Raw genomic sequence first — 124,039 nt, 5'->3', positions numbered from 1 at the left:
CCTGATATCCTCAATTTCTAGAAGGCCAGAACCCCAAAACAATTAATATCTATTTTGGTTAAACTGCTGCTAGCAACCTAGTTTTAAAATGCAGCCATATCGCGGCCAAAGTTTTTTTGAGAATTTTACATTTTTAGCAAATTAGCCAGAAGTACAGTATGTTTCCATCGGATCTACCTGTGACCTAGGGTGACCACATGTCCCGCAATGGGACTTTAAGTCCCGGGTCCGGGCATCCTCAATCAATTGTCCCGGAATGAGAAGTCTGAGTGAAGGAGGTCTCACCCAACCAGGAGAGACTTCTCAACTTTCCTAATTGCCTGGGAGTTAAGAAGCCTCTCCTGATTGGCTGAGTCGCTCCTTCACACCAAGCTCAGTGTAAGTTGCAGCCAGTACCAGGTGTGGGTGTGTTTGACTCTGTGTATGTGATTGTGTTTGTCTGTTCATCAGAGTGTTTGTTTGTGTGACTGTTTTTGTCTGTTTGTGTTACTGTGTTTGTCACTGTGTAATGTCTGGTAAAAGAGGAGTTAATTCTCTGCATCTGCTCCTGCCTGGTATTAGAGGGGTTAACACTCTAAATCTACTCATGTCTGTAATGATTGTATGTATATTATTAAATTTGAAATCAACATGTTTCCAAGGCTTCCTAATTAATTAATATATAATAGTATATGTGAATCAGTGTGATATAAATATATATATATATATATATACATAATATAAAATGTATTTTGTGTGTATGTGATGGTATGTATATGTGAATCTTTATATCTTTTATATATATATATGCCTGAGTGTGTAATCTCGTCCTCTTCATAGTGTGTCCCTGAATGGCAGAAATAAAATGTGGCCACCCTAGACCTGACCCAAGGTAGCACCCCGACCATTACATTACATTTAGTTTATTAATACAGCGCCATGAGATTCCATAGCACACCTGGGACTCGCCTTCACAATTGCAGAGTGCTGGGAGAGGACGTCCACCCAGCAGAGTACAGCATGCTATGGAGGCTACGCTGGCGTGGCTTATTAAGCACTACAGCACTGGCCAGCCTGATGACCAAATAGTGCAATTTGGCTTTAGTTTTGTGGCATAAGTGTAGGTCAGAAAACGCTGCTGATTACAGTGTCAGTAGCTTGAGCATTATTTTGACATGAGCTAGTATGGCTGGAAGTGTTTAACAACAATCTAAAACTGTCAATATGAGTAGTATCATTGCTGTATCAATAGCCATTTCTTCCACCGATCCTGGCAGTGTTACTTGGTAACAAGTTGCTGTATGTGAAGAATTAATTTGAAGTTTTGTATTCATTGTGATCAATGAAATTAGGAATACCTTGGAAATTATGATATTTATGGAATGTCTTTCTACTACAAGTAACTGTATCTACTGTTTATAAAAATATCGATCTCAGGAGAGGGATGGGAATAATTACACAAATGCTGTTTCTAATTGGAATGTGCTTAACTTCTTTATTTTCTAATTAAACAAATGACCAGGACATCGACAATCCCTTTAGTAAGAATTGGCTGTTCATAATATGATTCTACGGGGTCATTGCTAGGTTAATTGTTAAGAATAATAAACTTAGGTGACAACATTTTATCTATATTATATACATTGTGTGTTTGAGTTCATTCAGGTTTAGCTATATTGCTTTGGCAAGAATATTAATTACGACCATCCCTTGTAATAGCTGTTCACTCTCTAGGGCGGAGTACGCAGAAATATATATAAAATCTATATAAATACATATATATGCATTAATAGATTTGGCTCTGGGGCTTAAGTGGAAAGTAAGCACTCATTTATGGGTGTAATAAATATAATGTGCCAAAAGCTTACTCTCTTTGTTCCGGCATTCTACATCCTATTTTGATTACTGAGGTATAATTCGCAACACAAATGCTCCTTAAACATGGTTTTACAAGCCAATCATAGGCTACAGAACTCTATAATAGCACTCCTGCTTATATAATACATACACTGTGTGCACAATTATTAGGCAAGTGAGTATTTTGACCATATCATCATTTTTGATGCATATTTTCCAACTCCAAGCTGTATAACATTCAATGCTTATTGGATTGAAGGATATCAGGTGATGTATATTTGTGTAATGAGGGATGATGTGGCCTAAGGAGATTAACACCCTATGTCCATACCTGGGAACGCTCAAGTTTGCCTGGAGATTGCCGGGTGAACCTTCCGGGGCACGCCCCACTCCTCGCTCATTTTCCCTTTAAATGGGGGTGTCCCCCCCCAGGCAGGAACGCCCGTGACGTCGTCGGTAGGTACGCCCGCGACGTCGTCGGCAGGTACGCCCGCAACGTCAGTGGGAACGCCCCAGACATCATCAGGAATGCCCCCGGCATCAGCGAGACCTCCTACTGACGTCAGGGGGACCTCCCACCGACGTCACGGGACCGCTCGCTGACATCAGTGGGCAGTCCTGGCCGTGTCCCGCAAGGGAAGGCTCCGGGTAGCCGGAGCCCAGAAGTTCCTAGGTATGCCTATGTCAAAGTGTGCAGAAAAAGGAGATTTAGCTGACTCTGAAAGGTCAAAATTGTAAAAAAGACACAAATTAACTGCCAGAGATTTGAGAAGAATCAAAAATGAAGCTACCAGGAACCAATTAGTTGCATAATAATTCTGCACACTGATAGTTGACAAATAATTGTGCACACATAAATATTCTCCTAAGAAAGCCAAAGCCTCACTTTTATTTTCTTAAACAGGTTTAAGGTTTCTTAACACTTTGGATGGACGGAGAGCACTATAGTTGTTCGATAATAAAATTAATCCTCAAAAATACAACTTGCCTAATAATTGTGTACACAGTGCATGTATATATATATATATCTCATACAGGAAAAACATAAATGTTATGGGCAAACTGTTTCCCATAATCTGAAACAACACTGCTGATTATGTTTTAACGCAGAGGGCCATATACAATTCAAAAGAAGAGTACTGCATGGCCAGATGCCATTATACCAATCATATAACACACAGCACATATAGCAGGACAACAATGTTTGAGGGCTACAGGTGGTCCCATTTATTTTTATTGCCACATGTTGTTTTGGACGCTGTACATTTGGAGAGTTGTTTTAATGCTGATGAAAAAGAGCCTGGACTGATCATTGGGCAGACTAGGCAAATATCCCAATGCCTGATGGTGCCTTGCACGTACCTTTATTGTCGCTCATGTGGTTGATCAAACTCTTGTGTGCAGCCATCTGCTAGATACATGCAGACACACGGCACATTCAGTCCCATAACTGAGACTTCTGTCCAGGTTTGCATTTGTTAGATTACGCTGCAGAGTGAAAATAAGCACAGAAGGAGATTAGGACAATGCTCTTGTGAGTTTACAATCTGTTATGGGGTTGTAGGCAGAAGGTAAGGGACTGCTCGGGTAAGGATGCTTTGATTGTAGCAAGGGTAATGTGGAGAAATCAGCAGTATGGAGATTTAGAAGGTGGGAGGAACAGATGGTATCGTTTCAGAATGATGGTTGGTATTGGGAGGATAGGATATGCATCTCTGAATAGGTAGATTTTTATTGAGCATTTAAGATAAGAATAAGTGGAGGAGAGTCTGACAGAATGATGTACGGAATTCAAAAAAAAGGGTGGATCTTGTTTGTCAACTCTAAATGTTAACTATATTTCAAACCTGGTAGTTTGTTTTCAGATTATAACTTAGTTTTCCAAAATACTGTTAGTTTGTTTCTTAAAATAGTCCTAGATTTTGCAAAATATAAAGTTTTCAGGCAGCTGCATATATATATATAGATCTATATACAGATCTATATATATAGATATATATATATATATTACTCAGCATTAGTAAAATATTAGTAACTTGAGTGGTTTAGTTAGGTAATGTCAGTAAAGCATGACATAAAACTACTGCATCCATAAATCCACAAAATAGTTGTTTTAATACCAAATCAAATACACTATTTGACCAAAAGTATGTGGTCACCTAGCCATCACAACTATATAAGCTTGTTGGGCATCTCATTCCAAACTCATGGGCATTATTATGGAGTTGGCCCCCCTTTTGTGGCTATAACAGCCAGGGCCGGCCCGACAATGGAGCCGAGTGGGGCAACCGCTCCAGGCGGCACTTTTGAGGGGGCGGCACTTTGCCGCCCAAGCCCTTTTTTTTTTTTTTTAAGCGAAAGAGAGAGAAAGGGGCGCCGAGTGGTTTTCGCTTACCAAGCTGTCAGTACCCACTCGGCGCCCCTCTCTCCTCTGCGGCGAGTCTCCCTGTTCGGTCTCGGTGCCGGTTTGTAATGCTGAGTGCCGGAAGATTTCCGGCGCTCAGCATTACAAGCCGGCACCGAGACCGAACAGGGAGACTCGCCGCAGGACTGCTGAAAAGTAAGTACAAGGGGCGGGGGTTAAGGGTAGATAATGGGGGGGGGCGGCAGGGATGGGGACAGGGAGAGGAAGGGTAGATAGGGGGGGGGCGGCATTTTAAAATTCGCCCCAGGCAGTATTTTGCCTCGGGCCGGCCCTGATAACAGCCTCCACTTTTCTTGGAAGGCTTTCCACAAGATTGTGATGCGTGTCTGTGGGAATTTGTGCCTATTCAGCCAAATATTGTTTGTGAGCTTAAGCTCTGGTGTTGGACAAGAATGCCTGGCTCACAGTCAGCTTTCCAATCCATACCAAAGGTGTTCTGTGGAGTTATTGTCAGGGCTCTGTGTAGCCACACAAGATCCTCCACTTAACAGCAAACCATGTATTTATAGATCTTGCTTTGTGTACTGGGGCACAGTCATGCTGACCTGCACCAAATAGAAAATATCCTTTTCCAAACTGTTCCCACAAAGTTGAAAGCATACAATTGTTTAAATTGAGGCTCACACCCTAACAAACAGCCCCAGACCATTATCCTGCCTCAACCAAATTCTATAGTGAGAACTTTCTGGTAGGTAGCATTCTCCTGGAACTGCCAAAACCAGATTCATCCATCTGACTTCCAGATAATACAGCTTCACTGTAGAGAACACATTTACACTGCTCCAGAGTCCAATGGCATTGTGGATTGTGATCTTAGACTTGTGTGGAGCTGCTCAGCCAAGGAAACCCATTTTGTGAAGCTCCTGACATACAGTGCTGGTGCTGGTGTTGCTTCCAGAGGTTATAGTAATGCTATAGAGGACAGACATTTTTTATCTTCTACGCACTTCAGCGTCCCAGCTCTAAGAGTGTGAGTGGTCTACTGCTTTGTGACTGAGCTGCTGTTACTCGAAGGTACTTCCACTTCACAATTGAAGCACTTACAGCGTACCAGGGCAGAAATTTCATGAACTTACTTGTGGCAAAGGTGTCATTCTATGAGAATTAAAGTCACTGATCTCTTTGGTACCACCCATTCTACTGCTAATGCGATATGTTCTTGATTTTACAGATCTGTTTACAACAGGTGTGACTGAAACGCCTAAACTTGTTAATTACGAGGAGTATCCACATACTTTTGGTCATAAAGTGCACCCCATAGGTAGCTTCAATAAATGGGTTTAAACAGCCTATTTCAGACTAGGACACCTTTATCAACACAGCACAGATGAGCACACACACATATATGGGAAGGAGTAGTGTGCTAGATGCTGGTTTGAGGGGCGTCCCAGAGCAAGCGAGGAGAGGTATCTTGCTTTGTGTGTCTGGAATGTTGAGAGGTATATAAGAAGTTTAAAACAGGGTATGCACATGGAAAAGGTGGTCATGAACACAGGCTGTCCGCGAGCCTCTGCATTCTGTGTTATGCCTACTCGTACAATATAAAATAATACACGATGGAAATCTAAGTACATACAAGCCATATCACGCAACAACACGCCTGCAGGAATCCAAGGCAGGATGTGGAATGACAGCATGGTTTGAGGTGTCATTCCTCTGACCTACACCTACTGGCACAGAAAAGGTTGTGGGGCTGCCACCTTCACTGGCAAGATCTAGAACTGCATGTATAAAAATGAGGGCCTAAAGCTAGCTCATTTTCTTAAAATCAGGCCGATCCCAGTAGGCAAATGCCTCCCAGCACCCTATAATAGACCATGAGTCTTCCTCTGGGGCAGATAGGGCTATTTTGACCTTGTATTAAGTTACCAAACTACTCAATCAGAACATTGAGGGTTTCTAAGAAGTCTCCTCCAGATGGAGGCTGAACCCATGACCTTTATTCATAAAAATCATCTATGATACCAATTATACCATCTGGTGGTCATAAAATTTCTTACACTATCTATCCTTGGCTCTTGTGCTCTGATACGCAGGGCTGTTTTGCTTTATACATACTCTTTAATGCAAAACATAGCTCCAAAAGAAAAGAACAAAGGACAATAGCATTAAAGTTCAATTTACATTCTTAGTCTGCACAAAATATATTGAAAATAAAAAACAGTTGTCAGGGAAAAAAAAGAACAAAAAAAACCAAAACAAAACAAGAAAACCAAACAATGCCTTGAAAAGGGAGTTTTTCCACAAAGATTGAAAAAGGAAATTTATAAATAGCAATTAATTGACAACCATAAAACCTCTAAAAGGGTGTTTCTTTGTAACGTACAAAAGCATCTAATACTCTGGTGAGGACTGTAAGTATAAATGGATTAAAAGCCGCACTAAAAGCTGCACATGTTTGAGGGAGGATGAACAACATATGTTTGAATTATGCCAAACTCCCAGTAAAGTCTTGAGGCATTTATACACTAAGTGGGCCCAAACTATTATTAGTTATGTATTATTTATATATTTATTATTATTGTCCTTATATATTTTATTAAACACCAGCCATCACGTACACTTTAATGAACGTGATAGCTGTATGGTATCATTAAATTTTTGTAGTGTTACTTTTCCAAATACATGGGGAATTCCATAGAATCCTCCATATGCATTTGCCCAAAGCTAGTTGCAGTGTAGGGGGTTCAGTGTTTTGGGACCTGCTTGACCTGAAGCAACCAGGTATGCATTTAATTCACACTCACTATATTTATAAAAGCCTCATGTCCCATGTTGCAGTTAAGGTGACCGCATCGGCCATGTTTTCAAGATACGTATGCTTTTTCATGTTGATGACCAACACAGGTAAAGTGCTGCCCTGCAGTTTGTGGGATGTATAGACTCATGGAAGGGAACCAATAAGTCAGCTATACATCCCCCCCATACAGCATTAGAGCATTTTATCTAGGCTGATCAGCAATTTGTAAAAATTATATGTGTCCTGGAAAACATGGCTGATGTGGTCACCCTAGTAGCAGTTGTGATGGCAGCAGTCACCTCATTTGTCAGTGCTCAAATAACTAAACAATCTATAGGTAGCCTCAGCACAATTGCAAGCAAAATCATAAATCAAGAGAGGGGATAGTTACCAGACCTCCACTGTAGGCACATAAATAGGGCCGTGACTGTATATTTTATTTTTTTCACTGTTTTTCAACCTCCCATGGCTCCTGATACACAGCTTCTCCCACAAATGAAGGTTTAAGATAGTTAATGAAGACACATGAGATAGGGAGCTGAGCTTTGCAGCAAATGGTGGACAAAGTAGCATATCGGTTTCCCGTCACAAACCTGACAAAGGATACTTTCCTCCACATTACCAAATAAGCATCAATTTGAAGTATTATGTCAACTGATATATACACTACCTACCTATTAACCAACTGAAAATATATATATATATGTGTGTTAATGTATTAACTAAAATGCCAGACAGGTTTTACACTATTTTGATGAAAGAACAATAGATGTGCTTCACCATAACCCCACTACTCTAAAACAAGCATTTCTCTGTATGTCTTCTAATGGATGGATGGGTTAGGTTACTGTGCAGATGGCACATTGAGGCATATGGTGATAAAAGGCAATGGGTATTAGGCCTGCAGGAGCTCTATTTCATGATGAAAGAAGACATACCACATTATGGCATCTTTTAAAAGGTGCTATTCCACTTTTCACTGTTAATTCACTTTGCCGAAATATTTTAAAAATATATAAAATAAAGGAAAAATATGGCTTTTCTTTTTACACATAAAGGTAATTGTGTTAATTATTATTATTTATTATTTATTGTTTTATATAGCGCCATCAAATTCCGTAGCGCTGTACAATGAGTAGACAAGACATAACAAGTAGTATGTAACAGCAGGGCCCTGCTCAAATTAGACATTTGTTGAGAAACAGAGGGTTTAGCAATAGATTTTACAGCTTTTGAACCAAATAAACTTAGCTTGGCATAGCAGCACGTGAAATGTTATTGAAGCTAGCAGGATTACAACATTATTTCCCAGGATGCCTTGCGCAAACAGCTAAACTATAAGAACTAATTTAATATTTCATTCTTGATTTAAATGCATCCCTAATTGCCAACTTAAAACAATTACAGGATTTCTCTGCTAATAAAAACAGATTATTCAGGAAACAACCAAATTACTTTGCCTTCCCTCTGTTGCGCAGGGTTAAGTTTTCTTGCGCCTTATAGATTACATGCAAGTCTTGTAATAGTACGATTATATGAATTTGATGTTAACCAGAACATTTTTGGTCGTTTTCACAAGAATGTGGAGACCATTTATGTTCCAGAAATAAATATTTAAAACATTAACATTCCATGCCCACAATGCTGAAAGAAAGATACTAGTCTACTATGATCCAGAGGAAGCAGAAGAGATCTGAACGCTGCAGTCCTAACTTTCATTATTATTTTCTATTCCTAATAACTGAATGTCTCTTCTTATGAACAAAGTTTCAACATCTCAGATAAAGCATGGTTCATCCGTCAGCTGTAAAAATAAAGTATATGCCAAGAACCAGCATAGCTTTTTAGCACTAAGTCCAATGTTCCATATTAGGTTGTCAACATACAGATGGTGACTAGAGCCATTTAATGAAAAGGATTCATTTGTAATAAAAAAATCTACTCTCATTTTACTTGGCAATGGAATAAATATATTAGGAAGGGATATCCCGGTCCCATAGTGCTTATAATCTAAATAAAAGGTCTATGAAAATGACTCCATCTACCAAAGGTTTTTTATAATTTTACAATTTAATTAGGTTAGGTGGTTAGGGTCTTCAAGTATTTTACCTGACCCTTGGCGATGTAATGCATGAAATCATCATATTCGGGAGGGATGGTTTTAAGTTAGTATGTGCTGCTCCAGCAAAAATGAATCTGTGTGAAATAACATGCCGTTTGACGGATCCAAATTAAGTTTACATTCCTTCATCAGAGATTGGATCGCAGCCCAGCCCTTTATTATAAAATTAGAAAACATGTGACATCATTAAAGGGATGGTGGAATGGGCTAAGATCCAAACATAGTACAGTAATACTCTATATTATGAGTCAGTGACACAGATTACATTATCCAAGATGCTGGGAGAACAGAATTCACAATTTGCTGCTGATAAATCCTACAGGCACGGTGTCGATTTATTACAGCCAGAGAATAAACTCCTCTAAACTACTTAACCGAAAAATATTTGTTCAACATTTGAAAAAGTAACAGTTTAACCTGAAATAATAATAATGTCCTTATTGATCTGGGGGATCAGTGTAGTTCTGGCTAACTCTTGTGTAGTGAAATAGCGAAGTTTGATTATAATAAACATAGAGGAGATCAGGAGATAGCATTGTAAGGATCAGTGGCCTGACAACATTAAGCTCAGGAGCAAGTCCAGTTAGGTAGCCCCAACACATATGGCAGACAACATGCAATGACTACCATCAAGAATGGATCCAGTCATCGTTTAATAGCTGCCTCCAAAGTATCTGTTACTCTAGACACCTTGGTGGTTATCAGTTGAATTACAAGCAAGCTAGTAGCAGTGGCCCCAAAATTTAAGATCAGAGCAGCCCCAAGGGCCAATTGCCTCCCAATTCCAATTTTTTAAATGAAGCACACTTTATAAAACAGATGCAATGAACGTGAGGATTAGAATGGCAGTTTATTTAACTCTGTCAGCCAATGAATGGAAACCAGTTCCATTAGGGTGACTGATTATTTGCTAACATATTGAAAGCGTGCCGGGTTTAAACAAACATGACTAATTGTCTATGAATCACTTCTGCTTTTCTTAATAAATGGGTGATCACTTGCAACAAATTTAACTATTCCCAGGTCATTTCTCAACTTGGGTTTATTTACAGTACATAATGTATAGTAGACTGTTGCTACAAGAAAAAACAAATGTGCTGGGAGATTTTTGGAACTTTGGCTTAGTGGGTATATTTTTTTTTTTATAACACCCCTAAAGGAACTAACGGGGGCATTTAGAAGAGATGGATGTATTTATTCTGCCATAAAGCTATTTGGCCAGAAGTCAGCCTTAGTTATTTATTTTTTATTTGCTGAGTAGTTCAAAGTTCTGCAGAATTCCCACTGATTTTATTGAAAAGCCAGGATATAGGAAAAATACATCTAAAATCTTTCAAAAGACAACAAAAAAAGGGTTTGTGGCTGGGGTATAGATGGATCTGGCGGAGCATATTTGGAATTGACAGGGAATGTTTAGGAGGAGCTGTGGCTGCCTTAATCCCCTTTCTCTTCCTCTGGCACCTCATTAGAAATGGTGTTATTTGGAAATGTTTCAATGGGGATTATGGCCCCCACATATTGCAGAGTTTTATCCTTTTACTAGCGGCACGCACTTTCTGTATCTTGAAGAATTTTGTAGCTCTTCATAGACTTTCTATGGTAAATGCCAGTGTTCAAGTTGTTACGATGGGTTATGGCTAAGCTCACAATTCTTGTTAACATAATGGTTGGATTTAAAAAAAAATGTGGGCAATTCAGTGAATAGAAATTGTTAATTTTTATGCATGTGTGCCAGTCAGTGATAAAGTGTGATTTAAAATCATTGCACATAGTACGCCATGTAAGTAAGCCTGTAATTACATGTATTTCAGTAACTAGAAATAGTTGCAGGACTACGTGCAACTAGTGAGATTTTCAATTATGTAGTCTACCCCCCAGACAAGAGGGTTACTCAGAAACTTCTTATCGTTTACAAAGGTCCAGGGAGTTAAATAGGGTTTAACAAGAAATGTGATGCCTTGAGAAAAGTTAAAGAAAATAATCACTTTTTGGAGCAGAGTAGGTTACAAGTTGCTGTTTTTTTTAAGAAAAAAAAAAAGAAACTAATCAGAAACAGAGGGTCTCCTTTTTAAATCTGCATGGATCGTTAATTTAGAAATGTAAATATTATCAGCAAAAGGCTATTGGTCATAACTCATCCAACTGCCTCCATTGGAAGTATGTTTCTGATCTCAGTTATTGCTGAAAAGAGGGAGCATGCAGGCTGGTGAACAATCAAGAGGTGACAAATGACCCAAACAAATAACATGTGTCAACTGACTTTTACCATGCGTGTTACATGAATAAACATGGAAAATATGTGTTATTCAATATTTTTCTGAAACAATATCCCAAATATGTCCATAAATACACATATATACAAATCCCACCATATTTTCCATATTTACATATGTTTCATATATTTTTTTCTGCCTCTCTATGACTTCTTACTGATCACATGCTATCAAGCTTCCATTACATAAAATAATAATATATTTGCATGAAGTTTTAGAAGCGGTACAGATGACACAGTGGCAGAAAATATATTTCTTGGCCAACATTTAAAACTTTTGATTCCTACAGTAAGATGAGTTCTTTTACAGAAAGGTCAATGATGTTTTTTGAAATGTTGAAAGTGGTGGACTTTTATTTTTCTTTCAACTTCCACAAATATGCAAATGGAAGATTCAGGCATTATGAGTCACAATGCAGAATATCAAGAAATTGGTTCCAGACTACATAACCTAATCTACCTCATCCAGATGGCTCATATTGGGGTTTCCACACATCCATCAAGCATATGTACCATACACATCGGGCAATAGTCCTTCTAAAAATCTTTAGTACTAGCTGAATTGTAGCACTATTTCTACTTCTACACCAATGGGAAAAGGAAAAATGCATAATTAACGTGAGCCACAGCAGAAGCTCATTGTATAAAAAAGGGATGGAATCAGTACTATAAGTATATTTGCTGATGCTTGATTTGATGTTTCTATTAAATTAATATATTTGTGGTGTTTTTTCCACCTAATAATATGTATTAACTGACATAACAATCTAAAAAACAACATTATTACAATTATGTATCAAAAATTGGAATAACAGTAAAACAAAATCAGAGTCATATTGTTTATATTTAAGTGTGTCTTGTGGATGTTTTTAGGGTTTTTAATGTACATGTAAAATGTATTCATTCAAGTTATTCTAATACTCTGCTCGCCCAGTTGAATCAATTAACGGATATTTCCTATTGATCACAAGGGATATTTTTTAGTGTTTGAAGTCTAGAATATGTGGCCTCAGTTACATTTGAGTTTAAACAGGCAAATCAATTGTAAATAGTGCATATTCCTCTACCTCTACCAGCCGTTAAAATATAGAGGGAGTCATTGAATTCAGCCCATTATTTACAAAAATTAAAAGTATGCTCAAACTGAACTTAGTCGCAGCCCATTTGTCCAGAAAACTTCCAGCAGTAGGCCATTTTAGTCTTTCAGTCCAAGTATTTCACATGCCTTATTTCATTCCTTTACGTGATAACTCATAAAACACTATAGTCACTTCCCCTTCAAAACACAAGTCCACAATCAAAATGCAAAAATCACACAGTAACCAGAGTTATGTGTCTTTTTCGCAAGCAGGATTATCCGCACATATATTTTCTTCTTTAAAACTGTTGAGGTCTGGTCCAGATTAAGGACCCATTCAGCTGTGGGCATGTACAAAAGAAAATTGATTGGACTCCTCCGATTTCGCCCTGTACAGAAAATATTACCTGCAGAGCAGGCCTGGCTCTGACTGAGAGTTGTCTGCTTTGGCTTCTCTCCAACAAGCTAATGAAATCCTTCTGCACCAGCCCAGGACTGAAGGTGCAGAGCTGAAGTGTTTGCCAAAACATAGCCTGGTCCTTGCATATATCATTCAAGTAGAACACTGCTCTTTATCTATAAGATATTTCACACAGATTATGTCACTTTTGCAGTAGTATATCTTTTACCTACACGTGTAGTGTAGCTTCTGATTTACCAAGCTGTAGATCATGTTTATGGTCTCTCATGGTCCACACGCATCTTCAGTCAAGTGATCCGAATGAACCTTTGCTATGCACATGTTCCTACTGTTTCTACTGTTTCACTGTTCCTAGACTTACTCTGGCCTGGATAAAAACCTTCACACGGCATGAACGTGCCAGCAACGTATTACCGTACTTTAAGATGGAAAAATATGCTGACATTTTGTTCAGAGAGCTTTTCAGGCATGTTGCACATTTTCCACGAAGTTTCTAAGTAAAAAATGTCCATATAGCTATATCAAACAGTATATTACTGTACGTTTTTAACAATCTTACTGATGACTATTTTCAGCCTCCGCTTGGAAACGACTGGCCACCTTGACTACGCCACTGGCCACCTCGACTACGCACCATCAAAATGTCACTGTGATCCATGTCACCTCTAAGATGACTGAGCAGGTTGCAGGAAGGATCCATGAGGGTTATTTGTTGAACTGATTGCAATCTGAACACAGTTTATGTCCCCTCCCTTGACTTTTTCATGTTAGAATGTGCTTCCATGATAGAGTCTATCATGTAAGAGTCAGCTGAATTACTCCTATGAGGCTTATAATATTTGTCCAAAGAACTGCCTGGTTGATTGCTGTGTTGAAACAGATGCTTGTATAAGTAAAAGTACAGTATTTGTCCATTGGAGGAAAATTCCCTGTTAATTACTGTCTCAATAAACATATTTTATTGCACGCCATGAAAAAAACATGTCTCATAGGCGCATTTGGATGTTGGCACAGTGCATTCAGAATGCTGACACTGTCCACTGCAAACCATCTTTCTACCATGTGCGTTAAACTTCATCGATGATTCATGCAGTGAAGGTTTCAGGTCATTTAGTTTTAAATACTGTTCAAATTACTTCCAGAAAATATTTTGCTGTATCCTATAAACATGATGACACAATTAGTTCTTGTTATTTGCTTCTTGGTATTTTACAATAGCCCCAGACATTTCTAATCCTTCTTTGTTGGATTTGTTATGTAATTCAATATGCCACCTCCAGCATATTCTATATCCTTCCTGCCACATGGACCCAAAAACAGACAGCGACCTACTTTAAATCTTTGTGATGTTAATTCATAGATTTTGATTTAAATGTTTTGCTGTTTTCTTCTCTTTGTTGTGCACACACCTCAAAAACCATTTAAGGGTTTATGATAATCATTTACAAGGAAGAATAACCACGTGGTTGAATTTGCAATCTAATTTGTTTTTTTCTTGAAAGAATATTTACTAAACGGTGAACCTATAATAGAAAAAATAGTTAAATAATTTTCTACTTGTTTCCTGTTTTGATGGTCAATTCTCCATCTACCTCATTCCCCAAAGGGGCGGGTATTCACCTACTTACGCGCATCTTACACTTAGTTGATCCTTGGCGAGCAGCTCATCCAACAACTCATGATTACACTCATGTATCTAGCGCACATCACACGGTTAGATTTCTTTCTGGTCTCCCCCACTCTTGTTTCTCATATCTCACATAGTTCTATTGGTGATATCCTTATCTCCGGTCATGCACCCGTTATACTTCACCTGGATCTTCAGGCCACGACATCTTACACTAGACATTGGTGACTCCCCCAATATCTAATGAGTCAACGTGGGGGAATTGTGTTGATGACAACATAGAGCATGTGGAGAACCCTGTGCTTTTTTGGGAAACAGCCAAGGCAGTGATTAGGGGCCATATCATTTCATACTCCGCGCAAAGGTCTAAACAGTGGACTGCTAAATAAAATCGCCTTACGGGGGATGCTCCTGCAGCGCTTTTACGCACAAGACCCAACAGAGGAAACCAAACGCCTCTACACATACACGTCCATGCTCACACATTCACATCTATGCTTACATGCACACTTACATAACTGTGCTCACACACTTACATATCTGTGCTCACACATACATGGTCACACACACATACACGCACATACACATACATGATCACACACAAACACAGATACATACATACATGCATGCATATACACTTTTCCTCCTTCCCACTACCCATCTCCTTCGCAGATTTTCTTGGCTGCTTGCCCACTGTCATATGATCCCATGACTGGACATGAGGCTGCACACACAGCGTACAAGCAACCAAGAAAGTCTATGCCTGCCTCCCCAACCAGGCCATAGCCCGAATAGGATATTTTAGCCCCAGAGCCTCCATTCAGAGCTATGAACTTGACATTGTGTTCTTCAGCCCCAGTAGCCCCCCACTAACAATGCCCCTGCCTGCATTAGTGAAAGCTGATTTGATTGGGGCCTCGGAACTATGTTGATTGCTATGGTGTACTGTGGCTACATTGGAACAGCTCTGATCATTGTTGTTTTTCGATACTGGAAGGCTGCCTGACACTGGGGCTTACCACTTATAAAAAAATGGAGGAGGTTGGTGCTTGTGATTTGGATTTACTCTACCGGCGTGGAGCACTGAAGGTGGATGTCCCATGGTTGAGATATGTGTGTTCCTTATCTCGAGGGATTGAAGTATGATGTGTTTCCCTCATTAAAAAGGGTTCTGTGAATAAGTCACTTAATAAAATAACATAATATGTAAATTAAAACACACTAGAATACTGGGGCTTACGTTATCAATTTTGGGAGACCCCAACACTTAATCCCCTGGCCTGCTGAAAGCTTTCTTTTAATTGTTTTACCCACCTTTACCAATATTTTGTCAATGAGGTGCCATTACTTAAATTGCAACACCTTAATAAAGTATTATCTATTCAGCTTATTTTATTCAAATTGTTATTATTTCTCCTTCTAGAACTCTCAAAAACCATTAATTCAGGCATGCATTCTGGCCTAATGTAATGGTTGCAGGATGTGGCCTAAAGGAACATGAATATTATTCTGCACATTTGATCTTGCGTGACAGGGATATTCACTCAATTAGGACTCTGACTAGATGAGAAAATCAGGCTATATTTCCCTTCTAAAAAGTATTTTATATATGCAATACCAATGTGAAACATATGTTCATTTTTTCACTCTCTCAAGTTTATTGAATAACGCTCTTAACCCTTTGATAGACAATACTAAGTTGTAATACACAATAAAGAAGCTTTCTTCCAGGAGATACCATCAATATGCACTATGTAATTTTATGCTTAATTTAAAATTGTCAGTTGTCATAATTGTCAAATTTTGTGTAACATTATTGCATAACATTTGTTAAAACTGTATCACATTCTATATGTAGGCGTGTGAAACCCAACATGTTTACAATCCTTATTTGCACATAAGTATATAGTGTCTACTAAACTTAGCAATAGCATTGGGCTTTAATATATGTTTATTAAATAGCTATCATTGCCTTACTGATGTCTGAGATAACCTATACAAGTACAAGAGCAGCGGTATCCCCTGAATGAGGGTATATACAACAGTGTCATAATAAATTGGACTAAGCGGTGGTCCAGGCTAAACTGTGGTTTACACCCGTATGGTCAAACCCATCGAGACCAAATCAATGGATTTTAATCTGGAACGGCTGTATATTCTGGGTGTTGTTAAATAAAAAGTTGCATTTGCAAAATCCCACTAGTTTAATGCAAGGTCAACCTGGTCTTCTTTGCAGAAGAAACTTAGAAACACAGAATAGGACAGCAGATAGGAACCATCCAGTCCAAATACTGGACAATCTGGACAAATTGAATACGTCATTCAAATATTCACAGTATGGATTGGAAAAAATATGTGAAGACCTACACTAATCGCTTCAACAAAAGCTAATTAGAGTCAGGAATTTGCAAACCCAGAATCCAAACTATGAAACGGGATTGGATGTGTGTTTTAGTGCTACTTTGACATATAAAAACCTCTCAAACATGTTTGCATAACTCTTCAGAAATGTTGAGCTAGCTATTTACAAGAAGCATCTGCTGATATGAACTATGTCTCACCAAAAAGATATCTCAGAAGATCTGTCAAAAGTTGTTTATTTTCATAAAGCTGGAAAGGGCTACAAAGTAACCACAAAGAGTTTACATATTCATCAGTCCACAGTTTATTAATGAAGATGACTTAGTATTGAGGCTACTCTTCCTCGAAGGGGGCACCCAGCCAAGATGACTGCAAGGGCACAATACAAAATGCTCAATGAGGTAAAAACAACCCTATAGCGACAGCTAAAAGCTTGAAGGCATCAGTGGAACTGGTTGACATCTCTGTTCACGAGTCTACCATTAGTAAAACATTGAACAGGCATGGAGTCCATGGCAGCACATCATGGAGGAAGCCACTGCTCTCCAATTTAACATTGCTGTTCACCTAAAGTTTCCCAAAGACTCTGCACAACACTACTGGGAAAATGATTTGTGGAATGATGAAACTAAGGTTCAAATATTCACAAACACGCAGTACTACATATGGTGAAAAAGGGGCACCACATACTCACATGAAAGCATCATTCCAATGGTGAAGTATGATGGAGGGAGCATCATGATTTTGGGCTGCTTTGCGGCCTCTGGGCCTAGACAGCTTGCCATCACGACGGGAAAATGCATTCCCAAGTCTATCAAGGTATCATGCAGGATAATTTCAGGATGGCTGCCCACCAGCTAATGCTGGTAAAGTAAATGTACTACAGAGTGGCTTATAAAAAGGAGTGGCCCAGATGCTGTAGAATGACCACCAGATATCCTAGGAATATGGCTGAGCTTAAGCAGTTCTGTAAGAAAGAATGGCCTAAAATTCCTCCTGAAAGTTGTGCTGGCAGCTACCAGAAGCGCTAGTTTGAGGTTATTGCTGTCAAAGGAGGTTCAGCCAATGTGTAATTAGTTCAATAACTGTGTCAATTATCGTTCAATAAAGACATGAACATTTATCATAGTTTGTGTGTTATTAGTGTAAGCCCATTGTGTTTGTCTGACTTAGAAGTAGCTCGGATAACATTTTAAGTACAATTCATGCAGAAATACATATAATGCTGGTGTTCATTTACTTGCCACTGTATATATTAGGGCAATACATTAATCATTCTGTTTGTTATACATGTGTACAGAGCTGTTATTTTTAAAACAAAAATCAATGGGTTCCACAGTTTTAGGCTGCCATTCAGAAATTCATAGACTTGGGTTTTTCCACTTGTCCAATGATGCCCAGGGTGGGCTGTATTTCTTGTGCTATATGCAGGGCACCATTCTTATTTAAAAAATGGTGCTAAATTGCTTTACCAGCACCGTTGCTGTTTGTACTCATGGGGATCATGAACCCAGGCATGTCATTAAACAATAAAGAGTTATTTATACAAAGAATGTGTCTACTTAATCCCCCCATAAGTCAAACTGTAATTAATGTGTATAGAACATGTGCCTCCTTCCAACCACTTTTGCACTGCTAATAGACCAATCTCGTATATAGCTATAGATATAGACCAAAATATACAATGTTGGTAAAAATAGTGGCATGAAATAAAAAGGTCTGTTTTACATCTTTTAAACTTTAGTATAGCTGACTTCCCTTTAAAAGTAGTGGTACTCATTTGGTGTGATATCAGGTAAAACAACCTGGATTAGTCAAGCATTTGTACAGAATTCTTTGAACTGTATGTTAGATGGATTCAATCATTGTTTCCCTTATAAAATGGGAAGTGGAGAGACCAGTTCCCTCCCTTCTCAGTGGAATGCGACTTCTTCAACTGGACAGCCAGAAAACTTCCTTATATCCTCCATATGCAGAAAAAAAACCATATACAGTCATCCCCGTATGGAGGCAATTGATCTTTTACTGCATGGTAGAAATGTGAGACATATGTACAAATCCAAAGTCATGTTGTTTCTCTATTAGCTGCATATTTCCCAAAGTCGTAGACTTCATCGCATCTGTATAGTCTGCTCATATATCATAATATATACAGTTACAACAATTTGTATAAAGCTATGGTTTAAATAACATGTCAGCAAAAGAAGTAAATGGTTGACACAGTCCTAATTTCATAGTAATGGACCACAATTGTCATAGGATGCATATACTAGCAGAATAAAACAGAAAAGCATTTAAATGTAGCCAAACTTGCATTACAATATCTCCAATATGGTGACAGCTCCAACCTTAATTGGATTGGATTGGCGAAGGGACTGCCAAAGTAAAACTTCAACCTCTAGAAGCTTCCACCAGTGGCATACTGCTGGACCTGATCTGCCCCTGGAACAGCAGTGTGACAGAAGGTTTGTGGCCTTACCGGCCACTGACCTACTAGGAACTTGCATGGTGTGCCAGATGGCAGGTGTGAGCCTGGTTAGTTGCCATCATTGAGCCACTATATAATCCAATATAGCCCAAGAGGATGCATTATAGTCAATCCCTGCCAAAAAAGGGCAGTTGAAGTTTAAAATAATGAATACATTTGAGAGCCTACTAAGCAAAATGTAGGTTGCTAGGTTTCATTAGAAGATACGCGCTTTACATAGGTATCCAAAAAAAACAATAATTCTATGATATAAAAGTGATTTATTGATCCCAGGGTACACATCTAAATCCATTTGTTATAGTGTTGCTATTGATACATTAGGAAAACAAAAAAGGGAACTATTATGTACTGTACTAAAAAAAAAGATTCTCAACTAGAAACAAGATTAAAGAAAGGAATTTGAGTTGCAGATGCAAGCTATTTGACATAGTGTACTTCCACAGTGTTTAAAATCAAAATAATTATTTCAGTCTACTTAAAACCAGCAGTCTGGTAATCCCTTGGACTTGTCCATGCAGTGCCCTCTGCCAGGACCACAATGTCATTCACACTTACAGTGGATTTATTACAATAACAGTGTGAATACTCACACACTTAAAATGCTAAAAAGCCAAATCTATACAGGGATAAAAGCAATTCCTTAAGAAAAAAGCAATACTTCATAAAAAAGGTGAGAATGATGATTCCGGCTATGCTGAGGGTAAGAAATGAGCTCTGAGCATCTGTAGAACACCCATGAAAGTTGGCAAGCTGCGGCCCTCTTGCTATTTCAGAAGTTCAAATCTCTTCATATAGCAAAGTTATAGGTCAGCAAATTGCACTAACTTCATATCCTCAGAAGGATTGTAAGAGGAAAAATACCCCCCCCACACAAGCATAGCCAAGCAGTTACATACTGTATCTTTTATATATATATACATTTATAGTGCTGTGCAAACATTTCAGACACTTGTGAAAAAAATGCTGTAAAGTAAGAGTGCTTTCAAAAATAGATGTCAGAGGTTTCGTTTTATCATTTAACAAAATGCAAAGGAACAACCTACCTGCCGAGTTCCTGTGTGTAAGTGCACCTAGAAGAACTGATCCTGTTTGGTGGTCCAACCAAATATTGATTGGTTTAGGTTATTCTTGTTCACTCATTTTGCATTTTGTTAAATGATAAAAATAAACTATTAACATTTTTACTTTACAGAATTTTTTCACACCTGCCTAAAACGTTTGCACAGTACTATATATATATATATATATATATATATATACCGTATATATATATATACTGTGTATTTATATATATATATGTATATATATATATATATATATATATATACACACACATATAAATGTTATGGAGATTGCAGCTATTTGCAGTTTCAGATGATGTTTGGATTGTGTTTCCTATAAATTTCTTTTGCGTTTGCAGGAGAGTTGTGCTTTCCACTAAACCTAGTCTCACCCCTGCAGTTTTACAAACACCATACACTGACACCCATGCACACACACATGCTAACACCATAACCTAAAATATACATACTCTAACATAATATTCTCTCAAACACACTGGCACCATACATTTGCAACCACTCTAAAACTTACACATGCATATAAACACATTCATGTGGAGGGCTAACCTAAGTGAGCTTCTTCTGTAGGTAGAGCTTGTCTGATCTTCTATAATGTATAATTAAGTGAGAGAGACTTCCTTAAAGTGTTATCATCCATTAAATCAAGCACAATGCATGGCACCCTTGTGCTGGTGAAACTTGCCAGCATTTGCCCTTTATAATGAATAGTAGAGTGAGAGAGCTGAAACCACAATTCTCCTGCAAAATCCCCCTTTAGTAAATAGACTTCTTTATGAACATAAATAATAAATATGTTAGCTCTGCCAATGCTTCACCTCATCGTGCTAATGCCTAACCAATGCATATTCTGCTCCCCACCCCTTAGGTAATGCACATATTGTGACACCCGACTCCAAGGGAGGGCTGGCAGGTGTGCCCTGTATTGGTCTAATTTAAAGATTTTGGACCATTACCTGAAACCTTTTCTGAGTGTTCCATAGAAGCTCTAGAATAGCGATCAGAATATCTAAATTAGGATGGGCTTAAGGTGGTCATTGATGACTGCATCCTTTCATGGGGTGTCTATACATTATCTTTCTGCAAATGTGGTTTGGAGGATGTTCTGTGACAGATATTTTGGGCAACTTTATTACAGGGTGACTTAGTTTGATTTGTTCCCCAGTCTGAATGTTACTAGCCCACCCATTCCCCCTACTCTCATAAAAAGGAATCCGTGGATACCTATACCTAACATGCCACAGTGTTTATAGGACCTGATAGTCCTACTCAAGACCATAAAGAATATAAACATACTTTGATGTTTTAAGTTGGTGCCCTTATAATGGTGATAAATGTATATATTAATAGTGGACACAGATAATGTGAGATATTTTGGTTGATGGTTTTTAAAGGATTCCATCCATGATTTTGATGAAGCCTGTAACAAGTGCTGGAGATGGACATTTAACCTCCTTCAAGCCAGAGAATAAGGTAGGCTGTTGGTGAGAAGAAGCTCCCATGTGCTCCCAGAGCTATGAGAAGCCCTGAAAGATCCCAAGTGAGGCATTATTTGCTTGAACCTGTGTGTGCCGCATGGGAGGTTTTCCAGAGCCTGGCTTTGCTGGGTAAGGCAGGGAAGAAGTAAACTTAGAGGATGTATGGGCTGTTCAGTCGAAGCCAAAGTGTAGACCAGATATTACTCCAATGGGAGCTATATTTTTATTTTATTGTATTTTATTTTGTTTCTCTGTAAATAAAATTTCAATTTGACAGAAATATGCTTTTCTTGTGTCTTATTGCTCTATAGAGCACCGTACTTTTAAGACTCAAGAAGTGACTTTATAGGACTCAAATATCAAATAACAATACATATAAATTTCTAATTAAATATTGGCTACATTCATTCTTTTCTATTCTGATGGAGATGTTCCAGTGGGGAGCTAAATAACTTAGTTGTATTCCAAACAAACTCCTGAACTTACCATTCTTCTCTGGGATAAACGTTACTCAGACTAATTAATACCATAGTAGTTTGGATTTATTAAAACGTAAAACTAATTTGAAGCAGTTAGAAAAGCAGTTTTGAGAACAATCTAAAAGGAAGTTTATTTTGGATCTTGTTTGACTACACGCAAAAGAAACAAGCCCCAAGGACAGCTATGTATTTTTTTAAGGCTCTTCATTAATAAATCATATATTTATTCATGTCCCTCAGCTACTTGCCAAAAAATAAATATATGGTCTTGAAATCTTTTGTTGTTTTAGTTTGAGTGATTTCTTTTTATGTGTATTCTTTGACTTGATTTTCTAAGCACTAACTGGAAGTGCAGTGGAGCCTGGTCCATAAAGACTTGGGGGGAGAGGTGGCCTGTTTTTTTGGCACACAACATTTCCTTGAAGACTTCAGTGGGCCACATCTTTGGGTGGGCAGCGAGCTGATTCTTTATGTCAACGCAAATGAAGCCTGTTTCTCCATAGACTTTCATTAGCTAGATTGTCTTCATGAGTGACTGACAGTATGATAAGGAGTCAGTATGGTTAGTAAATCGGGCTAGGATAACACAGCTAGAACACATACAAATGGCTAATATGCAGAGACATATTCTGGGACGGCAGGTCTGGGGGGGGGTTTCTCCTGGTACAAAAGGGGGAGGCAAATCCCCCTCTTGGATGATCAAGCCCCCCCATGTCCCACTACCAAATGTGCTGGTTAGATGGGAGATCTTTGCTCTCCGCAACCCACCTATTTACAGCCCCCATAGACTTCATTAACCCCTTAAGGACAATGGGCGGTCCCTAAACCCATTGAAAACAATGCATTTTGAGCCCGTACATGTACGGGCTTTGTCATTAAGGGGTTAAAAAGCTCTGTGTGCCTTTAAGACCCGGCATCATATCCTGGCGCCATTTTTCTTAAAAACATGCAGGCCCTTTTATTGTGATTGGGATGCTGACCATGGAGGGTGGCGGCTGAGGGTGCTGGCCTAGGTCAGACCTTAGGGCAGCCCCCAAGGTAAATATATCGCTGCTAATATGAAGCTACTAAAAAAAGTTGTATTACGCAAAGAGCAAATTCTTTTAAAGAAAGAAAACGGCACAATATTTTTTATGTGATAAAAAACAAACTTGGTGGGAATCCCCCTTTAAAAAAAGTCAGTCATCGATTTACCCGGTGACGGGGTGGCCAGCAGGTGGCGCACGCGCAGAACGCGTCTCCGGTGCCTGACAGAGGTTCCCTAGTGACGTCGGGATGCTGCTGGCAGGGGGCGCAGGAGGGGAGAGCCTGCCCATTTCTTCCTCCTCTCACACTGTATGGGACATTAGAGGGGGCAGGTCTGCCAGTCCAAGGAAAGATCTGCTCGAAACTTTCTGCTGCTAAAGCCATTCTTTTTGTGCATCACTCTCTTGGAGCTCCCAATCGATAATGGTTATGCTGACCACCTCACTGCTGGAGGCACGCAGAGAAATCACCGCCTGATCGCAGCAGCTCTGCTCCCGGTGTGGAAGTGGCATTCATTGCCCTGGAAAGGTAGAGGAGCCACAAGTAGGTGGAAGGATCAGAGAGCAGCAGCAGCAGGCTGACAAAGAGCTCTTTGTACAGGAGGTGGAGGAGAAGTAGCAGCAGACGGCTCGGGGGGCTGCCAAGCAGCCCCTTTTTACTTGGGATACTCTTGCTCCTCATCTCACCTAACTTTTCCCTGCGCTTGGATGCGTTGAAGGACCTTCGGGATCGTATCAGAATCCAGTGCCGGGACCGATCTTTAAGGGATGTCCAGGATCAGGAGACAGGGTTGGGGGTTTGGAGCTGTCCTCCTGGGGCTGGTGGCAGCTTCTACTCTGCTGAGTCTCCAGGTTTCAGGTAGGTGCTCTCGTTCTGTTCTATGGCTCTGCGATCGAACTCCACTCTCTGCTAAGTTTTGCGGTTTGCGATGTATAAAACAAGGGGATGAATGGCAGAGATGTAACAAAGTTGATTTTATATACCTGGCTCACATAGCCAAGACTTTGCGCGGTGGGGTTACGCGTATTCACGAATTTTGACGCGCGGTGGCTTGCATTTCTGTGGGGTGGCTCCAATGTGTCTGCTCTGTGTTCTCTGTGCATTTTTTATTACAGAACAAACTCATATATCCACGATCAGTTACTAAGAGCCCACTTTTCACAGACCACCGCTTTACCTATTCAACCACAACCATAGAGATCAGGTCTGGTTGGGCGCTGGTCTTCCATTTCTTGTTGTTTAAGATCCTCCTACCCCCAGAGGCAAAGTAAACATCTGGATTGCAAGGAGACCCCCTAGCCCACCTTGTGAGTTAAACTATTTTTGTGATGGTGGGGTGATTTTCAAAAGGCATTTTAATGAACCTTTTGTTTTAATCCCATATTATAAACTACAGGTATATAATATGGGGGTGCCCCACTCACCCATTCATATTTACATTTTTGTAACAATGTTACAATCTCACAATCGGTGAATATTAACACATCATAGTGTTTTCTTATTTCAGTCCCCCCCCCCAGGGTTTATTTGCCACAAGCATGCTTCACTGAACTATCGAGGAGTATAACCAAGTTACTTGCTGGCTTTTATATGTAAATTATATGTGTGTATGAATATGAAATAATTCCACAGCAAAAATTAGGCAAGATGACGTACTTATGGTATTTTTTATAACCGCTTGACTCTTACTGACTGTACCATATAATAAACTAATTAAAAAATGAATGTGATTAATGTAGGATTATCTGCAGAGCAAATTTAATTGTAGCGAGATGTAATGTGTCTTGGTACCTCTAGGTGGCGCTGGAATGACTGATAGAAATACAAAAATATTTATATATATATATATATGTGTGTGTGTGTGTGTGTGTAATTCAAGATTTATGGTCTATTGCATTCTTAGTTAATTTCTCTTGTTACTATACGGTTTTATGGGTGTGTTGTACCCAAGTCACTCAAGACAAAAGTCAACTGGTGCATTTAATTCAGACAGTCACATGCGGTAATCTCAAAGGGGTCACTGATTACAGAAAGGTCATCTGAATATTGTTGCAGATAAGGCTATAGATTACCCTGTAATATACTGCTGGGAATTATGTAGAACAATAAGGGTGCTGATAAGCTTATCACCAAGAGCCTTATATCTAACCCTCAATTGTTTGATTGCATTTCTAGGCCACTGTGAACCAATGCTGAGTAAAGCATATTAGCTCCCCTGGCTCATTCATATCTCCACTATGAATAGAATTCCATAGTAGATATCAGGAACAATTTTGGGGTACAGAGCTACCTCTGGAAAAACAACAATAGAAACAATCGGAATAGGGTTTCTAGACAAAGAGTAATTGTGGAGCAAAGTGGAAAGTTGTCAATTGCTTCTCATTACTTATTATTGCACCAGAAGTCCTCTTGACACACAATACTCCCCAATGAATTTGTTGATTGCTCCAAATGTAGCACTTTTTTCCCCCCAGATGTACTCCAGATTTTTCCAGTTTGCCACATTTCAGCTTGTTGTGGTGTGTTAACTATTTGTTGTTGGTTCCGTCAACAAAAGAGTTCATTCAAACCACAGCATTTCTGTAATCACGTTTGCCTGTTTTTTTTTCAATTTCCTCCCCTGAGCTGATCATTTATTCAATTCAGATTACATAGGGGTTCGTGACCATCGTTTAAAGAGGTGAAGAAGTGACATTGCATACTGGAGTGGACATGTTAATGAAAAGCATCTTTTGAAAGGAGTTTTTCTCCTGGCGGGGCTCCAATTCATTTTGCTCCCTCCTGGAGGTGACAGATGCTTAGACTGTGTACTTCCTGTTGTTGAGCTCCAGGGTACTGCTGCTTTCAGGCAGCTACTGGGCCATTTGTTGGTTACCTGTTGGTGGGGGAGGGGAGAGGGCCTGGTTGTTCTTTTTTTGTGTCTGATGTGGGACATTTGGTCTGGGGTTTGTTGACAGGTTTACATTATTCTCTGTTGATTTATGATGACCCCTTTTGAAAGTGCACAGAGGGGCTATCTTTTTACTTTTATTGAAAAGAGTAAAACCTTGAAGTGGCTCTTTGTAGGTTGTGAGGTTTCCATTCCATCATTGACATCAGCTTCGGTGTAGTTACAACTAATTTATAGAGTACATATTCATAGATGACCGTGACGATGTATACTGAAAGACAGAAGAGTTTTACTTCTGTCTAGTGTGTATATATATATATATATATATATATATATATATATTTATATATATATATATATATATATATATATATATATATATATATATATATATATGTTTTAGACTTGAGAAAGGGAGAAGAGCTTCGGAAAGCTTGTCATTCCAAAATTCTGTTAGTCCAATAAAAAAGGTATTATCACAAGATACTTATTCCATCTGTTATTTGATATTGACACCACTGGACTAATACGGCTACAACCTCTACTCTACTATATATATATATATATATATATATATATATATATATATATATATATATAAATTTGCTATATGGTTTATATACACAATAGTTGAGAATATTGAGAATTGAGAATACAGGTTTAGACAGACCAAAATGAACAGGGTGTGTTGGGAACATATCTAATACCCATACCTCCCAATTTCTACCCCCGGGGCAGAGCTTGGGAGGTAGAGTGTCACTCAAACTAGTAGCGCTACTGTGCATGTGCACTATTCTGTCCAATGTGCACAATTCTGTGCATGCACAGTATGTTAAGCAAGACAGTTGGGGTGTATGAATACCCCCAAACTGTTGTATCAGGTTTAATTGAAATAGGCAATAGAGATATCAGGTAAACAGTTTGACGAAAGGGTTAAAAGTTGAGGGCTTCCATCAAGATGGGATTAAAACTATTTATCATGCTGTTTTATTGTGGTGCAATGTTGCAAGCATAGTTGTTCTGTTCTTCTAGCTACAGGGAATAATAGAGTTGTTTTAGTTAACAATCTAGATTAGTAAAACACACAAAAACTTGGCAGAAGCGAGTTTTTGACAAGTTGCTCTAAATCCTTGCTTACTTTTGCTGGATTGAAGCCTTACTTACATAAAGTAGGACTCTGTAGGACCAAAGCAATACATCTTGATAAATCCATCCAAGGTAATTTCAAACTACCAACCTTCATAGACATAGCCATGAGATTGACAGAGAGTGGTCTTCTGGTGGTTCCAGATGAAGTGGTGTTCATTTAGAATAATTTTGGTCCCTCAAAAGCAGGGGTAAGCAATGTAAGGCTCTTCTATTGGCTACGTCAAAAACACAAACTTTTAATATATTCACTAATCTATCAATCATCTACAGAAGTCTAATAATTTCATTAGAGCTGAAACAACGAATCGATAAAATCGATAATAATCGATAACGGAAATCATCGATAACGATTTCCGTTATCGATTAATCGAGTGATCAATTCGTTGTTGGAGCACTCGGCTCCTTTTACTTACCTCCGCGAGCGTTCCCCGCTTCTGCTACACGCTCTGCAGTCTCCGCCTTCCTTTAGCTACGTGACGGATGTGACGCGTTCCGGAGGTAAGTATTCTTCATGTCTATGTGCACGGATCGCACAGAGCGAATCGCTCTGTGCGAGTGGCTCCACTCGCACAGAGCGGTTCGCTCTGTGCGAGTGGCTCCACTCGCACAGAGCGGTTCGCTCTGTGCGAGTGGCTCCATTCGCACAGAGCGGTTCGTGAGTGTGGGTGCAGGGCAGAGTGGGGGTGGGGGTGCAGGGCAGAGTGGGGGTGGGGGTGCAGGGCAGAGTGGGGGTGGGGGGTGCAGGGCAGGAGACTGGGTGCAGGGCAGAGTGGGGGTGGGGATGCAGGGTGTGAGTGTGGGTGCAGAGCAGAGTGGGAGACTGGGTGCAGGGCAGAGTGGGGGTGGGGATGCAGGGCAGGGTGTGAGTGTGGGTGCAGGGCAGAGTGGGTGCAGGGCAGAGTGTGAGTGTGGGGGCAGGGCAGAATGTGGGGGCAGGGCTGGGTGCAGGGCAGAGTTAGAGACTGGGTGCAGGGGCACAGTGCAAAGTGCTGGGTGCAAAGTGCCAGTGCTGGGTGCAAAGTGCCAGGGCTGGGTGCAAAGTGCTGGGTGCAAAGTGCTGGGTGCAAAGTGCAAAGTGCTGGGGCAAAGTTTCTTGAACAGTAATAGTCCACCTCTTTTCAGAATGTTTGGGGTTATTTTGTTTCATAAATATTGTGTTTGGGTTCTTGTACTTTGAAAATATTGTTTTTTATTACATCATAACAAAATAAGAATGTTAATGTAAATTTTAAGTTGTTTTTTAACATCCAGTTCATTAAATTCTTTTAAATAAACGAAAAATTTGCATATTGTTTTTTTTTATCCGATTAATCGATTAATCGAAAAAATAATCGGCCGATTAATCGATTATTAAAATAATCGTTAGTTGCAGCCCTAAATTTCATACAATAATAGTGCAAATGAGTAAATCAGCTGTGACAGCTCTTTATTTCTTTTCCCAGATGACTAGCATTTCCTCAACACAACAGTGATTTCTTTAATTGTGTTTCTGAGAAAGTTACCAGCCTTTTGGCTTTAGGTAATTAACTACTGGGGATTTATTATGGGTTCTGTCATTTTAGTTCTTAAGGAGTATAATCTTCTTTTGTCAGTCCTCATGATTCCAAGTCACTAGCTCACAGCCTTCCATCCCAGCCTAGAGACACACTCTATCCCCAGCATTTGGTATACTCATATTTAAAGAGTCTGTTGTAGTGGACTTTCCACTGATATTTCCTGCCAAGTCCCGCTGAAGTTTCAGTTTTGATTAAAGCTATATTTATTACATTCTTCTTTGGCCTTTGGTTTTATATGTGGTAATTAACACCTATAGAAGGGATAATATGAAACTAAACTAAAGGAGTTGCTTTATTGGGGACATCTGAGTGGTACCTTTTACAGATCTAAAATTGGTTTCTCTGCTCATTGATTTGTTTAAAAGCCCTGTGCTTTGGTTTGCTTGAATTGAAGTATCTCATTTCCTATATAAGTAATCTCTTCTAAAGAGCTAAAGAAATATCCCCCAAGCAACGTACACGTGAAATAAAAACAATAAATTCACCTCTAGCAGCAAACAAGTTATTAGTAGTCATCATGATAAAATATTTTATCTTCTCCAGCAATCCTGCTATTTCAGCATGAGAGCTTTTAAATCTTATAAATACCATAATAAATTACTGTATTGTAGGAACACCTAAAGGGGCAATAAAACAGATTAATATACATGGTAAGACGTGTGAAGTAAGATTGCTAGGATTATATTGCCTTTATAAAATGTCTGTCTTCAGCTTGACTTTACACTCTGGAAGTGCAAGGTTATGCGGTAGCTGGAGCTGAGTAGTAAAAGCAGATGGCTGAATTATTATCTGAGATATATCGGTTACTAGTCCTGTCTTTACCCGAAAGTTGATAACTTTTGGGCCATCATAATTCAGCCATTTTTAATCCCTTTATGCTCCATGACCCTCACAGCATTTCAAAGGAACTGAGACCATAAACATATAGTCTTGCCCATTTTTCCTAATGTAAAGACTTAGACCTAAATCAGTACCGTACTTGGTCTTAGATTCAGGCCAGAGACTTGGTCATTATGGAAGAGACCAGATACTGGGGATAATGAGAGTTACTATCTATCAACAGCTCTGTAAAATGAAGTAGCCAACCTACAACTTGGGATAATCTTGCTGAAACTTCCAGAGCGCGAAAGCAGGAGAGGCTGAGACAAGCTTCCTTTTTAGATGTTGGATCCAATGTCACATTTAGATACAATGAATGTATTCACAAGTTAAGTATGTTCAGCTAGCCATGCACAGTCTCTCTGTGTACTGTTCTACGCAGCTTAGACCCATAGAACAACCTGAATTGACTAGCCGGGCAGAGTATGCTTGCTTGTTTTATTAAATGTCAAACTGCTGGATCTGGTGAATATTATGCGGCCTACTGTATGTGAAAAATGGGAATGGGGCAACCAGGCTTCAGTGAGGCTCTAGTAAAACATATTTGTAGAGAACAACTGGAGAAATTGTCTGGTTCTTACTGTTATCCACTAAGAAAAGTACAAGTAAATTGTGGCCCCTTCAATGCTTAAATAAATTGCAATAAGATTTGCAATGAATATTCTGTATGTGTGTATATATATATATATATTATAATTATATGGTCTTGATGCTGGGCCCAGTGCTTTTGGCGTTGTGGTGGACTCCAGCCCCATCACTGCTAGCTGCTCTCTGTGAGAAACAGGATTTGTAATTCCAACAATAGCTTCTATGTTATGGCTTTGGATGATTGTTAGTCTTTATGATATTTCATCTATTTGTCTGTGTTTTTACGTATGATTTGATGTTTAAAATATTGATATCGGTAATTAGGTCAATAAGGCCAGCAGTGAACAGGGCGAATAGGTCCCTATAGCTGTTGGCTGATGAGGCGGCCCACGATGAGCGTGCTGGTAACATAATGTAATCTTCCATAAGCTTGCGTTAAATTCACACAAAAAATCTCACTGATACTGATACTGAACTGGTTACCTCTTGACCTTTTTCTGACAGATGGACCATCCAAAGCAATGCCCTGTTTAGTACCCATGCAATGTTGATACTATACAGTAAAGCTATTTGATTGCCACAATGTATTATCTTTTTATAATTACAAAAGGGGTGAAAAGGGGGAAAACAACAATAGCCCTTGTTAGAATGACATTTCATCTCCAGGCCCTCACAGAGTTAATCCAGACCATGAATGGATGGCCTTTAAATAAACCCATTTCCATTAGGTATTGAAATTCCTGGATACATGTGACTGAGTGTTTAATCTCCGCATGTGACTTGCAAACAAAAAGAAGGTACACCTTTGGACAGCCCTCGTGTCCCCTGCTGGTATTTGTGAAACCTGAAGACAAGCGTAACCCTCCGAGTGAATCGGTTATTTTATACATTGCTTTTTACATTCACTGAAGGAAACTTTTATATAGCTTTGTTTTTCTAATTTCTTTACTCCAGTTTAAGTGTCATATGGATGTTAGATTGCGGTGATTAAATAAGAAAAGGGCAGGGTAACAGCAGGGGACATTTAATCACGTTAAGCTAGTGTTTAGCTGTCTGCAGGAAATCTGCCTTTCTTTTACACTCGCTGCCCCTTTGGTGGACATGTTAATCAGCATTTGCAATTTACATGGAAATGGATTTCATTACTAATTACAGAACTAGCGGCCCTTTCAAAGGCACAAGTTGGAATTTAGCAGATCAGACACAGTAGGCTTTCAGGAGGATACATATCCTATTGTGCAGTGATGCAGAATGTTAATTGTTTGATAGCATGTTAATTAGAGACATCCTAAAACTCGGCCAAAATTGTGGCCCCTTAAGGACTGGTTTGGACACCCCTGGGTTAGCGTGACCATCTGCCTTGTTTTTCATCAGTGCATATCTTTTTTTCATGGGGTGCAATACATAACCAGTAAATTAATCTAAACCAGTGCCCTGTGGAATTGGGGCGTTATGTCAGAGGCGGTTTTAGTGCAAAGTGGTAAAATTGGTGCAATTAAGAGGGTCGTTCCATTGGTTACTATGGCAACCGTGCAATTTGACTGTGCAGTATATAACCACAAACCATCCAATTTGACTGTAACTACAGAATAATAGGGACGCTATCTTGTCCATCTAATCTCTGTATTGGGGACAGTGTAGTTTTTTTCAGAGAATTCCTTAACATGGGGGGTTGTTACAGGAAAGGGAGTTTTGTTTTCCTTGTAGGGGGGGGGTTTACAAGCTGAGACCTACGGTTACAACAGTATGTCCCCCTAGACAAGTCAACAGCCAAACATTTCCAGCAGTTTAATTCCCTTCAGAGCTGTTACTCAATAAAGGAAGTTGTCATTAGGTTAAGTACGTCTGAGGGTTATGCGGAGCTCAGGGCTTTTAGTCTAGCAGTTAAATTGTAAAGGAATTCAGGCATTATCACGCTGAAAGAAGATGCATTGTTTGCCAATCCCAGGCCTTTCTCTAATTAAATGCGTTTGTTGGCTATTGCAATGTAACTGGAAGAAATACAAATTAACATATACAAAATAAGACAGTCTTTCACTCCTGTTGACCTGATTTTTTAACACCTTTTGTCAAATATTATCCCTCTAAATAATCTTTACCTGGCGAGGGGTGATGGGATTTGTTGGGAGCAGTCAGACGTTGCATGTACTTGTAGTCACTGAATTCTTTTGATTCTTGGGAATGCGACTAGAATCATATTCTCCTTCCACATGTAGGATGTGGCAGGGAGGCTTCATCTGAATCCTATGGATTCATAAATGTTAACATTTTGCAGCCATCTACGTAGCTCTATATAAATCGACTAGATTGTAAGCTCGCAAGATCAGGGCCCTCTTCTTCTTATGTACACTGATCGAAACAGCGCTTTGGAATTTGCTAGCGCTATATGAATAAATGTAATGTAAATGCTATGCTATAAAATAATAGTTCATTAAAGAAACACAATTATATTCCAGTATGGTGTCAAAACGCTACGTAAAACCTGTAGCACGTTTGTGGGAAAGTCTGCCTTTCCAATAAGCAATACAGCTCTGTTTCCATTTATCCTAACATTTCAATTGGGATTTTAACCGCAAAAAATGTTATTGGGGCTTCATAAAAATCAGCACTGCTTTAATAAAGAATCAGAAGTTACTTTAAGTTTAGTAAGTCTAGTAGCTCTTTAAATGTGTGGTTTTATTTATGCTGATATTCTGGCAAATATAACTTCTATTTTGTTAAATATAAGCTAATAAAAATAATAAATATTTTCCCTTTCCTTCCTTCCATTATTTCGTCTGAATTTCACACTTTTTATTTTCCTCTTGAATATATATATATATATATATATATATATATATATATATATATATATATATATATATATCAGCCTGCAAAACAACTTCCAGTGACAACTTACATTTTTGTCACTATATAAATGATAATAATAATAATAATAAATAAACATTCTATAATCATATCTTAACATGTAGGGTTGCCAGATTAGCCATAGATACTTTTAGGTTGTGGACTAAGAATTATCACAAAGGCAGGGGCAGCCGATAGTAAATCTAGAGATAAACTATATATTCTATGAAAACTAGCATTTTACAAGCCAAGTGCTGCGGTAGGATAATATAAGGTGTAATACTACGGCTAGCACATGCTCCAAGAGGATCATAGATAAAGCATCATTTTACAGATTAATTTACAGAGAAGGGAACAATGAGATAGGTGGGTGTACTAATTGTTAGAAATCTGGGATGGTTGGCAGGTATGCAAATACACTATAGTGTTTGATGTTGACACCCTCCCTTTGCTTGGTTTAGGGGAGTTTTTAACACTCATGGATAAATAACAGACTTACACCACACAGTATCAGTTGATTGTCAGATTCGCCCATTATTTTTGATAAGGCTTTTGTTTGCCAATTTGCATTGAATTGAAATGTATTGACTATTGTTTCTTCCCTGGTTGCCTGCGCTTAGATTTCATTCACACAACTTAGAATACCTGTTCTGATCTGACTACATTGCCATAGACAGGGGAAAGTCCGCGTCAAATAAGCAATATATCTCTTTAAATCAACATTGTTTATACAGACAGCCTTCATACACATAATAGTTTTTAAGTGGATCGGTCACTTTTCCCACATCCTACATTTCACAGTTCTATATGTGAAAAGAAGATCCATCTTAAATCTGTTTAAATAGGGAATATATATATATATATGTATTAAAATATAATATTTTGTGTATAACATAGAAAAAAGATATAATAGACAGTATTCCAGTAACAGGCTGGACAACATTTTTTGTGATGCTGTTCTGTTCTTATTAACCTCTGCCAGAATTACCTAAATGTTCAGAGCTGTGGACAGTTTGTAAAATTGCCTTCCTTTTCCTAAGCAACTGCTTTGGAATATCCGTAAAAGAAACACACAACGCTCCTAGCTCGTTCATATGGTAAATGCTTGGATATGGGTTTTTCCATGGCTCGAGGAGGTGCTAACCTCCCAGATCATCCCCTGTGAAATACAAGAAACCTGACAAACATCAATTTAGAGCAGCTCATTCCATTGATCTGTCGCTCCATTCCCATTGTGTGGATGGAAGGGGGAAGCAGTGGTTATCCAAGCAGTTTATGTGAGGTCAGTCACTGGTTAAAAAGAGGAAACAAAGAGCATGTCTAACGTTACAGAGAAAAGGTTTAGAAGCGATCAGCTATCTTGTAAAATGGAGTCTGGTTTTAAACTGAGCAATAAACTTTGAAACGTGTGCTGCAAACTGATACCGCTTCTTTTTGCAATCACCCACATAGCTTGAAGTCTGCCGAAACCTCTTTGCTGAAATTGCATGGGGGAAGCAGGCAGGAACACTTCCACTGCCCATGCTTACAGGTTGGCTTAACAACATGTTGAGGTTTATTCACTAAAGCGAAAGATGGCAGGAGAGGTGTGGTTTGATAATCTGACTGTACATAATGAAGGTCCGACACCAGCGAGCTTCTGCTGTAGGAAGAGCTTGGCTGGTTCTGTGTAATGTAAAGTTAAATCAAGCGAGACATCTTCAAAGTTCCCTCGTTAGATTATACGTTATACAGGGCCAACACAGCCACTGATAATAAATAGCGAAGTGCAGGAGGTTAGAACAACAACGCTCCCTTTATTGAATTTAAGCAACTAAGCAATTTTTGGGGCCAATTTTACTCTTAGAGTGAATTACAGTCATTACGTTGATGTATTAATTTGTGGGGGCTTATCCCTTACAGTGTAGTTGTTTTTTTTTTTTAATGATTTAAAAAAATATTTTATTTTTGGAGTAGTGGAACCTGCACACAGGGGAACACTTGGATTTACCCAAAGAATCTTTTTAAAGTGGGCACAGAATGGGATATTGATGTGGCTTTTGCTTGAGGTGGGCCAGCTGGCCACAAACATTATGTGGTCAGTGAGGCTAAGACTGAGAGGTGAGAAGGTCCACACAAGCTATTCACTGTAATGATCATATTTTTACCTTGATTATTTATTTTTGTGCGGGACATTTGCAATGTTATGTTTATCTTCCAACCTTTTGAGCAACAGTATACAACTTGAAAACCAAGCAGACACATCTAAGTATGAGTTTGTTATCTATAAAACAATTAAAAGTCAAAATGCCTGACATTATTGTTAACCTTATATCCTGATAACAATATAGCCTCTGGATGGGTGATCATATAGTGCTTGATACCTAGATGAACGTATACAGAAGGTTTGTACCTAACTTAATATTTTTGAAAAGCTACATTAGCTGTGGTAAAGGTCCAGCCAGCGGGATACAGTACACTTTGCTCTCCTTTGGCTTTTTGACACGATCTAGCCGGGGAGATATGTTTCATCTCATTACAACATCACTTGAAATCCTATCCTCATGGTTGGAAGAAAAAAAATAAAACATGACTCCAGAGATATAATGTTTTTGGAAGAACTATTGCCTTAGTCTACTAGGAAAATGGACTTTAGCCCAAGATAAGATGAAGTCTTCTCATACCTTTTACTGAGCCATCTTCAGATGGAAACATCTATTTTGACTCAATAAAAAGTAGCACCTTCAAGTACTCTTGCTATTCCATTTAAAAAAAAAAAGCCAAATCAATCTGAAGGGCAGACAGACACATACAGCATGTTTAATCTACACTTCTGTTTTCATGGAAAATAATTCTTGCCGAGTGTTGGCAAATGGCATTTATTTCTGAGCAGTAGATGATGACATGATGTTGATATATGAACCAGCATTATTTTTACATTTACTTGAATCATTTTGGCTACACGATCAGCTCATATAGAAATCTAAATAAGGATGTTAACGGAGAGTTGGACAAATGATGCCATATAAGGCAAGGACTCGCATATGGCTCCAGAACTTCTAAATACTTCAATAAAGTAGATTATATAACATTGGTGTGGGACAAAAACCGTTTGAACAGTGGAAGGGTGAGATGCGATATTTAATTTACCCATAGCTTGCTGGAGTGCTGCAATATACTGCTTATCTCCCATACCTTAACATCCATTTCTATTTTGCACTGATTCTGGTTTGTTTTGGCCTTTATGCCATTTAGCCACACAAGTTTTTGCTATTCCAAAATAGCCATTCGAATAATGGGTAGATGCTCTGAGCAGATATGTCGTAGGTATTAGCATATCACCATGATAGTTTGAACATATGGCATTGCGCATGATAGAGGTTAAGAGCGTGTATGTGGGAGGCCAAAGACAGAAAGAGAGAGACATGTTTCCCCTTTACATTAGGATATTAAACAGGCCTATCCAATTGGTATCCTGCTGGCGGTTTTTATCACTACATGTGTAGTGAATCCACACACAGCTTGTTCAGATAAGTTAGGGGCCTTCATTATTCACTCACTGAAGTGTCGTGTCATTACATCTGGCTTTTAAACAGTGACTACAGGGACCATTACTCTGCGTACTTCGCTACGTTAAATAGTATGTGTTGCATACCAGAGTCTAATGATGGGTTCTGTGTGCAGAGTGAGCATATGATAGCAAACTGTGAGTATCTCTGGTATGTGAAATGCTGTGAAGCTTAACATTGTAAATCACCATTAGATCTAATAACTAACTAGTTTCTTTTATGATAGCAAGGTCTCGAATTTCAGACTTCAAGAGCCACAGATTACTCAGATTCATACTGGAATATGTGTAATTTTACATCATTTCAAACAATCCCCACAGTCTTGCGCAATTCCCAACCGTTAGCCGCACCGTGTTTGCTCATGCATATCCTAAGAAGGAAAGATAAGCCACATATGTGGGTTTTAAGAGCCCTGGAACCAGTGGCAGTTCCAGGGGAGCGTTAGCCTCTCTGCCTCATGTCCAACGGCAGATCACCCTTTTGGGCAGTTGGCATCCCTGACTCCATGCTCGTTTGGGGAAATCTGACCTCCCTTGTAACTGTCCCATATACACTATAGGCGCTGTTCCTAGCCAGCACAGCCTCCATAGTGAACGCTCAGAATAGAGGATAGAGGTAAATGGCGCAGGGGTTTGCTTGGACGCTGAAAGAAAGATTTTGTAATATATGTTAACGTATTGGCTATTTTCTGTCCTCTATAGGTTTTTTTCACCGTTCTAGGTGACAGAATCCTTTTGTAATACAGCCTGGCTTAAGTTGCCACTGTAACATTCTAGGACTTGGGCCAAGTTTAAAATTGATACATTTCATATATTGTTGATGTTACTTTATTCTACGACTAGTGTAAAGAAACAAAAAGTATATATATAGATAGAGAGTAATGTGTTTCCAAGTTAAATATTGATACAATTTGTATCATATTTTCTGGGCTTAGCGCCAGGACAAATATCCTTACATAGTTATATAGGCCTCCAGCTTTAAAAATATATGTCATACTCCAAAGTAGAGCTGTCTCAACCTTGCTCAAGCACAACAAGTCCCCCCAAAGAACCCAGCTATGCATTAATCAAGAGAGCGTACAGTTTGTATATAAACTATGTTAACATTTTAACACGGTTCAGTAGTTTCTAAGATATTTTTAATAATACATTTCAGCATAGGTACTATAGAAATCATTACGCTTAGGGATAATATGATACGCAATAAATCCCCGTCTCTATGCTGAGTTCTCTGGCAGCTGTAACACCCACCAAAAAGGAGTACAAACACTGCTTGGTTCTCCCCAATTCCGGTGTCTCACCCTTCTTTAAGTCAAATCCTTTCTACCAATCAACAGCTGGTAGGGATGATGAGAGTTGTTGTCGACATCCATTTAAATGCCAGAGCTTGTGTACCCCTGTCTCTGATACAATATGATTAATTTATATTATTAATATTATTAATCATTTGCAACCGGAGATTGGAATCTACCCACCAGACTGTCCGACATTATCCCTAAATGACATTTAGACCATATGGCAACAAGTCAAGAAACTCTGGTCAATCACATGTCAAAATGGTGTTTTCTTATATTTCCCTAAAACGTAAGTTTGCAGTGCTTTTGGGAAATAAACGCCTGCTTGCCAAGCCCAGCTTAATACATAGATATAATCGCTGCATTTTTAAAGTGTTGACACCCTTTCCTGGGTTCAAAAACATATTAAGGAATCATGCATTTTCTCAATGACTGTATTCATACTTAGGGAGGATTTTCTGCAGTCTTTGAGATTTAGCTCTCAGTTGTGCAGTAGTTATAGTTTATCGGACGCCGGATAAAAACAGGCTTTTATTAATCAAATGTACAGCATGTTTATATTACAGTTTCAGCCAAAATGTCAAGATAGGATGGCTTTAAATAAGCCAGACTCAATAAATTATACTCATGACAGCAAATCTGTTCTGTATGATTCATTATTAAATATTATCATGTTCAAATATTGACTTAGGCGATTCACATTTTCGTAACACGTAAGTACTGTCTTGCCAAGTAGTAATTATGGAAACGTCTGGCATTACATAGTGGTTTAAAATATTTGTTCAAATTTGCATTATAAAACAGGGGCAATTGGGAACACACGTGAAACACCTGTCTGTACCACTGCAGCAAAGCTCAGTATTATTATTGTTTATTGTTTTATATGGCACCATCATATTCCGTAGCACTGTACAATGGGTAAAGAGAACATGCCAAGTAGTATATAACATATTGATTAGACAACAGGCGAGGAGTGCCCTGCTCAGAGGAGCTTCTTATCATTTATAATGCATAATCATTTTTACCCTGTATAATATAGTATAATCATCCTTCTGAGTATAACACAGCCAATTTATATGCATCATTGTAAGTTAGCCATAGTACATAATGAGAATGTATTCCAGAAACTGGAAGAGAAGAATCCCTTTGGAATTTTGCATCAGATTCATCATACCGATGCTTGGACTTGTTCCGTCTTCCGAGGGTATCTGGCCGGCTGCTGAGAGATAAGATCTGAAACTGTGTTTTGTATATTTTTTTGACACAAAAGGGAGTTATTAAAGATTATATCTTTGAAAAAATAAATGACTTTATGTAGTATATATAGTGTGCCAGTACTTTGTTACCTTGCCTGATCTGGTGCTCGTCAGCGGGGCTAGCAGTGAGAGAATGCAGATATATGAAGTTCACATCTGTTTGGCAGGCTTCTAGGGCTTTAAGATTTTTGGTTTTTCATAAGCAAGCAATCAGTTTTACAGAATTGTAGCTATAGCAAGGTAAGCTTTAAATAGATCAAATTGTTAGACAATTTTAGCGCTGTAAAGGGTTTTTTTTGTCTTGTAATCTCCCCTAAAGAGTATGCATTGCCAGCGCGGGGAACCAGAAATATTCACTTTCCAAAGAAGCTCTTCGAACAATTTGAAATTGTTTTTAGAAACTGTCTACTTTTTCTTCGGCGGCATAACAATATTTCTCAGGCGTATGCATTACCATTTGTCTTGGTTTCACACCTTACATGATATTTGGTAGCAAGCCCTGATGTCAGCGGGTACCAGATAGGTCATCAATATATCTTCCCCTCTGGCACTGAAGTTGTTATGGAGGTGGCCATAAAACTAGCACACGTGCATAAGCAGATGCTGGCAAGGTCCTTTATCCAGAACTCTCCTGCATACCCCTAATGGAGCTGCTAATATGGTTCTCGTATAGCCATTTTTTTTCATATTATTCCAGTTTTACGCTTGAAATATATACGTTTAGGGATATATTCTGTCATATAGCAAGTGTGCACTAATGTTTGCCAGTGGAGGAGAACAATAAATGTGCTGTGCAACTAAGGAGAGATTGTGGAGAAAAATGTAGAGGCTTGAAGGACCTAACTAGGCTCAGTGTCACCTCTTCTCTCACATGCAGCACCAGATCTGTTACCAGCTGGGCATCTCATATCACCTTGTCATCTACCGCATTTCTTCCTTTCCGCTATGGCCTCTGTGGCCTATTCCATTGCGGCCTCGTTTTTCACACTGTACCCTGCAATAGCTTGGTCAGTGACTTTTTTGGAACCTTTATTATGTGTTATTTCCTCCCTCCATTCCTTTGGCCTGCGATTGCTACAAATACTGTAATATGTTTATGCTATTTTAGCTGGCTTTGTCTTCTCAATTCTTGTGAACATTCTTAGATGGATAAACCATCTGAAAATTAGAAGCATGTGTTTACTTACGCAAGAAAAAGAAAATTATGGAGTGCCATTGTCAAAAATGATAGTTAGAGTATGAAAAGTAATACGAAAATCAGTAATCACTATAGAGAGTGTCTTTTGCCTACACACACAACCAAACCGAACACGAGGATAATGCACATAACCCTTCTAAATCAACTTTTTTTACATTTCATGTTGCTTGGGCCCAGTGAATAAGTGGCCTTTGTTTTTTTACCCTTCACATTTATAGAGTGCCATTCCCATCTAGAGAGCACAACCCCCATACATGATTTTATTTCTTCCATCGAACTTGTTTCTTTCCCAAGGATTTATACCTCATCTTGTGGGAGGTCGGTTCACTCAATTGTCCAGTTTCTAAAAAGTATTTTTAGTATGTAGCCAACTATACTGAATACCCTTAATGTATATAACCTTTACTTTTCTTGCATCCCACAATGTTTCCAGTGCCCCTTTTTCTGTTCATTCCCCAATCTTGCTGAAGCGTGCACACCGATGGCTGATAATGATACGTCTATTACTGACCTTTGCCAGGTAAAGTGGTGACAAGTATTGTCTTTTACACTGCTGAGTAAGCTCTAATGTCCCACAAGTGTGATAAGTATGTTTATTTAGAAGGGAGGCCTTACCTTTTGCAAATAATAAAATATATTTGTCAACCTGCCCCCTTCAGTAGCTCATCTGCTCTTCAATAAAAACATTGCTTAAAATGTTCATTATACTGTATGCTGGCCTACAGCAACACAAAATACTAATAATTACTACACTGTAAGCTTTTATACTTACAGTTTACAGGGACTTGTTGTTTTTAGTTTTGTATCGGTGCTTCAGAATGTGCTCTATAAATAAAATGTAATACAATGTAATTCCCTTTAGGTAAAATGACTTGGTTATGAACCTATAATCTGGGATATTTGACCGCTGGTACGTTTTCGTTTAATTAATTTAATGATATTTAGGACTTTAACGATGTAGGCTGAAGACTGAGATTACAATAACCATTATTTGCCTTGGGCCTAAAAATCAACCACAAACAAATCAGATTTCTTTGTATCGAAATTTACAAATTTGGGGATTTGCATAAAATATATATTATTTATTTAATATATATATATTAAATTACCTTTTAATATATTTGCCCTTCCACTTTTAGAAATGTGGTAAGGGGTGACATCTTGCTGATGTAGTTGTCTATTTGTGACAATAATTAGTGTTTTAGAACGATGAATCTAAGTAGCACCAGTGACACATCAGATGTTTGGAACGGAGGTTGGTGGGACCGTACTGGTCTATCTATTACGAAACAGTTCCATACATATCTGATTTTAAGATATGTTTATTCCCAGCAGAGAAGAGCATCTGGAGGTTGGGATCTAATTTCAAACCTTGTATACATTAGGAAATGAATGCTAGTTCTTTGAGTACATGACCGCTAACTCAACTCTGCTGCTTGAGGAATCAGACCGTGTTTCTTTTAATAAGTATGATCTATTCGAATGTATCCATCAAAAAGCAGAAGGTGCTTATTTAGTAAAATAAACGACTGTGGTTCCGTTTAAGAACATATAATACATTTATCTATAATACAATTGTTTACGTTAATGCCTGTAAATATGACTTTAGTTCCATTTTTATATATATTTATTGAAAGTGAGTAAAACTGCTAAAGGCACATGCTACCTGGGGACAGAAAGGGTTCTCATGGAGACCCTGCTGTGCTTATCCCTTTGATGTTGGAGGAGCAGCAGAGTAATGGACAATGGATCTCATTAAGCTCCATCGCTGTAGCATATAGTGTTGCTTTCCCCAGAGTTTAACACATGAATAGATGTGGTGCAGAGGTTACCGAGGATCATTTGAAGATATTTAGCCTAAGAAGTGCTGATACTTAGATCTTAGATTGTAAGCTTCTTTGCACAGGGCCTTCCTCTCCTGTTTTGAGTTTATTCACTAAAGAAAGAGTTGGCAGGAGAAATGAGTATTGCATTATGAAGAGCAAATGTATAGTTAAATCTACAAGTTTTCTTCAGTCCCATTGCACATTGAAATATCCATTATGCAGGGCCAGCTCAGCATTTTACACTGGAGAAATTTGCCAGTGTTGGCCCTTGATAGTGAATAATTGAATAACCTCTCCTGACAACTCTCCCTTTAGTTAATAAACTGCTTTGTTCCAAATTGTTAAGTGATGGGCTACATGTTATGTCCTGTTTACCCATTGTACAGAGCTCTGGAATATGGTGGCTCTATATAAGTTGATAAATAATAATTAAAAATTGCACACATTAGTACTGAAACAGTACAAAAGAACATCGGAACAATAAACCTGTGTGGAAACCTGTGTAATCCCAACAAATTTATATATAATTTATGAGTATATGGGTTTCCTTTACTGTTTATCCCTACTAACTTACTTTTGCTTATTTTGATGAAACATCAGAATATGAACGTAGTGGCAAACTGTAATGGAACATCAGTCCTCTCTCTGGTCAACTCTCGTTAACCCTGCTGACCAACTCTCACTCCACCAAACTAGAAACAGCCATGTAGCAAGAGGCGAGTTTACGAAATGAGGTATGTTACCCAGAGGAACAGAGAGGTTATGGAAAGACATAATGTGTAATAGAGCACAACTGTGATTTCTGGGACCTAGCCAACTAGAAAGTGGATGCTTGTCAAGACTGATTAAAGAATCCTTACACAGTAAGAAAGCAGCACTTAATTCTGGTGGTAAAATGATTAGGAAGTAATAAGCGACAAAGCATGTTTTAACAGAAATTTAACACAGAGACTTCTCTTTACCGTTCAACGGTGTTAAACTATCTTAGACAAACAATTATTTAAATGAGTTAAAAATGCTACAGTTGTAAGTGTAGAAGAGGTGAAGCCAACAGGTATAAAGAGAAAGTCTTTAAATGTATATATATATATTAAGCAACAGAGTAGAGATGGACATTTTGCCCCAGTTCTGTGTGAACTACAATGCCCAATCTGTAGTACCTTCAAAACTGGCTACCATGTTGAGTTACCATGTTGTCTGCCCAGAGGATATCAGATTGTTATCGCTCTACTGCTATAAATAAAATGCTATGGTTTGGGCTTTGGAAGAAATGACACTTGTCTAGCTTTCTGAATATTTTTATTGACTTTTGGAATGCTGAGGAGGTAGACTCAAATGATAAAGTTCACATGGAAACAGGTCAGAGGTGATGTCAAAGAGTGTTGTTCTTAGGGCTCTGCTGCTGCATATTTAACATTCTACAGGGGCTTTACTCCTACTGTGCATCGTCACAATGCCAAGGAGCTAGAGGGGCTGTTGGCATAAGTTTTATTGCATACCTAGTGCAATTTAGCTTTGACAGCTAACTGCTTTTTTATACAAAAGCGGAGTGGTTCCTTTTTAACGGCACGCAATATTAAAGTATTTTCTAGTTCTCGCACAACCTCTGTATAATATCTGTTATCATAATTCCGAGTGATGTGTACTGTCGTCACAATGCAACCAAATTGAACACAAGCTATATGCTCCGTGTTCTCTTGTCAACGCCTGTGACATATGAGGAATCTAGAATATTCCATCGTGGACTTCACACTTCGTTATGGGCAGTGGGAGGTACAAGCTGGAACATAGGGGATAGGACGTGTTCATGGGTAGTGCTGACAATGTGATAAGCTTATAGACCACTACAGACTTATAAAGACAACACAAAACAGAATTGTTTGTGACATATTTGTGCTTCTATAAAAACAGATTTTCTGTTTAAAGGGACAATTTCATTTTTTTGTTTGTGCAAGGAGATCTTTTTTCCTTGTTCACATTAAAATCCGTCCTTCTTGCGGGATAACCATGGGACATTTGTGTGTGAAATGTTGGGAGAAATAGAATAGTTTAGGGGTAACACCTGAAGAATGTACGTCCCTAAAGTTATCCAATAATAGACTCCGGCTATCTGTTGATTAGATAAATAATTCCATTTTGTGCCATTTTCAGTGACTTTTTTTAGTAGGGTAAAAGAGGTCTAGAGCTTTACCTGTACACTGTGTAAATAAGTAAACATTCTTGAGTTGGACCTTTACTTGACAACGGTGTAAGAACTAATTGATAACCTGGACCTTTTGAGTTATACTGCAGTTACTTTAATGGTTATGTTGCTGTAAGAGAGAAATTGATAGATGAAAGGAGTGTATTTTCCACGTTAGTTCATAAAGTAATGCAGCACTGGACAGAACACTGCTGCCAATTACCAGCTTACTTTGCTGAATTGCTCAGTAAGTCACTCGTTTTGGTAAATAATAAGTACACAGCACATGGCAGAAATCATCAATCCTGTCAAGAAAGATAATATGTGAGACAGATTGTGGTAAAACCCACAGATTCTACAAAGGAACAGATTACAACAGTTGTAATAACAGGGCACAATGTCTACAGTAATCGGTACCCTCTTTCTACACCTAGATATCAAGTTCTAAACATTGTGACAACCCAACCCAGCTTGTATATCAACATTATATATATATATATATATATATATATATATATATATATATAGTATAGAAATATAATATACTTGTGTATTCTTGCTCAGTGGCTGGTTTAGAGAACATTTACATGGCTCCTGAATTTAATATTTATTTGATTTATTATTTTTCAATAACAAGCAATGTAAGTTGAAATAGGTTAGGCCCGTAACCATTTATTGATGGGTTTGAACGGCTGATATCCCACTTACCCCTCAAGATCTAGTTTCATAAGCTCTATGTGCCACCTACTATAACTTTCAGCACTTCTTAGACTATAGGACATACGAGCCAGGATGCGATTTGTGTCTGGGTGAGGAACTAGGCCTGCGGATCCTAGGTTAAACAGATCTGTTTTGGCAACAGAGAGGCTCTAGTAGCTAGAAACTGCGTAGTGGGGAATGAACAACCCACCCACCATCGCCATTAGACCAAACACGGCCTTAGGATGTCCTTGGTGAGCAAATGCGCCACCAGTAATAGACAGAGAGAGAGATGCAACCACGTTTCTTGTCAACACATGTCTTTTCTGTACAAAGTGTCAGTTATTTATAAACTGTAGAACACATCTGGGCAGCTGTTTCAAGGCAGACAACTGTCCTTAAATATTCATTTTGAAAAAGAGATTTACTCCATTATGGATATGTTTAAATTTTACTGCAGGCAATTACACTTCAAAGGAGTAACTTGTCTTTTTCATTAGTAAGAACTCTCAACGTGCTCTTTGGGATCTGTGTAAAAGTAAATCCTGCGTTCAGGGAGATGGGGTGGGAAAACTGGAGGTGGCTTAGTCTACAAAGTCAATAAGCCCTGTCATTTTCATCCCTAATGAACTGGAATTGTAAATGTGCCGTGATAATTACCGTAGCTTTGCTAAAAAACATGGCTGTGGTAACTCTTTAATATGTGTCCTGGCTTATAAATGACGACAGTAATAACAAGGATAATGACTCCCTGTAATACTATATTCCCTTTTCATCCATTATATCACAAGTGCAGCATCCACAATGCCACTCGATCTGTGCTGTATCAGGCTTCAGAACGATTACCACTCCCAGCGTAAGTGCAATTCTCTGGAGTTGGCCGAACAAAAGTGGTGAATGACTAGCCCAGCGCCAGTTAGTTTTATTTTCATAGTCGACAGCTATTTTTTTTCCTAGCCTCTAAACAACTGCACTCTCTAAAATAAGACAGCAGCCTCAAGCCAGATAATGAAGTTGTTCTTGTGGATGCTTGTCTCCCGAGAGTGGAAGTTGTACAAAGATTAATGTACATCTTGTGACAATATACAACTCGACCATTGTCTTGGACAGAATCCAGCTGGCCTTAAGTGTCTTTTTACTAAGTCAGTCCAAGTTCCCGAGGAAGAATGCACTACAATAGAGTACGTTATCCAAAATCCTCCAATTCAATGTACAACTGTTGACATAGTAACTTAGGCCTTAATGCACTATAGAGTTTGCACCAGTCCAGAGGCTCATGTCACTTCGCCCGTATGGCAGCATTTAGAGACGTAGCGCTTGACATCACGTAAGAATTATCTAGCCCATCTAGTCTGCCCTTATATCTGTACGTAGTAAGTGCCTTAAAAAAGTGCCCTTAAAATAAATGTGAAGTACGATAATGTTTTTTTTGTGTGAAAATAATTAGAAAATCTCATTGATGATATCATCTTACAAACCAGTACGAGTAGGCAATATGACGAAGGGAAGCAAGGTTTGTTTGTGCATGTAGCTGGTGTTTGATTTCTATTATACTCTTTCCACGTTTGTCTTTTAAATACTTGCAGGAGCCCTCCAAGTCAGTCTGTGTTTGTTTAAATGCAGACTCTTCATGCTAGTACCCATTTATGAGCTTTGTAATGTGTTTCGGTGCATCATTCAATCACAAGCTTCACCGAGGAGAAACAAGCACATGGTTCTTATTGGCTTAATAGGTCACTCTGGCATCCTGGAAAAATACAATTTGTAAGAGATATTTTGCTTAAGATTTTAAGGCAAGCTGTTACTATATTCTGTATAGCATATATGAACAATCTGTTTATGCCTCGGGCTGTTAATTAGCCTTCACATAGATTGAACCCATACAAAATGTACCATGCCACGTAGCCTTGGCTATGTTATTGCCAAACTATAGCAATATGTTTACATCAGGGGGGCTGGGTATGTAGCATAACTAGAGTAATCATTATTTCTAACGTGTGAGGGTCTCAGTGGGTTAAAAGGCAATGCAGCTTCATGGTAAGCAATAGAGCCATGTTAGGATTGGGCGGGATTTGCCAAAATTGGGGTACTCTGACGTAGTGGCGGGCTTACCAATATATGGCCGTATACTGTGATGGAACCCCCAATATTTATGCTTCACTTAAGAGCTTTAAAATAGTATTTGCTGCGTGTGCGCAGATGTCTTGCAATGCTGTATGTACATATTGGTCACTTCAGCCTGAAATCTGAATTTACGTGTTTTAAAGGGGTGCTTCCCTTTGTATCTAAGAATTAGTTCCCTCCCTTCTCCTCCACCACCTTGACAGTGGGATCCAAAGCACTTAAGCTGAGCTGTAACTAAAGCGGAATAACAACTTAACTGGGAGGAGTAATTATTCAATATTAAATACAGTAAGTTACAATACCCACTCCTATCATATACACATAAAGTGGGTTTCCTAATACTGATACCATTACATAGGTTTATTTAGCGTACTGAACTGTCACATTTCAGAGTTTGTTGTCGGCATGCTTAGATCATGCTAAGCATTGCATTACATAAAAAAAGTATATTCCTAAAATAAATATGTCGGTACTTCCTGCGTATGCTCCATGCATGTGTTCCCAGGAAACCGCTTGTAACTCCTTTGTGCATTCCATGCGAAGTCTGAGCCCCCCAGGCAAATATTGTTATGAATTCTCCCCCATATTTTACAATAACACGCTAGTTAAAATCTACTTTAAAGAAGCCTTTGTGGAATGTGGATTGCCATTTTACTTCTACATCTGCAAGACAAAATTACAATTAGTTTCTACAGATTGATTAGGAATGTAGTAACGAATATGACATATGTGTTGTTGTAGCAGCAAACCTTAATTATGTAGTTAGACTAGAAGTATAGCTATTATATGAACAAGTCTAACCTGAAATCATTATTTCTATGGAATAATAATTAGAAAAAATACAGTTCTGAATAGTAAGGGGATCTCGTCATAAAAAAGGGGAGTATAATTGACTCTATAATTTACTCTTATTTACTGAACCGTGAGGTTTTTCTCAGTGATTTACTGTGAAATAAAAACTCTCATTACTGTTTAAACTATTTATTATTAAGAGTCAGCTGCCTTGATTCCTGGAGAATCATGCCTTTCATAATATAAAATAATGTGCTAAAATCCAATGTATATCACTCTGTAGACAAAAGTTAAATTTTGTTGCAGAACTTAATCTGTTATAATATATCTCATTGCTTCTCTCCAACACGAGACTCTCCAACTTTTAAAGGCCACGGTGTCCAGGCATGCGTTGTTCTGCATCGCCCTGCTGACCTCTCTGGCATTCAATGGGTTAAATTGTAGTGCTTTTTTTTTTTCTTTTTTAAAAAGCCAACTAATTATCGTTTGTGCTAATGAAGCACACCAACAAGAAAGCTATTCCACTCTGGCTGTAATTGTGGAGATTAGCAGGCAGGAAATGTCTTATGATTTGCATAAACCAAAAGACAAGAGGGTTGTCTTTATCTCCCCCCGAATGCTCCGTTTAGGATTGGATTTAATAATGCTTCAGGCCTCAAACCTCTCCAGCTGCTGTTAAGCTGCCGGGAAACGCCTTCGCCTTTTTGTCTCTTTTTTTCCTCTCTCTGGCATAAATCTTCTCTTTAATTTTAAAGTTTTCACTGTTCACTTATGCGCCCCATGTCCTTTCAAGCTGACCACATGAAGAATAACACCGGAACATGGATTAAATATACTGGCCTCCTCAGTTAAATACTCTCAAACCCTGCGCAGCTAGGGGTAACAAATTAAAACAAGGTTTGCACCGACACGATTTCTGTGAATAAAAAAAGACTTTTGTATTTTTTATGTGAAAATGTGACTATTTTAAATGTTCAGATTTTTTTTCCTAACCATTGTTAGACTGCATAACTGCATGCCACATAGTTTTTATTACAAGGAATCTAGGACTTTTCAGTGGCCCGTTGACACTAAATCTGAAACACCTATCAGGCAGGTAGTATGGATACAAGTCACATAACCGAATCAGTTTACTCAGTTATACATCCTACATATTGCAGGGCAGCACTTTACATGCGCTGGTCAACAACAGTATGTTCCCCAAGTGGGGTGTGTTGCTATCTTTGTGAATAGTTGCAGCGATGACCTGGAGGAAGCTGAAGGAAAGGGAGAAGTCTCTTTGAGACATATCACACAACTGTAGGCTGGTGTGTATGATATACTTAAGACATGTCTTGACACCTTGTTGTCCAGATGTCCTCTACTGCATAAATAGCATCTGTCAGCAGATGTGGCTTTATTATGATGGAGGAATACATAAATAGTTGCATGTCCTGAGTGTCCCTTCGACCGCACAGATGCACACAGCCCACTGCATTAACTTGTCGGGACGCATCTTGGACATGGGGTGTGCCTCCCGTGCAGAGATGCATTAAGCTTGTAATTGTCATGTTTCATTTTTTTTTAAAGAAATAGAGATACAATTGAGGGACTAAACTCAGTGATTCAGCCTGTTTCGGTTAAGAAATATCTCCTGACATATGTGGGAGTCGTATGACGTATAGTACGGAATATATTTTCACATAATCATTGTGAAATTGTTCTGTCTCGTTACTTTTCTCAACAGTGTGGTACAGATTGTGGGTTTTTGTGGTTGTATCCATCCAATTCATGTATGTGCAATGAAAAAGTAAGATGATATATTATTCAGGAGAACATGCATCATCCCTTAATAGCTATTATATGAACAAGTCTAACATGAAATCATTATTCCTATGGAATAATAATTGGAAAAATACAGTTCTGAATAGTAAGGGGATCTCACCATAAAAAAGGAGAGCGTAATTGAACATTAATATGATACACCCCATAATGTTACTTTAAGAAGCAGGATACCAGGGCCTGTGTGATCCTATAAAATAATCTCAGGTCAATTCAAAGTTTAAACATGGTGAATTACCATAAATCAGCATAGAAAACACTTCTACTAGCAGGGGTAGACGACAACATTACTCATGGTGGAGTCAGGTGGATGTTTACTGGGGTCTGTGGTGGACAATTTAATGATGTTCTATGGACCTTCATAACCCAAGCCACAGACATTTTGCCTATCCCTATCTACTAATTTACTTCAGCAGGAATGTCAATCTTAGTATACTAAATATGCTGTTAAGAAGCACCATTAATCACCATTTTAATGTGGGTCTTCAAACTTAGGCTTTAATGAACACCTCCCAGTCCATAACGAGGTTCAGGCCATATCATATGTTTTTTTTTTTTCTTTTCTAATAAATCATTAAAAATCCTGCTGTTTCTGACGACTGTACAAACTGATGTGTAAAAGCAAGGATAAAAGAGGCACCGGGATTATGAAGCCAGGGAAGTAAAACCATTATTGTCAGTCTCTAGTCAAATACTTGAGGCTAAATGTGACATTCCACTTCAGTCAAAATATACAAACGATGGAGTAAAACTATTAAAAAGGTTTATAGTATTATGTTGTCAGGGTGATTTCAAAAATATTTGAAGTATTGGAAATGCTTTGATTACACAGTTGAGTGTTATGATGTCGCATACCTCGTCTCGGATCCATAATATAAAGGCTGAGAGTTTGTCATTGTCACACAGTGACAGTGGTAGGGATGGAGTGCGGGAGAGATGAGGATGTACCAAAATCTAGCAGCAGTGTCGTCACACCGATGACCTGCATGGAAGTAAAACTCATGTAATAATTGTAGGTAAAGCACAGGGAGTGGGATTCTGTGGCCCCTAGAGAAGACACATGAGCTACCGAGAATTCTGCTGTGAATTACGGATCCCCCTAGGCAAATCTGGGGGTCCGAACTAAGGCATGACTGTTTTTGTATATTGTGCTGTATGTACGTGGGTAATTAGTTTTGGAAGTTGAGACATGCAGATATCATGATATTTTACAGATTTTGAAGGCTGAAATGTGACTCTGACGTATTTTAACCAGGTGTCCATAATGTTAACCAAACACTGGGTCTAACTCTGAACATCAATGTAGCCAGAGGCCAGGCTGCACACTTTAATGTGCTCCAGATTGATGGCATGTATTGCATTTACTTCCATTTTGAAATCTCTGGTGAAGTATTTATTTGTAACGAGCAAACATACACGGCAGACTGCAGTATGATATGCTTGTGCTACAATTTAAGTAACAGAAATGGTTGAGCTCATAAAAACCGAAATAAAAATCCCCTCTGGCTTCCTTGGTTCAAAGGCAAAAGCTTGAATCCTGTGTTTTTATATCTTTATTTGTATATCCTGGGAAGTTAATTGCCTGGAATAGAACATACAAGTCGTTATCAGGAGCCTTTAACATGGTTTGAGTCTATGTGGCAGTCCAGCTGCGTAGCGGTACGACTCCCATAATGGTCAGCCACCCATTCGTAGTCAATTACAGCTAGAAGTGACCAAGATCAGCGGTACGGTATCTGAAGCTGTTAAGGGCTGATTGGGGAAAAAGGAAATAAAAACGAGAAAAAGTTATATTCCTTCTTGAGGGTTTTCATTGATCCATAGCATTTCATTTCTCAGCAATTAAACTCGTACGAAACAATCGTTGAACTTTATGCACCATTATTCAGTGTAGAGGAAGCAGGTTATGGGTATAATGTTTGTGGGCTTTGAGAACCCACTTAAACCACTGAAGCCAAATAAAAAATACTGGCAGTGGTAAATAAATACTGCCCTCGCAAGAGCTGCATTTACCCCAAATGCACAAAGAAAATGCGGTCACCCAGTGCGGCCAAACAGTTTTGTTCTTCATCTACGTAAGATTTCGATGGCATCTGGAGCGGGGAAAGCATATTTTTAAATAGCTCTGGCAGCTGGCTTAGTTGGAGTCAGGTTATAATTCCGTCTGAACAATATCTCAGGTTTCCCTTATTTTGTTAAAATTGTATTTCAAATCTAATCAACATTCCTGATGTCTTAAGCTCGCCACCATGTAGAAAGAAGGAATTGTAATGATGTTTAGTTAATACTATTTGGAAAAAGATTCCCAGCCATCCAGAAGAATACATAAACGGCTATTACATTTCTGATGTGTGTTTGTAAAACCTGTAATTTATATCATATATAGACAGATGTAATGCTCACTTGCCGGCCAGTGGTTAGGCTTCATGTTTCACAGTGTGTAGGATTTACTCTAGCTGACAAAGTTTTTGATACCTGTAACCGCAGACACAATGGTATTCAGCGGAACAAAATCTCTGCTGTTAATATATATATATATATATATATACACACATATATATATTGTCTGCTCATGCAAACGTTTTTTGATGGTGATGTCACAGTGCTGTTGAATACAATCACTTTATAGAAAATGAATCATCTGTAAAAGTTACAATGCAGAAAGAAATCCAGAATGCTAATCTATAGGATCGTTTCTTTGATGAGAATGAACAAGAAGAACTGAAATGTTGAAGAGAATTGCTTGTCTGCTTGCCATATCTAACAGATTACAGCTTCAAATACACTTTTATCATGAGACATTTGTTGTTGATAACTTGGACTGTAGAAAGAGCAGGCTGTCGGGCTGCTAGCGTTCTGATACCCCGCATTCCATCCAGCTGGCAGTGCGGCTCTTCTCTGGGCCCTGGAGGCGGTGAACTGCGCAGTAACCCTTCTCAATATTTACTTAAAGGAGACAATCTCCTTGGTATTAGTACTTTGGAGTGGTTTGTTGCGTATTTGAAACTAATTTTTCAGGTTACAGCAGGTAGTTAAAGGCCAATATATTCAGCTTTTGTATGTATCTGGGCAGCACAGTGCTCATATAGTAGCCTTCTCCCCTATTTTATTATCATGTGTAGCAATATTGAGAGTATCATGGAATCTCTGCAATTGAAAGGCTTACGTCCCACATGCTCTTCCTCTCATATACTTAAGGTGAGAATTAAGGGATCAGAAAAAAGAATTTGTTAATCTTATTACTTTTTTTCCTCAAAGAATCCCAAATGGCAGATTTTAGTGGCATGCATCAATTACAGCAAGAAGATAATCATCTGTATGGTTGGGTTCCAGTAGCCAACATCCCCTTTACTCTCTAGTGCCTCAATGTTGGATCTACATTGCCTAACTGTGGAATAACCACCGCTGACCTACACTGGAAGAGATAATTACATGAGAAGAGGGTAAACATGTTGCACGGTGGATTTGCTTGGGTTGCACCGCCTTCACTATTATGTGTATTCAGGATATCCACCTGCTGCATAATATATGGGACAGTGGCCTTTCCAATGCATTATTTCTTACACTATTTTGTATTTCTCAAAACTTTTCCTGCTCAGGGAGACGTAAGCTGAATGCACACAATGTTACAATATAATGAGTTATCCTGAAAGCAGTTCCTCCATCTTTAACTGACATATTTATGTCCATGCTGTACGCTTAACTCGTAGCAGTGCTATAAAACATAAGCTTCATTTCATTTAACTGCATAAACAGTAACTCTGGAGTAGAAGTTGAACAATCCCTGGGTTCACTCAATTCTTGCCATGGTGACTGCAGTCTGTGCCGCTTTGCATTAGATTGCTCATTATACAGAACCTCCAGTGTGTCTTTTTTCCAGAATGCATGTTGTATTATTTTTTAAAAACTTTTTTATTTTTAAATAAGTTAATGTATGGGATCCATGCACTTCGACTGAACCTACAGCATTACAGTGGCTGGATATTCCCCGGATGTATAATAAGACTTAACGGAGAGATTTAAATCATGAGTTGAAGCAACGTTTCTTAGTAATATGAACCAGCAGATTGTACTTCCTAGTGCTGATAAGAGAAACAAAATAGCGCATTCATAACTACCGGCAGATGTTGTATCGAAAAGAACATCGAAGATTACCTTCCTGTCTATATGTGGTGATTGCGTAAAAAAATTGTCAAATTATGACCTTTGAGGAAAAGTCATTGACTGTTGTTTAAGACATATCCTAAAACCTGGCATATTTGGGCTTGCCATTTCATGCCCCAATTCAAAAGGTGAATTGAATTGGGCAGCTAATAGCCCATCTATTTTACACAGCAATTTATTTGGCTTTGTTGACATGAAAACAACGGTCCTTTACAGCTATGTAAAAATGGCGTAAATCTCTAGAGCACTAAATTTAAAGAATTTTTGGTAGGACATTTTAATATGTTTGCTTCCAATTTTTGAAACACTGGTCTCAGTCTGCATGATCTCATAGGCACTTACAATCTACATTCACGTCTAACGTCAGGGTCACAGAGGCCTTCAAGAGATGTTAGGAAACCAGTTCTATAGAATGTGCAAGCAACAATACAAAGGAGGCAACTTGTTTGCATGATGCATGGGTTCCTTGCATGGAAGGAATCACATTCAGTACAAAGTTTTACTTAAACTTATATTATATTAAAACCAAGGGATATAACTTGGTCACAAAAAATTCACACCAAAAAACAGGGACAAGACCAGCTCTACCACAAAGGCAGCTGCTTAGGGTCACCAACAAAAGGTTATCTCACATGTTAGCAAGCATGTACTTGCAGAAGTGGGCGCTAGAGACATTGTTCCCCCAGGGCACTAGAAACCCATGAGCTGATTCTACAGATGGGAAGATGGTGAATCCCAGCGCTGCACAGATAACAAGCATGGGGAACAAAATCCGAAAATAGTTATTTTTCATTATATGTTAATGGAATTGATATTTTTTATAATACACTCCATTATATATTTCTAACCATTCTAGAAAAAGGATTGCTACAATCTGAATCACCATTTAAGTGGAATACAAAGCTTTCACCATTCTTTCTAGTTTAAGCAGTTGATTCTATTATCTTTGATAAATCAAACAATATTTGTTTAAACGGCTTTGTGTACCTTCTCAGCCAAGAAACATATCCGCTCCACTGCGAAGGAAGTGGGATCTGTCTTACTAAAAACACAGCTTTCCAAAAAATGTACTTTTAGTCAGTACTCGTTTGGCTCAGGATTAATATTTATTGGTTGTTTTGGTAACATGTTTGTAATTAGCTAGATTTGGACAGGGTGTATCATCTCTGTGCTGCTGATCCTATGGCTATAAATTACAAGCAGATGTATGAAATGAAGCTAACCATTGCAGAACCTCCTCGGGTTGGCTGTGTGGCAGTGTCAGATTTTGCTTTCCACAGTCTAATGAAATGTTGGCCTGCCTACCTATGGCAAGTTCGTTTTCCATTGTGTCTTCTGCCAGTTATTATTCTGAAAGTTAAAAATCATATCATACGAAATAAATGAATGTTTAATGTCTGCGTATTAAAAATGAGGGACCAGGGAGTTTGTGAATGGTCCCTAGTATGCTTTGGCACCATGGTGGACCCAACTCTTCATATAGATCTGAACTGTATCTTTATTTCTACTTTTTATGTATTCACTTGTGCCAAAAATACATGGCTAATGCTAGTAGGATTTATTTGGCGTGCCTTTTAGATGGTGTTAACATAAAACATTATGTAAATCAAGCTTTGCTGGCCTAAGGGGTCCCTTACAGGTAGCTTGGAAGACCCAAAACCATTTATGATCATAAATAGTGAGTTTGTTAGTGTGTGTAGTGTACAGCTGTGTTAAAGATGGCGCCCTGATACATCTTTACGCTTAGGACCCTTAAATGCTATAATCACCCCTGTCCATATACTGTTCGCCTTAGAGGGAATACTATGTGAGCTAACATGCCTTTCTGTTTTAGGGTATATTGGCGGTGTGCACCACTATGTATTTGTAGCATTGTTGTTTCTCATTATAAGACACATGTCCCTAGTTAATTCCATCCTACTGCAGACTATAGCAGTGTGCGACAAGAGGGCTTTTGGCACATGCGCATTATATCGTTGTAGTAAAATTGCTCTATGAAGCTAAGCAGACGCCCACTGAAAAAGAAAAGCGCTGCGCTTTATGCCAAAGAATTGTCATCTGTATTGGCAAAAAAATTGTAACTCAAAGATGTATGTTTGCTAATATTTAAAATGCCATTATTTAAAACATAAATGTGTAAACCTAATGCCAGATAATTATTCCTAGTTGGTGTTTATTTTGCTGCTGTTTGATTTGAATTAAGTAATTAATTGGGTAATTTAAGACCCTGCATGCTATAATACACATTTAAATGTGACAACAAGCACATATGGAATAAGTTTTAAGTTTGAACAGTTTAACGAGATATTTTTTTTTTCTATGAATGTTCTTAAAATAACCATATTTATAATATAAAAAAGATTCCGAGACCAGGAGTTGACAATGCCGCTGTCCAGAAGAGCTTACAGTCCAAGTATTTAGATTCTTATACTCAGCCCTCTACAGTAAGCATGTCTTCGCGTCACGGCCTTTGTTCCCTGTGTCCTGTAAACATTTGGGTGAGATTGGTTAAGGATTCAGAGCCATGTGGAAGCATTTTCCTGGAACAGCCGCAGTGCTTTCACACTCCATTTTCCCATGAGGTGACACCCGGTGCTTTGTATGGTATCAATTTACTTTGATAGATGTTTACATTCTGCATTTTATTGCTTACACTTGAGTTTCAGTTTAGTTAATTGTACGTTCATTTGTTTGATATTTTATTTGAAACACAGATTCACACGGACAAAAACTTGATCATTTTTGTTCGTCAGTATAAACAGTATTACACAGAAATGTAAATCGATAGGTATCATCTTGGGGCTGCCAATGCTAAATGCCATATGTCATGGAACCAGGGCTGCAGAGGACTTTTAACCCCAAATAACTCCTACCAGAGCGCTCTTTTGCACAAATATACCACTGGTGGGGGGGGCTCAGACGTGGGGTGATTGAGAGAGGGAGCACCTTGGGATCACCCCGAAAAAAAAAATTTGTGTTACATGTGCATTGATGTGCTTGGTGGCCTGATTGTGGTGCCGGGCTGTCTGGGTGGGGTATTGTTTGTGGTGATGGGATTATCTCCTAATCTGATAGAGTTTGGATATAAGGCTGTGTGTTTCACACTAAAGTGTTCTTTGGTTTTCACCTTAAGATGAGTTCTGTCTGATGCTTGGGGTGGGCTGCTACAATCACTTACTGTCCTTGTCAGGACAGTACATGCGCTGCATCCGCTGTACAGCTTTAAGCCGGTTGAGCGTCATTGGCTTTGGTAGCCTTCTGTTTGTTCCCATGATGCTTAATGGCAATATCCTATGAATTTGCCATTCTGATTAAATACTTGTGTTGCTTCCACCTTTTCATAATAGGCAGGGGGGTAGACACATGGAAGGAATGAAGATCAAACTTTCTAAGGATAATATTACTCACATGCTATGGTTGTCTTGATTAAGAGGTCTGTTTTTATCTGGATATATTCGGAAACATGGGGTGGTCAGTGGTGGTTTCTTTGTGGTGAGAAGCTTAAGTCGTGCATGCTCTACATCTTCAGTGTGGCCTGGCAGTTCAGACACAAAGTAGCAGAAATAGTACAGAGTTTCAGCTTTGAGGTCACACATGGTCGGCTTCCAGAATGCCAGATTCTGAGGGTCTTGCCGTCAATTTACTCTCACAGTGTCTGGAACTGGGAAACACTCTCCATTCATGCTATTGCGCAGCAAGTGACTTGCATGAATCTAATAACTGATGTATAAAGAATGTAAACACAGCAAGAATGTTTTTGACTGACTTGAATTAATATTAATAACTTTATGGAGTGCCTTAGGTTACATTTATAAGTAACAGTTTTTACCCTGTTAATATAGGCACATACGTGACCAGTACGCACAACATACTAAGCCCAAAGAGACTGCTGGCAATGAGGCATGTGGGTCTCTGTCTGAAGCCTTTTCACGGGTTAATTGTAATTCTACAAATAGCCACCAGGATGTCTAGACTAAAGCCAGTATTTACCCCCGTTGGATCCCTCTTGTTCTCCTTGTATGTAGTTTTGATGAATGTGTGTAGGGCAGGCCTGAACACAATTGGGTGCCAAATGTTTGTAACACTATATTGCTATATATCTCCCTGAGGCTGAACGATACCAGCCCTTTCCTGGAAAATGGAAGTTGTTGTCAAACAGCAGATGCCACGTTCCAACCCATGGAATACATGCTGCTTAAATATTAGAGATTTCAAATTTTTCTGCAACTTTTCGCTCATTGCTCTGGCAGCACGTAGGTTAAAATAAATCGATAATAAGATCTGTGAAAATGCAAATCTAACTTCGTCCGGACCTTGGGGTTTAGTGCGCTCTGGAGTGATAAAGTAACATTTCCTCTAATATATATCCAGTCTTGGCTCCCGTAGCAAGAGGACCTGGAATCGTCTTGTCAGTACTGCACTTGTGGTTCCTGTACTCAACCATTGGCGCCAGGACTGAATCCAGACAATTTTTATTTTAAAAGTACACCAGATTTTGTTACTTTATTAGAGATGCATGTGCCATTTTTCCAAATAGAGCTTATTAAAGGATTTAACGTGTACTTTTGGATATGGCAGAAAGGATGCCATCATCTTATACGTTTTGTATGTGTTTTTATTTATATATGATGGCAAACTTTACTTTATAAAAAGTACATTTTATTCCTGATTTGGATCTCACCTACCTAATAATATAAAATAGCAGTAAATGATCTAGGGGCATGCCTGCAGTTTTTGGAATAGCACCTTTGAAAAAAGAGAAGCCTGTAGTTTAATATTGTGCCCCCCCCCTAAAGAATTAGTTATTTTGCCTCCATAACAAGTTGCTAATGTTATCTGCCTTTAAATGTCATCTGATGATATTGTTGGCTCAGTTGAGATGTAAAGTTCATTCTTAGCAGCTGAAATGGTCCGGCTGTTAGAATACTCAGTCTGTGGATACTTATCTGCAGAAAGCATACACTACCCATCAGAAGAAGCCGTATTGTCGCATCGGCAGATTTTAGCCTAATTTGTCATTATGAAAGGAATTCTGCTGAAGAATCCCACCTACTCCACTATGGCTTTAGGAATGTGAAATTCCAATTATTACAGGCTTTGGGTTTATAAACTCGTTACTGCGGCACATAGATGGAAATACTCCGCTCTGTGCAATACCATTCAATTCACTGATTCACCTTTTGAATGACGCTCAACATCTGGTTTTGCAGCAGATCTGGACGTGGAGAAAACGAGACACCTCTTCATGTAGCTTCTATAAATCTTCCTCGTAGACCGGCTTTCAGTAGCTGATCTCACTTTTCCATAGGAGAGATCAGATCTTGTGTGATGGATCTGTGTGGGCTGCGTCTACACCTCATACCTCTTGTCATCGTCACTCCAGTGAAAAACTAATATGAAGCTCTGAGGTTTGAAGAAATGCATGTGGAATATCTTAAGATGAAATATTGTTTAAATAATATTCATTTTGTTGAAATCATTGTTAACACCCAATAAAATAGCATTTTCATTTCATATATATTTGTTGTCTCATTAACATCATGCTAGGAATACCAAAGTAAGTTGAGAAACCCATCACTAGGGTGTAGGGGTCCCGTAAAAAAATCGGCCAGCGGTTTTCTGTTTTTTTGAGAATTTTCTAACATTGGGAAAATAAATAATACATTTTAAAAAAGGTAATCATTTTATCAAAGAAGCAGATTTGATTCTTACGGGTTGTTCAGCAACAACTAAAAACAATATACCGTATTTGCTCGATTATAAGACGACCCTGATTATAAGACGACCCCCCAAAATCTGATTATTAACTTAGGAAAAAAAGAAAAAGCCTGAATATAAGACGACCCCAAAGGAAAAAAGTTTTACCAGTAAATGTTAATTCATGTAAACTATTTTTTTTAATAAAAGCTATGATTGAGAAAAATTTTTTTTTTGTTTTTATTTCTTGTATTTTCCAACCTGTCCCCCAGTTACGCACATCTGCCCCCAGGCTTGCCACTCCAATATGGCACTGTGGCCCATGATATGCCTTTTAACCCTCTATATGCCACTGTGCCCCATGGTATGCCTTTTGACCCCCTATGTGCCACTCTGCCTCCAGAAATGCCTTATACCCCTATATCCCATTCTGGCATTTAGGGGGTTAAAATGCATATTATGGGGCAGAGTGGCATATAGGGAGGTATAAGGCATTTCAGGAGGCAGAGTGCTCTATTAAATGCCCCCTTAACGCCACTCCAGAAATGCCCTATGCCCCCATTTAACACACACACACACACACACCCTATACCCCCATTTAACACACACACACACAAACACACACACTCTCTCTCCCCCCCTCTCTCACCCCCCTTCCCCCTCTCTCACCCCTCTCAGCCCTCTCTTACCGGTGCTTCCAGCCGGGGCAGCGGGTTGACGTCGCCTTCCGCTGCAGCCGGAAGGAGGTGGAGTTGGCAGCGGGGGTTTGTATGTGTCCGTCGCGAATACTTTCCCCGGCTGCGGGGAGCTCTGATCTCTGACAGTCGGGGAAGGTCTACGCGACGGACGCAGACAACCCCCGCTGCTAGACACACCTCCTTCCGGCTGCAGCGGACGTTGTCTACGCGGATCGCGTAGACGTCAACCCGCTGCCCCGGCAACACAGCAGGAAGCACCGGTAAGTGTGTGTATGATGGGGGGGGGACAGGAGGATCCAGGTCCCCTGCAGCGGTGTGGGGGATCTGGATCTTAGTCTCCTAATCAGACCTCTATTTGAGGTCTGATTAGAAGACGACCCCGATTAGAAGACGAGGGTTATTTTTCAGAGCATTTGCTCTGAAAAAAAACCTCGTCTTATAATCGAGCAAATACGGTAATTTTAATTAGAACGGCAGGTAAACTTATTCTAGAATTAAGTAAACTTTCTATTTTCAACGATTTTGGTTTTATTTAGTGAGGTCCCATGACAGGAACTAGGCCTAATGTGTGACATGTAAACACCCCATATGAAAACTTCAGCTTTGATACCTGTTGTGAAGCGTCAGAGTAAAATAATATATAACATCAATGAATTAATTTATTAATTATTTTTAATAAATCTGGTACATTTAGGGACATCTGTGCATTTCTTCTAATTGTTGGTAATCCGGACAGGTAATAAGTATCAAGTGAAAAAAAAAATATAATGAAGCACATGGTCCATTTTATCCTATAAACATGTGACTTGCATTGTGTATAAATACCCCAGAGACATGCATTCATTTCCACGAGTCAGCAAACTATTCCTTGATTTTCTTTTTGTTTGCAATTTCTCAACCTAAATAATAATAATGGAGTCACAGACAGACGCCGAAATCTCACGTTTGCTATACACCCACGGCAAGACGGTGCATGCCGCTCACAGAGCAGATCCGCCGGGGTTATAGTGACAGAAATAAACAGAGCGTCTCTCATCAGATAGGCAGAGCTGATGAAAGGCAGGAGACCAGATATTAAACAAAACGTGATGTATGAATTACAGGTGCCTCCTGCCCTAAGCACCAAGACAGAAAGGGGTTTTTCTTATCAAGATCCTCGGATTTGGAAAGTGTCAGTGTGTCTTTTGAATGAGCCAGTTGTTAGCGTAATGATGGCTTTATACCGGGGATTCACACGCACTGCTCCATTAGCTGAGCAAATGCAGAGTCTATGATCCGGCGTACAGATATCATATAAAATATAGATCTCAGTAATTTGTAGTCCATGGGTGGCATGCCACCCTTAGTTTATCACATTCCACCATTGTTTCTTTTTGCTTTTGCCTTCACCTTTAAGGTAGTTGTGATTTTAATAATAAATAATATTTTTCATAATAGGTTGTGTGTTATTAATGTGATTAAAAGCTCAATGGAAAGAATAACATGAAGGTTTATTTGCTTAACCTAATAGAGGGTATACGGTAATTCTTGGCATGTTCTGAGCATGTACCAGTGCAGAATCTCCTACCACCCTATAAAATCCAATATATTGTAAAAAAAATAATTTTGGTTTGTTTGTACAGCACATACCTTTAGTTCATTATTTTACTTCTAGGGCTTCTAAAAGGAAATGCTAGTAAATACAAAGGCTGTTGTATCACTGGTGTGGAGTGGAAATTATAGTTTAAAATGTTAAGCCTCTTTTCTATAGCTATTAAGCCAGCTGAGGTGGCCAATTCCGATACTTTAGTGGCAGTTAAATTGGGACTTTGTGCAGTGTTCTTGCTCCGTCGATAACTAATTCAGTTACCTATTTTTATGACTTTCCATGTAGTAGTAAAGTAAAGTACTCCATCAAAATCTTGGAAGATCGACCCAGTTGGGTACCTATCAGATTATTATTCATGGAGAATTACTTTTATTGTTGTTAACATCATGCTTTTTGAGAGTGTGGGTCCCACATTAGGCAGCAAAAATGAATATTGTAGTAGCCTTTTTGTAAACATGCCGATTCAGTGTCTCCAAACACATTGAAGGCAGATGTGGGTGTTCCTTTAACGTTTCCATCCTCTCCCTGGTATCTGCTGTTTGTCATCGGCTCCTATTGACTGTTGTTCACTGCCCATGGAACTGCCTCCTTACCATGCTGAAAGTTTAGCTCCTAAAATAGAAAGCAGCTGAGGCCTAGATTCCTACTTTTCCATTAACTTCATGGATGATATATAGGAGCCTACTGTTTAGCCACTGTGCTATTAACCATAAGAAAATTGGTTCTCCGTTTGGCACTGAAGAATGCTGTCTGGGAGCCGGAGCTCCGCAGACGCAGTCTCCCCCCCTGCCCCTGCCAGAGTGGCCCACGGACAAAACTAATTGCATACACATGGGAGTATTTATACAGATTGGGATGGGCTATTGCAGTGACTGATCCAATGTTCTGAAACAATGTATACACACACCAAAGGGATCCTGTGTCCTGTTTCTTGTAACAGAACCAGGGTTTCATCTGCTGCTGACACTTCGCAGCTGCTTTGGGTGGTTCATATCATTGACGGCATGGAGTGCCCCCAAAATGTTTAGACAGGAGGCTCTGTGTTCTATGTATGGGGTTAAAAAAAATGGTGTCTGTTTATTGTTAGGGGATGAAGGCCGACAAAGAACTGTTTATCCTTTTTTTTGTGATCTGCACAAATTATACAGAGAGGTACAATAATTACACTTTATCATTTTGAGTGACCTCGCTCTAATCGCATGGACTGTGTACACACTGCTTTGTAATCTGGTCGCTTATCTCAAGTAATATCAGTCAACGCTACAGGAAGATACACTGTCTTACCGTTTCTTCTGTGATGTTACAAATCAGATTGTGGGCTAAGTATCTGATTGACCAATTCACCCCCCTCTTGTAAATAGAGACTTTCAATGCTGTTGGGTGTGTGTGTTAATATTATAATTAAATATTTCTTTATTGTTAGTATAGTCTCTATAAAGTAGGCTTAAAATAAAACTTTGACTTTGCTTGACTTGCTTCTAGGGCTTGAATGTTGCCGAATCACCTATACATTTATAGGGAGGGAGGTATGTAGAATAAATGCCCCTGCACATAGGCATTAGCGACCTTTTAATAGTTTGTTTCCTTTGAATCAGCATTGAATATTGTTAGCATACAGGCATAAAATCAAGTTTTTCGGTGTGTGAACTTTCCTCATATTTTCAGTAATGCACAGATCTGTCATCAATATTTAATTTTCCGTTTTGTGTAAGTACAAAGAGATCATCTTATCCTTAAAATACTGACAGTAAATAAACCTTAACTCCCCAAGGTCTCCTTAATAGGTTCTCAACTTGGATTACATAAAAAAAAAAGAGGTAGTTACCAAAGCACAGCAAAGAATGTCAAAGAATTAGACGGTTTGTGTTACTGATCTATAGGTGTCGGGCTTAAGTGAACAAGAGATATTATCTAACATTTAATGGTATGGTTATTCTCGCAAGCGGAGATGAGAGTATCTAAACATGAAAGTATAGCTGCATTGTATTATTAGAATAATATTCATTCATATCATCTTTTAGTTTGATGAACTGGTGTTGCACTATGAAGTCACTAAGAAAAAATGTAGGAGTGCTTGTGGGCTACATGTTACATGGCAGATGCCTTTGAGATGTCTCAATATGGCCTCAAAGGCATTTTTGAATGAGATGCATTTTAAGAATAGTCATACTTTAAAAAGGTACAGAGACTGGTCTCAGATTTGTGTTATTTGAATCAAATGCACAACCTGGTTTAAACTTTTTAAATAATTATTTGAGTTATTGGGTCCGCTGGCAGATAACCTGAAGGGATGCAGCACAAGTTAGATGACATCTCTTTGATGCTTTGTGAACTAAATGATCATGAAAAAGATGACCTTTTGTAACGTTAAGATCATTTGCTGTACATGCTGTATGTTGGACACAAGATGGCCGACCACTAGAGTCGCTCGTACAGACATTTAACTCCTAATGGTGGAACTTGGCCTGGGGAGACCTTCGTATGAGAAACCACATGTTCTGTAAAGGTCATTATGTGAAAAAAGATAATTTTGTATATAATATCCCTTTCATTATTGAAAACAAAGGTGGTGGGCAGTATTTGGAGTTTCCATGGTTAATAAAAACAAATGTGGGTTAGGAGAATTCAGACAGAACAGGTTAATTTCACTGACATATTGGACTAGTGTCAGACATTAAGCACTCCTGGGTAAATTAGAATCCTTAACGCTGCCATGAGTTAAACTGATTTGGTTTGGCTGCGAGTACAAAAACAAACACACATTAAGAAAGAAAAGAAAGAGAGATGATAGAGCGATCTCAAATTTGGCTCAGCCAAAAAGGAAATGCTTAATAAATTGCATAGGATTACAGAGTTCAGTTTATGACCCCCAAATAATAATTTACCATTATCTGGCACAGCTGCAAAGAAATGTGAGAATGTAGACTTTTTAATTATCTCTTAAACATTTTCTTGACTAAAAAAACCCAAGAAATTGTATATTTCATCTTTCCATTTCTGATTTCAAGGTATATTATATCATATGTATTGAGCATGCAGTAATGTTTGTGCTCGTTTAAAGCCAGTACTGAATGATAATTGATTCATCTTGTCTGAATTAAAATATATATGTATTTATGACGTGCATAGATCAAGTTTTACTATTCTCATTAATAATGACAGACCCCAAATCTGTGTGAATGCATCCTAGTGTTTCAGAAATGTCCTGTTTGGGAAATTACCCTTAAAATATATCCATCTTTCCAAGGCCTCACATTGGATGATTGGAGCCTTTTAGAAATTTTAGAGAGCTGTTGTCTCTTTAAAACTGAAAATATTCCCTTGAGCATAAAATAATGGTAGCATTGACACAAAAAACTGGTTTTATCTCATTGTTCCAATAAACCTCCCTCATCTGCAGATCTGGAGGCTGACATTTTTGTTAGTCATGTGACATTTTGGGTGACTTTTCCCTCCGAAACACCAAATTGAGCTAATTACTTATGTCAATGCAAATAAAGTCCATTCCTCCTTAGATTTCATTGGTCCTGGTGGGTGATTAAAACTGAGTAACTCTATTGTTTACTTCAAGGCAGTATGAAAAGGAATAGAATGGTAATCCTTGTAAAAACTAGAACTGTTTAAGAAAATGAACCCAGCATTATATCTTGTATATCTTGGAGGTCTTAAAAAAAGGCTATACATAAAACTTAGGAGATAAAAATCCCTGGAGCCGCTGTGGGTACACGTTTAAACACAGGTAACGTCTGAAATTCTCATTTGCTATGATGTAAAAATCCTGCAGATACCAAGCCAGGCAAATCTCTCAGAATAAGTGAGTTTTGTGTTATCTGCCCACATTTCCAAACTCTCCAGTCTTGATGTGTTTGTCTTTGCGTGACTCTAAGCTGTTCTGTAGTGATAGAATGAAAAGATTCTATTCTTTTTTAAGCCAAAAAAAAACATTTGATAAATATACATGATATGCAAGCAGGGTGAACTTTATGTATATGTCTTTGAGATTAATTGTTCAGTGAGATCTGTGATGAATTTAGATAAGAATGATAGACATGGCATGACTCTACACGAATACTCTTAAGTCATGGAACTATTTTCGGCCGGGTTGTAAAATAATGACATATAGATTTAGTAAATGTTAGATATATTTGACAAGTACGTTGCTTATGTGTCGGTCCGTGAGAGAGTCAGTCCTGTAGGTTGGTATTGATATGGATATTCTAGAAGATATCTAGAAGGGCCCTTTAACTGTAAACATTTGCTGAGAGGGTTGTGGTTTGAAGTGCCTCAGTTCACTCTATGTTATAAAGGCTTGGAAAATGTCTCTTTTAGAATTGCTGAGCTGGCCCTGCATAATGAATAGTTAAATCAGTGAGGTCACTTTGAAGAAATCTTGAGTTAAAATATGATTTTTTTCGGGCCACCCAAACTACTCTTGGAGCAGAAGCTCACTGGAGTTGGCCTCTCATAATGTAAAGTCAGTGTGGGGAAACTACAACTCCCCTGCAAGCATTTAGTGAATAAACCCCTTTTATTTTAGGGAAAATGAAGTGTAGTCATATGGGTAACCGACAATACCTAGCATTTTGTAAATTGACTGTTATGGCACAGCCAATAATGTGGTGTGGGCACTGAAACGCCTGTGGTTTTGCACTGCCATGAAAAGGTTAATGTGTTATGTTTGGCCACGCACTTTACCCATTATTTCGTTCTGTAACCGGAGAAGAAGTCTGCGCAGCTGTTCTGTTTTCACATTTTTTTCTCCCCTAAATTTTTGTTATTCTTTGATTTTATTTATTAGTCCCTAATCCCATGAGTTAAAACACCTCTAGTTTTATTTTCCAGATTATATTGTTTTATTTCTTTTATATATATATGTTTTGTCCAGCCACACACAACATTCCCCCCGACTGCAGATTTATGGGAAACACATATTGTCACCTTTATTTAAATACCCAGTTTCAAATATTTAATGTATATATTATATATATATATTAAAAGTATAATAGCACTCCGATGGATCCACAGCACTGATGATGGTATTATAATTAATAATAATACTGATTTTGACTAAGCTCCTGTGCTTTATGGGCAGACCGTTGATCTCCAGTTGGGGCTTGGCATTTAGCGCTGGCAACTTCTTGCCCAGTGCCGCACACTTCATTCTTCTCTGTCTCCTTTCAAATGTAGAGGTAGCTTATTGGATCACACCAAGGATACGTATTTTACAGAAAACCAGCATTCATAGATTGAATTTTAAAAATTGGTATGTTTGAGCATGTACAGTATATATATAAATATATATATATACCGGCATATTCTGTATACATGAATACTGCATTTAATGAAAGTCCACCTTACTTAATAATTAAACTTCATTACATCTAAAGCAGCAGTTTTATTGCTTAGGAGGTAGAGGTAGGCGAGTTGGTCAAGGCTACCACTAGGACCCACTGCTCGCACGGCCTTACTGTGACTTATACATTTACAAAGTTATTATAACTTTTCCTATCATTCCTTATATGTAAACAATCTCATTAAAATGTTCAAAAAATACACTATTTAATCCAATCTATTATTGTCTTAGATGATTGTCCCTCAGTTGCAAAATTGCATTAACATTGTAAAGCCGGGATGAGATTAAGAGAGATAACTAAACCTGGAATATAAAATAAAGTCTACTCTGTTACCAAGAATATAAATAATTTTCAACAAGTAAAAGTCCTCAAGAGCTGAAAGTTTTGGTAAGGCAAAAAATGACAACAGCTATAATTTGTAGGTTCTCTTAGAATGAATTATGTGAGCCATTAAGTACAGAAAGACCACCATTATATTTTGTTCTATTGCCAAGGTAACATATGATTGTCACGTTTCATTTACAGTCTTCAAGTAGAACACCTACTTTTTGGTTAAAAATAAAATGAGTTGTGTAGATGTCTAGAGGTTCAGATTTCTTTTTAAATAACTTAAGGATACTTTGGCATTGAAATAGTTTTAATTTCAAACAAATAACCAGAAATTGAAAATGTGTTTTATTATTGTTCGTGTAAACCTCTAAATAGCTTTATGGTATATGCTCAGTCTCTGTAATGAGCTGCCACTGTACCTAAGACACTTCTCATGGTAGGCTTCCCTGAGTTTCTTTATGAAAGGGCAGGGGGTTGGAGGAAGAGTAGACATGGCTAAACACAAAGAAGAAACTCATCCGGTGACCTGAAGAACCAGGGCTTCGCCTGGAGACTCTGGGTCAAACCTGGAGATTTTCCCAAGTATGACTACCACTCCACCGAGCAACCAGGTGGTGAAGTTTGGAAATAATGCAAAATGTATTCTGAAAAATCCCTCTATGTATTAGGATGGAAAAAAAGTAATTACAGTCATAAGAATATGAGGGTTGGAGCGTACCTTTACATTTCATTGACTGAGCCTTTTTGCATGAGGTGTGCAGTTCGTGGAAATCATATTGTAAATCCACTGGCTGGTGGAAAGTTTCTCTTTGTCTTCGTTAAGCTTAACATTAAATAATAATTATGTCTTGGAAATTGCTATGGCTTGGCTGCCTCAGTCACCACCAACAATAAATCTCAGTTCCTGTTGTTTCCAGCATGGTGTAACTTAATTGAAATAGTCCATGGCTGTGACATAAATGAACGCCTTTAGTGCATTTTAAGTGGGCACCCGGCTAATGCGTTCTACTGAAATGATTTGTTTTCGATCACATTATTAATTTGGAACAAACTTGGAATAGGTTGAGTAATTCATACCTTCTAAGCACTTTTATTTATGAGGTGGCTGGCTTCTCTGCAAGCACTATATGTAAAAGAGTTTTAGCACGCCTAGAAGTCTTAAGTAGACATACTTTAAATATACTTTTTTTTATTAACATCAGAAACAGATGTTCGGTACACAACAGTCTTTTTTACATACGGTGATGTTGTAAGTGCGAGCTGTGACAAACGTCTTAATTTTCAAAGGCAGGCTTTGCTGCTCAGGTATGGTTTCATAGTTTCTGCTTTATTACATACACCATATTTTGATTATTCACACAAAGGTATCCGTTTAATTGATAAATAACCATTCTGCTGTCTTCTGCCTTAATTTACCAAGGACTCACAGAATGTGGCGTTAATGGTTATTAACCAAAACAAATATCGTTATATTTTCACTATGTCAGTAAATGTTACTTTTCTTACAACTGGAAGCGTTAGGAAAAAGCACAAGGAACAGGGCTCACTTTATCTTCCCAGCCAGTAGGAAACCACCCACCAACTGCGCACCACAACCGCATCTGAGAACACTGGCAGAAAAACGGGCATTGTTTCTTATAAATGCTGTTTTATATGGGGAAAGCAACATTTTCTTGAAATATTGAAACCCATTTACTTAAAGGGTACTGTCATCATTACAACTTTTAGCATACCTAGATTTTTTTTTAAAGCTACCTATGGCCTGTGCTTTTTGTTTGTCAATCAGTGTAATTGTTTTATAGATATTTAATTTAAAAAGTAAGGTAAGGTCAGTGGCAGAATCAGTATTGTCAAATCAATATCCTGTACTGCAGTTATCTTCCTTCTGCCTCTAACTTTACAAAGTCTGTCTGAACCAAACAGCCAGCAACACACACACACACACACACACACATATATATATATATATAATGGTATAGTGCCATCAAATTGTGCTGTACACTGGGCAGGCAGGGCAGTAGTTACAAAAACAACAGTTTATGTGGACAGTGTTCACACAGCAGTAAAGTGAAGAGGAAACATAATTGGCAGGAATAAACATGTAGGAGTGGGCAGAAATAATCATGCAGATCCTGGGAAATTACTAATTAGAAATACACAAGGCTACCTTTCAGCAGGACCAGGCTAAATTGTAACCCTGCTCATTGTAAGTAGAAACTAGCCAAAGATGCAGTTGAAGGACATGATCCCAGCTAGAGATTTTAAAGACAGATGATCTTGCTCTGGAAAGGCATGAGCAGAGCCAGACCCCTGGCCTGGATCCTTGAGCATACACAAACCATGCTTTGACTTGTTCACCGAACACCAGAGGGATCCAGGTACCAAAGGGGAGGAGATATTTCTTCTATCTTCAAAGCTTGACTTTGGTTTGCACTCCTCTTAGGACAAGCTAGGCACTGGGCTTTAGCATACGGTTCCACGTGTTTTACTCAACATGCTATAGATCTATGTAATGCAGAATACTCCTTGAAATATATAAAATTCATTGGAAAGAGGAATGTCTAAACAGCGATCCGAATTTTTTCAATTAATATATTGTACACTTTACATATATACGTGGCCACCAATGACACCACTCAACAGGGGTCGATAGCTCCGGCTGTACTCATTGCCTTGGTTATTTATCTCTCTTTCTCTCTCTCTCTATATATATATTCATTTTGGGAGTGATTAAGTGTTGGCTCAGGGTTTTTTTTTCTCATTGGCATTCATACAAAGCATTTTGATACATTTCCAGTCGACAGTAATAAGTGGCTGTTCTTTTGTTAAAGACAAGGATGGCGCTTGCTTAAACATGCCCTTTTGTTTGAAGTGAAGTGTTACATTACAGATGATCTAATAACTCTAAATGACAGTTAAGAAATCAAAATACACTCCAAAGCAATATCTTTCTGTAATTTTCTTTTCGCTGTAAGTTTATCTTTGTAAAGTCACTTTAACAATGCTTTACACCTTTTTAGGGGCAAAGTGTATACAGTGCTGGGAAAAAGGGTTTGCCTCTTCTGTATTTTTTTATATTTTTGCTTATTTGTCACATTTAAATATTTCAGACCATCAAATTAATTTTAATGTAAGACAAAGGATATTAGTAAGGAAAAATGCAACTTTTAAATGATCATTTTATTTATTGAAGGTAAAGAGTTAATTAAAACCTATATCATCCATGTGAAAAAGTGATTGCATTTTTTGTTGGGGGTCATCAAGGTGTTTTTTGGCAAATGTGAGACAAGCGTTTGGTCAGAAGTGGTTATTAACTCTCCCATAGATGCCATGTTTGCAGTTCTCTCTCTTTTTATAGTGGAAACGTGAATACTGACCTTAACTGATACCAATAGGGCCTCCATCTCTTTACATATTAGTCTGGGCTCCATTGTGACCTGCTGGATGAGTCGATGTGCTCTTGGAGGAAATTTGGTAGGCAGCCCAGTCCTGGGAATGTTCACCGCCGTTCCAAGTTTTCTCCATTTGTAGATAATGGCTCTAACTGTGGTCCACTGGCGTTCCAGAGCCTTAGAAATGGGTTTGTAACCCTTTCCAGACCGATAGGTGTTTCTTCACTTTCCAAGACAGGTTCTATTTAATTGATGTTTAGATTCAACATGGCTGGCAGTAATCATGCCTAGGCGTGTCTTGTGTTGAACCCAATTGTCTATTAAATTTGGTTAACTGGTTGATCTGACTGGGTAATTAGTTTTTCACAGGAAGCGTTGGATAGTTTATTCTTCTGTATATGAAATCATCATTTAAAAACTGTATTTTCTGTTTACTTGGGTTATCTTTATCTAATATTAAGATTTATTTGATGATCTGGAACAACAGTGTGACAAGTACGCAAAGATCAGTAAGGGGCAAATAGTTTTTCACAGCGCTGTATGACTAGCAGATGTTGTACGTTACTGATATTTGCAATAAATGATGCGTGCTTATGTTCTTTACTCTGCTGCAAACAGGTTATATCTCCCAGCATTCAATGTACTGCTACCTTCTCAATTAATGGCTAAAATAAAGCTTTGTAACACATCTTATAACTGATGCAGAGAATAACATTTTGCCGAATGCCCACTTTGACTAAATCTGTAAGTGATTTTTACATTTACACTATTAATTGTGAATTTTATCTGGCCTTTATTTATTAAGTGTTGTTCAATGGCATAGTTTTAAATGAGGGGCAACTACTACTACTATCTGGCCTTTAATTAATGAGGGGCAACTACTACACATTTTCCACCAGAACTGCTTATTATAAAGATGTCCCGTTGGGTTTAAAAAGCTGTAGCTTCTTTTCAATGTAGCTGTTAGTATTCAATACTGCTTTAAAAGTGTATTGTCATAAAAACTGTACCACTTTTTGAACATTCCCTGCCTAAGCCTCTGGCATATGTAAATGTCAAGAATTATTTACCTTTACTTTTATGGCACACTAGTGCCTCTCTTTGTAATTGGATTAATGCAACTCGTTTTAAAATCAAGTTCGCTAAAGGGAATCTATCATTAAACATGTCATAACTCTTGGTTTCTATCCAATTCCAGTTTTCTAGAATATTAATATAGCTATAGTGTAGCTCTTCCTGTATTTACTGCTGTTCTTCAGTTTTTTATATGTGTATTCTGGACATCATACCCCTTGAAGTGCTATGAAGTTTCCATCTCCAAATCAATGAATGACTACACTAAGACAGAACAGTTAGTAACTCAGGAAGCTTGCCATGACCAACAAATGTGGGAATGCACTGCCAGCCTGTACAGCCAAAGTAGTTTGAGCCTTCACTGTTTAGTCTGCTTAATGATAAGACAAATCTTTACAGTATGTATATATATATATATATATATATATATATATATATATATTAGTCCTGATGCTATTCCTGCCACTATCACTAGCCAGTGGATGTGACTGAACTAGAGTTGTTGCAAGCTTAACTTGAATGAAACTAAATCATTTCAGACAGCATCAGCAATAAATCATAAGCACCTCTAGACAGGGACCCTAGATTTTTCCTTGTACAGGGATGAGAAGTGAAGCTGAAAGTTGGTGTGTGCACGTTGGGGTGGTGAGTACATCATGAGCAAGTTTGAAGCGGATACCTTTTATTGGGCCGACGCAGAAAAAGGTCTCTTCTTCAGATTCCATGCATGAGTAAGTTGCAGCGTTGCTTGGGTTACAGTGTGTTCCTGTTTACTTGGCAGTCAATCGGTTTGCCATATGAGCCATATGAGCCACGTGGATTCATGTAAGCCTGTACACCTGCACAGGAGCACTCACGCGGAGTCCCTTTTAGCCAAAGTGAAATCAGACACATGAGGAAGTGCCTTTTGTATAAACTCTGGCAAGTCCCAACTAATAATTATCCATGGCAGCTGCTTTCTTGGTGAAGATCTACTCTATTCATTATACAAAGATGTTCCACTAGTGATAGAAAAACCATAAACATTACCTAACATGGCATCTCTATATTTCATGATATTATCTGTACTGTTGGTTGAGTTCCCTAGCTCGGTCAGTGTGTAGTAGATCTTTTCTGGCTCCATACCCCTGCCGTTATTGCCACAGTGTACAATAAAGTACCTGATCAACACTGAACTTGATCTGGAAAGATGTATTTTGCTGAACTTCTGTTCCGCTGGGGTGATAGGGCTGATAGGTCGGGCATTTGTATGTTCACACACTGCACTGTGGCTAGTGTCACACACCATGTACTACAGGCTTCTGTTTCTATAGACTTGGAAACCAGGTATGTAAAGAAGCAATACCTTCACAGGAGGTTACTTTAACACAAAACAAAGTACGGTATATTAATAGATATTATATAAAATAGATGGAGTTTGATACTCTGCAATACACACCAGTGTTGAGTTTAATAATAGTTGCACATTTTTCCTAAATATACAGCAAATAATGAAACACTCCCCCAAGAAAAATGTTATGTAGGCATCAGTACATTTTTTAAAATTTAGGTATTTTGTATAGTAGGTTACATTAAATGTTCTCCCAGCATAAGGGTCATACGTTTGACACAACATTACAACAGATCTAATGTATACATAAATGCTTCAAACTACAACAGTAGTGTGATAGAGAGTCAGGATATATGCAGCTCCCTAAAAATATATTATGAAAAAACAAAAACTTTAAACAAATGCACAGTTTTCAAAAACCCATTTTTAATCTGATATTAGTAATACAAAAATGCAGGAGGTCCCCTATAATTAAATTGCTGTAAATTTCCATGCATAACATCTAAGGTAAACCACATGAGTTATACGTCATTTAGCTGGATGAGTTATTATTCATGTTAGTATGCCTGCTCGAAAGACATATAATCTACAATACTGATTTAATTATCTGATTCAGCTTCATTGACCATTCACCAAATAGCTGTTGTGGACAAACTCATACAGTCAATTGCCATGTATACTGAAGGTAAGGGGTGTGGAATGGGGGATGTCAGGGAGGGTGGTCCCAAATTTCAGTGAAAGAACGTTATTCATGCTAAGTAGCCAGAGTCTCTCACAGCCGCAGTAATCAGCTTGGCAGCCGAGTCAAAGTGTATAGTGGGCTTATTGTCTGAGGAGCACCAAAGGTTGGAGTTTCTTAGAAGGTCAACAAAGTTAATTTTTATGAACAAAATATTAGAAGGAACTGAAATAAAGAGCGTGTTCTTAGTAGGATTTAACATCTGTCCCGATTTTGGGGTTCAAAAATATGTTATTAACAGCTTGGCTATAATTGGATCTAATTATTATGTGTATGAAACTTAATTGTTGATTGCACTAAGTTATTAGTATAAAAAGTATCCTGTCATTTCAGCCATGTGTACAAAAGGTTTCTTTCCAAAGTATGTAAACAAACTTACTGACAGACAACCGATTAAGTACCTGGGATGCTTTCTACTTTTTAAATACAAATGCCTTATATTAATTCCCCTGGCCCGAACGCTAGTCTTACTACTGGGAATACTGGGAATACTGTTCATACCAGTGACTTATCTCACAGCTTCAAAGACCTACACCATGAACTACTCCAAAGCCCCTCTTGAAACCATTGAAGACCCACCTTAATATCCTTGGGAATTATTATTATTATTCAATAGCCCTGCCCTCAACACCCACTAAAACAAAAGCGGCCTTTTGAAATGGTGGGGGGTCCACAACTGTCTATGTAGATATCAAAAGCCTAACATTTGATTCTCCGATTGAGAAGTAATTTCTCCTGTAGGCTAGGCAAGTGTTTTTTATTATTATTCACATCTTTTGATGCACACATTTCAATGCCTATTTTGTGTTTGGTGGGTGTGGAAGTCTCAGTACTTATGCAAGGTTCTTATTACATGGGTTTGGCAAGAACCTACTCCCGGGAGAGAAAGAAGGGGCTAATTAAAACACTAACTTCATAAACATTCAAAAGCTGCTGGATTGCAAGGATCAGGTGCTGTGAATAGAATAGGGATTTATTTCATTTCTCTGAATGCCATCCAAAAAATGTTTAATTAAATTCACAGATGCAATTAGCACAGTTTGTCTTTTGTGAAAACATCTTGTTAGCAGTGCCGATATTAGGCAGCTGCATACATCACATTTGAAGCGAGCCGAAAGAAACAACATGACCTCTGTTCAAGTGGTTATGTGAAGTAAAGATTTATACCAAGGGGTTTTTAGTGTTGTTCAGAGAGCTAAAGGGTCAACCAGATAAAGATAAAATGACACAGGCTTAAAAGCTACTTGGGCAGTCGATTTGTCTTTGAAGTAGAAAGAACAGATAAGGTTTCTAAGTGTCTTCACAGATAGTGGAATACATTGTTTGGTACTGAATTCTATTCAAAATCAAAATTACAAACTCGCTTGTCCAACTTTGTTTATCAACCATTCAATAAATTGAACCTAAAAAAAATATCACGTCACTAACAAAAAATGTTCAGTGAAAAGGGGAGGTTTGAGCATGCCTTCAAATTAAGCTACATTGACGAAACTCAATAAAATCATATACACATTACATTGTTTTAGTTTAAAGACAAAACTCTTACTTAACTATATAATTCAACTTATAAACCATGGATCGCAAATCTCTTGCATACTTTCACAACTCCTTCATGTGCAACATGCCTGGAGAGGAGAGAACTGAAGATTTTACATAGAGATCTATTCTCTAAACTGAGTCATTACATGAGAGTTGAACGTTTCATCTGACCTACGTCACTATGCTTCTTGAAGGCCAGCCCCAGTGAGCTCGGCTGTATGTTCAGTCAATATACAGTATGGAACCCATTGAGGCTGGCTAGATTGTGATATCTGTTTTCCCCTCCCATGTGTCCACAATGATTAGCGGTCATCAGTATAATCCTACAGAATGCGTGTGGCCAGAATCCTTCTTTGGATGAGACGATATATATTATGTCTCATTTCTAAAGCTTGCTCCAGTTTGCCAACAATCTTCTAGATTTGAGATTTGTAATGATTAAACCATTCAAAATGATTTAATAAGGCCTGCCTGGCATGCATCAATTGTTTTCTAAGTTCTAAGCAGTGCATTTGTCTTGAGAACCTACTCATGGGTACATGTAATATATTTTAAACCACCACTTACAAGTATTTGCTTCAGTGCACAATGTGCCCATTGTCGTTGAGCTCAACTAACTCATTTTTTCCTGAGTGCTATGCCATTACATTGTGAAAATAAACATTTTGTAGCTTGCCAAAGAAAGCAATCATAAAATTGATTACAAATGTTTTTATGTAACAGTAGATGCCTTTGGCCTGGCCAAAGGCAAAGCCCCAAGACCAACTCTTCCCCACCAATAAGGGAATTAATAGATGCACGAAATGAAATTAGAATGTGAATGGGAGCATGTACGCCATGCAGGGTGGATTTTAACGAGGCTGAGCTAGGAATTCCCAGCTTGATAATGTGTAGCAGCAGAATAATGCTCAATACTCCTCAGCGTGAAATCTGCATTTGTTCAGATGCCTGTGTACTCTTTTCCATGCAAGGATATTAACACAACTTTAGCGCAGTACTGTACTTACAGTTGGCACTGAAAGGTCTAAGTACATTTATTGCAACACGTTAAAAGTAAAAACAGATAGAGAAATGACAAGTTCATACAGTGTGAAATATGGTAGCTAGCTTAGTAGGGTACATTCATTGATGGTTATGTGACTTGAATGTTCTTCTGCCCTCATCTAATAAGTGTGAGAGCAGATAGTGATGAGGGTTATTACCCAAGGCTTGACCAGGGACAGTACTCCACAGACTTACTTTACCAAGGAGGATCCTCTTCCTCGTGCTGCAAATCCTTATTTTTGATAGCACAGCACAAGGAAGAATGGAGGCATGCGCTTGCACTGGCATAGAAGACCACGTAAAGGCTGAGAAACCCAGACTATTTCCCAGGTGGGATAGCTGGTCAACCGTTTCAAATTCCAAAATGCTGAGCGAGCTCTATGGAGATTTTTCTACCTCTGCATTTAGCTCTACCTGTTCTTTGTAGGCACTAATTGGAATTGCTGGTGATATTTGCTATTGATGTCGACAATGAAGTGTAGGATATGTTCGTGGTATTTAAATAACAGTAAAAATATGAAATCAGATTTTTAATGTTTACTGGACTAGCTGAGTAGAGTAAATAATGAGAACAACTGAATTTATATACCCTTTTTAACGTTGCAGGTGAATTTGAGTTACCGGATTCTAATGACCCACTGGGGCAAGTGGATAGCCATGACCGACTTATGCCGACACCAAGGGGTAAGTGACATCATTATATATACGTTTTATGATACCTTACAGGGGACCTATAATCCGCTACCACACCTCTAGATTTCTGTACTAATTATCTATCAACCAAAGGTTTCAAACAATACAGATTTGGAATCCAATAAAGTGGGGACATGTGCATCAGGAAAACATTATTTAGTAAGCATGATTTAAAAAAAATCAGAAACAAACACTTGTGGTCAAAACTGTGGTGTTTGCATCCATAGATATGGTGACCAGTGCGTAATTTCCTTACTGACAGCCAGATCCCCGTCACATTCCACTGAATGGTGTATTAAAGTGCAGGCCGTCGAGTAGACTGGTTTGATACAGACCACATTCACAGCCGTGAGGTCTCCTCTTTGTTAGCTTGGCCACACATTACTTCTGTCTAACATTTTAACACCAATAACCACAATGTTTTGGAAACCGAACACCCAACCCCAAATATTTTCATATTTATTCACTAGCTACCGTTCTTTAACCATTCCAACCGTTAAATGAAAATGCATGAATATAAACCGTGCAGCTAAATAAAAGCAAACCCCAGAAAACGTGGTGACGTCTGTGGCAGAGAAAACTCTAAATTCTGCATAGGAGAATATGTTTAAATTGTGTGCTAGCGTCATGCAGTTCCACAGTTCTTTGTATAAGCTGCTCTTAAAAAGAACATTTGAATGGGTCTCTGCTTTATTTCTGTTATAAACCTGTCTGATCACTCTGACCACACAGCAGCTATATAAAATCTATGCACGCTACAGCCACGTGCATTCTGTGAGACTGCTCTGTAGACCTGCGGTGGGAATATTACATTTTCAGTGGGAAAAGTAATAATGGCATTAGTGGCCCTAAAACCCAAGAGTTTTATGTGTCGTCGTTGGAAGCCTATTCATTTTAAACAATAACGTAAAGCTCAAAAAGACTGCAAATGTTCTTCTTGCCTGTGAACACGTGCGTTTGTAGAATGGGATAGGTGATTAAGAAATTGTGAATGTAGTGTTATCCGCTTTACTGCATATGGGCAAATGTAATTGTCTGCATTGTTCTTATATTGGATGGCTGAATGCACATAATTACCTCCAGATATAGGAGGTAGAGACAATGCTTTCTTAAGTAAGAAATGAAACACACAATCTAATTTATAAATTTAGGTAAAATGAAGTAAAAAATGGAATGGCTGGACCATAGGGATGGCACAGGGCATGGTATAGTGGGGTTAGTGTGGCATGGGCCATTCAATTATATAATACAGTATACAATGGATTGCTCACCACTACTACTTTGATAACAATGATCTAACCTATAATATACACGACTGAGTTGTATCCAAGCTCAATTCACAACCATGCAACAACTCACACTATTGCAATTCCCCACCTAGTGAGGATTTTGAGCCATCATGCAGGAGCCGTGTTCTGGCCTGAGCCGGCGCACAGCGAGGAAGTAATTAGTCAGACGTGTTTTCAGGAGTATTTTGTTTATTCTGTGGATGGAGCTCTCTCACCCCTGCAGTTGGCATTTATCACCTAGGCAGGGATTAATGTTTCAGGTTTGCCTCCTAAAATACAAACAAGCATATCTCTTAGTACAAAACAGACCCCTTTATTTACACATACATTGCGTTGGCTTGCAGTATGAGCGTGCATCCATCACTCAGATTTGAACAGTTCAGATGAAACAGAAAATAACGGGTAAAATGTGACTTCCTTCAGCATGGGATATGACATTTTGCAACACTCAGCGTGGCTGTAGGGATATTTAAGGGAACAAGCCGATTTCCAAAGAGAAAATGATAGGAAACTTAAGTCCCTTGAAGCCAAAAGATAGCCGTCCAGCTGCTGAGGATTACATGTAACAAGCAATTCTGGCTCAAGGTGGTAACAGTGGAGGAATTACTATACTAATTGATACAATTACTACTGATCATTCCAGTTTTCCCACTTTCTACCCAAATGGCTCCTTAACCTTCTATGATATTTAGCATGTTGTAGGGAGATGGTGCTCCACCACACTTTCAAGCTTCATGCTCCCCTGGCATTACAAAATCGAAACATTCCCAAACTATTAGATTTTATGTTCGTACTTTCTACCTACAGACATTCAGTAGTGTTGCTAACAACAAACTTGGATTGTATTCTTCCACATTGGTTAGTTACCTCACACTATGATGGGTAAGACGATCTGTTTGAAAGCATTACCATACCTCTTTGTCTGTGTATCAATATACATTTGCACATTTGTTATCTAGCCTTGTTTATTATCCACAGTTGTTACTTAGAATACAACGAAACAGTGCGAACAAATACTTTGTCAGTTTGTCCAGTTGGTTCCTGGAATTGTATAAAGCAGGTCAGGGGCTGTTACTTCTAAATATTTACTGTTTAAATCCCCAATACCAGCTGCACAATGAAAGCCTTTCATTCAGATATTTGTGTTACATGCAATTGTATTTTAGTGCAGGGGTCACCAACCTGGAACTAGCTGTGGGTCAAGCCCGGCTCCTATCATTTACAGCTAGCTTGGAGTGATTATATGGGGGGGTTATTGCTAGAAAAGCATCAATCCATATTTTATCCTTTTAAAAAAAATATATGGATATATTTCAAGAAGCATGATGTGCATATAAATAATGACACAATGTTTTATTAGTTAATATATATGGCTGCAACATAAATAATGGCCCTGTACAACTGTTAGGCATGAGATATTATAGGTTTCAAATGGAACAAAGGGGAACCTTTTTATTTTCGAGGGCCATCTGGCCCAAAGGCATGAAACTGAGCAGCCCTGGACCAGGGGATCAAAAACATGGTAGTACCATTGAACTGGGTGTACCAGCTCTGTTGTGAGAATATCTTCCTTGCTTTCACAGTTCCCCTGCTGTATTTACACGTTCCATCAGATCATAACTATTCCTCTCACCCGTGAAAGTCTCTTCAAAGGCTTTTTTATGCAGACTCCCAACCAAGCATCCAGTTTGTGCACAGCCCTCCAGCTGTGGGAGAACATTATTGTTCCATTAACACCACACAGGTCTATTCCAACTGCTTTGGTTGGATGGCCTCCTGGGGGCAGCCATTAGAATATTCAAAGAGCCAAACAAAAGTGTTTCCCCAGGAGTGACATCTGTATTTTTACATATGTAGGAAAAAGTGACCTTGTGTCATTGTCATTATCACATTAGGAGTTCACGCCTGTACAGTGTAACGTGACTGGATGGCACAGCTAAGATGACTTCAAAGGGCACTTTCTCTTTTCTAAATGTGCTCCCAGTAAGGTTACACTAAGCAATTTTTTTCTGTACAGGGGATCTTCAAAAGATGTATTGTGGAGGGCTTCTAGAAGATATGAACTACCAGTATAAAGAGCTTCCATCTTTCCCAAAACATATTTTATACAGTTGATTCAGAAATATGTACTTGTAAACAGTTGGTTTGTAAATCATGAAGCAGTTTGAATGCAACATTGAGGGTGACTTGGGCTGTGGAATTGCTTGCCCCATGCAGTATTAGCTCTACATGTGTTATTTTAATTGTATTATTTCCAATAAGTCCAAGGCAACAGTTTGTCATTCTCAGTGAAAATAAAGATGGTGATGTGTTTAAAGAACAATTCTCTGCTGTTTGTATATCCTTGGCACCAAGGACATTCTAGACCAAGGCTGTGCAACTCCAATCCTTGATGGCCACAAACAGGCCAAGAATTCCCTGTATCCCTGCCTGAAGTTTTAACTGCAATGTCTGGGCTAAAGCTTGGATATCCAAAATTGTGGCCTGTTTAGGCCCCTAGATGACCCGAGTTGAATGGCCCATTTCTAGACAGCCTAAGCTTTTATAAGCGGTATATGACCCCTACGTTCCTTGTTTTTTAAGGACTCATGTGATCCTCAGAAATCCATGAAGTGGATCACTGCTGGGAGATAGAAATACCATGTCAGATTTTGATGCACTTCAGTTAAGTAGACTGATTAAATGAGGTTAACCAGCAGGTCTTGGAACATTTATAGTAATGCTTTCAGGGCATATTTGGATTTATTAGGAATGTAGACACTTCCGTTACAGAGCAATGCTCAGCATATTTAGTGTGTGATTCACCTCTGTTACACATCTGTAATCCTGGGGACGTTGGACAGTCAGCAATATTTCCAATAATCTGTAGGTGTTCTGTCTTAAACAGTGAAGACGCCTTTTAGCAGACATACAAATCAAAGCAACAATGCTGAGTAAATTGCTGTTTTATCCTATGTGACAAATGGAAAACCGACACTCGGCAGCACCACCTGAACGGCTGACATCTGGCAATGACAGTGCAAAGGGTCAAGTGAAAGGTGATCTCTTCTGGCAGGTCAGCACAAGATTACATTTAAGAATAATCGTCTGTGAGGTTCTTGTGAAGACCTGAAATAAACTGTCAAAAACCACTAAATCAGCTATTTAAACCTTTTCTGACACTTCACTGAGTGGATGATGAAAAACTGGTCAAATATACATTGGTGTGCTACAGAATAATTTGTTTATTAGGGCAATCTGCACTATAAGTCCCACCCAACATGACCAACAATTCAAATTGTGACAGGGCAATATATATATATATTTTTATTATATATATATATATATATATACATATATACATACATACTGCATATGTGTATTTCATTTGACCATATGGTGCATTTCCCAGTCAGGGTGGTGGTTATTTTAAGTGATTTATTTTAAGTTTAACTGTTTGCCTTTTTCAGGATAGATTTGTTTCAGTTAAATTCCATGCTGTACATGTGGATCCAATAAACAGAGCATGGATATAACTATAACATTTATGTTGAATTTAAATTAGTAGAATGTGAAATACAACCCTTGCTAAGTACTATAATATATTAGACTGGGTGACATACATTACCAAATGCACCAATCAACTATATTTGACTCTTAAATCAAGGTTCCCACTGAATATCTGAAAGATATATACTCATCCTGATGTGAGCCTGCTTTAGATATTAGAGGGGAAGTGCAGTTGTTGAATCACTTTGTAGTGTTATACTACTCTTGTTCCAAATGCATAGATTCCCACTGGACGAGCAGTGTACGAAGTAAAAGCATACATTGAGACGTGGCAATTTCACACGGAGTCTCTCAATTTTCAGCTGTTTTTTGGGACTCAGGGTCAGTATGAGGGAAAAGTAGTGTATGTAAGATAGGCGCTATGTGAGTCCAGCCTGCTCTCAATGGCTCTCAAGGTGAGCCATTTCTGAAAGTTCCAAGGTTTGAGTGGTACTCACTCCTTTAGCTTCTAAATGGTTAATTAAACGCTTTACAGCCCCATGTATGCCCTTGACCGTCTATAATGTCCTGCTTGCAAAAGTGATGAAGACCCTATGCATCATTATGTTGTACTTTATATATCAGTAGCATCCTGTGATCAGCCCTCATCTCCAGGGAAGAGATTAAACGCTGGTGGTTGTCTCCACGCTGTCTTTATCTTTCTAGTTGGTGTGGGTTTCCCTGTGATCTGCACCCAAGCATGCATTCAGTAGAACAATGCCAACGCTCTACTGGAAATGATGTCAGATGTAGCCAGTGCTCAGCATTTACCAGGCTGAACATTTTTTATTCCCTTTATCCTTGTAAGGAAAAGGACTTTCATTTACTGGATGTGGTTAGTTGATTTTATGAGCAGCCTAAAAGCTTTCAGTCTCCTGGCTGGGTAAACAAAGGCATGTCGTTTTATATGTGAAGACTACGTGCCTTTCTGTGACTGAGCTCCCTGACTTTTGATGAGAAATGCAGGAACAGAAACCCTAGGAATGACTGTCCGAGGCATGTTTTGTCTACAGAATTGGGGAAAATAGTTTTATCAATGCCTCTTAAAGACACAGTTGAGTTACTTGGTGTTCATGCAGATCATATGAAAACAAACCTAGCCTGTGACAAAATCTGGTGGGCTCCTTCCCCCTCGCCTCTTGCCTGCAACTGGCTGGACTTCACTAAGACATTCAATATATTGTATGGTATCTAGAAAGTGTAGTAAGGAAGTGGCCTCCCAAAAGATGTGGTAGTGGTTAATACAATAAGGGACTTTAAATACGCATGTGATAGGGATATAGCTATCCTGAATCTAAGACAAGACCAAGGACTGATTTAGCTTTGAGTCTTCATCAGGAAACATGGTCAGAATAGATGGACCAAACGGTTCTTATCTGCAGTTAAAGTCTGCGTTTTTATCAGAGCAATTCTGTGGTAAAATTTGAGCTGTCGGAGGGAACATTGCTTTGGTTGCCATGGTGACTGCACCACAATATTTTTTTTGTCTGTTTTAAAAGTATAACCCCATTGTCCTTAGAACAAAGCTCTTGTTAAGTCATCACGGAGAGATGTAATGCTTCAGATACACATTCTTGCGTCCCTTGCGGAATGTGGCCATGTGTGGTTATATCTGATCATACAGTCCCCACAGAGATTGCAGGAGGTCTCATAACCATCCACTTAATGAACTATGCGTGCATTACTTTGCTGCTATTTATGTGAATTGTCAAACAGACTTGGGTGTTTCGTTTTATTTGGCAGTTCAAGAAAGGATTACAATGTCACTGATTTCACTGTGTAAACCATGTATATGCCATTCCATATTTTATTACAGCTCCTGACCCTCAAAAATGAGGCCTTTTGTCTTACATAAACATCAGCACTGACTGTTCATTATTTTACAATACTTTGTTGACTTCTGGGTATTTACCGCGATATAAAATACCTTTATAAAAAAGTGAATTGTCTCCATTTTGAGGGTCATGTGTACAGTCTTACTGCTGGTAGCCATTTTGGTTTCTCTAGCAGATTCCAGCTGAGGCGATAACACATATTTCTCTCTTCACATCCCCTTACAATTAAAGCTAACAAAAAATAAAGTGCTATTTGTAAACCTAACTGTGTAAAAGTAAGTTGTATGCCTGTTTTTTTTTTTGCTTTGCTGGGTGCTATTTGTATTTTTGTAGGAGGCTGTGAAGGGAATGTGTCCGATGACTGAACACGTTACTCCCCAGGCAGTCCACTTGAGAGCTCTTTATCTGCTCTATGCCGTTTAACACGCTATAGAGAATTGTCACTTAAAGTAACCTCAAACTTGTAATTAATCAGCAGGGCATAATAAACCTCTGGCTGCTGCTGTAACGCTACATAATTTAAACATTTAAAGGTTATATTTTAATTATATTTATTACCTGTCGTGTTGCTTAGAACACGTTTTGTCTAATATTTACCAGCATGCAGTTGACCCCCGCTTTGTGTGCAGGCTTGATGTGTGCACTAGATGCTCGCCGAACAGCAAATTCCATTCTTGATCATTTAAATTGACCATAGACAAGATTTCTTTCTAAATCTGCAGTCCACATGCAACGTCTAGAATCAGTCAGGTACTTTGGTGACCCTCTTTAGGTCCCAAACCCCTCGATCCCACCTTCTTCCCCTGATGTTACTGAGATCAGAATGTTTGCTGGGTATCAGTGTGTTCTTCAGCCCTAAAAGTCACAATAATGTACAAAGAAACAGTCATATGTAATTGTGTAAGTAAAATCTTCTTAAAAACACCTTAGAAACAGCCATCATTTGGTCGTAATCACACATAATATGTCTTAATATAGCTGCATCCCCAAGTCACGCCTGTAAACGTACCCCCTAAAACAAAAGTGTCCTTCTTTGGCGTTATGTTGTTGCACTTGATGCCTGCTGGAGCAAATCTTTCTGAATCCCAGGGCTGATTCTACTTAAGACAAGGGCAGCGTTTGTACTAACAGAGAAATGCTTCTTCTTCCTCCAGACCGGGAGAAATAGTTATATGCTCAGCTTCCAACACTAGCTGCTTCTTATTACATTACTGCTGATCCCAAATACACGTTCCTCTTCCCGAATACTCTAGTGGTGCCACAACTGTCTTTCTCCAAGACATGCAAACACCATTGAACACCATTTGCCACGCGTTCATTGTACACCCTTCACAGCTCAGCTCTTTTATCTGTCGTACGGTAATGCATACTGATCAGACCCATAAATCTGTTCCAGTTTAAGAAACATGGTTGTGGTTGGCACAAGTAGACCTTACACAGACATACAAAGGGCACAGTTTGAAGCCAGAATAAAACGTATTTTGTTGCTTGTCCAATGTGCCTTTTCCAGTAACTTTTTTTCTGTATTACTGTTATTGATACACTGTGTGTTTGCAAAATGTAATGTGTATTTTTTTTTCCTTAGAAAGCTTTTTTAGTGGTTTTATCACTGGAACCTGCCTCAAAGGGACACTCCAGCCATCCTATGCACTTTAATGCGTACGATCGCTGTGTAGCCCCTTAAATGTATCAACTATGCATTATGAAGGGCCAACCACAGAGGGTATCTTGTGGAAAAGTGGCCAGGCTAGTTCTGTGTAATGCATCGTAATGCACTGATGTCAGTTACCTCCATTAGTGAGTCTCTAAAATAAAATCTTTCTGATCGGCTATTAATAGGTTTAATATTTATGTTGCTCCTTTAGAGAGTTCCCAAGTATGCCCGGACTCAATCTGGTTCCAGTGTGGCCCCACTCTCGAGTGCTACATAATTGTGTCCAAACAAGTACTGTATGTATATTTGCCCACGTAACTGTAGTAATAACCCTAGAAAACAGCAGCTTGATTCATACACCAAGTATGATGTAATGTTTTCATATGAGGTAATACACTGGCAAGACAAGGACAGGTCCTTTCCAACATGTAACAGCCTGATCTAGCAGTGGGTGGCATTATAGCAGGGGTGACACACTTGGACCAAACAGTTGAGCTCTTGCCAGCGGTGTAACATTTTATTGATTTACATGCAATGCCACGTGTGATACCGTAATATCACTGCCAACGTGCAAAGTAACATTCACAAAATGTGCTGTTCCTGTGGCCCGTACAGACTGTAGTTTGGAACAACAAAGTTTCGTTTAACTTTTATTATGCTAATTTCACTTTCATTGCTTTTGATGTTCAAAAGCAAGGAAAATGCTCTTAATTTGTATAACTGGCACCCAACGCTAATTTAAGGAAAATGATAGTTGCCTCTTGCATCTGTTTGCTATGCCACGGTGAACGGGCATTCGTTGACGGTGTCACAAGCAGAAATCTTTATTCTCTATTAGCTGATCCTGCCCGTTTATTGTGTTAATCAGCTTGTGCATTTGTTGAACTTCCTCTATACTATACATCTTAATTAAGTTGAACTTAATGTGTTTTCCTAGAATAAATATTTAGGGCTACTGTAGTTGTATCAAAACATGGACGTTATTTTAGAGCAAGCCATTATGGGAAGAAAAAAAAAATAAAAACGTTCTTAGTAACATTAGCGTTTTGCGCTGGACTTATTTATACAGCTTGGTATTTAGGATTAAAAAGCGAGAGGTAAGTGGTAAATCCCTCGCTGCAGCCTTACCAAGTCTTTGAAGTCCCTGGAGTATGTGTGCAATAGGATCATGTTTTTGTTCTGCTGCCGGAACTGTAATAACCGAATAATTGCTCTTTCTTTACTCTGCTTTCTCAGTTGGCTGATGCCCACGCCAGACACATGCACCCCCCCCCCTCCGCCCACTGCTTATTTTTTCTCTTTCCAAATTTGGACAAAATAAGAAGCATGAGTTGGGTTGTATATATATAATTCTATTTTTTTTTCTTCTTAAAACTGAGGCTTTCACTTTATGTTTTTTGTTAGGGGCATTGAAGATGTAGGCGAGGAGGTGCTAAATATCCAAAACACATACTGAATTGCAAGGGTTTGCACATTTTTTTTTGGCACACATATTGTTAAAACATTTTATTCACGTATAAACCAACATTTTATTCAAATACGTTATAGTGCTCTTAAAAATAAGAAATGTTTTAGTATTGTTAAGTACTTGCCATTATTATTAAAGGTAAGCGTGTGTGAGTGCAAACAGGCTTCTTTTTTCATTGTTGATGGGTTTTCCTTTGCCTTTGTTATGTTTGTATTACCCGTAATGGCGTGTGTACAAAAGCACCGATCTATCAGAAGTGCTTGCATTTCAATGAAACCCTATACTTTTCTAGTCAAGTAGTTTGCAGAAGTGTGCCTCAAGGCACCTTATTTTACCCCAACTGCAGTTTGATCTTCGGTGACCTTTTCTGTTGTATCCTCCAGGTTACTTCCTGACGTTTCTGGAACCTGTTAACAACATCACCATCGTTCAGGGACAGGTCGCCACCCTCCACTGTAAAGTAGCAGGAAATCCACTTCCCAATGTGAAGTGGTTGAAAAATGACGCTCCGGTGGTTCAGGAACCCAAAAGGATTACCATAAGGAAAACCGAATATGGCTCACGGTTGAGGATACAAGACTTGGACACTACAGACACCGGATATTACCAGTGTGTGGCAACCAACGGGATAAAGACCATCATTGCCACTGGAGTGCTCTTCGTCAGGCTTGGTAAGCTTTTAGTGTGAGATTTAATGTATGTTGTGTGAAATAATATTCATGGGCTATTTCTGGAGGATAGTGTGGATGCACCTTTATTAGATGGCATTTTACTATATTTTTCCAACCAAGTACCCATACTTTACAACTCTTTGTTGGTAGGTACTCTAATGGTTTTGAGGTACTGCTAGAAGTACACCAATGAGACAAACCCCAAGTTCACCAAGAGTGGTATCCTATTTCTGGGTCTTTTAAACGTAGACCTACAGAACTTTAGAGCTTTGAAGCTTTGCAAGTCAACCAACAGTCTGTACAATGTTAACTTTTATTTATAAACAAAATCCAACAGTAAATGAACTGGTGAAATATGTTGGGTTGTTTATATTATAGCACTACCATCGCTGACCTCTGGCACTCATCGGTTCTAGCCAATAGTTCACAAACAACTGGCAGAGCATACCATCCACCAGCCAGATTTCATGCCCCACATCCCACTTGTAAATATGAGCCATTTATACCAATGAGAGATGGTCAGCCTCACAGGGGACACCACCGAATACTGATAAAATCACAGATAAATCAGACTATAGCAACTATAAGGATGAGTTGGCCTAAATGTTTTTACCAAGCTGTCACAAGAAGACTAACAATTGCACGTATTAATTCTCATGTTCAGAAATGACCAGTCCTTCCTTGAGTTGGCATATTTTAACCACTCGTTTTTTCTCTCTGTGCAGGACCAACACACAGCCCGAATCCCAACATCCAGTAAGTACTATGCCTCGTGCAATATTGTGCCTTTATTTTGCAGGATTTCATTTTCTCCGCAGTGAGTAATGGTTCTACGATAAGGGATTATCTGTCATTCATAACAACCTTTGTCCGAGAAAAGAGATTATTTGTCATTATTAGCCAATAATCTATTACTTTAAAAACAATGTAACCATGTAAGGGACTATAGTCCATTTAGCAATGAAAAAGATGTGAAAACCCTCTTAAGCATGACATCCTATTATCACAATGAAACTATAACCGTGTGCTAATGTATTTATTTTGTACACTCTGCTCGCACTACTTTTGGGATTCTAGCACAAGAGCTTGTGATTTATGTTACCAGAAAGATGTTAGTAGCACCTCGAGCCCCCTCCTTTGGTGGCACTGTGGCAGATTTGACATCGGTAAAAATTCTAAATCTTGAAAATCTGGTGCGTTAGCCACGGATAACAAGTAGCAGACGTATTTTTTCCCCTTCCCATGTGAATTATGGGGATTAGAGTGTGTAATATTGTGAAGGTTGTAGTGTGTGGTCTATAAGGCATCTTGGTTTACGTTTTATCCATCGTTGAAGGCGATGTGTTGTCACAGTGACCCCTGAATTAATAAACGTGGCAATGGGGCTTCCAAGAGAACAGCTAGTGGCCATGCTGAAAAACATTCATTTTCTCCCTTCATATCCTTTCGTTGGCTTTTGGCCACAGAGCGGTATAAGTGTGTTCAATGAAATTTTGCTGGCGTATCTACAGGATTCTTTTCAGAGGTGTAAATCCATCGTCTGCTAACGCGTACGACCATTAGCATGGCTTCTGCAAAACGTGAAATATGACTCGCTCTGTAAAGTACCTTGCACGTTATATTATGCTATAAAACGTTGACTGTTTTTTCGCTAGGCTGTCATGGGAAATGTCACGGTCTGCAGTCCATACTTGCTGCTCGGATTGTGAGGTTTAATAGTAAGTCTGTAAAACTAATGGATAATAAAGGAGAAAGCTAATGTGTGTTTCAGTGGCCAACGTACAGTTCAGACGTTACAAGCTTACTGAACTCGCATGCATCCTGTAATAAACCAACCAGGCTGCCGCATACTCTTTATTTTATAAAAGAGCAAATTATTGTTTTGAAGGAAAAGGTAGTGGATACACAGAATACCTTTTCAGTAGAACTGGTAACATGAAGAACCTCGCTGCATTTGCATATATTAACACAGAATTGGCTCTTATCCATTTATCAGCAAGTATTTAACCAACTGGCTGACCTATAGTAACTAAAACAGATGATTTTCAGAATGGTGATATATGGAAATATAGAAACTATGAGCAATAACAGAATGTGGCATCCGATGTCTTCAGGCATGGAAAATTGAGAGAACTTCAAGACACAAAAATGATCGTATAATATCAGTTGTGCCACATTCTGCCACAGATCTCTGTTTGCCTGATCTAGACTTTAAAACTAAAACAAGTACACTGATTGACAAGCAAATGTCACCTTTATGTAAAAAAGATGCATCTTTTTGAGTTTCCCCAGTATTGAAGTCCCATGGGGCTACTTATTGCCCTCTAATGTGCACCTCATCTGAGTTTTCTTTTTTGGGGGGATACACAAGCATTTTAGGGATTTTAAGTGTTTTTTTCTTTGTCGAAACATTCGGTATTTGTGTTTTAGGAAGGGTATCAGTAATATATCCTGCATGCCTTGGCAAGCTCACAGGAAATGCATTAGAAACAAATTACTTTTTCTTCCCTAAGCCTTAAAAACCGTAATTGTTTTTTAAAGGGCAAAATATCACATTCTAATAACTAATTACTAATAACTTATTGCAAGATCTTGTGCAACCCAAATAACGATGATAAAAATACATTGTTTATTTACTATTGAAAATAAACATGCAGTAGCACAGTTATAGAACTACAGATGATACATTCTACATGATTTTTGTCTAGAAATCTAAAGGGAATGATAGCAGTCTGCTCCTATATGTGGGTTTAATGTTGATTAAAGGTGTTAAGTGGGTTGTACACATAAAAAAGTTATAATAAAACTTTACTACTCCATCAGACTGTACCCAGGGAATGAAGTGTAATGAATGACTTGGGGTAAAGGGTCATCATAACTTTGCATCATCTGTCTCAAGAATTGGAAAGAGTTATGGATCATCTAGATGCCTTTGAATGCCTTTCTTCTGTCATTCTTAAATGGCAGAGGTAGAAGAAAGGGAATGAACTTTACTCACAAGGGAAAGGGTGTTTGATTAAACTACGAGAGTGTCTAATCTGGGTGGCGTGATTAGAACGTGAGAGTGTCTTCTCTGAAAGAGGTGGCATGATGGACCTGGAGTACAAGAATAACAGAACTGCAAGGAGGAACAACTTACTGTGTTTTTTTTCCTCAAACCACTTTTTGTTATTACGTGAAACTATTTATTGGTTTACTGTCTGAGCTATACAACCCAAGTTAATAGTCATATCAATTACTAACAAAATTATAATTTGGCCACGGGGCAGAAGAAAATCCAGGGTGGAAGCCAGTAGGGTTAATGCCCCCACTCCCCAGGTACTGCGGCAGCGACAACTGTTCCCAATTACCTCTCCCGCAAGAGCAAAACCTCACTCTAGACCTCATTTTGGTTCTGACCCCTTGCATTCCAGAGAAAAAGGGTTTCCCCCCTGCAGACAGTAACGGTTACAGCCACGGCAAATCATTTTTTGAACGTACGTAATACAGCGTAGCTTTTATGGTAGTTTATGCATTTTCTGGCCACTAAAGCCCAAGCAGCCAGTCCCACAACTGGAAGAGAATTGAAAGAAATCTAAACCTTGGCATGAACATAAAGATAGCATAATCAACATGAAGATAACAAAATAACATTTTATTGAAAGAGCTCCATACATCTCATGTGTCTCTTTTCAGGGGAAACAGTATCTCTTTTGGTTCCCAAATTCCTTTGCCCCTTTTGCTCCCCTGATGTACGTCAGTGATTAATATAAGGCTATATGTAAGACTTATATTGTATATAACTATATACAATAATATATATATATATATATATATATATATATATATATATATATATATTGTAGTAAAGCACAACAAAAACACAACTAAATCCAGATGATCAGAATTATAGTATGACAAATTGACAAATGTATCAAAGGCATTAAGGTATAGAGCTGTACCTTGTTAGCTGCCGAAAGAGAGCACATTTCGTAAAGGTAAAGATGAATATAGGCATATTATACCTGATATATATTATAATATGCTTGACAAAGACACCTTGATAGTCTTGAAAGCTTGCAATCCATTATACTTCAGTTAGCCAATAAAGGTATCATCTTTACCAAAGGCATTGTCAAGCAACCAAGGAGAGAGGGTTTTCTTTTTAACATTCCTGAAAAGGAGATATGTTATTATTTTTTTATTTCTGAGGTTTATTTACTAGTGATTGTTAACTTTTAAACGTTTCTGTGGGACTATGAATTACAAATCAGGTCAGACTGCAGCACTTTTATTCAATATCCTTTACGAACAGCTGTAAGCATTTAAATTTCATTTTAACAAAAATATGCCCACTTCCAGCACTGTTAATTTTCCAGTAAAGCGGGGCTGCTAATGGTCCTCTAAATTTTACAGGGAAACGGCCGCACTTCAACGTGTTTCACCAGGGGCCCGCGCTATGTAGCCGCACTTTTGGCATATGATTTCCCATTTTGAATTATAAATTACCATGAATTCTTATACTGGTATGAATTATTTATTGCGTAACACCATTTTGTCATAGTGTCATACCATGGAAACCGCTCAGCGCTTTTCTTAAAAGCCCCGTGAAGCACATTTGAAGTGGCCATAGCTAATTAATGATCCTTCTGACAATGGAGCACCAAATGGTAAAAGTAAAATGTGGAGAAGGTTAACAGCCTGTGATGAGGACAGCTGGAATGCCCCGTAGCCATGCTGCATTCCTTCCTTCAATGAACGGCCCCCTGGCCCCAGGATGTGAATTGTGTGCTACCACACCGCAGCTGTGCTGTAAATGAAGCAGTCCCCGCCATGGCGTGTTTCAAGCTTTGTGTTTAGCAATTTTTTTGCAAAGCCAAGTGGATTAACCCATGGGGTGCCAAATGGTTGCCCACTGCCTCGCCAAGCAACCCTTTGGACTGGTCTTTATTACAAAACATTACTGTACACCTCCTATTCTGCATTTCGCATTCAAACTTTGTATGACATTTAAAGGCTTGATGTCCATGGTAGGGTTGTCATGTTGGCCATTTTGTTGAGGAACATACGTTTCAAGTGGTGATCACCAGCATGTGTAAAGTGCTGCCCCCTTACCGATATATGGGGTGTATAGACTAAACTTGGGTGCCGGCAAAGTTCATGTTCATCCTCGGGAAAAAAAATCTTCATTTTCTTAGAATATTCGCCCGTTCCCATGTTAGTTTTGGGGCGAATACGAACGCACAAGTCTAGTATAGACCTACAAAAGGGATTCAGTTGTGGAATGTGCCCCACAAAAAAGGCCAATATGGCAACCCAAGTAAAAGGCATGATCAGAGCTCTGTGAATTCCTTAATACCACACAGCATGGTTTCCACTGATTACAATTTTGGCATTTTCAGATATATTGTGCCAAACGTTCAGTGTGACTCCATGGAATACACCGCCTAACCCGTTAGCCTTCCTTTTTATGCTTATCAGGTCAACACTTATTTTGTTTGCCACAAACCTGACACATGGCTGACAAGTTTACCTCCAGTACATAGGAGGCTGCGTTTGAATTGCTGGAATGAGTGTCACAGCGTTAGCCCCTCCGTGCCCCTCTTATGCAAACATTAAGTGGGGAATGGCAAGCAAACTAAATGCATACCAAAATAATAATGTTTGAAAAGCTTGCACTTTTGGCCCGAACAGTGGCATTTGGGTAATCCAGTGACTATGTTAAAAGGTAAATATAGTAATGCTCGGGTTTTTAACATTGGCAAAGTTGGGTAACCACTGACATTCGGATCAGCCAGCTCTTATGGGGCATTTGCTCCCATTTTACTTTCATGCGATGATATAATTGTATTATAGCATCATTTCACTAGGTCTGCTTCAAGAATGCAATAAATATTTATTTTGTAAACTATAAGAAAAAAAAATAACAAATGGTAAAAAAAATATAGTTGCAGTTTAGTTTGGCTGGTCTTCATTACTTTAACAACACTTTGCTTTAAACACCATCTGAGCTTTTGAAACAATATCTTGCTTTGTGCCATCATTTTCTTAGAATTCTAAAAAAAATTAACCACTTCACTGCCTCTCATGTGACCGCTCCCTATATCCACTTAATTTCAGAAACCTTTTTTCTTCAAACTTGATCCATAGCATTTGTAAGTCGGCAGTGAAAACGTTAATGTCATTTCATTAAACTCCACACCTGGCGCGGAAGCTAATCCATTCCAGAACCGTTCTCCTATGTTTTATGGAACACACTGGGGATCTCTGACAGATAGACATCTGAAGATTTACTCCTAATAATCTTTTGTGTGTGTGTGTGTTTCCCCCCCTTCTCTCTCCAGGGATGACTACCAGGAAGATGGGTTTTGTCAGCCATACCGAGGAATCGCTTGCGCGAGATTCATTGGAAACAGGAGCATTTATGTGGACTCCCTGCAGATGCAAGGGGAAATTGAAAACCGAATTACTGGTAGGAATTACAAATAACAGTTGTGTGTCGAGTTTTCTTTCGGATCGTGATTTTTTTCCATTCCCTAACCTTAAGAATATTGTGGATTTATTAGCAACGTAAAAGCATGAAGGGGGAAATAAGATGCATGCTGCGTTGTTTAACTTTTGTGGAGTTGCAGCTTTGTGATCCATCTTGTTAAAATGAAAAAGTGTGATTTCATGTGGATCTTTATGCCTCTGTCCTGATGAAGACAGGATCAGAAATGATTACAGCTATTTGATTAGTTAACAGCCATGTAGAAAAGAAGAGATGCTACAAACAAAACAAAAGTACTTCTTTACACCAAATCATACAAAAACTTTTTCAAAAGTGTCCCTTTTAATCCAGTCCCCTCCGGACAATTGGTTTTGACCCAATTCCTGTTACACTGTGTGTATCATTACTGGACCAAAGACAAACCCCAATGATACAATGATAGAAAGGGCGTGATTTTGGGGGGGAACAGTGCCTGAAACCAAATACAAAAAACCCTACTTTGCTTGTGAAACAGTGATACTGTTCCCCCACCATTTTGACGTGAAATCAGACTATAAGCATATTTAACTTTAAGTTTATACAGGCCTGGACAGATGTATAAAACGTTTTTCACCAAAATGTATGGCTCCTAAACAGAATATTTTTTAACGCTGTCCTTCAGAACGGTGCGCCTAGCATTTTTTATAGCATTTTTCAGGTAGATAACCCTCTATAAGACTGTAAAATATCAAAGCTTAAAACTGGAATTTAGTATTATACTTTCATTTATGTTTTAAACATACCAGGTACAGAAAGGGGGCTTTTTTGATTGAGTTACTTTGGCTCCATCTAGTGTTCAGAAAGGATAACAAGCCATACAGTCGGCAACAGTAAATTGTGTTGAATGCTGTTAGTTCCACTAAAATATAATGTGCTCACGTAGAGGAAAAGTGTATAGTGAATACATTTAACCCTTGATTCATCAGACTAACTTTCACCAAGTCTATCTATTATATTGTATTCAAACAAGCTGCTTTGTTCTTTCCATTCAGCCGCATTTACCATGATTGGCACATCGACTCATCTCTCTGATCAGTGTTCTCAGTTTGCCATCCCGTCGTTCTGCCACTTTGTGTTCCCACTTTGTGAGGAGAGCACACGCACCCCAAAACCACGGGAACTGTGCAGGGATGAGTGCGAGGTACTGGAAAATGAGCTTTGCAGACAGGAGTACAACATCGCCCGCTCCAACCCTCTCATACTCATGCAGCTTCATCTTCCAAACTGCGAAGAACTTCCTCTCCCAGAGAGCCCTGAAGCTGCCAACTGCATGAGGATTGGAATTCCGATGGAGAGAATGAACAGATGTAAGCTGATGTTTTAACACTTTCAAATCATCGGTTCATGGCTGTCTTGCATTAGTCTCTTCCTTGAGATACATGTCAAGGCTACTAATATATTGTGTCTGGTTCCCATCAGCACAATTGCCTTGTCCTGGTGCTGTGCATCCATGTGTGGTCATTGGTTTAACTCTTTGAGTAATAGTTCGCTGGAGTCTATAATTCCTTTAGCGCTTAGTTTAATACATTCTCTGTTTGATTTCATCTTGCCAATTTTCAGAGATTTTACCGTTCTTACATTTTCTACCCTCAGACCAACAGTGTTATAATGGCACTGGGACTGATTACAAAGGATCTGTTAGCGTGACCAAGTCCGGTCACCAGTGTCAGCCATGGAGTAGCCAGTTTCCCCATAGTCACCAGATATACAGCGCAGATTACCCAGAAATCGGAGGTGGACATGCCTACTGCCGAAATCCAGGTGGCCAGATGGAGGGTCCCTGGTGTTTTACGATGAACAAGAATGTTCGCATGGAACTCTGTGAAGTGCCAGCTTGCCGTAAGTATCAACCTTTAATAAATTCACTTTATATTGAAACTGCATTCTCTTATTTTCAAGATGGGGCTGCTGGCATATATAGATACATATAGAACAACTTTGATAACTTTAGATACTCATATGTATTCTGCATGATAGCTTATAAGTAGCCTCATTTAAATGCATATTCATCTGATCTGATGTCTGTATTAAACGTGGCCTTTGTTCATTGTTCACAGATACCCGAGAGAACACAAAGATGGAGATTCTTTACATATTGGTCCCCAGCATTGCCATCCCTCTTGTGATTGCCTGCCTCTTCTTCTTAGTCTGCATGTGTCGAAATAAGCAGAAGTCGTCAGAGGCCACACCACAACGCCGCCAGTTGATGGTGTCACCTAGCCAGGACATGGAAATGCCTCTAATGAACCAACACAAACAACAGGTACTTACCTATGTGTATTTATTTTGGGGAACTTTTTACACATAATCCCTTCAACCTTTCCTTTTCTTGCCCCTTTAGAATATGGGTCTTGGTTGTGAGCATGACACTATGTACCAGCACTTTCTCTAAGTACACTATATTAACTACTTACCTAGTGGAAACCCCAACCCTGATGATTATGTTTCTTGTATAGCTGCTATACTGAAATTATTTCTATTTGTTTGCTTACACTGAATTAAAAATAGCTTACTATGCCTTATTGCTGCCATTTTTCATGTGCAGCTGAATACCTTTTTTATTGATCATAATTTTATATATATATATTTTTTTATAGAACAAAGTTAAAGAGATCAGTCTCTCCAGTGTAAGGTTCATGGAGGAACTTGGTGAAGATCGTTTTGGAAAAGTGTATAAGGGACATCTTTTTGGCACTGCTCCAGGAGAACAGACACAAACTGTTGCCATAAAGACTCTGAAAGATAAAGTAGAAGTTGCACTTCGGGAAGAATTTAAACATGAAGCCACAATGAGGTCCAGGCTGCAGCATCCAAATATCGTTTGTCTTCTTGGCACGGTAACAAAGGAGCAGCCCATGAGCATGGTATTTAACTATTCTCCTCTTAGTGACCTCCATGAGTTTCTTGTCATGCGATCTCCACATTCTGATGTGGGCAGCACAGATGATGACAAGACTGTTAAGTCTACTTTGGAACCAGCAGATTTCCTTCACATTGTGACTCAGATAGCTGCAGGGATGGAGTTTCTTTCTAGTCACCATGTTGTCCACAAAGATTTGGCCGCCAGGAACATTTTAGTGTTTGATAAACTAAGTGTTAAAATCTCAGACCTTGGCTTGTTCCGGGAAGTATATTCTGCAGACTATTACAAGTTGATGGGCAATTCACTGCTTCCTATAAGATGGATGTCACCAGAAGCAATCATGTATGGGAAGACTTCAATTGATTCTGACATATGGTCTTATGGAGTAGTGCTTTGGGAAATTTTCAGCTACGGTCTGCAGCCATACTGTGGGTATTCCAACCAGGATGTTATTGAAATGATCAGAAACCGTCAACTTCTCCTATGTCCAGATGATTGTCCTGCATGGATATATTCTCTTATGCTAGAGTGCTGGAGTGAATTCCCAGCCAGAAGACCTAGATTCAAAGATATTCACTCAAGGCTAAGAACCTGGGAAAATATGTCAAACTATAACAGCTCAGCACAGACCTCGGGTGCAAGCAATACCACCCAAACAAGTTCTCTTAGCACCAGTCCAGTTAGCAACATCAGCAATGCAAGGTATGTTGGGCCAAAGCAGAAGCCGCAGCAGTTTCCACAACCTCAGTATCTCCCCATGAAAGGACAAATTAGACCAATGGTTCCACCGCCACAGCTGTACATACCAGTTAATGGGTATCAGCAAATGGCTGCTTATTTTTACCCAGTTCAAATACCCATGCAAATGGCTCCTCAGCAGATGCCACCGCAGATGATTCAAAAGCCTGGATCCCATCACAGCGGCAGCGGTTCCACCAGCACAGGGTATGTCACAACAGCACCCTCAAATAATTCCATGGCGGATAGAGTTGCTCTCCTGGCAGATAGCACTGACGAGGCGCACCTGGGCAATGAAGACGTATCACAAAATCCTGTCCAAGAAGAGGAAAGCTCTGTACCAGAGACAGAATTGCTTGGCGATACTGATACGTCACATTTAGATCAAACAGACATTCAGTCAGAAGCTTAAAATGTATATCATTTTTTTTAAATGGAAGACTTCTACGGAACTGATTAGACCGGTTCACTTTAACCTGCAATCACGTGGTGCCTATAGTCAGAGTTCTTGAGCCATAAAAAGTACATTTGTTCAATCAGGTGCTGCAAACAGCAAACATGTTAGTAATTTCGGAGCGTTTGGAAGCTACTCTACTTTTAAAATATAAGGTACTGTTGCTGTGCAACATTCAGCCGTGGAACTGCGCACGTCATGTGTTCTTGGGACTGTAACTATAAAGTTAGTGGAACTTTACCACTATTTAGGGAAAAAAGAACAGGTACTGTTAAAATAAGTTACTGAACTTCAAATGCATAGTTTGGGGATTTTTACTTTTAATACTTGTGATATGGATCTCAAAGCGGACTTTTTAACCTGCTATTGACTGGTAAAACGATGTCTGCTTTCTGGAGTAGAGTGCATGCAAGGCTAAGGAGAAAAAGGAGAATTCTATGTGTTTTTTTTTTCTCTGTGAACGAGATGATCACAACCTTTTTATTGCCATGATAATTTCAGTCAGATGCAGAGAAAGTCTGTCAGAAGATGCTTTCATGAACCAGAATAAGAATCCATGCACTAACCTATCAAAGGAAAAACAGAAGACACTAAATACTGCTTTAGTGTTTTTGCATCTTTTGTTGGATGTAGTAAGGGTCTGACTTCAATTTACATTTTATTTTTATCTCTTTTTTTTTAAAAAAAACTTCACTTGAAAACAATAGCAGATTGCAAGATATTTTAAACACTCCCGATTGGAGCCTTTTTATAAGCAAATCCGGTTGACATTTTTTTTCAAATTACCTTCTTTGTAGGCCAAAAAAGTTCTGACCAGAATTTTAACAGTATTGTAAGAAAAGATGTCTTGTTTGCTCATAACAAAATAACTCATGTACAGACTAAAATGTAATTTATGTTTTATTGCCTTTTATATACCATTTGAATAATGTTGACACCACAAAGCTTTTATAATTTAACCTGTTGAGTGCTGGAAAGGTGCACTGTGTGCTGTTCCGGAGGTTTGTTGGCAAGCAGTTTACATGCCCCACTTGCAATATGGTTTATTGTGTAACTTCTGTTTCTTTGTGTAAAATGTGTAAACAGGTCGATTCATTTCATGCTTTCGTTTTTTGTAAGACCTGTAAACATCTTGTAACCCCAGTGCACCGTATAGTTTCATGGTTTTTATGTAAATTCAGATACAGTGCATAACTAATAAAGGTAATTCAGAAAATTTGTAAAAAAAATAAATTTTAGGGGTTTTTTACATTTTAACGCGGCATGAAAGAAATATACGGTGTGGCTGGTAGAAGGTGCCACCTCCAGGTTCTCTTATGTGTTAACAAGTAACTGCATGATGGAGGGTGCTGCTAGTGACATAGTGACATGCTTGCCTAGGGTAATGGGGACCCTGGAGTGATTTTGTTTTGTAGAAGTGACACTATTTAATTGACAGCTGTGGGACGTTTGGAAGATGCAGCAATCAAAAACAAAATGAAGAAAAAAATAATACCAATTTGTGGTGTTACCTTCTATAGGGGTTTTATTACTAAATGGTGAGATTATGAAATGTGTCTCATCACTTTAACCTCACCTTGCATTATAAAGAACACTGTCAGTGCAAAACAGGCTCAGCTGAGTGAAGTGCCAGACTGGTGTAAAAATCTTCAAACTTTAGAATTACATTGGATTTTAACAAAAACAAGTATTTATGAATATGATGCATGCAAATACTAAAGCGTTTGGAACCCGTAATTTGGGTGTGATATGTTGGGAGTTTGATGAAATGTTCATACCAGAAACCTGTTTCTATCTATATAAATAATTGTGTGTGGGTTGGGAGCAGAGAATATTCTTGCCTGGGATGTGGTTTGGTCTAGGATGGGCCCAGGCTGGCCTTTCATAATGTGCAGTTAATGTTATGACATAAAATTCTTTGTCTTTGTACTTGAACTCCATACAAAGAACAGTGTGTGTACGTGTGTGAGTGTGTGTAATATACATAAAATTATCTATATGCCCCTAAGCAGCTTTAAAGAAGAAGCAAAGGTAAACCCTGTACCTCCGACTTCCCGTCATCACAGTACAAACCGTGCATGTTTATCAGCCTCCCTTTTAGTGCTTAAGATCTCTGTAGAAAGCTTTTGCTTGATGTAGGAAAAAAATGGCCATTGAGCCAACAGAAACATGTGTTTCCAATACTACAAATACCAACCTTTTATTATTGTTTACTAAAAATGTAATGATTGACATCATTTGAGATGATTGTAAAAGCTCATCTTAATTATGATCATTTCTCAGTCCCAAAACACACAGAGCCTGTTTATTTTTGTTTATCTGTTGGCAGGCTGAGTGCATTGCGATGCCTACGAGTTCATATTACCTCTGTACTTCCAGTAACCACATAGATTGTGAAAACACTGATGACGCTAAGGATATAATATGAGCTTTTCAAGGAGATGTATATGTATATATATATATATATATATATATATATATATATATTACACTTTATTTCTAGAGTTCCAGTATATTCTATAGCACTATTACAACAGGAAATGACCAATAACATCGAAAACTTGTGATCTGAAAAGCTATTAGATTACAATCTATAACACATTGAATTGGAGATCTAGAATTTTCATTCTCCCACATCGCACATTTAATTGATTTTGCTTGATTAATTCTTTCAGTCACTGTTGAAAGATATCACATATCACCTATCACATTACTTTGAATGAACCATACAGAATAATCAGATCTCAGACACAAACGTTACTATTACCTTTTATTTATATTGCACATTAATGTATGCAGCACTTCTTACAGTACATACATTAACAGGCTAAAACAAAACAAGAATTGACTAAGATGAACCATTACATTACATAAAGCAGGCCTTGCTCGCAAGCTTACACTCTCATAATATAATAAAATCATATATAAATCATTTATAAATCCATAGTTTTGGCCATCCATACCATAAGCTTGCACTGCGTGAACTTTGTAAAAATCATTCCAACATATTTAAATTCCTACTGAAGTTGGACCTGGTGACGTTAGTAATCTGAAGGAATCTATAGAATCTATAGACTTCACCAACAGCTGGTGGTAGAAAATGCTATGAAATTAATTTTTCCAATTTCCAATTTGGTCAATGATTGGGATTTATTCAATGAAGCAGTTTCCAGGACAGTGGAAGTTTCATCTCGGCATCTTAAGTATACATCTTGACTTTCAAGATTTGTATTCCAAGATTTGGCCAGCTCAACATTTCTTGCAGAAAAACCTTACCAGGGCTGGCCCTTGAAAATGTATTGTAAAGTTAATGATCTGAAACCATCCACTCCCAATTTAGTGAACAAACCACACTGAGTTTGATTCATAGGTAACTGATGTTATGCAAATTATGTCCACTAGGTGTCTCACAGTGTAAGAAATACGTTTCATCAAAGGCCAACACGGTAATTACAAAAGACGCTTATTTAAAAAAAGATAGTGGTACTTACAACAAAAACACAAAAATAACATGTTCTCCATGTCTGCTGTAGGCACTTTTTGCAGCTTATGCAAGCACTTCCATCATACCTCAGGACTTGTCTGTGGTAATTAAAATTAAACAGGCTTACCTGGCACTCCTATCTTAATCTTTTTACATGACTAATAAAAAAATGAATAAAAATAATAAGCCAAAAAAAAGTTTGTAATAAACCACTTTCACCACAAACGTTGAAAACTGTGTGTAAACTGAACAGCACAAAAATATCGTGAATAAGAAAATAAGCAATAAGGTGTGCTGTGGTATTTGGCACCAAGACGTTCGCAGCAGATCCTTTAAGTCTTGTAAGTTACAAGGTGGTGCCTCCACTGATGCATCCTGGTGCCCTGTCTTCTCCAGGTAAGTGACGCACAAACCCGGTCATCCACGTGATTTAAAAGAAAACTTGATTCATCAGACCAGGCCACCTTCCTCCATTGCTCTGTGGCCCAGTTCTTATGCTTATGTGCCCATTGTAGGTGCTTTTGGCACTGGGCAGGGGTCAGCATGGGCACCCTGACTGGTCTGTGGCTCCATACTTAACAAGCTGCGAAGCACTGTGTGTTCTGATAACTTTCTATCAGAACCAGCACTAACTCTTTTCAGCAATTTCAGCTACAGTAGCTCATCTGCTGGATTTGGCCACACGGGCAGGGTCATAGACAGCCAAGGCTCATTGACCAACCCCCCCCCCCCGGTGGATCAATGAGCTTTGGCTGTCTATGACCCTGTCGCCGGTTCACCGCTTTACCTTCCTTCAACCATCACTTCTAGCATCATGTCTGATTGGTAGTTTGGTAATAAATAAAGCAAGTTTTCAGGATGTAGGTCCTCTCTCCCTCCTCCCTAGGCCAAGAAGTACCAGAAGGTATTATACAAACTTCATTTATTACGTAATAAAACGTTTATGAATATTAGTTGTATGCTATGTTAGTTTGAAACATTTATATATTACATTAAAATAGTCCAATCTTATCAAAACATGGAGAAATATATATCTAAAATATTTGGTGGCTGTTCCATTTTCCGCAATACTGTATATAATACTTTCTACTTGCTATAGTAAATAAAATAAAAAGTTAGCTTATTTGTCACACCACAAACTTTGTTAGTGGTTTATGCATAGGACAGTTTCAGAATCATCTTGCCCAACGTGTGAAATAATTGCATGGCATGGTATGAGCTTAGCTTTGCAAGATACTTCCTGGTGAAAATGGATAACATAAATCTGCAGCTGAATTAGGAAGTCAAAATAGCTGTAAATCTCGTGGACATTCTGTATTTAGTTACTACTGAAAGGAAATGGTTGGTTTTACAGGCCAACCTCCCATTCCCACATGCCCGAAAGGGGAACTTTGCTTTACCCGAGCTGCATTGAACCTAATGGTCTAACTGCTTTGGCAGTCATGGACCATTTAGAACTGGAAGCTGTTAGTGTGTTACCCTTAGGGTTGAAGTTTGGACTCCATTCCTAAAACTGAATATAATCATTTCTGCGTAAGGGAGATTATGAATTTACTGTGCTCTATGTAAGGCAAACATAGAATTTTTTTCAGCAGATAAGAAGCATTTAGCCTATTTTGTCTGCCCGTGTTTTTATTTGCTGTAAAACCTCAAACCCAATCTAATCCTTCTGTTTAGAATAGTCCTATGCCTATCCAATGCTAATTTTGAATTCCTCCAATCCTTATAAATCTGGAAAAAACCTTGTCTTATAATCAAGCAAATACGGTATTTTCAACCGGCACAGGGAGACAGGAATGTAACGGGGTCATGTGACCCCGCTGTGAAACTGAGGCTACCCGCTGTGTGTGTGCATGTGAGAACATGCATGTGTACTTGTGTGTGTGTGTGAGCATGCATGTACACTTGTGTGTGTTTGAGAACATGGGTGTGTAATTATATAAGTAGGGTGAGATGGAGGTATGTGTGTTAGTATGAGTGTGTGTAATTTGTGTAAATGTGTTTAAATATGTTGTATGTTGGAAAGGGGGGCAAAGAAGGCACAGACCAGTTGTGTGGGGGCAATGATGGCACAGACTAGCTGATGAAGTTGGGGGGCCCGGGGCAATTTTTCGCACAAGAGCCCAGTGGTTTCTAGTTACGCCTCTACCTGTGAGAAAGAGACGCTTGGTCCCCTGGCCTAAAGGCTGAGTGGTCATCATGAAACTCAAGAGATCCTTTGGAACCCCCTGGTTTGGTCTCCCACGGCGCTTGGCACATATGTGGTTGTGCAGGGGTACTTCTTCACCTCACTTGCCAGGGCTGCTAAGAGCACCATATGCACCGTGGATCCTTCATGCTTGTACTTGTTTTTTCTTTTCACCTCTACCTTAAATAGCCCTGGCCTGTGGCTGATGGTGGGGCCAATTGTTTTTATAATATGCCTGGGGCTGAAATGTGGTACATAAAATAACACAAGCACTTGTTCACAAGCACTATTTTTTAGTTGTTACCTGTTGACTCTTAAATTGTTGGTGGCAAAAAGCACAAAGCACCAAAAAAGAAAAGTAATGTTCAGATAGAAGGGTCCAATGTGGATCTCATGGCTTGCTTTGTGGAAGGTTTGCTTTAATTTTGAGTTCTCATTGAAATTTAGTCAAAGATCTGACTGGATGAGCCCACCTGGTAACCTGGAAGTTTAGTCCATCCGAGCAGTAAAGGAATGGCTTTAAAATCGAGGAGCATGGATTAACTTCAGACATCTAAAGCACTTGTCCTGTGCCGGCCTACACATTCAAAATGGAGTTTTTCTACCATAAACATTCTCTGTCCATGGTGCTGAATAAAACAACATTTTATCAATTTTGCATGGGGAGGTAACCTACATCCCCCTCAGATTAAAACAGATGCTTTCTTGATCCCCTTTGCCAACATAACCAAATATTTTAGAACACAAAGTTATCAGTGTATATGAAGTCTAGCAGTATTTTGAAGGAAATGTATTCTTCTGCCACCAGCTGAATTATTCCTTTTAACTAGTTTTGAGTCCCTAAATGCATATTACCAAGCATGTATGCATTAGCTGCACCTTGTGCCAGCAAAACAATGGATAACAACTGTTTGGGTGCACTGCCGGCCAGGACTTCATCCCCATCTCATTGAGCCTAGAGGCCTACCAGTGGATACATATGTTGGCCTTTTCCTTGGATAGTGCTGTAGAGTAGCGGTTTGGAGCTCCCTGTGTTGTGCTGCACAATGGACTGGTTCTTTGATCTCCCCAACTGGTCAATTATTGTATGGAGACTGTGATGACGCCAACTTTATTGAAAAGTGCTGTGCGGCTTTAAGACATGGCATGCCAGCAGATGAGGTTGTATTCCATTGCTCCTTTCTTAAAGGTGTCAAGCTCTTTTAATTGTACTTGGGACACCGGCCCCGGAGGAGGAGGCAGCTGGGGTGCTGCATTTGATTGGACGCTTAACTGCCGATATATCGTTGATCACTAAGGAAACTGCAATATTTTAAAATATGCTTCAACATATACTTTACCATAGAAAGATTTGTTTTTACTTTTTTCCTATTTGTTGATTTGCTTTATGCTTATGTAACTTTTGTTCAAAAATAAATAAATAAGTGGAAGCCACGTCACGCTATAGTTCAAGAACACCGATGTTAGAGACATGTTCAGCTTGTTAATAGAGACTGGGGAACTGTCGTTGAAAATATCTGATAGGATGCTCTAAATCTTCCCACTATTCAAGGAGTTCCTCATAATATGTGACTGAGGGAGGGGTCCTATTATAAGTCACAACTCTATAAAATGGACAAGTGGAGGCTTAAATTGTCATTCTATTGAAGTGTGTTCTGGCCACACTTGCTGAGAAGACTATATCCTACAACCTTTGATGCACCCAGAAGTTAATTGTTCCCTCTGCTGATATGCAGCTTCACTGGCACCTTTGCAGAAGCAGTGGACATCCTTGGAACACTTTTTCAAATGTAACGCTTCCCCATGCGCTGGCTGGACTTGTTTATACTTTGCCTTATTTATTTCCTGTTTCCAGCCACTAGTGGCCGCCCTTGCTATTCAGAGCCTCTCAGACTAATTATCAGGTCCAGCTGCTGTTGATCTCATGATCAAATCAGCCTTTATAAACCTGCCCAGCCCTGCAGTCTGGGCCTTGACATTGTAATGTTTGAGGACTACCTGTTTGGTTCCTGATTTGTTCCAGTACCTTGCCGTGTTCCAGTACCTTGCCGTGTTCCAGTACCTTGCCGTGTTCCAGTACCTTGCCGTGTTCCAGTACCTTGCCGTGTTCCAGTACCTTGCCGTGTTCCAGTACCTTGCCGTGTTCCAGTACCTTGCCGTGTTCCAGTACCTTGCCTTGCTCCAGTACCTTGCCTTGCTCCAGTACCTTGCCTTGCTCCAGTACCTTGCCTTGCTCCAGTACCTTGCCTTGCTCCAGTACCTTGCCTTGCTCCAGTACCTTGCCTTGCTCCAGTACCTTGCCTTGCTCCAGTACCTTGCCTTGCTCCAGTACCTTGCCTTGTTCCAGTACCTGCCTTGTTCCAGTACCTGCCTTGTTCCAGTACCTGTCTTGTTCCAGTACCTGCCGTGTTCCTGAGTTGCGGCCTGCGCCCCACTAAGTGGACTCCCAAGAGGAGTGCCCTGCATCGCGACTCCCAGGATGACTGCCAACTAGCGGACTACCCTGGTTGAGTGCCCTGCAAGTGGGCAACCTGCCGTGTGCCCTGCAAGTGGGCAACCTGCCATGTTCCTGAGTTGCGGCCAGCGCCCCAGTAAGTGGACTCCAAAGTCGAGTACCCTGTAAGTGGGCAACCTGCCGTGTGCCCTGCAAGTGGGCAACCTGCCATGTTCCTGAGTTGCGGCCAGCGCCCCAGTAAGTGGACTCCAAAGTCGAGTACCCTGTAAGTGGGCAACCTGCCGTGTGCCCTGCAAGTGGGCAACCTGCCATGTTCCTGAGTTGCGGCCTGCGCCCCACTAGTGGACTCCCAAGAGGAGTGCCCTGCATCGCGACTCCCAGGATGACTGCCACTGGCGGACTACCCTGGTTGAGTGCCCTGCGAGTGGGCAACCTGCCGTGTGCCCTGCAAGTGGGCAACCTGCCGTGTGCCCTGGAAGAGGGCTTCTAGTCGTGTGCCCCGTAAGTGGGCTTCTAGCCGTGCCGTGTGCCCCGCAAGAGGGCTTATCTGCCGTGTGCCCCGCAAGAGGGCTTATCTGCCGTGTGCCCCGCAAGAGGGCTTATCTGCCGTGTGCCCCGCAAGAGGGCTTATCTGCCGTGTGCCCCGCAAGAGGGCTTATCTGCCGTGTGCCCCGCAATTGGGCTTCCTGCCGTGTGCCCTGCAATAGGGCTTCCAGCCAAGAGTCATTCCTTGCTTTAGTTCTGCTTCCTTTATGAGGTCTGCCCCATCCGTGTGTTCTGTTTGTCTCAGTCCAAAGGTATGTCTCCGTGTTATGTGTTTTGATTACATGTCTGGTTTGTTCCGTATGTCTGTCATGCAGGTATTAGCGTTAGGACCCACCGTCATTGGAGTACTTTGGCGTAGTGGTGGGCTAAGCATACTATGGCCATAAGATGTGACGGAATCTCCAATACTTATCAAATAGTCCTAGGCTAGTTTCTGTATAGTGTGTCCTGTCTTGTTCATGTCTGTTGTATGTTGTATCCCCTGCACCTGGGCTCCTTATCAACCTGTGTCCTCAGCTCGTGACAGAATGTCAAGGCCAATACGAGGAGTCCGCGGGGATGCCTGCAGTACTGGAATTAGTGGTGAACACGAAGACCCAGACACAAAGAGACCACAGGTCTGTAAGCATCCGGGGGCTGCTCCTTGCGGTGGGGGTATGTAACGCTTCCCCATGCGCTGGCTGGACTTGTTTATACTTTGCCTTATTTATTTCCTGTTTCCAGCCACTAGTGGCCGCCCTTGCTATTCAGAGCCTCTCAGACTAATTATCAGGTCCAGCTGCTGTTGATCTCATGATCAAATCAGCCTTTATAAACCTGCCCAGCCCTGCAGTCTGGGCCTTGACATTGTAATGTTTGAGGACTACCTGTTTGGTTCCTGATTTGTTCCAGTACCTTGCCGTGTTCCAGTACCTTGCCGTGTTCCAGTACCTTGCCGTGTTCCAGTACCTTGCCGTGTTCCAGTACCTTGCCGTGTTCCAGTACCTTGCCGTGTTCCAGTACCTTGCCGTGTTCCAGTACCTTGCCTTGCTCCAGTACCTTGCCTTGCTCCAGTACCTTGCCTTGCTCCAGTACCTTGCCTTGCTCCAGTACCTTGCCTTGCTCCAGTACCTTGCCTTGCTCCAGTACCTTGCCTTGCTCCAGTACCTTGCCTTGCTCCAGTACCTTGCCTTGCTCCAGTACCTTGCCTTGTTCCAGTACCTGCCTTGTTCCAGTACCTGCCTTGTTCCAGTACCTGTCTTGTTCCAGTACCTGCCGTGTTCCTGAGTTGCGGCCTGCGCCCCACTAAGTGGACTCCCAAGAGGAGTGCCCTGCATCGCGACTCCCAGGATGACTGCCAACTAGCGGACTACCCTGGTTGAGTGCCCTGCAAGTGGGCAACCTGCCGTGTGCCCTGCAAGTGGGCAACCTGCCATGTTCCTGAGTTGCGGCCAGCGCCCCAGTAAGTGGACTCCAAAGTCGAGTACCCTGTAAGTGGGCAACCTGCCGTGTGCCCTGCAAGTGGGCAACCTGCCATGTTCCTGAGTTGCGGCCAGCGCCCCAGTAAGTGGACTCCAAAGTCGAGTACCCTGTAAGTGGGCAACCTGCCGTGTGCCCTGCAAGTGGGCAACCTGCCATGTTCCTGAGTTGCGGCCTGCGCCCCACTAGTGGACTCCCAAGAGGAGTGCCCTGCATCGCGACTCCCAGGATGACTGCCACTGGCGGACTACCCTGGTTGAGTGCCCTGCGAGTGGGCAACCTGCCGTGTGCCCTGCAAGTGGGCAACCTGCCGTGTGCCCTGGAAGAGGGCTTCTAGTCGTGTGCCCCGTAAGTGGGCTTCTAGCCGTGCCGTGTGCCCCGCAAGAGGGCTTATCTGCCGTGTGCCCCGCAAGAGGGCTTATCTGCCGTGTGCCCCGCAAGAGGGCTTATCTGCCGTGTGCCCCGCAAGAGGGCTTATCTGCCGTGTGCCCCGCAAGAGGGCTTATCTGCCGTGTGCCCCGCAATTGGGCTTCCTGCCGTGTGCCCTGCAATAGGGCTTCCAGCCAAGAGTCATTCCTTGCTTTAGTTCTGCTTCCTTTATGAGGTCTGCCCCATCCGTGTGTTCTGTTTGTCTCAGTCCAAAGGTATGTCTCCGTGTTATGTGTTTTGATTACATGTCTGGTTTGTTCCGTATGTCTGTCATGCAGGTATTAGCGTTAGGACCCACCGTCATTGGAGTACTTTGGCGTAGTGGTGGGCTAAGCATACTATGGCCATAAGATGTGACGGAATCTCCAATACTTATCAAATAGTCCTAGGCTAGTTTCTGTATAGTGTGTCCTGTCTTGTTCATGTCTGTTGTATGTTGTATCCCCTGCACCTGGGCTCCTTATCAACCTGTGTCCTCAGCTCGTGACATCAAACTCATTTTTGATGAGATGAACTTTCCTTGTATCATCCCACCTCTTACCAACTGCCTTGGACCTTTTGCTGTCACTCAAGGATTCTTTCAAACCTGCTTACTTCTGAACAACTGACTCTTCTATTCAGAAACACAACCAGCAGCTTCCTTCTACCACTCAAGACTCTCCTCCAGACACATGCTGCTCTGCTGAACCCGCATGATTTGGGCACATCCCAGCATCCTTCAGGACACCCTAGTACTTCGAGGTATAAGTGATGCACCGAGCCCCCCGATTCTACAAGGTGCTGTCCCAATGATCTCTGCTGGCACAGCCCTCCCCGCCGGGAACATGCCAGCCCCGCAGCAGCAGCAGCCCCAGCGATCCCTGCGCCCCGAGTCCAGCCCCGCGTACTGGGCACGCAGGAGGCGCAATAACGAGGCTGCGCGGCGCTGCCGGGAGAGGAGGCGGATGGAGGAGGTCATGCTGGAACTGCGAGCTCTGGAGCTGCTTAGGGAGAACCAGCGCCTGCGCGCCGCCCTCTACGCACTCTGCCCCGGGTACCAGGCAGCTGACAGGCTGTTCTTCGGTTTCACCTGCACGGGACAGACTCTCCCTCAAAGCCCGCAGGACTCCCGCGTCCCGTACAGACCGTGGGACGCGCAGCCACGCGCCGCTCGCCGGGAGGTTCAGCCTCTGCCCCCAGTCACCGTGCCCTTCAGTGCTCTGCAACCGGGCGCTCAGCAGCCAGCACTGTGCCGGGTAACTCATCCCTCCTCGGGGAAGAGCTTCGGTCCACCCGAGCCTCAAACACACGATCCCCCGCAGCCGCTGCTCCCGGAATCCCCCGAACTGAGCAGCCTCCCGCACAAGCTTAGGTTGAAGGGGGCTCTGGCGCAGAACTGCGGGCTGCTGAGGGCCACGCACCCTGGGGCTAATCATGGGGGGCTCTAGAAGACAGCAGAGGGGGCAGCACCTATCCTATCATGCTGTAAAATAGAGATAGGGGGCGCTTCATTACAAAGCTTATTGTTTCATTCAAAAGACAGTTTGTGATTATCATAGTATAAATAAATAATTTATGTAAAAAACCGAATTCACAGCAGGTGGGTTTCTCATATTTCCATGTGTTTTGTTGGTGATTTTCAGGGCCAGACTGGCAATCATGAGGCAGCCCTGGCACTTTAAGTCCAGCAGCCGCCTGGTGACGTGGGTGCGGCCGACAGCTGGATATGCGCGTCGGCGGGCTGCGTTTTTATGCTCATATAGCATGCAGCCGGGCATATCCTGTCACTGACTGCACGCTGCAGCACCCGATATGCCACTCCAGCGTATGGGGCTCCGATGGCCGGTGAGACACCGAACGTTTGCCCCGGTGTGCCAGATGGCCAGTCGGCGCCTGTTGATTGTGATGTTGTTTTGTATTGTATTCCAGTGGCTGGCCACCACCTCCTGAAACTAAATGGAGCTTTAGAAACACCAACACTATTACCACTGAATGCTCAAAACCCCTGCGCAGAAATAATTCATAAAACTTATTGGGAGTTTCAGTGCCGGATTTCATCCAATTCAACCTTAAGAAGAAAGAATAAAATGACATTTGTTGAGGTTTATTGGCTTAGATTAGTAGGGGTTACAATCAATGTTTGGTCGAAGTGGGACAAAGATTAGAACAAAAATCTTGAATGACACAATATTTATTCAAATATATATATATATATATCAATATATCAATATTTGCTTATCTCATGTTCATTTCTCTTCCTTGCTCGATACCTATATGAGACGGAACTCTTTAAATGTACTAAGCATTTCTGTGTCATGTGTAGTTTACAGTAAATAACCCAGATACCTTTTCAATACATGATGAATTTAACACAACAGCAGTGAAACCCTTAAGGAAACCATACATCTAGATAGCAGCAGCGGTCTGTAGGGCCAGGTAGCCACAGTCCCAATATTCTTATTGCTGACCCCTAAATATGTTTTTATTTTATATTTAAACAGCTTTCTACGTATGCCCTTATCTTATAAGCTGCCTCTATGATTGTTTGTCCGCTCCTGAATTGTACGTTCACATTCCTAGCTCTGTGTACATGCATTTTGCAACACTTTACATTTAAATGCAAAGTTTTGGGTGAACAGTTATAATAATAATAATTATATATATATATAGCCATCTCATTGTACCCTATTTTGCTAGGCTGATTAGTGTCATCTAATACTTTTTAAAGTCTACCAGGGTGGTAGATAAGTGGAACAGCGTTCCAGCAGTAGAGGTTAATACAGCATTAAAAATGCTTGGGATAAGAATAAATCTCACACAGGACAACAAAAAGACATCATAAGGTTTAAGGTTTTTACAGCAGGAAGAATGGGCCGACTAGATGGGCCAAATGGTTCTTATTAATTAATCAGAGGAATAATAGTTATAATCTTATGTTACTTTTTTTTTTTTTACCAACTGTGTTTTCCAATTACACGCAAATGTTTAATGTTAGGTTAATTTAAGGATTAGAATGTATGCCTTCAGGTACAATACACCAGTGAGAAATATTAGCTGCAAAAGCTCCATTTTGGTATTTATTATTTGTTGAGAGTTAATTGTGTTTTACATATTTGTTAAGAGTTACGTCAGCCCAGACCTTGAAAATCCTGCTGGATCCCCAGAAACAGAACAAGCTGTCAGTTAGAAGTACGAAAACAAATTGCATTATTCTACGTGCAATAAATAGTATTCAGATTAGATTCCCTGTGACATTGTACCTAACCCTACACAAAAGGACTGTTCTAGAACTCTTAAAGCGTTTTTGTTATGCGTTTTAAATTGTACATTCCCAAGGTAGTAATGCATATTATTACAATGTTTTTATTTTTTCCCCGCTCTCTTTTATGATCGTTATTACCGTGTACTATAAGTCACCATTCATTGCTTCTGTAACAAGTCAACATATTGAAATAAACAACCTTGTGTGTTGATTTGTGATGGTTTTTGTTTATTTTTTTTTTCTGTTTGCTACCATATAAGCTATAAAATATCATTTTGTTGTTCCTCCAAAACCGTCTTGGACTAAAGCTACATGCCTGGTCTAATATGGATTTTAACACATGCGATATATGAGTGTTAGTTTCTGATTACCGTTTTTGCACATCCAACTACACAGAGTGATTCATTAGCATTTTCTCTACAAGTTTTGGATGGTTCACCAAACTGTGCTTCCTTAGGTCAGGACGACACTCAGACACACTGATGATTATAGCTCAATTCACCCAGTTCCTAGTGAAGACTCAGTGTAGGGGGGGCACACATATTAAACCCAACTGGTCCTTCTATTAACTCAGGATAGTATACAAAAGTCTTTTTTGTAATTCAATTAGCCCCTGGTGCTTAACTCTGGGACCCCCTGTAGGTATCCTGTCTGGGGAGTATTGAACATGTCCCAGGTCCCCCTTAAGGGTTCACCTCACAAACGGGGTGTCTATTGATAGCTCAGGGGTCCCCACTGTCTCTGGTTTTGGGCCCCGAGCGACATCTCGTTAAATTTCCATACGAAATGGGGCTCCCATACATTTTCAATAATAGAGCATGTCTTCTAGTGATTAGCAAAGTCTATGGTGTGTTTTCCATGTGTTAGTACGGTTCTGCTGCAATTTTTGCATCAAGTATGTATATGTAACCGTTTATGTCATGTGGCCATTATAAGAGGGATTGTGAAAACGTGGATGTGTGCACTGCTTCCAAAATCACAACAGCTGCAATATAGCTTACTAATTTTTTCAATGTGATTAGTAAAATAAATATATATCTATATTTATATATACCGGTATATATGTTTAACTATGTAATGCCATTGTTCAGCTATGTGCAAAATGTAATTTTAGTTCAATAGACGTAATAATTATGTAGTGTGGTATATAGATGTTCTGCATTTGGTGACTAACATGGTTACCTATATATTAATGTTGGCGTTGCCAAAGTGGAACACTCCAGGTGTTGCCCAACTAAATAGTTAACTAAAAGTGTCTATTGCAAGCCAAGTATTGTGAGGGTTTTACTCCTACATCATCCATACAGCTACCTGTTGGTTCATGTTTTCAATGTTGTTTCTTACCTAATGCCAGTATTTTGAAGGTTTCTGCAATATGCCATTGGACCAGAAGATGGCACACCTAGACAGATCATTATTTCACAGGCACTCAAGAGTTTGCTAATTACTTGCGTTCTTTCGGTTTCAAACATAAGTCACATTATAACAGAATAAAAAACCCACACTGTTGTACATAAACCTGGGTACATTCAGCCTTCCCAACATAATTTTAACTCTAGTCATAAGTAAACAAATAATCCAGAAAAAATCAGTTAGGTGACTAGAAATATAAATGTTATTAATGTCTGAGATAAATGTGATTCGCTAAATTGACACCAAATAAACTGCAAGAGATTGTTGAAAGTTACTGAACTTACTGAAAGTTAGACTACAAAACATGTCCACACTAGTAAATTTACTGCTTTCCCAAAGTAAACTGAATGTACGGTTGACATTAAGAAACAATCAATACATATCAAAATGAATGCACAAGCAGTTTGCTTTTGGATAAAAAAACCCATTGTGATTTATTTTTCTTTTCAATGTAAATATTAACACTTAGTAATCAACTTAAAAACACACCACTTAAGGTTTCACCATAAAGCTGGAACTAACCATTGTAAAGGGAACCAAAAAGTCTACTTGTTGAGGACTCCACTCCTCTAATAAAATTACCACAATAAAATTAAGTAGCAATGGTGGACAGACACACGTTTCTTGCTTTTTTGCCGGTTCTCTGCTCTTGTTCCAGAAAAGTCAACTTTTTTCCTGCCAGCTGCACACTATTGTACATGCCTGGCCAATGAGTCAGTAACGCTCTACCCTACTTCCCTTTGCACAATACACATACTTAACTGCTCAGGTAGTGGACTAGCTAAATGTGCACTGTTTGGGACTAATCTACCTTGGCTCTCGGACACTAACTGTTTGAAAGAAACATCTTTCATGTGAATGATTATCAGTGCCATCCTAAGACCCAAACACTCTGCCTGTACCATCTTTGTCCACTAACAGCTGGTCTGTGCCATCATTGCCCCCAGACAGCTTGTTTGTGCCTTCTTTGCCCCTTCCAACATACACTCTGGCACACATATGTAAACACACTCACACAAATTTACACATGCTCACACACATACACATACTCACCAATATACATGTACACACACTCTCTCTCACACCACTTATATATACACATTCATGCTCACACATACACATCCATCTGCTATCACAAACACTTACACACTCATGCTAACACACATTCATGATCATACATGCAAAAGTTTTCACATACAGATTCATGATAACACACACTGACAGCCATGCTCATATATACAAAATTATACATACGCCAACCCCGTCCTTCAGTCAGTACGTAAGGAGGGGTCGTCCTTACCTCTCCTGCAGCTTTGGTTCCACAACGGTCACATGATGTAAAATGACTCGTTGCATTCCCGTCTCCCTGTGCCGTTTCAAGGATGTGTAGAGAGGACTCCTCCAACCTGCACTGTTGGGCCTGCAGCTTACCAATGTGGAGCTTGCACACTGTGTGAGGAAACTTTCACCTGCCCATGTTCCTGGTTCCTTGGACATCTGTGCAGCCCCAGCGCTGCTCGGCCAGCCCCTGGATCAGTGAAATCCGCAGGTATGGTAAGGCGAGATGGTGAATAAATTACGTGTTTAGAGGCAGAGGTGCTGCTTCAGGTGGCAGAGGTCTGCCATGTCAATGTTTGGCTCAGTATATAGTAATAAGAGTTATGCTGTACCATATCTGTTCAGCAAATGTTATGAAAAATGTTTAAATTAAAGTTAATTATTTATATTTTCAGATTTCTATTTTTTATCCAGTTGACATCAGTTGAACAGCAGCAACTCAGCTATGAAGTGGAAGACCACGTAACGCCACAGAGTGGTGTCGGATCGAGTGGTGTAAAGCATTATGCCTGGACTCTGGAGCAGTGGAAACGTGTTCTGTGGAGTGACAAATCTCGCTTCTCGGTTTGGAAATCTGATTGGAGAGTCTGGGTTTGGCGGATGCGGTATGGGGCTGTTTTTCAGGGGTTGGGCCCCTTACTTCCATTGAAGGAAAATCTTAATGATTCAGCATACCAAGACATTTTGAACAATGTTATTCTTCCAACTTTATGGGAAGAGTTTGGGGAAGGCCCTTTTCTATCCCAGCATGACTGTGTCCCAGTGCAAAACAAGGTCCATAAAGACATGGTTGGATGAGTTTGGCGTGGGAAAAACCCCATCGAGCACCTTTGGGATTGTCACGAACCGGGGGAGCAGGTCTGATAGGAGCCCAGGTGCAGGGGATACGAGGGGCTCTGTCTGTACCCCACGATGCATAATGGCTTGGGGTTGGTACAGACAGGCGCAGGAAATAACTCAAAGACAGAGGATGTGGATTAAGAGTTGTGGATTAAGAGTTGTATTGCATATGATGGTATGGATATATACAAAGAAAGTCACTTGGCAGGAAGCCCTCTCGTTGGGGCACACACGGCAGGAAGCCCTCTCGTTGGGGCACACACGGCAGGAAGCCCTCTCATTGGGGCACACACGGCAGGAAGCCCTCTCGATGGGCCACACACGGCAGGAAGCCCTCTCGATGGGCCACACATGGCAGGAAGCCCTCGGGATGGGGCACACACGGCAGGAAGCCCTCGGGATAGGGCACACATGGCAGGAAGCCCTCTTCCAGGGCACACGGCACGGCTAGAAGCCCTCTTGCAAGGCACACGACTAGAAGCCCTCTTCCAGGGCACACGGCACGGCTAGAAGCCCTCTTGCAGGGCACACGACTAGAAGCCCTCTTGCAGGGCACACGGCAGGTTGCCCACTTGCAGGGCACATGGCAGGTTGCCCACTTGCAGGGCACTCGACTTGGGAGTCCACTTAGTGGGGCGCTGGCCGCAACTCAGGAACACGCCAGGTTGCCCACTTGCAGGGCACATGGCAGGTTGCCCACTTGCAGGGCACTCGACTTGGGTGTCCACTTAGTGGGGCGCTGGCCGCAACTCAGGAACACGGCAGGTTACAAAGCAGGAACAAATCAGGAACCAAAGCAGGAACAAAGCAGGAACCAAAGCAGAAACCAAAGCAGGAACCAAAGCAGGAACCAAAGCAGGAACCAAAGCAGGTGGTCCTCAAACGTCAATGTCAAGGCCCAGACTGAAGGGCTGGGCAGGTTTATATAGGCTGGCTTGATCAGGTAATACACTGCAGATGGACCTGATAATGAGTCTGAGTGGCAAGGGCGGCCACTAGTGGCTGGAAACGTGCAATGAGTAGCACAAAGTTTAACCAAGTCCATACAGCGAAGGGTGAACATTACAGGGATACAACTTGAACAGAGATTGCCAGTTATATCTTCTCTTCCAACATCAGTGCCTGGGCTCACAAATGCTCTGCTGGATGAATGGGCAAAAATTCCCCACAGAAACACTCCAAAATCTCGTGGAAAGCCTTCCCAGAAGAGTGGAAGCTGTTATAGTTGCAAAAGGGGGCCAACTACATATTAATGTCTATGTATTTAGAATACAAAAGGCTAATAGTTTAGAGGGAAAAAATACCCCAGAAAACTTTTTAAAAAAATGATCTTGTATATTATAGACTGCAGGAAAGTTGTGAGAGAGGAGATATGGTACAAACACTTAAAAACATAAATATTACAGGAGGAGGGTATAATTCCATGCTTGGAAATAAGAGACACAGAGGCTTGGCTCTGGGAAGAGAATGGATAACGTAAAGTAGAGAAGTAGAACAGCCTGCCAGCATCAGTGGTATAATACAGTTAGAGAATGTTAACATGCATGCACCCATAACATTGCATGCACCCATAATGGTGTAATGCAAGACTCGTGATCTGACAAACCAATACTTTCAGGAACATTAACAAATGCAATACCAAAAACATTTTTTTTTCCATTGCTGGAAAACAATTCGATGTAATGTAAGAAAGTTTTACTTTAGTGAGTGGGTGGTGGACAGTAGAACCCAGCTGATTTCATAGACATTTATATACCATGAGGCAGTGTAACCTGCTCACGCCCATTAGGGAGTACCTGTATGTCCTTACTTAGTTGCTGCTACACAGGAGATAACAGCCTGGACTTACACCTGTCGGCAGAAGCAAGCATTACTACAAGTGAAAATACAAAAAAAAGTATACAAAAAAAAATCACTACACCCAAACCCTTTATGCAAATAGTATTAAGATATATGTAATATAGGGTAATATGTAAAGGATGTATGTGGCCCTCTTGAACATAAAAAATGTGTATGTGGGGTATGACTGTAATTAGAAGATGTTGCTGAACATAAATTAGGTTATTGTTCAGCTGTGACACCTACAGTATAGAAGAAGTTTTAAGTAACATTGCAAAAAAATGTATAGTTTCCTTCTACTATAGTATGGGATTTTCCCTAATAATTATCACACTTTATGTACTTCTATGATTTTAAAACAAGGCTCTCCTTCTCCTGAACAAAACTATGTATAATTTGTGCAAGTTCATCAAATATGGAAAAGGGGAATCATGGTTTATCAAACGTATGGTAAAAATGACAAAAAAAAAACCCTCTGGTCCTTAAGGTATAAAAAATCCCTGGTCCTGAAGGGGTCATAAATCCTTAGAATAGCCATATCTTATTGAGGATTTTTGATATTTTTGTCCTATCTTGTATAGTAAATATATATCTTTACTTTTTATTGTGAGTGTTAAGTTTTATTACTATGGATGGTCCCACTTTAGTTTGTTATAGGTAATACTTTGAAGCCTGTATGGGCACTGATTATGGTCTGAAATAGTAGGCAGGCTAGATCAGCCGAATGGTTCTTATTTGGTGGCAAAATCTAAACTTCTACGAGGCAAAAACATTGGAAAGTTGTATTCTTATAATTGTAGTTAATACATTCATCCCAAAGTCTTTCCCTTGGATAATACCATACTAAACATAGCTGATGTATGTGTGTTTTATCCTCCTTTAAGAGTACTTTAAGAACTAACAACATACAATGCTAGTAATGATCGTTTGTCATTCAGTGTTGTAAGAACAGCACGTCATGTTATGAATTACATTTAACATCACTTGAGTGAGTCAGATCTGCATCTTTTGTATACTTTTAGAATAGTTTTAAATAATCCATTTCTCATTTATAGATCATATGAGTCACCAAATATGACTTTAATGTAACACTAATGGTAATTTCCGTAAAACTGAAATAAGTAATAGAATTAAGTGTATTCAGACAATGTTCAAAATGCAATTTGACTTGATTATGCTACATTTCATTATAGTTAAAGCACTGGATTATAATGCTTCTCAGTTGACAGACGGGCTTCACCGATAGGTACCACTACATATTCTACATTTTTAACAACTTTTAAGCACAGATAATTCATTTAATCCCAATGGTCAATTCTTAATTAGTGATTTTTTGCTAGCTGGCACAGCGCCTGGAGACTAGGCATCACTTCCAAGCAAATATAACACAGTTCTGGTTGTATCACCCTTAACATGTACATAATGTTCCCTGTTCTCTTTCATATATTCAGCAGCATTCTTTTGGAACTGTGTATCCTTTTATGATTTTGTTGTCAAACCATATTCTTTTTGTTCATTTTCAGGGAGCAACCTTTCATACCTTTCTATTTTACATTGGCCTGTAAATTGCCTGAATGAGGCAGTTAGATTAATCACACCTCAAATCTGATACATAGTCTACCTCCTCTTCTTTTTTTTCATTCTTTGCTTTTAATTGCCAGAATATTGTGAATTATTGATTATTTTATTTAGTTCTCTCAGACCATGTCATTCTTGTCATCTCTTAGTTGCTCAAAGTTATACAAGGCATTGGTTTCTGATATTCACTTTCTTTGCAAATATTTGTGTCCGGTATTCCCTTGAATTCTGGCCTGTGTCCTTTGCTTCTCCATTTGTTTATGGAATCCTGGTCGTCAGCATCTGGCCAGTAAAATTCACTTGTCCTACTATTCTGATTCTATATGACAAGGTGGCCTGGTAAGTTTTTGAGGAAATACTGTTACATTTGTGCTAGTTTTGTTTCATACTGGGAACTGGCCAGTCCTTGGTTAGTCAGGTGAAGACTGCTGTTTAGTAAGCCTACTAAATAGAAGTACGTTTTTGTTTTTTATTTTGTTTCAATGGTTCAATGTACGAATTCATACGTATTGGGTCTTGGATCGTTTACCTTCCCTACACCCCTAGAAGTGTCCCAGCAGGTAACATTTTATAAAGGTACTAGAACGTAAGATCTGTTTGGAGTCTAACTCCCCAAAAGTTTATCTTGCATCTCTGCTAATGTTGTTGGGTAAATGCATTATGCATCCTACGTACATCTAAATTAAGAACCACATCCTGTCCAGCCTTGTGATTAAATCTTTAAAAAATAAACGCAGGTTTCCAAACAACTAAAACTAGAAATTACTTATTTTCTACTCCAGACTACCTTTTATGACCATTGCAATTAATTGGAACATTAAGTGATTTTAAAATGTTTGTGATCTACCGGGAATGTGCACTCAGTTTTCAATCAATCATTCACTCATACTTTCCATTGTTCCATCTTGGATCAGGTTTGTACAACACAGTTCTGTGAGTGGATTCACCAGTTGAAACTCAGATTAATGTTTGTGATGTGCATTGCCCTTCTCTTTCCTGCTTTCGTGTGTGATGTGTATGTATAGTTTTGTGTGTGTGTGTGTGTATATATATATATATATATATATTTGCAGTATGTAATGATACCTTTTTTTATTGGACTAACATGAAATTTAAAAGACAAGCTTTCAAGAGTTTTCCTTCTCTTCTCTGAAGAAGATGAAAACACCCTGACGCATAATACCGGTAATTTTGCCTACGGTAAACAATACAATGTCTTGGGCTTAATTGCTAGATCTGTGCAAATGGGCTAAAAAACAATTGCAGCAAATTTTACAGTCCGGTTCAGTTCAGATGAAAATCAGAGGGGGTTTAAGTTCAGGAAAAAAATGAATTGCCCGCGTACACTCACTTTCATTCTCGTTCATGCTCTCTAAATGTTTCCCTCACCACTACCGCTTCTGTCAACTGCTTTCGCATCTTCTTGTTCTTCATCTTCTATCTTTTTCTGCATCTCTGCTGACAAAACGTGGCCAGAACATTAGCCAAAATGTCTGCGCTTCCAGTCCTCTCCCCTGATCCTCCACTTGGGGAAAAGACATCACCAAAACTTTTTTTTGCCCAAAATGTCAGCGCTTTTGCTCACATCCTCTCCCTCGAGTGAAAGGGCCCAAAGATTTCAGATGAAAATTTCACAGAGGGGGAGGGTCTGGCCCCTTTTTTGGGGGGGATTTGTATGAATTGCTGAATTTGCCAAAATTCTGTACATTTGCAATGCGGACGAATTTAAATGCATTAAAATTGCACTATTAATTGCTTAGCCTCACACTCTGACTAATGGATTAATATGAAGTCTATGGTGTTCCATTGATCAAGTGGGATTTCGTTAGCATTGCCTTAAATAATTATCTGCAGATACAAGGATTTTATTGTGACAAAAGGAGATAAAACTAGGTTCTTCTCAATAACCTACATTACTGTATACAGCGCTGTATTTCCTGCTTAGGAAGAAAACTTATATTCTTTCCATGGGACTTCCCCTTTAAGACCTGTTTTTCAACATTACTTATGAAAATGCACATTTAGAATCTGTTGGCTAATAACAGATTGACTTGAACCTTAGCTCACAGGAACCACCGGAAAAAAGGTATTTATGTCACTCCCTGCCCCTTAAGGTTTCTGTGTTCATGTGTGCAGTTGCATGGCTAGGTGCATGGCTAGGTGCTTGATTTTATACACCTGAGGCCATGAATCTGATTGAAACACCTGAAATCAATAATTAAGAGGTGTGTCTACATAGTGTAGGTTATACCCCACTATTTTTTGCCATTTGAACCAACAAACCAAGAGCAATACTGAGTAGTGCACCAACCAAACACAATGCTTTATAGAGGGCCAGCCTTGGTTTCCCATGTTAGAGGAACCAAGTTGGCCGTAGATATGGGAAGATTTACTGTCATTCACCATGCATTAAGCAGGGTCATATGAGCACGAGAAGCTCACTGGTGTTAAAAGTCATAGTGAATTGCAAATATGTTGGAAACCACCTTTTTAATGAATATACCAACAAGTATACATCTTGGAAGAGTTCTTAAGGTGTCAGAACGCAAAAACTTTGCGTCCCTGAAAAAAAAAGGTTGTTTTTGAATCTTAGCTTATTGTAGTATTTTTGTGCCCTTGTCAAGCATTAAAACTGTTGCAACATACATCAGGATACATAGCAGCACGTAGCCAATGCAAATAATAGCTGAATAGGTAAATACTGGCACTCTGTAACTTTGCTCAGTACGTGCCACACACACAGGTTAAATAGTAACTCAGCTATTATGTAACAGTGTTAAGTTGTGCATAATTACATTGTCAGATAAAAGCTATTCAGAGGTTATATGCCTGTATAGGGAGGATGTAACACGCCATTTTGTAGCAGCGTAGAGAAAAAATATATATTGCCAGGACACTAAAATGCAGATGCACCACATAAATAACCAGATGCCACAGAACTTTTCAATATCCAACTCCGATTAGGCCCCAAAATAATAATAAAAAAATGGTACACTGGTTCCAAGTCATTATCTCAGGAGATATCCCAGGTCTAATAAATGATGTGCACACTTCTAATATGCTTAATTAATCAAATATAGATAAGCAAGAAATTTCCCAATGTTGAGAGCCAGACTAGGCCTTTATCAGGGGACAATAATTCAGGTACCCCATATCTAAGTATTAGATCATAGAGCAAGTAAAAGAAGAAAATCAGGCCTTAAAACACAGTTTTAGGAGCAATGACAGTAATGTGGAAACTAATATGTTTCATGTATGTTTTGCACAGTGGACCACCATCATTATGGACAATGACCATTAAAAATAGTAGAGTGTAGTTTAGGGCTGGCTAAATGCACCTGACCAAGCAATAATAATAATAATAAAAAAAAATAGGAGGGACGTTTTACTTCAAACAAAGAGAAATGTTGGTACAAGGTCAAAGACTGGAAGGTTGAAGCCTTATATGTTATATAAGACGTGTTTCACTTTACTCAAAGGTGAAACAGCCAGCCAGCAGAAGTGGCAAAGGCAGTGAGGGGATTTAGACGTGCATGCAATACGCATATGGCTATACTTAATAAAATACGGGACCATGGACTGATTAAGTCTTTACAGCAGGAAAAATGGGCAGACTAAGTGGAATGGAAGAATTAGCTGTCAAATTTGGATGCTTATACACATACCCTTCCCCTGTTTCGGAATGGCCGATTGTTACATTAGAGCTTATGTATATACTCATGCATAAACCTCTAGTGAGCTTTGCAGACAATTCATTCCCAAGAAGTACTTATGGTAATTGATAACATTATATCTATCTATCTATCTATCTATCTATCTATCTATCTATCTATCTATCTATCTATCTATCTATATATATATATATATATATATATATATATATATATATAATCTGAACCTTTTCATGTCAATTTCTTGCATATCCCACCTCAAAGTATAGCGATTACTTAATATATAATAAATGTAGATAAATACCTACAGATACATTTAGATAAAACCAAATGCAATCCAGGTTTAGTTTTAATATTGTTTTAACCAGAATGAGGTAATGATGCCTTGAGCACAATCATCTGTTCTTGTCGGGCTGTAGCTTACATGGGGGTATCTGACAAATAGACTAAGTGCAGGATAGTTTTTTCCGTGAATTGAACTTGCTCATAAAGATATTCCTGGAATCACATAAATAGTAGCCAGATCAAAATAGGCACCTGGTTACACATTCCTTAGATGAACTCATGTGACACTGACGTGTCTGACATTAAGTAACACAGTCAATGCTTGGCAAAGCAAAAAGAACTGTAGAAACTGGAGACCTTTTCCTTAGAACACACATTGTAAAATGTTTATCTTCACCGTTTTCTTATGTAACATAAAGTTTCAAAACCTTTAGTGCCATATAATCGAGTATACAATATTCAACTTTGAAGTCATGTTCAAAATGATAAATATCTCCTTTCCAGCTACTTCAGTGGTTAGTGTTGTTTCTCCCTCAAACCAAA

The 124,039-nt window shown here is 39.4% G+C and overlaps 1 protein-coding gene across 1 annotated transcript; it reads left to right on the top strand.

The window, feature by feature from the left end:
- The first annotated feature begins 23,811 nt into the window (after positions 1-23,811).
- ROR2 (receptor tyrosine kinase like orphan receptor 2) lies at positions 23,812-99,964 on the top strand. Its single transcript, XM_053467840.1, has 9 exons — positions 23,812-24,290; positions 77,637-77,714; positions 87,881-88,168; positions 88,894-88,924; positions 94,492-94,619; positions 95,669-95,983; positions 96,270-96,515; positions 96,734-96,939; positions 97,274-99,964. Exons 1-9 carry the CDS (start codon positions 24,200-24,202, stop codon positions 98,687-98,689), a joined length of 2,799 nt encoding a protein of 932 aa, XP_053323815.1. The 5' UTR covers positions 23,812-24,199; the 3' UTR covers positions 98,690-99,964.
- The last annotated feature ends 24,075 nt before the right edge of the window (positions 99,965-124,039 follow it).

Source organism: Spea bombifrons, chromosome 1 (assembly GCF_027358695.1).
Source record: "Spea bombifrons isolate aSpeBom1 chromosome 1, aSpeBom1.2.pri, whole genome shotgun sequence".
NCBI lineage: Eukaryota > Metazoa > Chordata > Amphibia > Anura > Pelobatidae > Spea > Spea bombifrons.
The sequence above is the reverse complement of the archived record's forward strand: the minus strand, read 5'-3'. Positions and strand labels throughout refer to the sequence as shown.

Bases quoted from the DNA above. Each gene is read 5' to 3' on its own strand.
- ROR2 (XM_053467840.1), top strand. From the start codon at position 24,200: ATGTCCAGGATCAGGAGACAGGGTTGGGGGTTTGGAGCTGTCCTCCTG. The intron at 24,291-77,636 runs GTAGGTGCTCTC...TTAACGTTGCAG, and splicing joins GCTGAGTCTCCAGGTTTCAG to GTGAATTTGAGTTACCGGAT. The intron at 95,984-96,269 runs GTAAGCTGATGT...TTCTACCCTCAG, and splicing joins GATGGAGAGAATGAACAGAT to ACCAACAGTGTTATAATGGC.